This window comes from Ailuropoda melanoleuca, chromosome 4 (genome assembly GCF_002007445.2).
Source record: "Ailuropoda melanoleuca isolate Jingjing chromosome 4, ASM200744v2, whole genome shotgun sequence".
Lineage (NCBI taxonomy): Eukaryota > Metazoa > Chordata > Mammalia > Carnivora > Ursidae > Ailuropoda > Ailuropoda melanoleuca.
This window is the reverse complement of record NC_048221.1, coordinates 73,317,958-73,438,549: the sequence shown is the minus strand read 5'-3', so window position 1 is coordinate 73,438,549 and position 120,592 is coordinate 73,317,958. Positions and strand designations below refer to the sequence as shown.

General features: G+C 41.1%; 2 protein-coding genes and 2 long non-coding RNA genes across 4 annotated transcripts; 2 read left to right on the top strand and 2 right to left on the bottom strand.

Moving 5' to 3' along the window:
• Nucleotides 1–14,445: 14,445 nt before the first annotated feature.
• Nucleotides 14,446–87,515, bottom strand: MSH2 (mutS homolog 2). Its single transcript, XM_002912422.4, has 16 exons — nt 87,236–87,515; nt 77,845–77,999; nt 74,093–74,371; nt 73,023–73,169; nt 71,638–71,787; nt 70,021–70,154; nt 56,287–56,486; nt 43,859–43,968; nt 30,145–30,268; nt 28,025–28,175; nt 25,191–25,288; nt 22,189–22,434; nt 20,919–21,123; nt 19,380–19,627; nt 16,711–16,886; nt 14,446–14,892 (listed from the first exon to the last, which is right to left on the bottom strand). Exons 1-16 carry the CDS (start codon nt 87,444–87,446, stop codon nt 14,722–14,724), a joined length of 2,805 nt encoding a protein of 934 aa, XP_002912468.1. The 5' UTR covers nt 87,447–87,515; the 3' UTR covers nt 14,446–14,721.
• A 179-nt stretch (nt 87,516–87,694) lies between these two features.
• On the top strand, nt 87,695–96,407 carry LOC117801963. The gene is made up of 3 exons (XR_004624882.1): nt 87,695–87,796; nt 95,580–95,679; nt 95,819–96,407. It is a non-coding gene; the product is annotated as an uncharacterized LOC117801963 (long non-coding RNA).
• EPCAM (epithelial cell adhesion molecule) lies at nt 94,832–107,645 on the bottom strand. The gene is made up of 9 exons (XM_034659090.1): nt 107,273–107,645; nt 104,661–104,768; nt 104,159–104,399; nt 102,906–102,971; nt 101,192–101,255; nt 99,889–99,990; nt 98,935–99,135; nt 97,046–97,090; nt 94,832–95,274 (listed from the first exon to the last, which is right to left on the bottom strand). Exons 1-9 carry the CDS (start codon nt 107,346–107,348, stop codon nt 95,236–95,238), a joined length of 942 nt encoding a protein of 313 aa, XP_034514981.1. The 5' UTR covers nt 107,349–107,645; the 3' UTR covers nt 94,832–95,235.
• On the top strand, nt 106,744–108,043 carry LOC117801964. Its single transcript, XR_004624883.1, has 3 exons — nt 106,744–107,076; nt 107,639–107,774; nt 107,889–108,043. It is a non-coding gene; the product is annotated as an uncharacterized LOC117801964 (long non-coding RNA).
• The last annotated feature ends 12,549 nt before the right edge of the window (nt 108,044–120,592 follow it).

The window sequence follows — 120,592 nt, the reverse complement described above, 5'->3', positions numbered from 1 at the left end:
GCTCAGAGGGCACCTGTTCTCCCAGTCACAATGTGTGACACGAACGGTCTTGCCAGCAAGGGAGCTCTCCTGAGCCTCGATGTCTAGGATTTTTATTGGGGGCAGACAGTCAGTCACATGGGCATGGAGTACCCACATGACTGACCTTAGCTACTCCTGCTTCAGCCCCTCCAGAGATCAAACCGCTACAGTATGGCCCAGGGCCCCAGGTGAGCAGACCGGTGTTGGCCACGAATCACGTTGCTGGCACAAACTCTCCGGTGTAACACCAGCACTGAGTTGTACAAGCAAGATCTATAAGGCAAGGTCTTCCAAGGGCTCAGAGGTTATCTCCCAGGGGAAGGGCAAGGGCCAGTCCCCCGGTATGTGTCAGGTGTGAGCACCCCAGGCCCACCGAGTTGACCCTTTACTGCACACACCTGCACCTAGGCCCAGTTCTCCCCTGACAAGCAGCCTCTGCCTCCCTGGGTCATGCCAGCAAAGGCCAGTGGCCAAAATGGGCAAGAACAGTGGAAGCCACAGCCACCTTGGCTCCACACCCCTCCTGGCAGAACCAGCCCAGACCCCAGCCCCAAAGACCCTCTCTCCTCCTACAGGGACCTGAGGGACTGATGTGTTCTCCTTGGTGGCCATTACAATTGTCCCGCTCTGGCCATCTGTGGTGACCTTTACTGCCCTGTGGAAACCTCACTACATCTTGTCCCTTCTCCTTCCCGATGCCCCACAGTGTATGGGGGGCCAACCCACTTCTCTCCCACTGCCACTGTTGACATCACTCCACTTTATCACTTTCACACACATCTTGTTCTCCACTCTTTGGGGCATTAGCAGTTCTCTCCCAACCATTGTTAGAGTTTCTAAGGATGTCTCCAAAAGGGGCCTGGCTGTCTCTTTTTCCTATAGCCCTCTTGCTCAAGGAGCCAGGGATAACGTGGGTCAAAGGGCACTCATAGAGCACTACACACACTCCTACCCAAAGTGCCTCTGCCCACAGAATGATAAGGTCCAACATGAGTGCCTGCAGCCTCTGCAACCTCACGGGGACTTTCTCCTCTACCTCACCAGCTCCCTGGTGGATGGGAGGGGGAGATCTTCATCCATTTTGGGGATGTGTTCCAGGAACCAAGCACCCACTCCAAAGGCCACAAGGACTCCTGCATGAGGTTCCCATGCAAATATGCGCCAATACAGTCTGGGCCTGCCAGGGCGGTCAGGTAGGCAAATAAGTCCCCCACGGAGATGCAAATAAAACGGGGTTATAATCACCCCCAAAGACAACATATATGAAAAAATAATGTCTATTGCTAAAGGCCGTATGAATAGAAATGAGGATTAGTATTCTTTGACAAATTCTTTTCTCCAGAAAATGACTTGAAGTGTAAATAACCAGGGAGAAAGGAGATACTGTGGTTTCCACGTAGACTACCACGGCCACTAAATGACCAGAACGGAAGCCTCGCAGGGGGTAGTCTACGCGAAACTAAAGGAAGAAATAGTAGGTCGCACTGGTACCTCAAGGGCGTGGGGAGAGGGGTTTGTGGGGAGTTCCCCAAAGCTGAGTCGCTGTATGGTTTGTCAGGAGCTCAGAAGCCCCACCTCAAAGAGGAGAGAGCGATAGATCATGGCAGCTTGTTCATCGGGGTGGGCCTGCTGACAGGAGCCCTTCCCCCCACCCCACAGGACAGGGTATCTGTGAGGGACTGGCCCACCAGGTCTGGTCGGGATAGACTCTGGAACCAGGATGCTCCCGCAGGGCAGATGGCCATCATGCGGGCAAGTCACACAAAGGATTCAATCTCCAGGACCAAATCCATAGTCTGGGCTCCCAAACCCTGCTGCCCACTGGCTCCCAGCCCTGTCTCCTTTGACGGAGACATAGCTTGAGGCCAGGCCCGGCAAACACTGTTCCCAGGCAGCTCCCAGTTTGCAGACTGCGGCCTCCTCTCTCCCCTCCTCTGAGGCCTGGCGTTCAGGGAACACTTACTCTCAGCCTTTACGCTCTGCAGCAGGCACAGAAGGGTACAGTCTGCTGTCTGTGGGGCAAGGCAGGGCTGGGGAACATGGAGGCGAGAAGGCCACCTGTCCTGGCACACAGCACTCTTTTTTTTTAAGATATTTATTTATTGATTGATTGATTGGTTGATTGATTTGAGAGAGAGTGTGTGTGCATGAGCAGGAGGGAGAGGGAGAGAGAACCTGGAGCAGACTCTGCACTGAGCGCAGAGCTCGACACAGGGCTGGATCCCACAACTGCGAGATCCTGACCTGAGCCGAAATCAAGAATCGGACACTTAACTGACGGAGCCCCCCAGATTCCCCGCCCCCAGCACACAGCATTCTACGACAGGTATACTGAGGGCATGGCCGCACTTGTCCTGACTCCTCTGGAACCAAAGTGGGGAGCCAGTCTTCCTGGGCTGACACATCGGTCACTCAGGTCTTGGGGAGGCTAGCTCCTCCCTCACTCCCACAGCAGACCCTCAGTCACGCCCAAACCTGCTCCACCAATCTGCATCCACGTACTTTCGGGGTCAGCACACTGGGTAAACAACATTGTAAAAGTCAACTTTTGGTGCCCACTTGGTGCTGGGTTGACTTTTAGAGTGTGGTGGGTTTTCCATTCAGACTGGTCTAGATGAGGGTCCCATTAAAGCGAATTCTGTAACCCTCTGAGCACTAAACACTTGAAATGAGAAAACAAACCCACCTGACTGCATTGGTGTAATGATTATTGAAATGGTTATAAAGGGCCAAACACAGTGTCTAGCGAGGACAGACATTCACTGGATATCAGCTCCCCTTCCCCCCATCCCCTCCTGAATCCACAAGTTCTACTCTTCCCGTGCCAACCTGCCTATCAGGGGCATCCATCCAACCATCTGTCCATCTGTCCGTCTGTCTATCCATCCATCTATCCATTCATCCATCCATCATGTATTTATATTTCATCATTTATTGAGCATCTTACATGCATACAAACCACTGCAAATTGTCCACAGAAGTAGATAAAGGGACATACCGTCTAGAAGCAAAACTTAAACATTAAGACCAGACACAACTTGGCAGAAGAGTGTCATAAGGGAGGTACAGAGAGAGAAAGTGCTAGGAAAGGAAACATTCCCAGGCCTCTCTTCAAGCTCCAATAGAAAGCAATTGCCAGGATTACATATGATTTAATAAAACATTTCTTCCTATAATGGAGACCACCAGGATGGCTGGGTTTTTTCCTTTCATACAAGGAAGAAGCCTCGAATTCTAATTAGCCTAACCTGAGCAATGGCTTTGTCTCGCTTTTCATTTTACTCTTTTCAACTCTTAGTTGCTCTGCTGAGGACAATGTACAGAGCCCAATTCCTTCCAAGATTTAATTGGACTCCCCAGGAGGGATCGTGAAACCAGCAAAATGAGCTAAGTGAGAAGATGATGGATACGTTGAAGACAGCTGCCTGCGCCAGACAGTCCCTGGATGGTGGCGCTCAGGTGAGCGGGTGAAGGGAGGCCCAGCTCCACCCCTTACACGCCTCTCCCCACCACATGGGTCCGGCCCACACTGCAGTCAACCCCAGGAGGAATTAGGGAGAAAGTATCTGGCTACAAAAGTGCCTCTTGAACAGTGTGGAGATGCATTTCTCAAACATGAAGGAGGAAAATCTGGCAAATTTTTTGCCCCCGTGAGAAAGGAGCCATCAACATGAGAAATGAAACACTGTGAAATCTCCGCAGACCACGACTCACCCCGCAGGCGGAATCTGACTGCAAGATTCCCACAAAGACGTCACCCCGCCCCTGCCAGCCCTGCCGGTTTGGGCAAGGTCCTCCGGGCTCTCTGATTCTCCGTTGGTGCGTGGGGAGGGCTCTCTCCGCGAGCACTACACAGGGGTGGGGCGAGCGGGAGCAGGAGGCCTGGGGGGCAGCCGTCCTTCCGTCACTCAGCTCAGCGACCTTTCCCAGCCTCCATTTTGGTGTCCCCACAGATGGCGGGTTTGCGTGCAGATTAAATGAGACTATGTGTGCAGAGCGCGTGGCTCAGACTGGGTGCTGGATGGCTTTAGCTCCCTTCCCCTAGACTTCTGCTGTCCATGCTCAGTTCCCCTCGGCCAGGACGGGGTCTCCCTGGCGCCCCAAGCTAAGGCCTTGACTGATGCTTTAGGCTCATTTCCACTTAGAAACCCAGGAAGGCTCAGCAGCTCTTGGCTTCTAGAAAGTGATTTCCAAAACCCTTCCTCATTTCGCTACCCCACCAGCCACAAATTCACGCTTCCCTTACAAGAATCATTTTTCCAGCACTGGCCTTTGTGAGTTCAGGGATTTTAGCTCTTTGTGCCTCAACACAAAGACATCTTTTTCTTCCGAGAGGCCACTGCTGCTCATACAGGGCCTTTGTGGGAAAGAGGAGGTGGTGGCCCCCGGAGCAGACAAAGCCTGGGCCACAGCACACAGTGGAGGCAGGGCTGGCACGCAGCCCACTCGGCCACCAGCCGGCAGCCCTCATGAGAGGTGTGGAGCACGGGACAGACCTCCTCCTGTTCCTTCCATTTCCCCCTCTTCCTACCCCTCTCCCCCTCCTCCCCCTCACTGCCACCACCCCCATAGCAGCCGACTCTTACTGAGGGCTTTGGAGCAGAAGACACGGCTCAGTTTCCCCCTTTTGGTATCTCCTCGAATCTTCGCCTCCTGGAAGGAAGTGCGTGGACATGCTGTTCTCAGCCCAGTACCCCTTCTTCACTCCTTTGGGTCATAATGCTCCCCACTTGCTCTAGGGAGCCTTTCCTCCCCTAGGCAGGGGGAAGGGGTGAAGCCGGACAGCAGGAGGCAGCCCAAGCAGAGCTGAGAGGGCCTGGGCACCATGGGAAGATCAAACCGCTTGTGGTAAGGAGGACTGGCCTCAACGTTCAAAGCGGTGAGAGGGCTGGGTCCTTCAGCGGCCTGGACTAGCAGGAGCATTTGGAGCCAGAAGGGCAGAGATGTGGAAGGGAACCAGAGGGGGTAAAGGCTACATGTGGAGTGGAAGCTACTTAGCTTCAGGCCAAGGAGGTTGGGACTTTTCTTCCTTGGCCATTGGGTTGCCAGGGCCCTGGCGGGATATACAAGAGAATATCTTAAAGCTAACAAGAAACTGAGCCCCCAGAGCTCCCAGGGGGTGGTGTCAGAGCTGGTCTCTGAGCTGTCACCTGGGACGTCTCCGGTATGACCACAGGATCTGGGCAGGAGTCACTATGAGACTAGCTTGGGGGAGGGGGGGGTGCACTGTGCTGCTATAAAACTCACCAAGGGCTCCCAGCCACGTGGACGGAATTGCTCACTAACCCCTGAGACACTCAGAGGGAGGGCGGCCTTCGAAACCATGAGGCCAACTGAGGACAAACAGAAGACTACTTTATGTAAGAAGGAACCGAGAGACAGGTATGGATTGATTTCAAGCAGTCTGAATGATAATGTCATTAAGAGAGCCATAAATATCTGATAAAAGTCAGAAGAAAGCAGAAATAGCCTCAAAAAATCAAAAACAAAACCAAGAAATCCCTATGAGGTGACCCTGGGCCTCTGTCAGCAAGATTCTGGGAAGGCAGGAATTTGGCCAATGACTGTGTAAGTCCTGAACCGGCCCTTCTTCCCCTGGAGTCTGTTCTTCAGTGAGGTGTCCTTGAAGCACGATTCCTTCCCCAAGGGGAGTACGGTATTTACAGCGCTGCCCTTTAGAAATATGACACAACTCCTAGAAAAAAGAAACTCTTCTTTCTTCCAGCTCATTTATTTTCTGGCTCCTCAGTTCTCAACACCAAGGGGAAAAAAAACTGGTAGGAAGTGGGGGAGAGAAAAGGAGCCTCTTAATAAGTATTACGGTCTTCTGGAAGTCTCTAAGCAAGGTACAAGAACAGAAATTACCACGTAGACCTGGTGCTCAACAATATCAGTTCAGGTCCATTATTTCCAGCTAAATTAATCAATCCCAAGAGGAGGGGGGGAAAGGAGCAATTTCTGAATACATAAGAATTTATTATCCATTTCTGTTTTCTTAATGATGCTGTGCGATGAGGCTTTGTCTAGAAATCAGTGTTCGATTGAACTCTGCGGTCAGAGAAGGTGGCTGAGGGTCAGAAGGCCCACCAACCAGGCAGCTCTGCTACCAACCAGCCAGGAGACCTGAGGCGCGTCTCCCCCCAGCGCTGCATTCTGGCTTCAACACTCTGCCAGTCTGTTCTGTGGAGGGTCATTTTGTTCTAACCATGCCCATGTCCGAGTGCTCTGCACCCTTCGTGACAGCCCAGAGGAAGAGGTATATAGCTGGCGGCACACGGGAGTCCGTGCTCAAAGGTGCCGATAAGCTGGGTCCCTCCCCGGCACTTACACTCTCTACACAGGTGTGTCCCTGAGAACCTCTTCCACGCCAACTGTGCTCAGAACTGTGGGCAAGGCTGACAAGGTCCTGGATTTGTAGCTTAGTTTAAGGATTCAGTGGAAACAGGATTATAGAACAGAATGCAGTCTGAAGAAGTTATTACATGGGAAGGAGAAGAACAGAAACCAAATGATGCTTTTAGAGAAAATAAATATTAAAGAAAAGGGGGGGGCTTCGAAGATGGTTGGCAGAAGAGGAAACATCATCATCCCAAAGCATTTACTAAGTGCCAAATTAAAAATCCCCTGCCATTCCCTGCCATTCCCAAAATGCACTTTCCAAAATGAGTTTTGCTCAAGTGCCCCAATGAGGTAGGGCAAACAACTAAAGACAGCATTTTCCAGGCCCCTCAGCGCAGGCATGCGACTGGATTCTGGCCAGGAAGATGCAAGTGGAAGCAATGCGTACCACTGCCCTATTTCCTTAAAGCTAGCAAGAACATCCTTGCAAGGTCTTCCTTCCTGCTGCTTGAAGTGTGGGTCGTTGGCTGGAGCCCCAGTGGCTGTGTTGGGCCATGACGGCCTTGAGGAGACCACACACAGTGTGGAAACGAGCTCAAAGAATCCAGGGTCCCTGATGTTCATGGAACCACAGTACCAAGACTTCCTACCTCCAATTTCTTTTACATGAAAGAAAAACAGAGTTTTCAGAAATGAAACTGTATTATCATGAGATTCATAATAGAAAACGGCAGTCCTCCTCTCACTGCTGTCCTGCTCACTGTCCAGAGAGGGCTGCTTTCAGCTCTTAGAATCCTCTGGCATTTGTCTCCATGCTTTTTATATAACATGCTCACACTACTATTTCTTCATTTTGCAATTTTAGACATTATCTTACAGAAAGATTGTCAGATTTCCTCTCTTACACCATTATCCCAAATATATGTCTTTTTTTCTTTTTAGTATTTTTCTTAAATTTCGTGTTGGTGTTTAAATTATCACGACTAACTTAATAAAACAGAGTTGAAAGCAGTGAAATGCAAATGGACAAACGATAGAGAAAAATCAAGGAAACCAAAAGCTGGTTCTTTTAAAAGTTAAATAAAATTGACACAACGAGCACTGAGCGATGCCAGAATTACTGAATCACTCTATTGTTCACCTGAAACTAACAGGACACAGTATGTTAGCTAGACTGGAAGTAAAACACAATAAATTATTAGGACTAAATGAGCAAGAGTCATAGTTGAAATGGGCAGTAGACTATCATATTTACTTTTTTTAAACGAAATTTTGATATCCCCGGAGTGAATAATCCCACCCACCTTTCTTCTCAATCACTTTTTCTTTGTAGCTATTATTCATTGAACCCCAAACTCCTCCACTACACCCAAACCCCGCAGGTCCAGCCTTCCAGGGATGCCTGTCCTCCACCTGGTCGCTGTCTGAATTTGCTTCAAGCTACTATTTTTCAATCTTGAAGGTTACTTAAGTCAGAGTGAATTCCGAAGGTCACAACCTGCTTTCTCTCCTCACCCCCACCCTCCCCCAAACCTGGACTTAAGTGCATGGAGGTTGGAAGTGCTGCTTTGATCCAACCACCTCGCCTTTCCTCTGTCAGATAACCAGAGCTCCTCCCCCATTCTATCTCCTTGGGATTCACTGGGTCTTTTCTCTCCGTATCCAGTTCTAGTGAAGAAGCCCCAAAAGAGTTTCAGGGAAAAGCATCAATGAGTATTTCTACACCTCGACATACTCAGACGCTAAGGTCACAGCTGATCATAGAAAATAAAGCAGCCTAGTGTGCTTTCCTGACGAGAGAATGACCAGCTGGATCAGAAGCACGGTACTTGTAGAGGGAGCGACGACGATGGGGCCATGTCGGGGTAGCAGTTGGGGTGCCGGTGTAGACTGATTACAACAGGGTGTGAATCCCTTCTTAGCGAGTGTGCAACATCCATTTCATATAATCACCCCAACAGACACACACTGGGGACCCTTGGACAAAATCAGACCCACAGACTCTTGGTCAGCAGCATTTCTAAAGTTTTTTTTTTTTTTAAAGATTTTATTTATTTATTCGACAGAGATAGAGACAGCCAGCGAGAGAGGGAACACAAGCAGGGGGAGTGGGAGAGGAAGAAGCAGGCTCACAACGGAGGAGCCTGATGTGGGGCTCGATCCCATAACGCCGGGATCACGCCCTGAGCCAAAGGCAGACGCTTAACCACTGTGCCACCCAGGCGCCCCAGCATTTCTAAAGTTTTGAATGCTTTTTAGGTTGGCATTTGCCTTCACCCTACTACCCTCTGTAGCTCGCACCTGCCTGGCCCTGAGAGCGTAGCATTTAAGAACTCGAATAATCTGGCCCCTTTCAACTACAGAAGGTTGGGGGGAAATACCCGAGGCAGGGCAGCTTCCAGTCACGCAGCTCAGTGGTGAAGCAAGGACTAAGCGACTCCAGCAGCCTTCTGGATACGCCCCTTTGCCACTCGCTTTCACTCAGCCAAGTGTCCTGGCCTGTGCAGGCTGAGTCATCAGTTTACTCACCAGGAACGGATTTAGAGCAGAGTGACTGAGAGCTGCCAGGGCTGTTCCCCGCAGGCTGGATAAAACATTCCTGGCTCAAGAAAGAACACACATAACCTCCGAGTCAAGTGATGTGAACCTCTGTGTGCACCAGCTTCAGTGTCCTCCTATAGACGCTGCTGACTTTCATTCCCCCATCCTGCAGGCTCTGGCAACCATCTCTTTTCATTTCAGTGCAATCCTTTGTCCAGAGTACACTGCAATCACTTGATTAGATGTCAGCATTGGGTGATTGGTAAGCATCCGAAAGAACGTAGCTTCTTAGCTGCTCAGCGTGCCGGGGTTAACAAGCCCCGGACGGCGGCCAGTAGCGGCAATCAAGCAGATGGGCAGCAGGGCCCTGGTGGTCGGACCCCTCTTGCTGCGTCTCCAGCTGCAGAGAAGCCTTCCACAGGAGCGCCAGCTCCCACCACAGAATTAGAAACACCTAACATCTGCACCACACCTCCCTCTATTTTCCTTAACTCCTATTTCTTTGCCTACACCACTCATTTTTGACACTAAATAATATTTAGAAAGATTAAATTTATCTCATGTGCCTTTCAGATTCCTAACTATATTTTAAGGCTCTAAATGGAAAGGGGAAAAAAAGCACAGATTTTAGAAACATGCTCCTGGGGTGCAAAGCCTAGCTCTGCCACTTACTGGCTGTGTGACCCGGGTGAGGCCCGGAACCTCTGAGGCCAGTTGTCCTCATCTGTGGGGCGCAGACAGAAGCGCCCACCTCTACGAGCTTTTGGAGGAAGCAGCACGGGACCTTGTCCTTTCAACCACTCACCAAGTAGTTAACATTGCCAAATTGTTCAGCCAGGTTGTAATCAGGGTTCATCGTGGAAAGTCATTTTCATGATTGATTTGGCTGAGCCACATAATGCTTAACAATAAAATATCACATTAAAATTGATACTAAATAGAAGTCCTGATCATTATGTGAAGAAAAGATGGATAAAATAAAAATACATCTCGCTGGATGGACGAGTTATTAAAATTTTAGATGGGTGGCTGAATGAAAATAGTTACACTGTCCTAGATGTAACTATGCTTAATTTGGTTTTCAACTATTTCCATTCAAGATTATTTGTAAAGTTAAACTGACTGCTAGTTGTAAGTGTCACCAAGATGCTAGGAAATGAACACGACAGTAACCGTGTGATGATACAGGTTAACTGCTATGGTTATACTTACTGGTTGGTTGTGGACACCATGGAAATCATTGTCATGGTTCTTTTGTTAGAGCTAAAGAATTGTCCACTGACAGAATTTTCCTTTCCTTCTAAGTTTTACCATTTAAGGGAGTTTATAATTTCTCTTTACCTCTTTGAAGTGAACCATAGGCAACAGCAGTGTGGTCTTCTAGTCAGCAAGCCTAGAAAGATCAGGATGGTCCAGTGAAGGCTGCCCAACATCCCATATTGTTCGTGCCACTGCTGAATTTCCCACAGAGCTGGATGAAAGATGTGTGTGGGCATTTCTGTTGGACAAACCACAAGCCAAAGCAAAAATATGCTAACATACATTGAATTTGGACCATGTTCTGAATGTTGTCTGACACCATGAAACACTGCTTCCAGGGAGGTGGGGAAGCTGCTGTGTCAAAGGCAAGGCGAGGGCTCCCCATTTCCCTCTGCAGAGGGAGGGAGGCATCGCTACCAGCAATGAGACAAGGGACTACTTTCTCTGTGACTCGCGAGCACAGCAGCACTGCGTTCACACACATCTGAAGGCCACATGGATGCATTCTGAAGCAGAATTAAGAGAAAGCAGCAGCAGTTCTGTCAAGGAAAGTGGAGTGGGGAGAACAAGAACATCAGGCAGAAAACGATTTTTTTAATTTGGGTTCCACTTCCAGTTTGAGCCTCAAACTCTGTGTATGACTCTGGGCATTTTCATCACCGTCCCCGGCCACACCCAACCCCCCTGATCCAAACACGCAGCGCCCAGGAAGGCAATGTTAGATTTCCTTACAAAACCCTCTTTACTCATTTGTTCTTCTTCATAAGCTGATTAACAGTGTTTAATTTATTTCAGACCAGGAACTGGCTTTTCTTCTGACTGTTCAGTGCACCATTTTGATCAACAGAATGTAACTAACAAGCTTAAAGAGCCACTCAATACTGAATCAGCAGCTCATACCATATGCTGTGGGTAAAAACATACTTCCCAAAAAAGCTAAATGCAGAAAGACCAAGGATAGAAGATGCATTTAATACTTAAGAAGTCTAACAGGATGTGCTTAGTATGTGGAACATTGAGATTTTAAGGGGAAAAAGTTATTCTTTAAATATATCTATCCTAAAACATCTTTCTTCTGTTCGGTTACAATTTTTATCCTCAAAACAGTATTTTAAGGAAAGAAATCAAATTAATTACAAAAACAATTGCATCCTGGATGGATCCTTAGTGCTAACGTTTAAAAAATGCAAAAATCATGTATTTTCTCAGAAACGTGGCTATGTGGCCCACAGATTTCATGGTAACAGTATCGTTAAGTTCTAAATCTTGGAAACTATATATTCGACTTTACTCTGGTAATATCCGAGATAACGTCTCAGCGAAGAAAACCCAAACTGTACCACAATTACAATTTTTAAATGCAACGGTCTTTGCTTTACATCCACCATTCCAAAAGGAAGGAGACTCTCACTGAAGGCCTGGTTGCCTCATTAGCATATTCATGTAACAAGCACAGCTCAGGTCTGAAATATCTTAAACGGCTCCATTATGTGTTTTTCATTTTCAAAAACATCTTACAACCAAACTCTAAATCTCTTTTAGAGAAATGAAAGCAGCCTGATTTATCAGAGCTTGATAGACTATGTTTTCTTAGCATCAACATCACCCCCCCACCTCGTTTCTTGTAGGGCTAACAACTAAAACCGTGGGCTGATTTCCGTTTGATGCATGCTTTTGTGTAGCAATCTAAAAACACTCTTTCCCAGCTAAGTAGGGGATGAAATATTTCACTGGGATTTTTAAATTGCTTTTGAATTATATGACAGGCTTCCACTTGGAAGTGACTAAATGATTTTATCACCAATAAAAATTTCCACATTTACAATTTTCCTCTGTAAGTTTACCTTCTTCCCAAGCTTTTGGTATCCAGAAAAGAAAAACTGACATATAACTCATCCTAAACTGTCGATGATGAAAAGGAGCCCAGTGAATTAAAATGAGCATTTCAAAGGGCCCAGTGGTCTTAAATTTCCTTTGTTCTCATAACAAATGTAACTGGCAGTTTCACAGTAACTAGAAAGCCCCTGAGCGACCACCACCCGCCAGAAGGCAATGCTGTAGCTCTCCGGAAGCCCGCTAAGGGGCCGCCTCCCCCGCAGCACCCGGGTCTCCAGAGACAACCACTCTCGGGACTTCCATATTCAATGTTCTTGTTCTTCAGTCTCAGCCCCTATGAATGCACCACCAAACAGTATTTACCTACTCGGGGAAAAAACTACTATTCCCATCTCTCATTTCTTTTGCTTATTGTTGTTAAGATGCCATCCGTGACATTGTGTAGAGCTGTCGTTCCTTTCCATAGCTGGGTCGTTTCCAGCTAGTGTCTGTCACAAACATTCTTGCATACTCATCAGAGTGCAACACGTCCAACCATTTCTAGAGTATGCACCTAGGAGAATTGCTGGGTCCTATGCATATTTTCGCTGTACCAGAAAATTATTCCCACCAGCGGGATGTGGACTGGCATGTCATATCCTCACATCTTCGCTAACAGTGGGCACTGTCACGCTGTCAGTCTGCTGGGGTGGGAGGTGTAACCCAGCATAGTTTTCATTTTCATTTTTCTGAATGGTGATTGAAAACCTTTTCACATACATGGACCATTTAGACTTCTCTTGGGTAAAGTCCCTGAACTTTTTTTGGACCAAATTTTATGGAGATGTCATTCAGACACCATACAAGTCACCCATTTGAAGTGTACAATTCAATGGCTTTTGGTATACTCAGATAGGTGCAACCATCACGTTTTACAACATTTTCATTTCAAAAAGAAACTTTAGCTATCATATCACCTCCCTAGCCACCCATTGTCTGCACACCAGCCCTGTGCAACTGCTCAACTACTCTTTCTGTAGTTTTTTATATTCTGGACTCTCATATTAATGGACTCATATAATACATAAACTCTTGTACCTGGCTTCATCACTCATGTGCATCCACGTCATCCAAGCTGTAGATGTAGCAGTCTTTCATTCCTTTTACGGCAAAATAACATTCCACTGTATAGGTATCCCACATTTTGTATGTTCCTTTAATTCATCCATTGGCCTTGACCAATTGGGGTGCTTCCACTTTTTGGTTATTATGAAAAATCCTGTTATAAACTTTCGTGCTCAAGTTTTTATGTGGATGGGTTTCTCTTGGATATACACCTAGGGATGGAAATGCTGAGTCATATGGTAACTCTGTTTGAGAAGATGCCAGGCTATTTTCCAAAGTGACTGTACCATTTACGTTTCTCAGTGGATGAGAACTCCAATTCCTCCACATCCTCATCAATACTTGTTATTGGACTTTTGATTTTAGCTGTCCTAATGGGTGCGAAGTGGTAGCTCACTGTGCTTGTGACTGGTATCTCCCTGATGCTATCTTGTACCTTTTCATGTGCTTATTGGCCATGTGTACATTTTCCTTGGAAAAATCTTTCTTCAGATCCTTTGGCTTTTAACTGGATTGTCTTTTTGTTATTGAGATGTATTAAAACTCTTAAATGCCCATTTTCTTAGTAACTGTATAGTTCTTTGTATATTCTGGTAATAAATCCTTTGGTATCTTATAGAGTGCCAATATATTCTCCCATTATGGATCTAGTCTTTTCACTCTGTGATGCCTTTTAATGAAAAGAAATAGTTTCAATATACCTGAGTGGATGGTGTTGTGACTTAAAGATATCTTTCCCAAAGCCAAGATCATGAAAATGTATGTCCCTGTATTATTTTCTATAGAACTAAAAAACTAAACACTAAAAGCTTTGCAGTTTTGCTTATTCATTTAGATCAAAAATTCACTGGAGTTCATTTTCATATATGGAGCAGGGATCCAATGTCATTTTGTTCTTACACGGATACCCCATCATCCCGTCACTATTGGAAAGATGGTCCTCCCCACCCATATTCAGCAGGGCTAGCCACTAACTCTTAACCATTCCATCTCTTTCCTGTAAAATAAGAGAAGTAGACTAAATCAGGGTTCCTAATCTGAATGGTTTTATTAAAACCTGATTTCTAAGTCTCCCCACAGAGAGAGGTGGGAGAACAGCCGACAGGCTGAAGGGTCACACTAGGACTTCAGGTTTATAATAAATTCCTTGGCTAATGTGTATCCAGCCAACCTGGCTCCTGCCAACATATGGACACTGTGGAGATCAATGGAAGTAATTTCCATGGTTCCTTCTAGTTTTAAGGGCCTTTACTTTTGCAAAGTCTTTGGGTGCGACATGCTTTTTCCACACCATTTGGGAAGAAACTTGTATACAAGCCCTACTACAAAGAAATACAACACATGTCAAATTCCACAAACTACATGACTTTATTTATGAAATTCAACACATTGCCTACTATTGCCCATGTCCATTTAAGTATTCCTCAGCTACAGCTCTCATTCTTCCAAAATAAAAATCTTTGAAAATGTACTCAAAGTATTATTAAATATTTTATTAAGTTGATATCCCATGGGTCTCAAATTGCCGGCAATATGAAAACAGGGTTAATAAAAAACAATACAAAAGTGTTAAAGACAACAGCTTATCAGAATTCTCTTCGCTCCTTTGGTGGGATTTTCTCATGTAGTAACTTTGATTCGTGAAATGATTTCATTTACAAAACTATTATTCTTTGCTATTACCTCAGCTTTCAGCTGTTTTAACTTCATTGTGATGTTTTCTTCTGACATTTCAGTAAAAGGCACTTGCTTCACCTTGGATAAAAACTCCTGAATAATTTTTTCACCTTGCTGAAAGATATATGAATGTTCCATTAGTCTTCAAAACATCTTTCTAAAAAGTCACAATAAATTGTAATGAATTTTTTCATTAAGTTTCAATCTAAATACACCACCCAATATTCAAAGAACATTCTTTAAATTTTAAGTGTGCACTATCCAGAATATATAGAAAGCCCTTAGTTGACCATATTTCTTCATAGCAAGTCATTAAAGGATATTTATAAATACATTTTCAGCTGCTAATGAAAAGGGGCTCAATATTTTAGTAGTTACTAAATCACTCATCTTTTATAATCGATATATAAACAATCTTCTGGGAGAAAAAGAACTCAAGGTTTATAAATACTATAAGGCATAAATGGTCACTGAAAATTCAGGACTCATAGACACACAGAATTTCTAAATTACATTTTACTGGCCAGTTATTGGCATTCTAGAGCATAGCCATTCCTTGCCATGTGATCATGGGAAATTCCTTAACCCACATTCCTCATTCATAACATGGGAATGATAATATTCCAACCTCACAGGGCTGTTGGGAGAACTGGAGAGTGAGTATATGTGCTTATTAGAACAGTGCTTGGCAAAGGTTAAGTACTATGTAAATGCTTATCATCACATATGAAGCAGAACTAAAAAGTCTGCTTTTCATACACGGAGCTTGTTGGTAATAAGTACCTTAAGGGTTGAAAGGTAGATACCCAAATGGTGAGGTAAAGAAGATACATTTCTCTATTAAATAACAAGAGTATTATTTTCAAGTAATGACAGAATCTAGACAGAACACTGACAGTTACGCATCTCCCTTAGCTTCAAGTTTTTTCAAAATACAATGTAATTAATATTATCAAAAGTACATGGTTTCTGCTGTAGTTGGAAACCAGGGATTACATAAAAGAGCCTACCTAACCCCAGATCACCAACAGCTGTGGTGCTGCTAACAAGTCCATTCCACAGCAACCTCCCTAACTAAGGCATAATGCACAAGATATAATGCATTTCTCCTGCCTGTACAGGTACAGCAGACAAAACTGTACCTTTTAAGCTTAAAAATCATACATGATCATCTATTATCATAACAATTATCTATCCATCAGGGAGGAACATCAAAAAACTCACTGGGTAAAAGCTAAAATCATGACAAGAAGTTCTCACAATGCATAACCACAATAAATGCTGCCAGGACCCAGCAGTGAATTAAGATCCTTTTGATTATTGCAGAGAATTATCCTTTACTTAAAAAAAAAAAAAATACATTGGGCATATGTTGTACCTTTCTGTGTGAACATGGAAATTTCACCCATCACTCAGAGAAGGCCTAACTGAAGATGCACTTCTCCCGTGAGAACTGAAACACCTGCCCACAAAGAGCTTTCCAAAGTAAACATATCATATACCCCATTATTCTCCTTGACATGTTATTATCTCCCCAACTAGATTCTAGACAACTGTTAGACAAGAACTGTGCTTATTTCTTTGTTATTCCCTTAATTAAGTAATTACTGAGTAAATATGCAATTAACTGGACTTAACCTATTTGTTCGTGAAGTAATCAAAACAGTGCTTGGGCATCTGTAACTCTTTTGAATACTTACTTTAAGCCTAGACTAACATCCTATCCTCCTACGTTTTAAATGTGGTACTGACATGCTCTCTTCTGGTCAGGTACATAGTGCAGAAATCAAAACAATACAGATGAAGTCTTTGCCACGCACAGAAATTTAAGTGAAAGGCAACAATGAATGATCAAGTAAGTATCAGAACCACAGGCGACCCGACAGATCTAACAACACGGGGTTAAATAATTACAAACACAATGTGACAAACCTCTCTTTCCAGATAGCACCTCTTTGCGGCTGGCTCCATGTCATCATATCCTTGTGATTCTCCAATATTCTGAAACTCCTCTAGCTCCAGAGCCTTTTGTCTCGCACACTCTATTACATGCCTAGGGAAATTGGCAAGCTCTGCGACGTGAATCCCAAAACTCTGATCACAGACACCTGTAAGAAATTTGGGGGCAGTGAGGAGCAGGGCAGAAAGAGAGAGCAACCGATGTAAACGGAACCTACCCATCTCACCCTGTCCTTTGGAAACTTAATTCTGTATTTCAAATACATCAGCCAAATGTTTCAGAGTAACTTAGATGAAGGAATTTTAATTAAGCCTTCAGTGGAAAGTAATTATGACTCGGCACACAGTGTTTTATTTTATCCTTGACAAATGTAGTAGGAAAAATAAAAATATCAAAAAAAAAAAAAAAGAGCTTGATAGCAAATCCTCAGAGGTCTGGACAAATACCAGAATCTGAAGAAAAATTAATCAACTCAATTACCCTTCTGAGGTTTTCTCATTTCATAAGAGAGGAACTAAAAAAAGTAAGAAGAAAAAAAACCAAATGTGTCACTAATTAAGAACACTTAAATTCAAAATATATGGCTTATTACTGAACGGTCCAGCCTCTAGATCTGCCTACATAATTTTTTCGACAGTGACTTCAGGAAACTGGTTGGATAAATACAAATATTTACAACACTAGTCTTAGGAAAGTTACTTACCATTCTTACATAACCTTATTCTAATTCTGAACTACTGTAAACACATGACAATGGAATCTTGGACCCAAATTACTAGTAAATTTTATGGACTAGGTAGCTTATCTTCATCCCCATTCGCAGAAAATAAAGGGACGTTTAATACAAATGATGCTCACAGAGTTATCATGGAGCTTTCATTTTTGCCTCAACTATGTATCAACTGTAAAATTTTTTTGGCCTAGTTATATATCTCATACATTCTGGGGCTGGATACTCTGCACAAATAAGAGAAACAAACAAAAATAAAATAGAAGCAAATGTTTGATAAGCATCCACACTGATGGATGGATTTATTCCTATCTTATCCTCAGGTCATTTGGTCTTTTAAAATTCTGAACCCAGGGGAGCCTGGCCGGCCCAGCTGGTTAAGCATCTGCCTTTTGCTGAGGTCATGATCCCACGTCCTGGGATCGAGCCCTTCATCGGGCTCCCTGCTCAGGGAGGAGTCTGCTTCTCTCTCTCCCTCTGCCCCCTGCTCGTGCTCACTCCCTCTGTGTCAAATAAATAAATAAATTCTTTTTAAAAAATTAAAAATAAAATAAAATTCTGAACCCACTTCTTGAAGCATCTGGGTGGCTCAGTCGGTTAAGTATCCAACTCTTGGTTTCGGCTCAGGTCAAGATTGCGTGTGTGTGTGTGTGTGTGTGTGTGTGTGTGTGTGTGTGTGTGTCTGTGTGAGGTGTGTGTGTGTGTGTCTGTCTGAGGTGTGTGTGTGTGTGTGTGTGTGTGTGTCTGAAATCAAGCCTCACAGCAGGCTCCATGTTCAGCGGGGAGTCTGCTTGAAGATTCTCTCAGCCCCTCCCTGCCCTCTTACACGCAGGCACTCTCTCTCTAATCAAATTCTGAACCCATTTATCATACAAAACGCAAAACTTCAACTTCATGCTAAATGCCAGGTCCAACTGAAAGTATCTATATTTTATTTTGTTTATTTTTAAAAAGATTTTATTTATTTATTTGACAGAAGTGGGAAAGCACAAGCAGGGTGAGCGGCAGAGGGAGAGGGAGAAGCAGGCTTCCCTGCTGAGCAGGGAGCCAGACACGGGACTCTATCCCAGGACTCTGGGATCATGACTTGAGCCAAAGGCAGATGCTTACCCAACTGAACCACCCAGGTGCCCCTAAACGTATCTATATTTTATATCAGTAATAATCATAATACTGTAAACACAGTAAGTCAAAAGGATTCCCACTGAAGCATAAGCAACAAAGGACAAAAGAACCAAAAATAATATTGTACTTATGTGCAACCAACTGATGCAAGAAAATGTGTTCTTGGAAAATCAGAAAGCCATCTAAAAAAGCTATTCCAATGACTGGTGAAATGCTGAGGCAGCAAAAACTTTACTGCATGTTAATCTCTTCAACTTGGTAAATCTCATTAGCCAGACCCACAAATGACAAACTTTTCTGAAAGGATGAAATGCCAACAAGTCATTCCCTATTTGAGAACTACTAACAATTTCAGGATTTGTGGAAACCCTACCTTCAAATGAACCTGTTTATGTAACACACCCTTAAAAATACAATGAGATAACTGTAATAAATGGTTTCTTCAACAGTAACAGAGCCTTGGAACTATAAAGCTTATGACTGCTACTATCTAGTAGATACTTTGACAAGGAATCAGGCTGCCATGGGAGGTACAAAACCCTCTGTGGTAATGTTGAAGAGCATGGGTTATTCTTTCTGTAACTGTCTAATAATGAGTGGTCCTAGTATGAGACACAGAAATACAATGGACCCTGTCCTTGTACCCAGATTATGAACTAAGAGTGTGTTCTGTACAAACATCAATAATTCATACTCAGAATAAGGCGGGCAATGACTGATGATGTCAAGGGTAGAAGTTTCCCACTGCCACACCTAATTTACAGCACACCAGTGGTTTACACTCACCTTTCTTCACCTGATAAAGCATAGTTAAGGTCTCTTCAGTAGTTAGTGCTGTGACATGTAGATTATTAACAGTTGGTATCTGATTGGCCAAGGCAGTAAGTTCATGAAAATGTGTTGCAAACATGCAAAAAGCACCAATCTTTGTTGCAATGTACTCTGATATAGCCCACGCTAACCCAAATCCATCATAGGTAGAGGTTCCTCTTCCCAACTCATCTATGATTATCAAAGAATCTTTGGTTGCAGACCTGAAACACATAATTACATGAAAATCGCCCATGATATGTGATAATGCAAAAAAACAAAATTAAGGCAATACAATGGGAAGGATGTACCACAAACATAAAAGATTATCTTAACATATAAAAAATTCAATAGTCAATTAAAAGAAGAAAATGAGCAGTCATAAACAACTGATGGAAAAGGAAACAAATAGTGAATACATATTTTTTAAATTACCAATCTCACCAGTAATCAAAGAATTTCCAAATCAGCTATCATTTATTTCTTGCCAATCAAACCAGCCCAGATTTTAGAAAATAATACTGCATGAAGATGGGACAAAGGTGTCATGTTATGAACACACAGATGGTGGTCATGTAAACTGGCACGCTGGCCACAGCCTCAGCAATCAGATATTCACATTCCTTTTTTCTTCTTTAACCAAATGTAAGGAGGGGAATTTTTCTCAATTAGAGAATGCAACAGTATTTTTTTTTTCCCCACACTCAGCATGGAGCCCAATGTGGGGCTTGAACTCACGACCCTGAGATCACCACATGAGCTAAGATCAAGAGCTGCATGTTTATCTGACTGAGCCACCCAGGCGCCCCAAGAATGCGACAGTTCTTCATGTCCTTACTGGTCATTTATTTTTCTGTGAATTGCCACTGATACCTTTTGCTTATTTAATTTTTAAAGTTATGAATATTAGCTTGCTGACCAATTACTATACCAAATATTTGTACTGCTTCTAAAATTCCCCACAAACAAAAAATGAACAGTAATTTCCTAGGGATCTACTATATGTGAAGTGCTTTAGAAGACACCAAGAAACGGAAGGCATAGCTTCTCTACCTTTAAAAAAGCGCCTAAAAAATGAAATAAAGACAAGAGATTTCAGTAACCTCTAAAATAAAAAACCAAATAAATTACAGGGATGTCAAAGAATTCAGGGAAGAAATACCCATGATCTAAGGATTATGTGACAAGGAAAGTCATCAGAGAAGTAGAATTTCTGTAAGATTGGAAAGGACATGGGTAAACATTTCAGGTATTGTAAACAGTTCAAGCAAAAGCATAATAGCAGTGGGGGTCAAAAAGTGAACAACTACCAGAAGCCTTAAGACAAATTTAAAAATCAAACCTTTCCTCAACTATTACCAATTACCCTTTTAAGATAATATGAAGTGCACAAAGTTCACAAGAAAACTATTATAGATAAAGGTTCTCCGATGTTTTATAGATGAATCTGCAAATGTACTTCCCACAGGACAGGACATTCATTTCCGTTTTGAGGGGACTGGGAAAATCACTCACCTGAGAATAGAAGCAGTTTCTAGCATTTCAGCCATGAATGTGGAGACTCCTTTCAACTGACTGTCACCAGCCCCTACACGGGCCAAGATGCAGTCCACAATGGACACTTCCGCTGACTCACATGGCACAAAACACCCAATCTGGGCCATGAGAACTATCACCCCAGTTTGGCGAATATATGTGGATTTACCTCCCATATTGGGGCCTTTAAAATAAATCACATCAAAAAGCAAGATTATTAATTTATTTCTGCCACTAATAAACTGCTAGTCCTAAATCGCACATTTGTGGCTAATCACCGGGCCCTACAGATATGGCACGTAAGCAGCGGAACCATCAACTGCCAGAGGAATGCTATCTTCCCTTCGGACAAACCTACATGGCACCCTCATCAAGAGGACCATGAGAAATATACCTTACCTGTAATTTGCCTAGAAGAACCATAGATTGATTTTTCCACAGCTCATACAGCTGCCTACAGATAACTTTATGTCATCCAGTAAAGTAGTACACACCTAATTGATTAACCAACTAAACACTGTAATTCATTAATAAACGAGGCTATTAGTGAATGGGTCATATGGTCTAATCCTTCAAATCACTTAAACTCCACACTAAAGCCCTAAGATACAACCCTACTTTTTCTGAAGTACAATTTATTTGTCCGGGTTAGATCATATGAACTTGAAAATCCATTTGGGGAACTAGAATATTATCACTGACTTTTTCCCAAATACATTTGCCCAAGACTACCCCCCTCCACTTTTGTTTTCTAGAATCTGGTTAAGATCTAAAAATACTTCAGTTTGAGACATGCTGCATTAGTCTACAAGCACACTTTTTTCAAAGTTCACATGAATACAGTCGCATGTCTTTAAAAGAATTGCTACCCTAAGCAGAGGTCATTCCAGCAGTCAGTTCTGCTTGACCTTCAATGACCTCACTATTGAAAGGTCTGGCTCAAAGGTAGGCTTTGAGGTTTGAAGGCATGTTCATTTTTAAATGAACTAAACCCCTGGAACAGAAGTTTCATATAAAGATGACATTCACTCTAAGGCCTCCCCCTCCTTCCAAATCTTCCCTCTAACCCAAATGTGAACATATTACCAACTAGGATGAATAACATGTTCTCTTTCTAACGTCAAGAACTAGGATTTTCTTCATCAGTTTTAAATACTTCCACTCCAACATTAAAAAAGGGAAAAACATTACCCCAAAAAAAGTCCACAAATAAGGTTCTTGTGGGTTTTGCTGTTTTTTTTGTTTTTACCAGTAATGATGTGGAACATCTGTTTATCCTTTTCGAAGTGAACATCATTAGGGATAAAAGCAACTTCATCTTGAACTTCAACACAAGCATGTCTGGATGCTTTCAATGTAATTCTTCCTTGTCCTTTCTCCAAAATGACCGGTCGCACATATGGAACAGGTGCTGCATTGGACACGTGAGCAAAGCTGACAACAGCGTCCAGCTGAGCTAACACGTCATTGAGCGTCTGCATTGGTTCTACGTAGCCTGTATAAAAACAGGAAATGTGCACAGGGATACTGAATAAAGAAAATACATATAGGGGCGCCTGGGTGGCACAGCGGTTAAGCGTCTGCCTTCAGCTCAGGGCGTGATCCGGCGTTATGGGATCGAGCCCCCCATCAGGCTCTTTCGCTATGAGCCTGCTTCTTCCTCTCCCACTCCCCCTGCTTGAGTTCCCTCTCTCGCTGGCTGTCTCTGTCTCTGTCAAATAAATAAATCTTAAAAAAAAAAAAGAAAGAAAATACATATAAGCAGTTATAGGAATAAATTTAACTCCCCTATTTGGGATTTTAAAATCCATTTTCTTATATACTTTTTAAAAAATTAACAGAAGTTTGCCATAACTAAACTTGAAAGAACACCTAAAACCTCACCACAAGGTTAAAATGTATTACTACATCTTCCCCTACTATGAATAGATTTCAAAAATAGAAAGAGTGTGATGCCCTCCCTTACAAAAATCCATTAAAATAGAAAACACACAGCTGCTTATCATAAGATACATGCAAACACCAGGTTGTCAGATATGATGATGTGACCATCAAGGCCCGTGCCTACATAAACCTTAGGAGGGTTACTTGAGCTTTTTTTCCCCCATCAGTACCACATGCAGTTGAATTTTAGCAAAATTTAGATCCATAATTGTCCCTTAAAATACTTTCAGTGAGATTCTACTCTTCTAGAACATTAAAACTAAAAGCTATTATGTACACTAAAAAGTCCGATACATGGTAGGTAATTCATGTTCAAACAATAAAAATGGCCAAAATGTTTAGAATAGATTCTTAAATTTTAATATGCCCTGCTCCATTACATTTTTAAATACAGATAATGTGTATATTAGACCAAGAAAAGGTTTCATTTAAATTCGAGGTAACTCTAGGGGCACCTGGGTGGCTCAGTTAGTTAAGCATCTGCCTTCGGCTCAGATCATGATCGCAAGGTCCTGGGATCAAGTCCTGCATTGGGCTCCCTGCTCAGCTAGGAATCTGCTTCTCCCTCTCCCCTCTGCTCATGCTCTCTCATTCTCGCTCCCAAATAAACAAATAAAATCTTGAGAGAGAGAGAGAGAGAGGGGGAGAGAGAAAAAGAAACTAATTAATTCAAGGAAACTCTAAATACAAAACACCCTCCATTTAAACGTTTAAAGCTAGCAGCTTTAACCTAGAAGGTGCTTGATGAATCAGAGTTAATATTTTTCCTGAGGAAGACTCCCAGTTTGAATATACAGTATTTATAGCGTTCTTCAAAATGTCTGCCTTCAGCTCTGTTCATGATCTTAGGGTCCTGGGACTGAGCCCTGCATCGGGCTCCCTGCTCAGTGGGGAGTCTGCTTCTCCCTCTTCTTCTGTCTCTCCCCACCCCATTTGTGCTCTCTCAAATAAATAATTTTTTTAAAAAATCCTTAAGTTTTATGTGTCTTTTGATTTACTATAAAATTCATAACAGTAAAATAATTTACAGAATTATACAAGCACATAGTTTTTAAATGACTTTTTACCACTCTGTAATTCAGCATGAATATCCTGGAAATGAGGACATCCTCCTACTTACTCACAATACACACCACCCAAGAAATACGACACCAATACCATGTTCTTTCTTATTAAACTTCGCCAATTTGTCCTGAGTGTCCTTGATAGCTCTTTCCCACCCCCAACTCCTAGTCCTGGATCCATTCAAGGACCATCTACTGATTTGCTTGTTATGTCTCCACAAGTCTCCTATAATCTAGAACAGATCCTGGCCATTCCTTTTTTGCTACCATGACACAGACATTTTTAAAGAGTACAAGCTTTAAAAAGAATGTCCCACAATCTAAATTTATCTCCGTTTTCCCTTCTTGTTAACAATCAGGTTAAACATTTTTGTCAAGAATACCACATGGGCAATACTGTGCCCTTCCCTCTACATCACATCAGGGAGCATATATGTCATTTGTTCCATTACTGATGACGCCAACTTTGATCACTTGGTTGAAGTAGTTCCTTGGTATATCTTTGAAAGGCACAATAAAGGTTATAGTCAATACACATGTGGTGACAGGCAAAACCTTGCAGTTTAACACATCAGCCCCACCTTGTGCTAAACAGACATTCATTCTGTGCCAAGGGCAATACCATAGTGTCAAGCCATGCTATCTTTTCAAACAGGGCCCTCCAGAAGGAACTCCGAAATTCTACAAAATGGCACGTAGACCTTGGAAAGGCTTGCTTCATGTGTAATTTTCTATCTGTTTTTCAGTGATATTTATTTCCAAAACTTAGAGCATGAGCCCATAGATTAAGATTATTAGTGCCTTTAGTCCTTGGTGTTTCTTTTCCTTGTTACAACTACAATAAATTTTGAGCTTTTATGCATGTCTGTTTTTCAGGGTATTCCCATTCCTTAGCCTGCACTAGCCTTATCTTTCTATTTATAAGAGTTATTTCCACCTTACCTAACCCATAGTATGTAATCAGCCACCCCTCATCCCCGGTGCAGCAGGTCTTTCTGCCCATGGGTCCTGTCCCTGTGCTTTAATAAACCACCATTTTGCAACCCCCCCAAAAAAAAGTTATTTCCAGTTACTTCTCCCACCACAACACAGCATTCATTACCTTATAGGTAGCCTAACATAATAGTCACAGTGTGTAACAGCTTTTTAAAAAAAACACTCTTCAAACACCCCAATACTTTTTCTATTACTAAAAACCAGGTTATATTCAGAACACTTAATGTACTGGTTCTATTAAATTTACCTGAAGAAATATTGACAATTTCTTTAACAATGGCATCCTGGGCTTCCTCGTACTCGGTTTTATTTTTGGTATACTCTTCATTGAGAGAAGTCAGTTTACTGCAAGTCAAGATAACGACATTATTAAAAGTATCAAAACATCTACTAAAGTAATGTATACTACATAAAATATATCCAGAGCATCTATCCTATAAAGCACCAAAACAATAATTAAAATGAAAATGTGAGTAGAAAATGGGCAACTCATTAGGGGCAGATGTGGATGGAATTCAGTATATTACATTTATGCTGTTTGGAAGAGCCCACTGGCACAATTCTTGCTGTAACATTTATTCCCCTGAGTAAAATTCTGATCTGTGACCTTTTCTAAAATATGTAAATGGAATTAAGTCTTCATCTTCATTTCAGATAGAGACCATCTCCCATTTTTTTTTAAGATTTTATTTATTTATTTGTCCGAGAGAGAGACAGAACAAGCAGGGGGAGCAGCAGAGGCAGAGGGAGAAGCAGACACTTAACCGACTGAGCCACCCAGGCGCCCCAACCCCCCTTTTCAAATTCACACACACACACACCACATAGTTTCTCTCCCTACTACAGTATATCTGTCTTTGGTACTGAAGTTTGTCAAAGTTAGAAAATGTTTTTGAAAACCAAATCTTACTGAGTAAAGAAAAAATGAAAACTGTAGGTTGAAATAAAAAATGAAGGATGAGAATAAAGGAAAAATATACACAGATGTCAAAGGAAGGGAATGAAATAAAAAAGACAGGATGGGAGCACAGAGGAGAAGAGAAAGAGGGGGAAGCATTCACTAGATGGAGGAGGACATGGACCAAGGCAATAATTGTGAATTGATGGATTAGCTGATGGCCTAATACATACACACAGCTCAGGAACAGCGCATGGGCAAGTAGCAGCAGCAAAGACTACTAAGAAACAGGCAAAGAGAAAAAATTAAAGGAAGACAAGCAGAGGCAAAGACATTGTAAAAGTGAGACCACTTTGTGAAGGAAGAGCAAACAAGAGATGAAAGTGGATGGGGACGGGGACCAGACAGTGTGGGTTACAATAAAGACTGCAGCTTTTTCTAGATGACGGACACTGGAGGTTTTTAAGGAAAATTACATGATCAAAGAATCAGATACACAGCAAGCATTCAATTTATTGACAAAAATGAATTAATAAAGGAATCTTCACACCTTTTAGACTAAACGTGGTCACTGAGCTCAATCTCTTTTACTTATAACTAACCAATGGAGATTCGAAGATGGTTATAATAGCCTAAAAGTTCCATCTCAGCTAAGCCATTACTGAATATAGTTTGAATCAGGGATACAGTTTGCTGGAAGAACAACTACTACTAAATTGGGCAATAGGAGATCTAGCTGTGAGTATCTAACGTTACTAGTTGTCTAATCCTGGGAGTTGTCGAATTGGGAGTTTCAGCTTCTCCATCTAAATAATGAGAGATAAACCTATTTATTTCAGAATTGTTACAAGAAACAAACCAAACAGATTGTTTTCATTCCTGGGGTGTCCAAACACCTAAAATAATGACTGCACATAATAAACACCCAAAATACTTGTTGAATAAATGGATAAAAGGGGATCACATACACAAAACTACCTGTAAAGTACTGGGAATATTCAGGAGGGGTGGGTGTGAGGCCTGCCATAAATTCTAATACAGTACAGAAGGAAAAAGATATCCCCACCCCAAATCATGGAAGATTATTTCAAAATAATTCTTCTTTCACCTATAAACAATTTGCTTCAGAAACGTTCTAACATCAGTGAAGGAAAAGAAAAACTTGTAAAATCTTTTTCAACATGAAACAGGATTTTGAAAAAGCAATAATCTAGGAAGTGGCCTTACTAAGGCTGGTAAGCATCTCCCTAATGTATACATCCAACTGATATACCAGAATTTTTTAAATTGATAAATGATATCAAAACTTTCTTAGAAAAACAAATGTGAAAATAATTATAAAGCAGAGATATGATGGGGAACTAACTCTAACCGATATGGAAGTGTAACATAAACTATAATACAATCTCTTTTGTATTGACAAAAGAATGGTGAGACAGATATAGCAAAGAACAATCTTTTTTAATTTTTTTTTGAAGATTTTATTTATTTATTTAATAGAGCATGCATAAGCGGGGGGGTGGGGGGCTGGCAGGCAGGCAGAGAAGCAGGCTCCCCACTGAGCAAGGAGCCTGATGCGGAACTCGATCCCAGGATTCTAGAATTATGACCTGAACCAAAGGCAGATGCTTAACCGACTGAGCCACACAGGTGCCCAAGAACAATCTTCTTTTTTTTTTTTTTTTGGGTAAAGATTTTATTTATTTGACAGAGAGAGAGTGAGTGAGTGAGAGAGCACAAGCTGGAGGAGGGGCAGAGAGAGAGAGGCAGAAACAGACTCCCCAATGAGCAGAGAGCCTGATACAGGGCTTGACCCAGGATCTTGGGAGAGAGCCCCCATGCCAGGCTTCCTGCTTGGTAGGGAGCCTGCTTCTCCCTCTCCACACCCACCCCCCTGCTTGTGCTCTTGCTCAAATAATAAAACCTTTATAAAACAAAACAAACAAAAAAACAGACCCAGAGTGTCACTTCAGTCAATAAGGAAGAGAGTTATTTAATGAGGGGTGTTGGAACACCTGATGAGGCTCTTATAAGAAAAGAAAGCTTCATTCTTACTTGATACCTCATATCAATTAACAAGTAAGGTAAAACTTCCTTATCATAGAACATTCATGTCACATCAGAGAATAATTTAGTTCCATGGACCTATTGAAGGCTTAACAAAATAACGTAGGCATACAAACCTGTTGGTAAATTTAACACCATTCTTCTGAATGTCCACCGTACTGAAGTTTTTATTGTTACGAAGGACTTTTTCTTCCTTACATGTTACGCGAAAGTAATAACCAAACTGTGCACTGGAATCCAGTTTAATCTGTTTGCCAGGATCCAAACCTTCATAATATGGAAATAAAGAAAAAGTATGTCATAGACGTCTACATCCATCTTTCAATGTAAATGTTTAAAATAATTAACTCTTATAACAAGACGGCACAGTGGAAATTATTAAGACAATCTAACCGGGAAATATTCAAACTGTACTTCACTCAAAAACTATATGAATGAAGGCTATCTATAAAATCCTTGAACTCTCATATTAATGGTAGCTTCTGATGTGGAAGTACTTTCCAGGTACACCCATCCAAGACTGCAGAGTACAGCAGTGGGCTATGGGCACGAGGATGGATACAATCCGGCCCCTGCCCTTGAGGAGCTCTGCACCAGGGTTCTTTACTTCACTGAAGCATTTCTCTGGAACTAATACAGAGTAGGATTAAAGTGAACAAACACACTTTCCAAACAAAAACTTAAGACTCTCACAATGAAACTCTATAAAACTAGAACACGTATTTTCTGTTAAGTGTAGGAAACTTCACAAAATATGCAATGACCAATCAGCTAGATTTTATTTACCTAAGATCTTTGAGTTTTTGTAAGTCTGTCCCCATCATCTCATTCATCAATGTGATCTTCAGAGTATAAATCAGAAGAGAGAGATCGTATCTACAAATTTAATTGCTAAAGCATGGCTATCAAATATTAGTAGCAGCAAAGAACTAAAGACAGATTTCACTGGGCTGGGGAGGAAAGAAATCATAGAAAGAATGTAGAAAGCTATGAAATGAGAAGGGTAAAGAAAAGCAAAGATTCTTTACCCAGGGTCTAGTCCATATATGAATTCTCCATGGTAACTATTTGCAAAATTTTTTGTATATGTAGGTATGGACATATTTCTAGGAATAGGATTCATAACTTCCATCAGATTCTCCGTAAGTTTAGTAAGAATTACTGCCTCAGAGGTCTTGTGCGTGTGTGTGTGTGTGTGTGTGTGTGTGTGTAAAGCGTCAGAAGTATAGTAAGTGAAGATACAGAAATAGCTCTCAAGAGTGAGAGGGTCCTCACTGGCAACTTCAGGATTGGTCTTTTATGGAAAGTTAACCAGGGAACTTAAATCCTTTAACATCTCTATTGATAACACCCTCAATGGCTTACTTCCTTTTTAGGGTCTGGTTATTCTTTGTTGGTCACAGGTGATTATCATAAAGACCTACACCTCCCCCCCCCCCCCCCCCCCACACATAGGGCAGGGTGGTCCTCGCTCCGCGGGTCTTCTAATATCCTAAATATATGTATTTAGTCAACATACATATGAGAGATGCTCAAACAAAAAGGTTCACAAGTTCAGAACAAATTAGTGTGAATAACATGAGATTAATTGGGGAATTAATAATCTAGCATGGGGCACCTGGGTAGCTCAGTTGGTTAAGCGTCAGACTCTTGATTTCGGCTCAGGTCATGATCTCAGGGTCCTGGGATTGACTCCCACACTAGGCTCTACAGTAGGTGAGGAGGAGCCTGCTTAAGCTTTTCTCTCCTTCTCCCTCTGCCCCTCCCCCCACTCAAGCACACCTTCTCTCCTTCTCAAAAAAAAAAAAAAATCTAGTATGAAAGGCAGACATTTAAAAAAAGCTGATGTTAATGAAGTGCTCGGGAACCCCAAGGCCAAATCAATGAACTATTCTTAGTAGAATGAAGCTTACAGAGGAGGTGACATTTAATACCGATCCTATTTCAAGGAAATGATGCAAGGGCCTCTTGGTTAATTTGTCTGGCAGGAATGTGGAATCATCCTGGGGTTGGAGAGTTGGTAAGAGACAAATCTGGAAGAGGGTGAGGCTCCAGATGCAAAGTATTCTGTACCTCAACTTGGAAGTCTTTGTAATTTTATTCTGTGGAAGAAAGGCCTGCACTTTCAACAAGGAAGCAGCACGATCCACTGTGTCTTCCAGGAGAGTAACTCCACACCAGCGGGGATACTACACAGACAAAAGAATTATTCAAACCGCCAATGAGGCCCTCTTACCTAGATCTCTTGCTGCACTTACTAATGTTGACTGCATCTTCTTTTCCAAGTCATCCATTATTTCTCTTAATTCACTCAGATTGGGATCAAATGAAGGTTTTACAAGGAATTCATGGTTTTCCACCTAGACAGAACAAAGAATGGCTAAATTTTATAAATGATGGGTAAAGATGAAAATAACAATGTATTTTCTTTTCCTTCACTTAAATTTCACTTGTATTTTGAGTTAAACTTATGTTTTAAGTTTCTCTGTCAATTAAGGAATTTCCATTTTTTAGATGTAAAATTCTGTTTATAAGGAGCTTAGAGCACTACACATCCAAAAATTACTTAGATGAAAAAGATGCAGAGTTTAAATCACTAGTAGTATTCAGTATTTTTATTTACACTTACCCCTAAACAATGTTCAATATGTTCTTCCTAAACATTACTAAAGAATGTTCAATGTTCACAGCCTATAACAGAATGTGTAGTTTTACCCAAACCAAGGATCCATCTTAGGAACCTCAAAACTTTTTTAAAAAGCTACAGAATTTCATTTCTTCAAACTAGAAGTTAATTAATATCTTTCAAGGGAGAGCCTGGGTGGTTCAGTCAGTTGAGTGTCTGACTCCTGATTTCCACTCAGGTCACAATCTCAGGGTCCTGGGATCAAGCTGGCATCACGCTCCATGCTCAGAGTGAAGTCTGCTTGGGATTCTCTGTCTCCCCTTCTGTCTGCCCCTCCCCCTGCTAAAATAAACAAATAGAATCTTAAAAAAAAAAATCTCTCAAATACTTAGTTTCCCTAAATTCTTACCAATAATAGCCATCAAGAAATCATAATGAAAGACAGATCTCACTTACAATGGCAAATGCACACACAAAATATTTAGAAACAAAGTCTTAACTATTTAGGACTTTTTAAAAAATACTTTATCTCTCTCTCTCTGGCAGAGAGAGCACAAGCAGGCAGAGCAGCAGGCAAAGGGAGAGGGAGAAGCAGGCTCTCCGCTGAGCAGGGAGCCCAACACAGAACTCAGTCCCAGGATCCCAGGATCATGACCTGAGCTGAAGGCAGACGCTTAACCAACTGAGCTACCCAGGTGCCCCAACTACTTAGGGCTTTTATTAAAAAAAAAAAAAAAATAGCTGCTTACTGAAATATTTAAAACTGGTAAGCAAAAAGGTAAACCATGAAGAGAAAACCAAATCAAACATTAACATCTCCTCACTCCTAAGAGACTGTACAATAGGAATCCCTTTTTAAAACAAAACAATTAAAACTTAGACAAAATTAGGAAAGAATACCTTTTAAAAAAGAATGAAGCATATCCTTACAGACACTAAGAACTATTAAGAAGAATTAGGGGAGGGAAGCCTGACTGGTTCACAGAGCATGGGACTCTTGACCTCAGGGATTAAGTTAAAACCCCACTTTGGGTGTGGAGCCTATTAAACAAACAAGCACACACTACTAAAAATAATTATGTAGAAAAGACAATACAGTAGAATCAGTTCTCTAAGACAAGGAGATTTTTAAAAACTTAATAAATGGGATTAATATAATCTCTTTCCAATTACTCTCCACTCATTCAGAGCACACTTTCTTCACATACCAAAGGTGAACACCACAAGAATAAGGAATTAAAATTACAAAAAGCTAGCAAAAAAAAAAAAAAGAATAAAACATTTATCAAATAACTTTCTCAATTTAAACTGACAAAAGATTTCATTATACTAAAATTTAAATTTTTGAATAAACCTAATTAAAAAAACCAAAAAGATCTGTGTAAAAATACCTATGCAATATGTAAAAATGGAAAGATTAACTTTTTTTTTATAAAGGACCTTGGTCTACATGTATTTGAAAAATATCAAGGTCATTAAATAGGCAAATATAAAAACATACAACTCACAGATGAGAAAATAAGTAGTAAACTAACCCACAGGAAATGCTAAAGCTCAACAATAACAGATATGAATATTTAAGTAACCTTTAGATATTATTCTACAGCTATTTTTTTTTTAAGATTTTATTTATTTATTTGACAGAGATAGAGACAGCCAGCGAGAGAGGGAACACAGGCAGGGGGAGTGGGAGAGGAAGAAACAGGCTCCCAGCGGAGAAGCCTGATGTGGGGCTCGATCCCATAACGCCAGGATCACGCCCTGAGCCAAAGGCAGACGCCCAACGACTGCGCCACCCAGGCGCCCCTCTACAGCTATTTTTTTTAAAAGGGAAAAAAATTTCTACCACCAAATACTAATGAAGCTACAGTGAAATTAATATACTCATTCATTTCTGGTGAGAATCTAAGTTGTTATAACCTTAAAAAAAGGCAGTATGAGACAAGATTCAGAGATATTCGTTACACTCTTTGACACAGAAATTCTACTCCCAGGAATTCAACCTAAAGAATAATGCAATAGATGCAAAACAACACAGGGATGAATAAGATCTCTGTAGATTTATCTGTTACAGCAAAAGCCAGAAATGATAAACATCACACATCTGCACAATGGTGCATCAATATTACAGTTGATTCAAACAGACAGTAAAGATGATCTAGAAAGAAGAACCAAGACTTAGGATAATTCCAAGGGAAAATAATGCTACAATGGTGGACTGACACTGCTAAAGAATTTGCCTCTTCCAGTGAGCTTGAGAGGCAGAGCCATGTCAAGTTCTTATCTTCACCCCCATCTTCCAGAAGCCACAAAATCCCAAGAATCCTGCTAAATCTGGAGAAGAAAGCAGAACCAGTATCCTTCCACTTTCTGTTCTCAGGAGGGGGAATGACCTCTAGTTGTTTGTCCAACAACATCACCCACTTATCACCAGAAACACACACACTCATTACATCAGACTACACACAGGAGATGGAGAAAAAGAAATCCAGGTTTGGAACTCCAAAATGGGATAATGAAATTAAGAAACAGAGAGATTAAAAGAACTAAGAATGAAAGGAAGTTAGGTCCTAACACCATCATTTAAATATGAATAAACACAACATACCAAAGAGAAAAGATACTGTTGGATCAAGTTACCTGTATTACTGGGGCACCTGGGTGGCAGAAGTGTCTGCTTTCAACCCAGGTCATGATCTCAGGGTCCTGGGATGGAGCACCTCGTTGGGCTCCCTGCTCAGTGGGGAGTCTGCTTCTCCCTCTCCCTCAGTCCCCGCAACTTGTGATTTCTCTCTCAAATAAATTAGTAAAATCTTATAAAAAAAAATTTACCTGTACTACTACAGTAGAAAGACTTGCTATAAACAGAGAAGTTACATGAAAGATAGATTTAAGTAACTAGAAAGGAGAAAATAAATAGGGAAGATACTGGAGAGCTTAAAACAAACAAAAGCACTCCACTATCCTAGAAATACTAAATATTATAAGCATTTTTTCAAATAAATGTATAGTTGAGTTAAAAAAAAAAAAAAAAAACTAGCGGTCAGAGCCCCTGCAGAGTGGAGGGTTGCCAGCAAAAAGCCAGGCCACAAGGACCATTTTTAACAGCCATCTTTAGGGGGTGCCAGGATGGTTCAGTCTGTTAAGCAGCTGACTCTTGGTTTTGGCTCCGGTCATAATCTCCGGGTCCTGGGATGGTCCTCTGCATCAGCCCCGTTTGGGCCCCTGTGCAGTGGGGTTCCAGGCTCAGAGGGGAGCCTGCTTTTCTCCCTCTCCCTCTGCCCTCCCCCTGCTCTGCACTTGTGCCCTTTCTCTCAAATAAATAAATAAATAAATAAATAGATCTTTTTAAAAAATTCCTCTATCAGCCTGAGTCCCCAAGAAAGGGAAGGAAAAGACAGAATTTCCTACCTGACAAAAAGCCGGGGTTGGGATTTCAACCGTCTATTTTTGTTGGCAGTGGAAAAAGCCTGCTCATTGTTGCCATTTCTCTTACCCCTTCCTTCTACAGTAATAGATCTGACCACTCTTCACAGGATACAAAACTACTAAGAACAAAGAATCCATCTCCAGCTTCCCTTGCAGCTAGGTATGGGGATAGGACTAAATCCTGGCCAAGAGAACATGAGCAGAAATGATGTGTACCATTTCCATAATGTGTCCTCCTCTTCCCCTTTTGTCCTCTCCCACTCGTTGGAATAAAGACGAGGTAGTAAGCCAACCTGGACTCTGAAGGCGATACCCTAAGGGTTCTGTTCTGGAGCAACAAAGGAGGAGGCAGGTCACAGAGACAGCAGGGCTATCCTGCCAGCCCTGTGCTGCTGTGTTCACACTGCTCTGACAGAAAATTAAGCCCATATTCTTGTTTAAGTCACCATTATTTATTTGGGGCTTCTTTTTTAGCGGCTAAATCTGCTCCAACAAATCACAAAAGCTCCAGGCTGAAAAATTAACTTAAAAGCGTTCCTGGCTTATGGGGCGCCAGGGTAGCTCAGTCGGTTGAGCATCTGACTCTTGATTTCAGCTCAGGTCACGATCTCGAACCCCACGTCAACCCCATGTCAGGCTCCATGCTCATCTCTCTTCCTCTCCTCCTGCCCCTCGCCCTGCCCACGCACTCTCTTGCTCTCTCTCTCTAAATAAATAAACAAAATCTTAAAAAAAAAAAAAAAAGTGTTCCTGGCTTACACTGTGGGATATACAGCAAGTTTTATCTGAGGGAGGGGGATGATGTATGATTTGCACAGACATAACCCAGAAAGATGCAAATTCATAATCTAAATATACATAACAAACAAGGAAAGAAGCCACCAATAAGAGTAAAAAAAAAAAAAAAGACTCAGCAGAAACAAGGAGTAATTTAAACCAAGAAATTTTAGATATGGAATATTAAGTATATTAAAATGTTTGAAGTAATAGAATGGAGAATGGAATACATGAGCAAAGGACAAAATACTACTTTAAAAAAAAGACTAGGCAGAGTTAGAAATGAACCAAATAACTTTTATAAATAAAAAATAAAATCATTGAAAAAAAAGCCTATGGGCTGGTTAAACATATCAGAGCTGAAGAGACACAGTGAATTGGAACATCTGAAGTAATCACAAAGAGAGCAGCACAGACACATGGCAGAAAAAGAATGTGAAAGTCTAACATATGCCCAATCACAGTTTTAAGAGAAGAGAATGAAGGAACACAACATTTAAAGAGATAATGATTGATAATTTTCCTGAACTGATGAAAGAATTCTCTGATTAAGAAAACACAGAAAATCCAAACAGAAAAAAGAAATCCACTTTTGGACTCAGAGCAGTAAAAGAAGTCAATATCTGGAACCAGGAGTTCTCAACAATAATTCAAGCCAAAGGACAGCACAATACAATCTTACAGATACTAAGGAAAAATAACTACCAATCTGGAATTGTGCACCCACAAAAATTTCTTTCAAGAACAATGGTGATATAGACCTTTTCAAACAAACAAAACCTAACTAACAGACTGCCAATAAAACAACTCCTAAAGAATATTCAGGAAGAAGGAATGAATAGCAAAGAAATTGGTAAGCATATGGGGAAATCTAAAGTTAACACACTGTATAGAATGGAAATTTAAAGGGGTAAAAAACATAGAACTAAAATACCAGACAATAATGAAGAAATGTAATCTGATCTCAGATATCTTAAGGCCCTAGTATTTTGGGGGATAAGTGAGAAGATACTGACAGACTTGATTTTGATATGTATACACATTTTTGTAAAAATTTGTGAATAACTTCCAAACCAATGAGGGTGTGATAGGATGGGGGAGGATAGGAAAGGCAAAATGGAATTTTTTTAAAATTTTATTTATTTATTTATTTGTGTGAGAGAGAGAGAGAGAGCCAGAGAGAGAGGGAACACAAGCAGGAGGAGTGGGAGAAGAAGCAGTTTCCCAGCGGAGGAGCCTGATGCGGGGCTTGATCCCAGAATGCTGGGATCATGCCCTGAGCCAAAGGCAGACGCTTAATGGCTGAGCCACCCAGGTGCCCCTAGAAATAATTTCTAAGCTGGGCATGTGTCAGTTTCATAAAAGTTCTCAGCGTACTTGAGGATCATGTGTGCTCCCTAATTTTGGCTGCAGAGTTTTCTGTATGTCCATCAGATTAGATAAAGCTTAGTTTTGTTCACATTGTCTGTAAGCTTGCTAATTTTTGATCAGCTGAGTTATTGAGAGAAGTGTGGATTTCTTTATATAGGTCAGTCCATTATTGCTTTATATGTTTTCAACACACAGTTGTACTTTCTTTGTGGTGAACTGAACCTTCATCATTCTTTAGGAACAGTATCCTTAGTAATGCTTTTTGCCTTAGTTTTTTTGTTTTGGTTTTTTTTTGTCAGATAGTAAGAGGGCTATGCCAGAGTCCTTCTTTTTAGTTTTTTACGTGGTGTATATTTTTCCATCCTTTCTGAAAGTCTTTATGGTAACGACGCTTATAGCTGGATTTTATTTATTTTAAATCTGTTTTGATAATTTTTTTTTTAAGATTTTATTTATTTATTTGACAGAAATATAGCCAGTGAAAGAGGGAACACAGCAGGGGGAGTAGGAGAGGAAGAAGCAGGCTCCTAGCGGAGCAGGGAGCCCGATGTGGGGCTCGATCCCAGGACCCTGGGATCATGCCCTGAGCCGAAGGCAGCTGCTTAACAACTGAGCCACCCAGGTGCCCCTATTTTGATAATCTTTTTTAAGTGGCAGTTTGGATTTTTTTCTACCATGCTACTTTGTGATTCCTATTCTTCCTGGTTGCCTTTACTCATTCTGTCTTTCTTTCTTATATATTAATTGGGTTTTTAAAATTCCATTTTGGGGGCGCCTGGGTGGCTCAGTCGTTAAGTGTCTGCCTTCGGCTCCGGGCGTGATCCTGGTGTTCTGGGATCGAGCCCTGCATCAGGCTTCTCTTCTGGGAGCCTGCTTCTTCCTCTCCCGCTCCCCCTGCTTGTGGTCCCTCTCTCTCTGGCTGTCTTTCTCTCTCTCTGTCAAATAAATAAATAAAATCTTACATAAAATTATTTCTAAACAAATGATAACAGGAATAAAATTCTGAAAATTGAAATAAGAGACTATACCTTTTAAAATGTATAGGATACACTCAGCTAAAGCAACACATAGAAAGAAAAATGTATTCTTAAGTGCTTACTGAAAAAGAAAAGGCTGGAAAAATAGTGAGCACTCAACTAAAGAGGTTAAAAAAAAACAAAAAATAGGTGGAAAAATATACATAAGAACTGAAATTAATGAAATAAAAAGCAAAGATACAAAAGATTTAAAAATTCATAAACTGATTCTCTAAAAAAAAAAAACTATGGAAAGGAGGAAATGTTGGGGGAGGCACAAATTATATTAAAAATAAGCAGGTAATATATCTGCAAATACAGCAGTGTTTTTAAATAATCATCATCACTATGCACAACCTGAGGCAAGTGTGAAACTCAGAAAATATGTATTTCTTAAACAACAGAATATATAAAGAACTCTTATAATTCAACAACAAAAAGACAACCCAAATTTAAAATGAGCAAAAGATCTGAATACAAATTTCTCCAAAGATATAGGAATAAATGGCCACTGATATATGAAAGCAAGCCCAACATCATTAGCCACCATGGTAATGCAAATCAAAACCATAATGAAAATACCACTTCACATCCACTAGACTGGCTATTAAGACAAATACCCAAAAAACAAAGAATAGGGGCACCTGGGTGCCTCATCAGTTGGTTACGCAGCGACTCTTGATTTTGGCTCAGGTCATGATCTCTGGGTCCTAGGACTGAACCCTTCGTTGGGGCTCTGCACTCAGCAGGGAGTCTGCTTGAGGAATTCTCTCCCTCTCTCTCTGACCGCCACCTCCCACACACACCCGCTCTCTCACTCTCTAAAATAAATAAATCTTAAAAAAAGAGAAAGAAAGAAAGAAAGAAAGAAAGAAAGAAAGAAAGAAAGAAAGAAAGAAAGAAAGAAAGAAAGAAAGAAAAGAAAAGAAAAGAAAGAAAAGAAAAGAAAAGAAAAGAAAAGAAAAGAAAAGAAAAGAAAAGAAAAGAAAAGAAAAAAGAAAAGAAAAGAAAAGAAAAGAAAGAAAAAGAATAATTATTAGCAACAATGTGAAGAAACTGGAATCTTCCTATATTGCTGGTGGGAATGTTAAATGGTGCAGACACTTTGAAAAACAATTTAGTGATTCTTCAAAAAGCCAAACATAAAATTACCGTATGACCCAGCAATTCTAGTCCTAAATACCTAGAAGAACTGGAAACAGGTACTCAAACACTTGCATATCACTGTTCACAAAAGCCCTAATCATAATAGCCCAGAGTCAGAAAGAACCTAAAGGTCCACCAACAATCAAAAGCAGAAACAGACCCATAAATACAAAGAACAGATAACTGCCAGAAGGGAAGGGGACTCGAGGATGGGCAACATCAGCAGAGGGGCATGGGAGGTACCGGCTTTCAGTTACGGAATTAGTAAGTCGCAGGGATGAAAGGTATAGCTTAGGGGATATAGTCAATGGTACTGTAGCAGCATTGTGCGGTGAGCAGAGCATTACACACTGAGCTGTCCACGTTGTACACCTGAAACTAATGTTAACATAGTGTGTCAGCTATACTTCAATCAAAAAAATTTTTAAAAAAGTAGAAAACAAGGACAACTATAAGCAAAAATGTCAACATGTATTTAGAGATAATTCTAGGTGGAAGAATATGAACACTTCCCTTGATTTTTTTTCATTTCCAAGAACGAAAATATTGAAGCATTTATAGACTACAGTATCTTTACAGCTTACATATAGTCACACAATGACATAGTTTTATTAGGATCATGCAACTGTGGTTTTAAAAACTATTTCAATTTTTTCCATCCCAGTACTGTCAGTAAAGATTTATCTAACATTACTACTTTTCCAATAGAGAAAATGTCAATAATAAGTGTACGTGAAAACTAGTATTAAAGGATAAAATGCTCAAATATAATATAGAAAGATTTTAAAATTTAATATATCTCACTGAATCACCCAATCTAACTGAATGAAATTATTTTTTGGTGAAAACTCATTGCCTTTTTGAACCTTGTCCTGGGGGCAGTATAGATCTACATTTCTATTTACTTCAGAAACAGAAAATCTTTTCATTAGATTTATGGAAAGCAGACACAAAAACACCTGAAGCATTAGATACAAAGCTAAGCCTAGGAAAAAAGACAAATTAACCCAACCATGCATGTAAATGACTGCTCCCTTCATCACTTAAGCTCCTAAGTGCACAGCTGAAAAATATAAGTAAAGCTTTCAGAAATCATACATGAAATGATTGCTATCCTCTGAGGTTTGTTCAAAGTAGTTCTGAGTCATGTAATTTGAATGCGTAAATTCATTACAAATATCTACAATGACAATGAAGGGTTGAATTCACTTTATAACCTAAGGTAAGTTTAAAGGTTTATAACAGAATAAAGAAGATATTATATCAAGCCAATTCCCTAGAGAATCTAGAGCAGGTTTTAACTAGGAATGCTATTGATTTAAAAGAGCATCACACTGTAAAACATGAAAGCCTTTAGTTACAGGACAGTATCTTAGTAGACATGGCTGGCTGTCTACACCACAGTCATTCCCCTCCTTCCCCCTTCCCAGTAGTTCTCTCTCATTTTGTGTACCTCCCAACAGAGGGATACCCACCCCTAGTTATCTTGGGCCCATCATCACATTCTATATCCCTGGCCACAATCACTGCTTAAATGGTCCCACCAAGACAACTTGCAGGACTCGTCCTTGAAATGTTGCATGAATTGCTACTGGTAAGCAGCCAACCCAGGACCAAAGATGAACCAGCGTTTAGTTGAAATGCAAATCACAAAGATAGAAGAGATCAAGAAATTAGGTCCTTTAGATGGTATCATTGAGCTGCTGGATCAAGCAACTCTCAATTAAAGCTTATCCTATTTCTAGGCTTCTAATTTCATAAGCCAGGGTGTACTGAGGTTTAAAAGTTACGTGCAAAATAAAGAGTCTTAACAGATACTGAGTTTAACCTCAATCAGTCTACTCAGAGGGGGGGAAAAAGGAAATCCACAACTCATATCTTATTGACACAGTACTTAATGTTGACGAGGGGTCCAGAATATGCCATAGGGGCATAAAAATTATTCCAAGATGAAAGCATCCGAGAATAGACTTTGTTTCTGAACTCCCTTATCTTTCTAAAAGCAGAGCCTCCCAAAAGAACTCAGTTGTTGTAAATCCCCTCCCAGAGTTTTACAACCAAAGAAGTCAAAATTATCATATATTCTCCAAAGAGCTCATAAATCACTCCTGAAGTCATTTGTTTTCCCCCTAAGTGCCCCTTTTCCATCTCTTATTCCCCAACCAACAGTATATAAGCCCCAAACTCTAACAGCCTCGAGTCCCATTTTTCTGTGAACTCAACTAGCTGTCCATTCTCATGCTAATCTGTTTATCAGTTTAATTAGCAGACTTCCAAACAATGAGCAGAAGAGAACAGAAAAAAAGTTTTGTCTCCCCTACAAAGTTAACTACTTACTGTTCTACTTTCAGATTAAGAAATCAAGGTTTGTTATAATCTTAAATGACAGCAATGAAATTAGGATAAATGACCTCTTCTTTTCCAGTCTACATCCATATAATTGTACTGCTTGCCTTCCTAAAATCCACTCTTCCCAGACACTCTAACCCATAGCATCATTCAAATGTTAACACTACTATTTTACAGTCACAGTAGAGTCTAGTTTAACAGATATGTGTCAAATATTTCAGATCAAAGTAAAAAATCCTAACCCACAACAAGGAAAGCTAATATAATGGAGCTGGAGGAAGCCGACCAGGCTGCCAACATTGTTCATCTGAAGAGGGAAGAATGGTCGCTTTTGCCTCTATACTTTTTTGTATCATTTTGTTTCACTTGTTCTAATTATAGTGTTACCTTTAAGAAAACACTTTAAAAATTTACATCCTGGTATTTTGGTACATCATCATTTTGGCTTATTTGCTGCCAGTAGGTATGTATCCCAAGGGCTGGATCTATGTGGTCAAAATACTGCATGACAAGAGGGAAGGAAGGCCAGAGGGTGGCGAGGAAGTAAATCAAAAGGCATAATATGAAGCAAAGTATCCAACATTTTATCATCCTGCTTTATCACAGTAGTAGCTAATACCTTGTGTAGGATGCAAACATGCTTACTGCAGTGACAGCTTTTACTGTCCAAGAGTGGGAGAGGGAGAAGAGAGGTCCTATTGGGCAGGGCTGTGACTGTGATGACCCACATGAAAAGGCAACTGCACGGGGTCTTCAACAGAAGATCTGTACATTGACAAAGGGACTACAGATTTTAAGAAACTCTTAAACATTCTCAATTTTTTTTTAAAGATTTTATTTATTTATTTGACAGAGAGAGACAGCCAGCGAGAGAGAGAGGGAACACAGAAGGGGGAGTGGGAGAGGAAGAAGCAGGCTCCCAGCGGAGAAGCCTGATGTGGGGCTCGATCCCAGAACGCCGGGATCACGCCCTGAGCCGAAGGCAGACGCTTAACAACTGCACCACCCAGGCGCCCCAAACATTCTCAATTTATACACACCAACTTCTGGCCAGATAATGCCCAGTGGTTGCCCAAGAGCGCAACACTTGCAGCAGGCTGAAAACTGGTGAAAAGAAATCACATGCCCATTCTCACTCTGAAATATAATTGCATTCCTAATTTATTAGGAGTAATTTATTTATTAACAAGTAGTTCTCAAAGTGTGGTCCCCAGACAAGCAGCATCATTTGGGTACATGTGAGAAATGCAAATTTTCTAGCCCCACCCCAGACTGAAAGATTCTCATTCTGGGGATGGAGCCCCGCAATCTGTTTCAGCAAGCCCACCAGTTGGTTCTGATACATGATTTCGTCTGAGACCCACAATATTTAAGCATGGCAACTTTTAGAAGCATAAAGTTCACCACAAAGCGCAGAATCAACTGCATGATTTCAGCAAAGCTAAGCCGCGGAGACAATGAAATGCTCTGATTCTTGCCTTCCCCCCTCCCTATTTTAGTCAGAGCTTTTATTAACCACCAAGAACTACACCTTTACATGCTTTCATTTAAAGAATGTTTATAAGGGCGCCTGGGTGGCCTCATAAAGTCAGTTGAAGTCAGTTAAGCATCTAACTCTTGGTTTCAGCTCAGGTCACGATCTCAGGGTCCTCAGTAAGGAGTGTGCTTGTCTCTCCCCGGCTCTTCCTCTCAAATAAATAAATAAATAAAAAGTTAAAAAAATAAATAAAGACCATTTACAAACATCCGACTCTGCCCCATCACAGGTAAGGCCACATCCTCAGCTCCTGGAGGCAGTGGTGGTTTCAGCATCACGTGTCTATGAGCAGTATTTCTGCCCCCCATTGATCTGAAAGTTCTAAAATCTAAAATCATTCTGCTAACATTATAGAGGTAACAATAGCTAAAATGCAAGTTTTCCCAAATGAGGGGTGAACAGTGCAATTTTTGGCTGCTTGGGCCTATCACCAATAAAACAGTGCCAGGAAAGTGAAGCATCTACACCTATATCTACATATGCATGGACGTCTAAATCCAAAGAGCACAGAGTAAAGGATGTTTAACTGTTTTAAACCTCAGTTAACAATCCAGTAAAAAAAATAAATAAATTGACATCCCATAGGGCAAACATTAACTCAAATCCAGTTATTAAGAAGAATGCAAAGAGGGGCGCCTGGGTGGCACAGCGGTTAAGCGTCTGCCTTCGGCTCAGGGCGTGATCCCGGCGTTATGGGATCGAGCCCCGCATCAGGCTCCTCCGCTATGAGCCTGCTTCTTCCTCTCCCACTCCCCCTGCTTGTGTTCCCTCTCTCACTGGCTGTCTCTATCTCTGTCGAATAAATAAATAAAATCTTTAAAAAAAAAAAAAAAGAAGAATGCAAAGAATGCAAAGAATCTAACAATTAGCAAACCAAACCATTACCTTAATATGAATAATGTGAGAGCACATAATCCCTGCATGACCATTTTTGACAGAAAATTTAGTGTAGAAAATTTTAAAGATATTTTTAAAGTCACAAAATTGAAAAACACTACATTCATATTAAATTTGTTCTATAAACGAACTTTTGACACTAAATTTTACCATTTCATAAATTTTGCTTTCAAATTCATTTTCATACAAGGGTATTTTCAACTATTTCAGAAACTATTCCTACTTTATATTTATACATAAATTACTGCTTAACACTGTTAAAAAACCTGAGGCTATAAATTGCTTACACCCTAAATGTTCTTACCAATTAACAGGAAATTTGGAACTAAACAGTATTTAGAGTATGGTTAACTTTTTAGTTATATCAACAACTATTTAGGACAAACACACATATTCTAACCTCTTCCCCTAAAGACTTTCCTACATGGAAAATAAACAAAGGAGAACTGCCTTCTCTTATGTTCCACATTTACCTTTATCTTCTCCTCTTTTCCAGGACTACAATTTTCCTTCTCTCTTGAAATTGTAACAAAATTCAGGTTGCGTATGTGAAATCTCTTACTTGTGAGATTTCCTTTAACCAGGCCAGTTATGCCCAACATTCACTTCCTGTTAATCTTTCATCCACTAAAACAATTGTTATTAAAACAACAACAAACTTGCCCCATCACTTAATCTTACATCCACTGTCTCAAAGGTGCCTCACAAAAATACCAAAATTAAATACTAAAAAAAATCTGAGGTTTTCTGACATGCATTTCAAAAATACTTCGCTGCTTGAATTCAAGAGTAGATTACATACCTGATCCATATCTAAAGTTGTTTCTATCATTTCCTGAAATTTGGAGAAATCAGAACGAAGATCAATAAGAGGAGTGACAAAAACTGCCAACAATAAACTCTGGTGTTTTCCTAAAAGAAAGCAAAAAATAATAAAATAAAATGGTCCTATTTTGAAAACAAGACCACACATCATAAAAACTCATCTGAGATAACAAAGAGCATGTGATCCAAAAAGTACAAATAGTGCAGCAGGTCTCCAACGTTACTATTTACTCCCATATTTTAATTCAAATGCGTTTAGTATTTATTTTATAGAACGGGAGATCATCTGGCACTCAAAGCTTCCTAATAAAACACTGTCTCCCCTGCCTGTAATCTCCTTCATAAAGAGCACTAGAGATGCAGAAAAATGAAATTAATTACAACCAAATGAACTGTATTTCTTGGCAGATTTAATACGCCAAAGTCAAAGTCACTAAAATTAAATGCCTCTAACTTACCTTATATCCCTAATTTCCATTAATAATACAGTGTTCCAATTAACAGAGGTTAAATCAAGCCAAGTATTTACACTGGCACTTTACCTGGTGCTATATAAGAGCACATGCTGGGGATTCTAGGAGAAGGAGTAAGTGAAGGAGCTACAGTGTGAAAGGCATGAGTACAGACCTGGGTGCCAACCCCAGCTCTGCTACCTACTGGCTCTGTGATCTGGAGCATGTTACTCTGAGCCCCTTTCCCTGGCAACAGGAGTAATGACAACAGCTACCCAGAAGAGGAATAAATGAGGTAACTCTACATAACACTTAATACAATATGCCTGACACTTAACAGGAGCTCAGCTACAGTTACCATGCATTGTTACGGGTTACACTGCAAGGATTTTTTTTCCTGATATCCAATAAATTCTTTTACAAGAATTCTGCAAGTGCTCTCTAGCCTACTGCATTTTGCTCCAAAGCAATAGTTTCTAAACTTTTCTACAAGTAGCACTAGCTCTTAATTGAGAAAACGATGAATAGCTACTATGAAGTCAGCAAAATTATTAAGAATTCATGTTTTAATCACGACAGCATCTACACATATTTAGAAAATAGTACATATGTGTGAAACATTATTTAGACAGTCTATAAACAACACTGTGCCCACATAATGTCTGTTGTACTTCAACGCCTGGTTCTTTATTCTGAATTAGCTAGCTGATACCGCTACTGGTAAATAATGGAATGATGGAAGCAAGGCGCAGAGGTGGCACTGGTTCACAAATGATCTTTTCCTAGCCCATTAATGTTTTGAAGCGATCAAGGGCAAGCTTTCACACAATTAAAGAGTAAACTTAGCAATATATGAAGACCTCGGAGTAATTGGCCTAATGGCCACTGTACTTATCACTACGCTAAGATAAAAAGAAAAGCAGAGTATAGATGAAAAGTACAAAAACATTTGGTGTCCAAAAGAATTCTTTTTTTATCTAAATTCTCTATCCTGGTTCGGATATTTAACTTTCATGAAACTGAGCTTTATTAGAAGCAAACAGCCTGTATTCGGCATCTCAAAGGAAGAAAAAGAACCCTAGACTTTAAGGCTGCATGCAGAGTCACCTGATGCTCGTGCTGGGTACAAATGCAGTGGACATGCACGTAGGCCACTGTTTTATAAAAGTTCGCTAATGCTTTTGCTACTAACCATTTCAAAATTTTTACATCTTGAATTCTTTCCCCTACCTGTAATTTGTACTGAGCCCCAGCTGTCGATTTCCAAGTGGGCTTTTTTCCCCCCAAATGGTTATGGTTTTTTAAATGAAAAATAATAGCTTTAGGGGCGCCTGCGTGGCTCAGTCGTTAAGCGTCTGCCTTCGGTTCAGGTCATGATCCCAGGGTCCTAGGATCGAGCCGCGCATCAGGATCCCTGCTCAACAGGAAGCCTGCTTCTCCCTCTCCCACGCCCCCTGCTTGTGTTCCCTCTCTCGCTGTCTCTCTCTGTCAAATAAATAAAATCTTAAAAAAAAAAAAAAAAAGCTTTACTGAGATATAACTCACATACCAAACAACTCACCATTTTAAAGTGTACAATCCAATGGTTTTTAGTTTATTGACAGATCTGTGTGACAACCACCACAATCCATTTTCGAACAGTGTCACTGCTCCCAAAGAAAAAGGGAACCCTGCACCCATTAGCAGTAACTAACCATTACCCTCCAACCTTCTGCCACTCCTCCGAGTCCAGGCAACCTCTAACCCACTTTCTGTATTATAGATTTGCCTATTCTGCATATTTCACATAAATGGATCATGATACTATGACTGCCTTTTTTCACTTAGCATGTTTTCAAGGTTCATCCATACAGCACCATGCATCAGTACTCCATTCCCTTTAATAGATAGAGCCCGTTATATTTATCCATTCAGCAAGTGACGGACACCAATTGGGTTTTTAAATGAAGTCCATTTTTCACTAGTTATCACAGCCTAGAAAGCCCTACACGATCTATTCCAGGGTCTTAATACAAGGACTACAGACCCTTAAATTCAAAGTACTAGGTAAACACAGAAAAGAAACAACAAATCCCACTTTCATTTTCTCTAACCGCTAATTACCAGATATATTTTCATATCATATTACAGTTTTGGAGATGATTTTAAGTATCATTTAAACTCATTATTAGTTCAAAACTTAAGACCTTAGCAGAACCTCAGATCACATCATTTAATGCATTAATAAAAAGATTTATCAAGTTTGTTTTATATTTTGATAAGTGTGCTTCAATATAATTGGCTTCTTCTGCAAGTCTGTATTATTTTATGCATTTAAAAACACTATTCTGAAGAGGGATTAATAGGCTTTATTTAGGGTCCACAGCACAAAAAAAGAGTTAAAAACCTCAAATAGGTCTTACCTCTCTGGCTTCTCCTCCTAACATGGCCCTTATTCTCAATCTCTGTGCTGGACCACTCTAGCCTTCCCTCGCTCCCTCAACAAGTCAAGCCTTAGGCACTTGCACTAGCTGGTCCCACTAGCCTCCCCCCAGATCTTAAACAGCTGGCTCCCTCTCATCATTCAACTTGTGGAACTCAGACAGCAATTCCGGAGAGACCACCCTTGACCAACAGATCGAGTGTCTCCCTGGCTCCAGCCAAGTCACTCCATCATATCAATATATTATGCTTCCTTTACTGTATTTATTACTACTTGAAATTCTTGCTCACCGATTTGTTTATTGTCTGTCTCCCTCTATCCTTCCACTATTGATGACCCTCCATAAGAAGAGGGACATTACCTGTCACATGTACCATCGTACCTCCTAGAACAAGGCCGAACAAATGAACTATCTGTTGAATGAATGACTTATTGAAGGAAGGAATCAAGGGACTGGTGAAGCAATCAACTAATGGTCGTTAGTTCTGATACACACAACACTCATCTAGCAAGCATACCAAAGATGACGCAAGGAAAATATTGTTAGCTTCTTAAGTGCATCAAACTATGAAATGTCCAAGCGATCAAATCATTAAATAATTTGTAGGAACTCCAATTCACTGCCAGCCATTAAAAGATTTATAACTTCTTGAAGTTGCTGACAGCATACACAAAAATTAACTTGAAATGGACTAAAGACCTACCTGTGAAACATGAAACCATAAAACTCCTAGAAGAAATCATAGGCTATAATTTTTTTGACATTGGCTAAAGCAATTTTAAACTAGATATGTTTTGTAAGGCAAGGGAAACAAAAGCAAAAGACAACTGGGACTAAATAAAAAGCTTTTGCAGTGAAGGAAACCAGCAACAAAACAAAATGGCAACCTACTGAATGGGAGAAGATATCTGCAAATGATATACCCATTAAGGGGTTAATATCCAAAATATGTAAGAACTTAACACTTATCCAAAAAAACAAAAAATCCAATTATAAATGGGCAGAGGAGCTGAATAGACATTTTCCCAAAGAAGACATACAAACGGTCGACAGACACATGAAAAGATGCTCAATAACATTAATCATTAAGGAAATGCAAATCAAAACCACAATGAAATATCACCTTACACCCATCGAATGGCTAGAATAAATAAGACAAGAAATAACAAATGCTGGTGAGGATGTGGAGAAAAAGGAACCTTTACGCACTGTTGGTGGGAACATAAACTACTGTAGCCACCGTGGAAAACAGTATGGAGGCTCCTCAAAGAATTAAAAACAGAAATACTATACGATCCAGTAATTCCACTACTGGGTATTTTTACCCAAAGAAAACAAAACGCTAACTTGAAAAGATACATGCACCCCTATGTTTACTGCATTATTTACAATAGCCAAGATATGGAAGCAACCTAAGTGTCCACTGACAGATGAATGAATAAAGAAGATGTGGTACACACACACTGGATTATCAGTCATTAAAAAAAAAAGGATGAGGGGCGCCTGGGTGGCACAGCGGTTAGGCGTCTGCCTTCGGCTCAGGGCGTGATCCCGGCGTTATGGGTTCGAGCCCCACATCAGGCTCCTCTGCTGTGAGCCTGCTTCTTCCTCTCCCACTCCCCCTGCTTGTGTTCCCTCTCTCGCTGGCTGTCTCTATCTCTGTCAAATAAATAAATAAATAAAATCTTTAAAAAAAAAAAAGGATGAGATCCTACCATTTGTGACAACATGGATGTATCGAGAGGGTATTATGCTAAGTGAAATAAGTCAGACTGAGAAAAACAAGTATCATATGATTTCACTTATATACGGAAAGAATAAACAAGCAAAAAGCAGAAACAGGCCCATAAATACAGAGAACAAACTGACGGTTGCCAGAGGGGTGGGGAGCGGGGAGATGGATAAAATGGGTGAAGGGGAGTAGGAGGAGATAGAGGTGTCCAGCTATGGAATGAATAAGTCACAGGGTGAAAGGTACAGCATAGAGAATCTAGTCAATAGTACTGTAATAGTGTTCAGCGTGACAGATGGCAGCTGTTATTTGTGGTGAGCACAGCTTAACACATACAGTTGCTGAATTACTATGCTGTACACCTGAAACTCATATATCATTGTGTCAACAAAATTTTTTTAAAGTTAAAAAAAAAGAAAACAACTACGAGATTGTCTAAGTTAAATGAGCAATTAACACTAAAATCTAAACAAACTACAGGATAGTTCTGGACAGTGGACAGAAGTGCCTCCTTACAAATGCCCTCCATGACCTCAGGCCAAGGCTGGCACTAACCAGAAGTCTGCTATATCAGACTGCTCAAATAGTCCAGGACTGAGAAAATCAACCTGAAGTCTAAATTAATTATAAAGTTGGCATTAACATTTTATTCTATTAAATATTTTGGTAAATGGTAAAAGACATGAGTTGCAACTAACAAAGATTTAAACAATTTATTCTATGCCTACGTTTCCTTGACTAATTTTACATAAATTCTTTGTATTATTTCAATCTCGAAGTTTTATTAAGCACAATTAAACTTTACCTGACCCCTTTAATGTATTTATGAAATGTATTTAAAAGTCCAGGTAAGTGAAAAAATGAGGGTAAGATACTGCTAATGAAAGTTTAAGTATTCACACAAATATGAGGCTGGATCCAATAAGTTCCCCAAATAAACAGAAGTAGAAGTGCAGGTGAATCATGGTAAAATGGCTAAGTAATTAAATCACTCTGAATGATGACCTTGGGCACAAGGCCATCTCTGCTCTTCCTTCCCTGATGTCAGCCACTCTGCGGTATGGGCCTCTCATCCTTCCTCATGCCCCCCTTCCCCAGCTTCCTTCACTCATCCTCTCTTGTCTGTTTCTCCAGCCACCTCATTCCTTTCGTTAACCACAGCCACTTGTCTCGGTTCCCCCATCTGGAAGCAATACTTTCTCTGACACCACCCCTCATATTCCTTTATTACTACTGTCATTTTGACAAAATAGTACTTTTCTTTCCTACCATGACTTTTTCTTCTAATTCCACCGATTATTTGAGTATCATTTTACACTTGTGCTAGTAGTTCCTAGGAGATAATAGAAAACATATTCTTCTCTGCCCCCAGTTCCTGGCAGAGCTCCTATAACCCTTGTCACTTCCTAAGTGCTAAGAGCACTAGGAGCATCTCTTGCTCTAAAAGGGCGATTCTAGAGGTGCCTGCCTGGCCCTGTCAGTAAAGCATGCAACTCTTGATCACGGGGTGTGAATTTGGGCCCCACACTGGGGTAGAGTTTACCTAAAAGGGTGACTTCAAGAATTTTTAGCTCCACCCCTTCATCCTCCAGAGATAGAAGAGGGGCTAGAAATGGAGTTAATAACTGATCATGCCTACTTGAGGAAGCGTCTATAAAATCCTATTAATAGGGGGTTCAGAGAAGTTCCAAGTTAAGTAAACAAAACCCAAATCAAGGACAGAAGCCCCTGCCCCTGCCAGACCTGGTCTAATGTGTCTCTTCATCTGGCTGTTCATCTGTATCCTTTAATGAAACTGGTAAATGTGCTTCCCTGCATTCTGTGAGCTGCTCTAGCAGATTAATCCAAGGACTGGGTATCACAGGAACCTTCACTCTACAGCCAGCTGGTGAGAAGCACAGGTGATAACCCCAGCCTGTAACAGGTATCTTGTGGGACTATGCCCTTAACCTGTGGGATCTGGTGCGATCTCCAGTTAGATAATGTCAGAGCTGAGTTACACTGGAGGATACCCAGTTGGTGTCTCAGAAAACTGGTGTGGAGGGAAAAGCTCCACACGTCTGGTGATCGAAGTACAGTGTTCTGTGGGAGAGCAAAGGAGAGACACAGGAGAAAGACTCACAGGAGGAAAAGACAAGAATAAACCTAAGTTTTCCTTTACTGTTCCAACTTCATAAGATTATTTTTCCTTTCTCTCACCCATCACTTATTATAGCAATTTTCTCATTTTTTCTTTTGGTATACATTCTTGGACCAATAGTCTGTATCTCTGTCCCTCCACCCAAATGATCTTACACCCAGATCCCACTAAACATTTCCAACAAAATACACTAACTACCAAAACACACTACCCACAATAAAGAACAAATAGTGTTGGTAAGTATATAAAGAAATTTTCTTAAAAATCTTTTGACTGGAGGGGCACCTGGGTGGCTCAGTCGGTTAAGCGTCTGCCTTCGGCTCAAGTCATGATCCCAGGGTCCTAGGATTGAGCCCCACACCAGGCTCCCTGCTCAGGAGGAGCCCGTTTCTCCCTCTCCCTACGCCTGCCACTCCCCCTGCTTGTGCTCTGTGTCAAATGAATGGATAAAATCTTAAAAAAAAAAAAAAAAAAAATCTTGTGACTGGAACTGTAAACGAACACAACCTTCTTGGAAAAGTAATTTGTCAGTATATAATTACCTGCTGTTAAAATGCAGACCAGACCCCTCTAGTCCTACAGGTCAGAGGAAGCAATTAATGCGTTCTGAACTGAAGGGGAGGAAATGACATGATCAGATGAGCTAGGAAACATTACCATGGGTTCGCTGAAGAGAATGCACAGACCACAGGAGGGAAAATAGCAAATGTGAGATTTTTAAGAAGTAATTAAACAGAAACATGATTAATTGGAATCGGGGAGAGGGAAGAGTTATGCGCCTCAGTACAATGGCTGTTAGAATAAAATGTATCAAATAATGTAGATATTTAGAGGAGTTGTGTTTTTTGGTTTTTTTTTTTAAGATTTTATTTATTCATTTGACAGAGTGAGACAGCCAGTGAGAGAGGGAACACAAGAGGGGGAGTGGGAGAGGAAGAAGCAGGCTTCCAGCGGAGGAGCTTGACGTGGGGCTCGATCCCAGAACGCCAAGATCACGCCCTGAGCCGAAGGCACATGCTTAACGACTGAGCCACTAAGGCGCCCCTAGAGGAGTTGTTTTAAGCACTATCACAAATTTGCCCTAAATGCATGATACCATTATTTTAGGCTTTGTCTCAACTTTTTAATTTTAAAAGCTATAAGGCATAAGGGAAGTCGGGTATATTTTTCAAATAACTATTTCTTACAGGAGAAAAATGATTTAGAGTAGACCTTCCATTACTCAATGCAAGTCCACTTTCTAGACTGTTGCTGCCCTCTGCTGTTCCTGAACTTATTTTTATTTCTTTTCAGGAATAACGTTAATATAACTTTAAACCTAGACTTAATCAAAAACCAAAAACACCATAAGATAGCAGGAGAACATACTCAATTTCGAGCAATATACTAATATACTAAAAAAAAAATTTTTTTTTTTGAGCAATAGTGCACACAGGTACGAAGGAGGGGGGAGAGGGAGAGGAGAATCTCAAGCAGGCTCCACACCCAGTGCGTAGCTGGCTTGGAGCTCAATCTCACAACCCTGAGATCATGACCTGAGCCAAAACTAAGAGTTGGACACTTAACCAACTGAGCCACACAGATGCCCCTTCAAAGAATTTTTCTATATCATGATTCTACTTTTAAGGACAGTGCAAGGGCGGCTGGGTGGCTCAGTCAGTTAATAAACATCTGCCTTCGGCTCAGGCCATGACCCAGGGTCCTGCGATTGAGTCCCACATTGCGCTCCCTGCTCAGCAGGGAGCCTGCTTCTCCCTCTTCTTCTGCCCCTCCCGCTGCCCATGCTTTCGCTCTCTCTCTCAAATAAATAAATAATAAGTAAAAAATCTTTAAGGACAGTGCATTTGGTTTATTTTCCTCGTAAGTTAGCCTCAGTTTTGGCTTTCTCCAAAAAATCAGCAGGCTAAAGAGCTACGCTGAACTCAGCAAAATGCCATGCTTTTTTTTTTTTAATGATTTTATTTGTAAGCAATCTCTACATCCAACGTGTAGACTCAACCCCCAGATCAACAGTCTCATGCTCCACTGACTGAGCCAGCCGGGAGCCTCCATTCTGTTGTTTTTTAACACGAAATTCAGATCACTTAGGTTCCTAATGACTAGGGCACACCTGGAATCTCCAATGTTTCTTCTTTTTTCTTTCTTTTTTTTAAAGATTTTTATTTATTTGAGAGAGAGAGAGACAGCACAAGCAGTGGATGGGGGGTTTTACAAATGCTTGTGAATATCTGATGAAAGTTACTGATCTTTTCCCAGAAAAATACACATACACAAAATCTTATATAAAATGTCAAGATGCTTTGAAGAACTCATTTAAAAATCCCAGCTTTGGGGCACCTGGGTGGAGGGCTCCAGTCGGTTAAGCATCTGCCTTCGGCTCAGGTCATGATCTCCTGGGATTGAGCCCTACATCGGGCTCTCTGCTCAGCGGCAAATCTGCTTCTCCCTCTCTCTGTGATCTCTCTTGCTTTCGCTCTCAAATAAAATAAATTAACAAATAATCTTTTTTATTGGTACTAAATGAAAAAGGGCCAAAATCAGAACTGGAGGACTCTTAAGGGAAAAGCAAAACACAGAAAGATCCAGCAATTCTGTTTCTGAGTACATATCTAAAAGAAACAAAATCATTACCTCAGAGATGTCTGCACTCCCTTGTTCACTGCAGTATACTTACAACTGCCAAGATACCGGAACAACCTAAGTGTCCGTTGATGAATAAATGGATAAAGAAAATGTGATGTATATATACAGTGGAATACTATCCAGCCATAAAAAAAGAAGGAAATCCTGCTATTTTGTGACAACATGGTAGACCCTGATGGCATCACGCTAAGTGAAATAAGTCAGGCAGAGAAAGTCACTTATATATGGGATCTAATAAAAAAATTAATCTCACAAAAATAGGAAAGAATGGTGTTTGCCAGCAGCTGGGGTTGGGGAAATGGGGGAAGGTGGTCAAAAGGTACAAACTTCCAGTTATAAGATTTAAGTTCTGGGGATGTAAAGTACAGCATGGTTACTTATAGTTAAAAATACTGTATTGTGGGGCAAATGGGTGGCTCAGTTGTTAGGCATTTGCCTTCAGCTCGGGTCATGATCCCAGGGTCCTGGGACTGAACTCCGCATCGGGCTCCCTGCTCAGCGGGAAGCCTGCTTCTCCCTCTCCCACTCCCTCTGCTTGTGTTCCCTCTCTTGCTATCTCTCTGTCAAATAAATAAATTATTTTTTTTAAGTACTGTATTGTATATATTTGAAAGCTGCTAAGAGATTAGATCTTAAAAGTTCTCAACAAAAGAAAAAAAGGTATGTGAGGTGACAGATGTTAACTGAGCTAATTGTAATTATTTTGCAATACATACGTATTTCAAACCATGTTGCACCATGTTGCACATCTACACCTATACTATGTTATATGTTAGTCATACCTCAATAAAACTGGAAGGAAAAAAAACACCAAACTCAGCAGTGAAAGCTGATAAGATAATGACTAGACCATGCTTGCTGGATTTAGCAACAATAAGTAACTTAGCAAATGCCATTTCAGTGCTGTGGTCAAGGCTGGAAGGAAGTTGAGCAAATGAAAGATGGAAATGTAGGCTTTCAGAAACTTGGCTGGGAACAGAAAGTGAAAAAGAGATGTAGGTACAAGAGGACACAGTAACAAGATTGTTTTATTTTTCCTATGGGAAGGAAGAGATGTAGGAGAGAAAAGGTTTAAAACAGCTGATATAAGGGTTATAAGAGTGAATTAATTGTTTAGAAAGCCTATCTCCATGATAATCTGATTATTACAGCCTTGCTACTGTCAATCCCCTGTGCTCCCAGTTGATCCTGTTGGAATGGAGCCAGAGGATATTGAATCAGAAAAGCACAGCAGTAAAATATCTCCTTTTATTGGATGAGGAAATTGAAGCACAGGGAGGGTAAATGGCAGCCTAAGCCACACTAAAGAAATGTGGGCACAGAAAAGATTTAAGACCCATTTTCTTTAATTCCACTTCAGTGGAACAAAATGCAAGGGCTTTTAAGTGTCATCAGTCTAAAGAGGAGCCTTGGATACAATGGGAATACTCTTTATACAGTGGCACTTTAAGATAAGTGCTTAAGATATCCTTCACACTTTGCTAAGTAATTAAGGGAAAAGGTTACCATAAAATTAAAATTAAATCTATGCTTATTTTATATCCTGTCATCATAGAGTTGAGTTTTTTAAGTCTGTCTGCAGAAAAAGCTTTCCCATAATAATGAAAGGTTTAACAGGTCTAAGGGATAGTGATTTTTAACTCTGAAACTTAAAATGATGTATTAGACATATAACTTTGTAAGTTTCTACAACAAATAGTTTAGTACTTACATTCGCTTAAAAGTTAAAAACTACGCTTCTAAGAGCAAGCTGATTTTATCCACCAATAGTATATTGATTAATATGTGACTTTGCACACTTTATTCTGGTAACTTCACTTTGATGTCAACTGTTAGAGATCATCAAGACCCTTTGTCTTGGGGCACCTGGGTGGCTAGGCTGGTTAAGCAGCTGCCTTTGGCTTGGGTCATGATCTCAGAGTCCCGGGATCGAGCCCCAAATGGGGCTTCTCCCTCTTCTCTCCACTTATGCTCTGTCATGCACACTCTCTCTCAAATAAATAAAATCTTTAAAAAAAAAGAAAAAAGACTCTTGCTTAATTTTCTTTTATAAGTGTACTAGAAAGGTTCACTCCAGCAGGGCTGGAATTAGCCTGAACTGTTTTCTTAAAGTTCCTTTATGTCAATGATCCCCGGGGTCAAGGGATGCTGTTTTGTAATCAGAATCTGAGGATACTCAGGGTCGTCTGTTTAGCTTGTCAGCACTGTTTGTGATTGATGATTTATTTGCACCTAGTCTCAGTGAGGCCTCCCTGTGCCAGAGGGTTCTCCTATAGAGGCTGGTTACAGAACAGGATTACGCCCACACGACCAGCGAAACTGAAGAAAGTCCAGCAAGACTCCATCTTAAGCTCCCTAGTTCCAAGGTGTTCTGCACACACTGGTGGTCCCTGATGTGAGAGAAAGTGCACCTCACCAAGGACCTTTCGAAAGGAAGGACAAGGGCGCCTGGCTGGCTCAGTCAGTTAAGCGTCTGCCTTCAGCTCTCGTCATAATGTCAGGGTCCTGGGATGGAGCCCCACTTCGGGCTTCCTGCTCTGCGGGGAGCCTGCTTCTCCATCTCCCTCTGCCCCTCCCCCTGCTTGTGTTCTCTCTCTCTCTCAAATAAACAAAATCTGAAACAAAAAAGGAAGGACAACAGGAGCCGGCACCTGACCTCCCTGGCCCCCTGCCGTGAGACTTTGGCTGTGATGCATTATCCTTCCTTTGGTGCTGCTGCTAGACTGTACCCTTTTCCTTTAATAAATACAGATTTGAAAGCAATGTCATTTTGGGTCCTGTCAGTCTTTGGCAACTGCCACTGCTAGTGCAATAAATCCAGCTACCCTAATATTCACGTCCAAAAAGCAAAAATTCTAAGTTGTCTCATGATTCCGGACTTCTACAACATAGCTATAGGTCAATACAAACCTGTTATTAGAAAAACTTAAGAGTTACCAGACCCAACTTTATAAGGACAACACATTTGCTAAGTATATTGAGAGTGAAGGAAAACAAAAACAAAATCATTGTTACCTTCATACTTTTCCAGAGCTTGAATAACATTAGGGAGTTGATTTATACCCTGATAGAGTCGGTAACAATCTTGTAAATTTGCTGCTTGTCTCTGAAATTTCTTGGCAAGTCGGTTAAGATCTGGGAATCGACGAAGTAAATCTTCTTGTAAACTCTGCCTCAATTCTGCATCTTCTACAAAAGCTTCCACTAAATTCAGTCTGAAATAAATTGTACTGAATTAATCTTAAATATTTTAGTATAAAATTAAAATCTGTCTACTAATATATAGAAATCAATCAAATGAACTCCAAAATTCCATGCAGGAAGCCTGACTCTATCCTGAAATGTAAGCTTCTTACAGAGGATGGAAAGCTCCATAATACTGTGACATAAGCACTTTCTGATTAGTTAATAACCAAACTAACATTTAGTTAAGTAGTATCAGAAGATACTAATACATACCTAATTTTGTTTGCCTTTCATCAAATTGCCTTTTCTTAAACAGAAGAATTTCATTATTGGGACACTGCTGCTACTGACACATTAGTGCACGCGTAAACAATGATTTTCAATAAAACAGTTATAATTCAAGAATGTTGCCAAATCCAACATTTATTCTATCAGAAGGTCTTATAAATTTTCAAAATGCAGTCTAAAATTACCTTATGACAGTACAAAGCCAAAAATTTCTAGTTAAAAAACTGAAATAAGCTTATTACTTCCCCAAAGTCAATATATAAAATCTTGGCCTGTTCTAAGAACTATAAAACATGCAGCTCATATTGCTTTGCCATTTATTGGAATCCACAGCTTTCCATTTTCTTCCTTGTAATTCACAGAAAGAAATGTTTTAGGGGGAGAGGAAGAATAGGGAAAAAAAAAAAGAAAGAAAAAAAGAAGAAAGAAAGAAAGAAAGGAAGGAAGGAAGGAAGGAAGGAAGGAAGGAAGGAAGGAAGGAAGGATGGATGGATGGATGTTTTTACATCCTAACACAGCACATGCATGCACAGACATTGTAGGAGGCATAATATACCACCTCAAAACATGCCACTTTAGAGTCCTTAAGGACTATTTTGAGCTGACAACAATTAAGAAGAAAAAAGAAAAGCCCTCTGCTTTCTCCCTATTTGCCCAAAAGCAGGACATAAATTTACAGATGTCCTCTCCCTTCTCTTTTTACCAGAAAGGACAAAAGTTAACCACAACTTTAGACCCTTATCAGCCTGGAAATGGTACCAGAGGAATCTACGTAACAAGTTTTAGCCTTTACCTACCATTAGCTTCCCATAATTTGTAGCCCTAGGAACTCAAAATCCTTCTCCTTTGTCTGGTCTCTTCTCTGAAATTTATTGTTCCTTTGCTAAGATGCTATGTATACCCAAGTTCTCATCAATCTTGGAGTTACTCATCTCTGAGTGCTCCCATGTATAAGCATAACTTCAGTTTGTCTTTCTCTTGTTAATCTGTCTTTTGTCAGTCTAATTTATAAGCACCCAGCCAGAGAATCAATGAGGGTTATTAGGAAAAAAGAAATTTTCCTTCCCTACGATATATAGTTAAAATAGGTTTCACACTAGCCAAATCATGGAAGGAGCCGAGATGCCCTTCAACAGATGACTGGATTAAGAAGCTGTGGTCCATATATACAATGGAATATTACTCAGCTATCAGAAAGAACGAATTCTCAACATTTGCTGCAACATGGACGGCACTGGAGGAGATAATGCTAAGTGAAATAAGTCAAGCAGAGAAAGACAATTATCATATGATTTCTCTCATCTATGGAACATAAGAACTAGGATGATCGGTAGGGGAAGAAAGGGATAAAGAAAAGGGGGGTAATCAGAAGGGGGAATGAAACATGAGAGACTATGGACTATGAGAAACAAACTGAAGACTTCAGAGGGGAGGGGGTGGGGGAATGGGATAGACTGGTGATGGGTAGTAAGGAGGGTACGTATTGCATGGTGCACTGGGTGTTATACGCAACTAATGAAGCATCAAACTTTACATCGGAATCTGGGGATGTACTGTATGGTGATTAACATAGTATAATAAAATAAAATAAAATAAAAATAAAAATAAAAATAAAAGAAAATATCCAAAAAAATAGTAATAATAAAATAGGTTTCACAAACAATACATATTACTCTTACTATGCATAATGTACTGTTGTTTTTCTCTCATATTTAACTTATCAAAAAAAGGTAGTTTTCACCCACTACACTAATTTCATAACTCACATACTGGGTCACAACTTGCAGTGTGAAAAGCTACCTTGTAGATGTTAATGCAGTAACATAGATATAGACATAGATATCTATATATATCTCTGAAAGGTAAATTTTAGTAATCAAAGGTAGGGTGGGGGTGCCTGGCTGCCTCAGTTGGGAGAATATGTAACTGAGCTCAAGCCATATGTTGGGTGTGGAACCTACTTTAAAAGGGGGGGGGCAAGGAAAATCGCCATGGGCATAGCAAATAATCCTAGGTTCAGAAGGCTATGAATGAGGAACCATTTCCTTATTTTTATTTTTTAAAGGGGTATTTTTTTTCTTTTTTTTTTTTTAAAGATTTTATTTATTTGACAGAGAGAGAGAGACAGACAGAGAGAGAGGGAACACAAGCAGGGGGAGTGGGAGAGGAAGAAGCAGGCTCCCAGCAGAGCAGGGAGCCCAGTGCGGGGCTGGATCCCAGGACCCTGGGATCACTCCGAGCCAAAGGCAGACGCTTAACGCAGATGCTTAACAACTGAGCGACCCAGGCGCCCCCAACCACTTCCTTATACTTGTAAACTAGAAGAGCAGTAAATTAACCCTCAAATTACACAAGGACAGAGGAAGGAAACAAATCAGCTTTCTAAATTTCTTAACAATTTACTGAGCTCTCCAACAGCATTTACAATTCCTCCATCATCAAAATGTTCATCCAGCGTATTATATGAGGGGAAAATTATGCTGCCCCCCCCGAGTAATCACATAAGCAAGATTTCTGAACCTTGACAATGCTGACAATTCCTTGTTGTGAGGGGCTCTTCTGAGCTCTTTAACAATATCTCTGAGTTCTACATATGACACTATGGTGACAACCTAAAAGGTTTCCAGGCACTGCCACATGTCCTCTTGCCCCAGGTTGAGAACCACCAGCTTAAAGAAACCTGAATAAAAATTCAGTTTTTAAAAGATGAAAAGAGAAAAATAACTGAAATTCTATAGAAATGTCAAGATAATATCTAGGCAGCTGGCAGCAGGTATACGCATTGTGGCAAATGCCAAATCAGTGGGGGGAAAAGTCTCCTACTACCAGGCTGGTATTATACTGTGTATCAGTCCCTGGGGCTATAAACAAACTTCTAGAACATTTCAGGCACTTACCCGAAGACTTCTATGGCTTGTACTCTAGATTTAAAGAACAGAACTTGAGCAGACAGATGCAGTCAAGTCCCATAATCCAGTAAAGCAAATCTGGGCCTTCCTACCTAAGCCTCTGGTTCAAGATCACCAGCATGGAAGTAACTTGGAGGTGGACAGTACAATATTCCTGGGGGGTGGGACTCAGCTGTGAAATTTCTATGAGCTTCTCATGCACCAACAGTTTGATAAAGTCTGAGTCCTAACAATTACAAGAAATCCTTGAGTTTTCATGATAAAGTGGGGAAAGTGATATAATGGGGTGAGGAAAGGATGAAAGAAACCTGATGCTTGGCAACCGACCCCTGATCTTTCTTTTTCTCTTCTTTTCCTAAGACTCCCATATCCTCAGGCCGCTCTCAGGTAAATGTAAGAATCCATACAGAAGATATTTCATTTCTTTTTTTTTTAATTTAAGATTATTTATTTATTTATTTGACACAGAGACAGCCAGTGAGAGAGACAGCCAGTGAGAGAGAGACAAGCTGTGGGAGTGGGAGAGGAAGAAGCAGGCTCCCAGCAGAGGAGCCTGATGTGGGGCTCAATCCCAGAATGCTGGGTTCACGCCCTGAGCTGAAGGCAGACATTTAACAACTGAGCCACCCAGGCGCCCCCATACAGAAGATATTTCTGATCAAGAATCTTCCAGGGGTGGGGCGCCTGGGTGGTTCAGTCGGTTAAGCATCTGCCTTCAGCTCAGGTCATGATCCTATGGTCCTGAGACCGAGCCTTGCATCGGGCTCCCCACTTGGAGGGAAGCCTGCTTCTCTCTCTCCTTCTGTCTGCTGCTTGCCCTGTTTGTGCTGTCAAGTAAATAAATAAATCTTAAAAAAAAAAAAAAAAAGAATCTTCCTGGGGTGTCTGAGTGGCTTAGTTAAGCATCTGACTCTTGGTTTCAGCTCAGGTCACCATCTCAGGGTCATGGGATTGAGCCCTGCATGGAGTTCCACACTCAGCAAGGAGTTTCCTTGAGATTCTCTCTCTCCCTCTGATCGCACCCCCCCCCCACCGTTTGTACGTGCTCTAATAAATAAATCTTAAACAAAAAAAAAGAATCTTCTTTTAATTCTTAAAAAAAAAAAAAAAAGAAAAGAATGCTTCTTCCCTATTTCAACTATTTTATCACTGCTTCCTCTCAAACTGACCAGGGAATAGGTCCTAAGTCATCAACACCACCTTTCGGCCCTGTAATCCACCAAAATGACCAACACAAAGGGAGAGGGGGTACGCACTATGTTCTCTAGACCTTTTAGAGAACAGAGTTGGTTCTTTGGCCACAGACATGCACATCTATAAGAAAGATGATGATGATACTGTACAGACATCAGGGGAATGGCACTGTTCAAAAAGTAACACCCCACAAACGTTACCATGGCAAAACTTGAGGAGTCCACACAGTGTTATCCAGCATGCTGATAGCATCATTGTAAATGAGGGCAAGGTTCTTGCCAAGAGAATTAGTGTATGTACTGAGCATATTAAGCACTCAGCTTCCCAAACCTGTGAAGGAAAATGATTAGAGAAAGAGGAAGCAAAGAGAAAGGTACCTGGGTCCAGCCAGGTACCAGCCTGCTCCATGCACAGAAGCACACTTTTTAAGAACTAACAGAAAAGAGCCTGAGCTGCTGGAACCCATTCCCTATGAATTCATGGCATGATAGACATTAAAAAAAAAAAAAAAAAAAAAAAGACCTCTGGAATGTAAAAATGTTTCTCTTAGTTAAGTAGCAGTCTGGTGTTCCCTTCCCCAAAGAAATACCCAAAGCAAACTTTGTGTCCTTAAAAAATAAATAACACCATTCAAGAGCATAAAGTTCCAGTAGGACTATAGGAAGACCGCAAGGGAATAAAACAGCTTCTAAAACACATAGTACAAGGCAATCTACACAGCCCCCTCAATCTTTGGTCCAGGTATCATTAAAAGTCCAATAAATTGCTAGTTTCACAAGTCTGTTCAGTATGCCATTTCAGAAATAATTACAGTGTCAGTTTACGTACTGGCTAACAAGTTTTTATAAAGGATTGTTTTGCTGTTTCTATGACAATGCCACTCTTAAATCACAATTTGAGACGCTCCAAGTTATTGTTGGCATAACAAAGTATACCTGTCAATCCTACTCAATAAAATTACTCAGCTCTACAATTTGACACATCAATTTGCAAATTGACAGAGAATAAAAGAATTTTTTAGGGTCAGTTCATCTCTAAAATTCAAACAGAATAACTCACGAATTAATCATGAAATGTTCAGTATTCTAAAAAACCCACATTTGTCCTTTCTTTGAAACTAGCCATTTCTGGGGATGCCTGGGTGGCTCAGCCGGTTAAATGTCTGACTCTTGGTTTCAGCTCAGGTCATGATCTCATGGGTGGTGGGGCTCTAAGCTCTGTGTGGATTCTGCTTGAAAGATTATCTCCCTCTGCCCTTCCCGACTCATACTCTCCGTCTCTCACAAATAAATTAAAAAACAAAACAAAACAAAAAACACTAGCATTTCTGATCTCTCATTTTAAGAACAGCTGACTGGAGTTCATGACAGCATATTCATATGGCTGAGCACAAATTTGGTCCCTAAAGAACTACAATCATAAATTTCTGAGTCTCTTCTTTATCTCTTCTCACATGGTTAAATGCAGTCAGAACCACTCATCTGATGTGTACTCTTCGAGGCCTGAGAAGATTAAAAATGAAAAAGTATGGCAAGATATAAAGAGAGGAACATGCTTTTAAGGAATATTCAATCTAGTGGAGAAGGACATGCTCCATTTTACAGTTAGTGCTGAGTAACAAGTGAGATACAAAATGTGATATGGATAAGAAAGCAAGGATTCCTATGGGACCTAGAAAACTACTTTGGGGCATTTCATTTGCCTATATCTTGAACAGCTGGGATTTAGAGAGACAGGACTTGGGGGAAACTACTTGGGATGGGAGGCCACAGCAGAGACTAACAGGGAGAAAAGTACAGGATGCACTGAAAAACTGAAGCAGAAAAGGAACAGGAAAAAACTACATCCAAAGGTAAAATTGAAAAGGTTGGCTTTGGAAAGGAAAAAGCAGTATTTATTCTGAGATAGAGCCAGGGAGTAAAAGACTGAAAATACAGATACATTTTGACTGTATAAGGATTAAGGAAATGATCTGCTTAGAGGCAGGAGGCAGCTGAAGGCTTTCAAGAAAAGTGAAAAATTTGGGGTTGGGCAGTTAAGAGGAGACATACACCTCCGAGAGGTGCTACGGGATCCCGGGATGCAGGGACTGGGTGGGACCGACGCCACCTTGGAGCAGCACTTGGGAGGACACGATGAAGAATCCATCATCAGAGTCCAGTGCACAGACTCACAAGGACTTAATCTAGGCTGCCATGGGTCCCTGTCATGAGCATGCCGGGGTGATACCCATTCTAGCCCAACAAGCAGCTAAGCTAACCTCAGAGCCCACGGATATTTCTGTGGTGTGCCTAGAATCAGATGTGATCCAGAAACATGATGGCATCACAATGGCAGTGCACAAAATGGTCTTCTAACATCTCCTATCAGTTCTCTAGCAGCCTGTCATAGGGGCTCGATCCTACCGATATTAATTATCTTGTAGAGCTATCACAGTTCCAGTAGTTAGGTCATTTCTTTAGTGTGCAATGGGCACTTTTCTATTAATTCTAGAATAAGCTGCTTTTTGACATTCGATGGACTGACTTATCAAAATATCAGTAAGGAAGGATCACGTTTTGAAGCAGCAGGTCCAGTCACCATGTACATAGGATTTTGTTACATTTAATAAAACTGGTCGGGGGGGGGCGCCTGGGTAGCGCAGTGGTTAAAGCGACTGCCTTCAGCTCAGGGCGTGATCCTGGCGTTCCAGGATCGAGTCCCACATCGGGCTCCCTTGGCTGGGAGCCTGCTTCTTCCTCTCCCACTCCCCTGCTGTGTTCCCTCTCTCGCTGGCTGTCTCTCTGTCACATAAATAAATAAAATCTTTAAAAAAAAAAAAAAAAAAAAACTGGTCAGGGGGGAAAAAAAAATGGGTAGCAAAGAAAGTCAGCAACTTTTAACTGAGAAAGACAGCTAAGGAGAAAGGCCAGTATGACAAAGGGCTAATGGAGCACAAGAAATTCTACGGTCTCCATGAAAGCACTGGAAAAGCAGTTGCCTTTGTGGTACAGGCTGGACAGGAAGGCAAATGAGCTTCAAAGGGCCGAGGAGATCAGTCCAGAGACCAGAATAAAGAGTTACCACTGAACCTGATTTACAAGTAGAGAAAAAAATGGCGGGGAAGCAGTGGAGTGCAAGCCCTCCTGTTCTTCCTCAGGGGTTACAGCAACGGTTCACTGTTATAAAGAAATGCACTCACTGTATAATCTCCAAACCACTGTCTCCATACAATATGAACTATTAACTAAAGATACCCTTGCACAAAAGGATAATGTAACCTGGAAAGAAGTCTAGGGACCCTAGGAGTATACCACTGCCTCAAAAACCATGACATTCTATCACATGAGCACCACCACTATTTATCTAAATTTACAGGAGCCATACTTTTATTCAGAGACATGTTTCTATTAAGACTGCTACATGAGGGACGCCTGGGTGGCTCAGTCGGTCAAGTGTCCAACTCCTGATTTCAGCTCAGGTCACAATCTCAGGGTCATGAGATTGAGCCCCAAGTTGGGCTCCATGCTCTGCGCAGAGTGCACTTGAGATTCTCTCTCCCTCTGCTCGTGCTCTCTCTAAAATAAATAAAATCTTTTAAAAAAAAAGACTGCTACATTAATTGTATTAAATTTTATATAAAAACAGGGGCGCCTGGATGTCTCAGTTGGCTAAGCATCCAACTCTTGGTTTTGGCTCAGGTCATGATCTCATGGGTCATGGGATCAAGCCCCACACTGGCTCTGTGCTCAGCGTGGAGCTACTGGAGATTCTCTCTCTCTCCCCTTCTCCCTCTGCCCCTCTCCCCACCATGCACTCTCTCTCTACCTAAAAGAAATAAAATCTTTTAAAAAAATTTATAGAAAAAGAAGTAATTCAATTTTAAACTAGAAGGCACTAGGAATACCAAATTCAACATATACAAATTATTTCATCAGCAATTTCGTAAGAGTGAACTATTTCATATGCTACCATTTTTCAATGTTCTTTAGAGAATTCTAACTTAAAAATTATCAAGGCTTCATATGAATCTATGGAAAGACAAAAAACAAAAACCTAGAAAATTAAAAGCAACAGTCCTAATATATGTGCAAACATGAGGACTCGGGACAGATCAGAAAATAAGTGAAAAAATAGTGATATTGAGCAAAGTTCCTTTTTTTAAATTCAAGTATTTTTATTTTATATACAAAGAGCTAGCATTAGGGTAGATATCTTGGACATCTGTAGTAAGGTAGGTCTCTTGGGATGATCCATTCAAGGAAGTTCACTGAATCCAACTTAATGAAGCCCATATCCTTCACACACTGACAAACACTAGTGGCACATATTGAGGCCCTATTTCTGGATCAGATCATGACAGTTTATGCTGATGAGGCAAGGATGAGAATCCCGGCTGAATTTCTTTTTTTAAAAAAAAAAACTTTTTTTTTTTTTAAGTAAACTTTACCCCAACATGGGGCTTGAAGTCATGACCTTGAGATCAAGAGTTGCACACTCTACTGACTGAGCCAGCCAGGTATCCCTGGCCAATTTTTTTTAGATGACTCCAGGAAAGTGACCCATCTTGCTCTCTTAGAAGCAATGAAGCAAAAGGTGGACAGAGTTCTTATTCTAATTTCTAATCTGTCAGATGAAGTACAAAAAAGAATATCTAGGGGCGCCTGGGTGGCACAGCGGTTAAGCATCTGCCTTCGGCTCAGGGCGTGATCCCGGCGTCATGGGATCAAGCCCCACATCAGGCTCCTCCGCTATGAGCCTGCTTCTTCCTCTCCCACTCCCCCTGCTTGTGTTCCCTCTCTCGCTGGCTGTCTCTATCTCTGTTGAATAAATAAATAAAATCTTAAAAAAAAAAAAATCTAGATACTCGCTCCTAAAAGGTAATAACTTACCATTCTCATTGAAGACGAAAGTATTTAAGCCATTAACTAAAAACAAAAAATATTTATATTCTCAGTGCAAATAGGTTTTAGTGATTGGAAACAGTAGCATGACATTGTATGTCAATGTTAACAAGCCATTCTATGGATATAACTTAAATGAAAGCCAAAATAATATGTTCCATTTCTGGTACTAAAGTATAATTTGGATCAAATTAAATACCACTGATAGGAGTAATAAATACAGTGCAGCAATTAAGCTCTGTAGTCAGGCCAGTCTGGCTTTAAATCCAGTCTCCACATTACAGCTGATGAATTTGAAATGCTTAGCAAAATGTCAGGCACAAAGTAGATACCAGTCTTATCACCGTCCTCCTTCTAATAGCTTGACAATAATCTAAAAGTAATCCTATTGTCATCATTATTCCTGAAGATATCAACTGGGCTATTGTCCTTCATAAGATGTATGCACCAAACTCAAAGATCTAATCACATCTGTCCACACCCCTGCTCTAATGAAAACAGAAGACAATTCTTGGCTCTCCTTAACAGAATTCACCCATAGCAACATAATTTAAAATTAACTCTTGGGGTGTCTGGCTGGCTCAGTCAGTAGAGCATGCAACTCTTGATTGCAAGGTCATGAGTTTGAGCCCCATGTTGGCATTAGGTTTACTTAAAAAGCAAAATTAGGGGCGCCTGGGTGGCACAGCGGTTAAGCATCTGCCTTCGGCTCAGGGCATGATCCCGGCGTTCTGGGATCGAGCCCCACATCAGGCTCCTCCGCTATGAGCCTGCTTCTTCCTCTCCCACTCCCCCTGCTTGTGTTCCCTCTCTCGCTGGCTGTCTCTATCTCTGTCGAATAAATAAATAAAATCTNTAAAAAAATAAATAAATAAAAATAAAAATAAAAAGCAAAATTAAATTAACTCTTCACTTACAGATTCCCACTACTTACTCTTCCGGAAATAGACCCAAAATAGTAATGGCAGTAAGAAACAGAAAACATAATTTCACTGTTACCCTGAAGATCAATCCTAAATGCTAAAAGAGGGAGATCTGCCCTGAAGCCCCTGAAAGGTGTAAACTTTGAAGCCCTAGGTATCACAGCAGGCAGAACTGAGAAAGGGAAATAAAACAAGGAGACTGTCCAAACAAGAACCTGTATGAAGAGTATAACTTTCTCTCCCTACTCTGGAATTTTAGCATTTGGTCTTGAAAACCAAGGTATTCTTATTTGCTGGCAAATGAAACATTCTCAGCAAAATAAAGAGGAGAAAATATGTGTTCTCATCTTACAGGTGCAGAAAACCAGGTCATATTCTGACTCATAAAGCACTCCTCACAAGTGTTGTTTCTAATTAATAAGTCTTGTTAGACTACCAGATGCTGGAAATTATTGCTCTGTCCTGTGAAAAAAATCTTTATTTACCCTCTAAAAAAATCTAATTTTGCTATTTTATCTTCTAAGTATTTGTTACTCTGGTAATAGAAAAGTCACATCCCAGTTTCAAAGAGTCCAAATACATACGTGCTCTAGTTGTTAAGCCAGAAGGGGATCACTGACACTTGCTCTGTTCCCACAAGACCAAAGTTAAAAATACAATCAACGACCTGGAGCTTGAAAGTTAAATTACCTAATTTTTCTTTAAAAAAAACCAAAAAACAAAACAAAAAAAAAAAAAACCTGGTTGCTCCCAGGGCAGCAGTGGCAATTCACAGAGTACAACAAATGTGTCCCTGGGCACCTGGGTGACTTAGTAGGTTGAGCATCTGACTTGTAAAACTTCGGCTCTAGTCATGATCTCAGGGTCCTGGGATCAAGCCCCGTTGGCTCCCTGCTCAGCAGGGAGTCCGCTTGTCCCTCTCTTTTTGCCCCTCCCCCCATTCGTGCTCACTCTCAGACTCGCTAATAAATAAAATATTCAAGGGGAAAAAAAGAAAAGAAACGTGTCCTGGAGCTGTACAACGGACAGCCCCTGAGGAAGAGGTCCCAGGGAATTGGGGGACAAGAACTGGAGAATTATCACTGTGTATCCCTCTGTTCTGTTTGAATTTTGACACATACAAATGTTATTACTTATTCACAGATAATTAAAATTAAAAATTGTAAACTGCTTTGATTACTTGCAAATATTTAATCCTTCCTATTTCCTAAATTACTAAATCCCACTCTTCTTCCCCAACAAACCTGGCTTCAGAAAGTCACCTTAGCATCTGAACTTATGCATTGTCAATAAAATACCAACACATCCACAAATCACTAACTTCCTGGGTTATTTTTATTTTAAGACTCTTTAGAATGCACAGGATTAACAATGAGCTTAGTAATTATGTGCAGGGTATATAACAATACCGACCAACTACTTTATGTTTGCCTGGCAACATCCCAAATACTGAAGAGATCATTATGCTTTTGCGTATCATCAGTATTCAGTAGGTATTCAACAAATTCTTTAATGATGTGACATCATAAGCCATAAAAATAACAAATCTTTTACCAGTTCTGGCAATGTAACTTAATTTGCCAAATGGAAAACATTAGGTACAAATTAGGCCATTAAAAATAGCCTAATTATTAAGAAAGGTAAAATAAAGTACATCTAGTCAATAAAATATTATGTACTTACTAAAATTAAAAACGCTGAATATGAAGATAAAACAGCAACGGTAAAATGTTTATGATAATATAAACATAAGTGGGGAAAAATTTGGGCACCAAACTATAAGGATTTACAACAATTTTTTTTTTTTTAAGATTTAGGTATTCATTTAAGAGAGAGAGAGAGCAAGCATGTGCAGGAGCTGGGGGAGGGACAGAGGGAGAGAATCCTCAAGCAGATTCCACACCAACCCAGGAAGCCAACGCCAGAACCAGAAGTGGGGCTCAACCCCACGACCCATGAGATCATGACCTGAGCCAAAACCAAGAGTCAGACCCTTAACCAACCACCTAGGCGCCCTACAACTATGATTTTTTAAAAAAGGACTAATATAAGAGTGCACCATATAAAATGATTCCATTTACATAAAGTTCATGGAGCAACTGGGTGGCTCAGTTGGCTAAACATCCGACTCCTGGTTTCAGCTCAGGTCATGATCTCAGGGTCCTGAGATCAAGCCCAGTGTCCAGCTCCATGCCTAGTGCAGTCTGCTTGGGACGCTCTCTCCCTTCTCCCTCTGCCCCTTCCCATACCCACATATGCACTCATTCTCTAAAAATCTTAAAAATAAATAAAATAAAAATAAAGTTCAAAAACAGGCAAAACTAATTAACCTATAATGTTACATGGACAGTAATAACTTTTGAAATGAGATGGGGTAGTAACTAGCAGGAGAAGCCAGGGGAGTTACTAGGGATGCTAGTCACGTTGTTTCTTAATTTGACTGCTGTTACACCATGTGTTGCTCACTTTGTGAAAATCCGCCAAGCTGCGTACTTAGGATTTGTGCTCTTATGGATAGTATACTCCACTGAAAAGTCTTAAAACTCATATCTAAAACAAAAGATAAAAATAAAATATACCCAAATGCTAATCGTATTTGGGTAGCAGGATTACAAAACTTTTTCTTTCATTTTCTCAATTTTAGAGATTTTCTGAAATATATGTTTAGGCTGCCTGAAATCCTTTCTAAAATAATTAAGAGTAAGTGCTCCTATGTACCAGATCTTCTTCAAAGTACTTTATATATATTAAATCATCTCGTCTTGGGGCACCTGGGTGGCTCAGTCAGCTGGGTATCTGCCTTCGGCTCAGGTCATGATCCCGGAGTCCTGGGATCGAGTCCCATGTCAGGCTCCCGCTCAGCAAGGAGCCTGCTTCTCCCTCTGCCCCCCACTCCACTCATGCTTTCTCTCTCACTCTCTCTCAAATAAATTAATAAAAATCTTTAAAAAATAAATAAATCATCTAGTCTTCGTAACAACCCTACGAAGTACTTTATTACTGTCATTTTAAAAGGGAAGAAACTACAACACTGAGGTTAAGTAACTCCCCCAAGATGACAGCGCTAATTAAGTGGTACAGCCATAATTTGAACCAAGATAACCAGACTCCCAAACTCATGGTCTGAAACACCATGCATCCATCCTGATAATAAAATCTTACTTTTTTATACTGAAAAAGATAGTAATTAGGAAACTAAGTTATTCTATCAATCTAAATCATTACTATTCTGTTACTATGTAAGTAGCTCTCTGTGTAGTCAGATGCTAAAACATAGGAGCAAGTTCCCATATTAGAGTAAGTGGCATAATCCTAGAGTAATTAGAAGTTACTCAAAGCTTACAGAAGTGTACATGAGAAATATACCTCTCTTCTATTCTGTTCTTATCCATGAGAGGCTGCTTAATCCACTGGTTAACCAGTCTTTGTCCTTGAGGGGTTTTGCATTTATTCAGCAATGCAGCCAGAGACTGAGAGCCAGTAGTATCTTCAACAGAACCCTAGCAAACAAAAAACAAAATAGGAAGAACGGCATGCTCATTAGTGAAAAACCTTACTGTGCCATAAAAAATAATTAAATAATTTTGGAAAGGAGAACACTTAACAGTCTTCAAATATTAAATGAGAAATCTGCACAAAAGTTCCTCTTCCTCAGCTGAGTCACTGTCAGGCTGGGCGTCAGTCTATACTGCAGCATCTGAGTAGTTTGAATCCACATAGTCAAAGTGGTAGCTTTCCAGATGCCATCTCATGTTTAACCTAGCACCTCCCACTACCATCCTTTATGAACTCCAAAGTGTGGTGACCTCACTTTAAATACTGCCCCATTTTGGGGTACCTGGGTGGTGCAGTCGGTTAAGCACTGCCTTCAGCTCAGGTCATGATCTCAGGGTCCCAGGACCGAGTCCCACATCAGGCTCCCTCCCCAACGAAGAGTCCGCTCCAGATTCTCTCTCTCTCTCTCCCCCTCTTTTCCCTCCCCTGCTCGTGCTCACGCTCTCACTCTCTCTCAAGTAAATAAATAAAAATCTTAACCAGGAAAAAAAAAAAATAGTGTTCCATTTTGTCATCTTAACTCCTCTCTGGGGAATTGGGACTAATGGCCAGACCAAGCCAACTGCAAATCTTGGATAAGCAAACCAGTGATCATTTGAACATGGCCTGTGAGAGACTCCCAGTTGTGTGAAAGCCTAGCCTGTGTCTCATGGTGCTTTAGAATGAGTGTATGTGTGTATAAATGCATGTTACATATTCATGTGTTGCCATAGCCATACGGTGAAGGTCAATATAACTGGTAGACAGGGCCCATTAGACGAAATAAAAGTCTTTTTGGTGGCTATTAAAGCGAAATGTGCATAAAGAAATAAAAATGTTTTTCTAAAAAAAAACAACAAAACAAAAACAAAAAACCCTCCTCTTCCTAAAATCAAACTTCCAACCTATTAATCTGTATTTTTTCCAGTGTATTTTTCCCCAAACCAAAATCACTTTGTAATTACTACAGTTTTAGACATAAAACTTCTTAAAATGTAATTTTTTTAAAACTGCTGTTGGGGCGCCTGGGTGGCACAGCGGTTAAGCCTGTGCCTTCGGCTCAGGGCGTGATCCCGGCGTTCTGGGATCGAGCCCCACATCAGGCTCCTCCGCTATGAGCCTGCTTCTTCCTCTCCCACTCCCCCTGCTTGTGTTCCCTCTCTTGCTGGCTGTCTCTATCTCTGTCGAATAAATAAATACAATCTTTTAAAAAATAAAATAAAATAAAATAAAACTGCTGTTAATATAATAAAAGTATTCATAAAGCTAGGACAAATACTATTTATATAGCTTACAAACAGAAAAATACAGTAATTTAAAACTGCTTATCTATACTAAGTATAGTAATATTTCAAAATATTTAAGCTCCTTAATAATATTCTTCAGTATATAACAAAGGAAACATCTTGTAACATTCAGTATTTTTAATCCACGTATTTTTCTTTTTACCTGGAAAAGGTTAAGGGCTCTGACTGCTGCAATATCCAACTTCATGTACTGACTGAAGTCAAAAGTAGTCAGTTCAAACTGTCCAAAATTTGAATCATCTGATAAGAGTTCTAAAAACTTGATTACTGCAGACAGTGACGAAGCTGCAACCTGAGATCGAGAATTTAAAAGAAAAGATTCTATCACTAGAACCCACAAAGATAAAAACACTTTTTAGTAACCCTAAAAGCTTCTTCATACCATACCAGTATTACTACTCATACATACTGGCTTTTGATTATGTCACACACACAAACATCAAAACAATTACTCAGTTTGCAAGAATCAAACTATTATGTGACAATCAGCACAAAATCACAATAATCATAATAGCCCCAGTTCATTCTAGTTTGAAATCTACTTTGAGAATTCTAAGTTATAAAGCTTGCTCTGTCTTATTTAAGTATACCAAAATTTTTCATTTTACTTATCAGTGACCCACAAATATCCTGTCAAGAGTTGCCAATATTTTTTTTAATATGTAAAAATACATCTCAAGCCATACCCACCTCAAGGATTTGAACAACGAAACACATCAACCACTGAAAACCCCATAAAAAATTAGTTTCCATATTCATTTCTACCACTAAACGTACATAACGAGTACCAATTTTTTAGCCAAACTGTTTAAATTTAGTATTTATTATTTACTACATACTTTATTTATTTACACCCTTATTACTTCCTAATCTTCACAACAATCCTTTAAGATTATCATCTAGGGACGCCTGGGTGGCTCAGTGGGTTAAGTGCCTGCCTTTGGCTCAGGTCATGATCCCAGGGTCCTAGGATCAAGTCCTACATCGGGGTCCCTACTCAGCGGGATGCCTGCTTCTCCCTCTGTCTGCTGTTCCCCCTGCTTGTGCGTTCTCTCTCTCTGACAAATAAATAAATAAAATATATATATTTTTAAAGTGCAGCCTTTAAAAAAAAATTATCTACTTAACAATGAAACTGCCTCTCAAAAAGGTGAATTAATTTATTAAAGAACCCACAACTTGTACACATTATTATAATGTTGTGATACATCTTTTTTTCCCCTACAACCACTATGCTATCTCATCCACGTGTAATCACGTTCTTTCCTGTGAAATCAATAAAACTCTTCTTGCCCCAAGGATATATGTTGAATAAATATAATGTAATTATATTTAAGGTTATTTTCAATTTTTCTAGTCATTTCCTTAAGTTTTTCACAAGCTTCATCACAGTAAAACTAAATTTAATTAGTATCAGTGATCCACAGTTTAGACTTTGAGAGAGATGAAACAAGTAGCCTTCTACAAGCAGCCTTCTACAAGTCATGATCATAATTGAAGAGTAAATTCGTATTGTAATCCACATACCTGATTCTCCATTTCTGGCAAGACAGCACTATTCACCGGCTCTCCCTTTTTGCCTTTCAACAACCGGTTGAGGTCCTGATAAATATCTTTTGTAAAAAAGTCAGCTCTTTTTCTTTCTGTGATCAGAATTCCTCCTCTCTGAATAACCTATTTTAGAAAAAATAATTTAAATTACTTCAAGAAAAGGACTTAAAAAAGAAATGAGAAAAAACTGTACCACAAATACAGTAACAACAGTCTAACCAATTATTAACCCATATTAAATTTTTATATAATGTCCAATACCTTGGTAACATATAACATGTATTTTTAAAATCTATAAACTAAGTTTCCAGGGAAATTTGAAATTATGTTCACATAAAGCTTTCAAAAAATAGTCCTAATAGTGAAAACTCTTAACAGAATAACTCGTGGAAAGTTGCTTAGATACTATCCATGGTAACAATGTTCATCATAGATTTACTCTTTTCCAAGCAGTTCGTATGGCATTTGAGGCCCACAAAAAGAAAAGAACCCTTAGGGGATACAACATCCCTTAAATACCTAAATAAAGCACACACTTACACAAACAGTGCAATCAGAATTTTTGACTGCACTCAGTCAAATAAGAGGCTAAAAGTCCCACCTGAACTATCGAAAAATAACCCTGAAGATCTGCATCTTATTTATTTGATAAACCCATGCTAAACACGGTAATAAATTAGAGTTTTTTAATGGATCTAAATCACCTCCCCCCATAACTGTGAAAGCATTCCTTTTAATCAGCTGTGATCCCTTTAGGATGACATTCTGTTACTCTTTTAGGAAGGAAGGAAGGAGAGGGGGAAGTGATCTGAAGTAGAACAAATCTTAAACAAGAAATAGCCAGTTCTAGGTCCTCTTAAAGATACAAAGTTCCCGTGAAGAATAAACATCAAGACTATCCTGAAAATACAACATTACTATACTATATTTAGATACAAAAAAATGACTTTTGAATTATTTTTTTCTTCAAATAAGACAGTGTCTATCATGTTAATGAGTCTTTCCTAGGCTTAGATTCTCCTCCATGACTAATTTGATTCCCTTACCTGCCTCAGTTTTCCCATGTCTCCAGCAGCCTCTCCTCCTGGTAAAACACATTCCTTTGGTCCAATCTGTATCAAGAGAGCCTCCAAATTGGAGAACTGATCATTATCCGGGAACTCACAAAGTCCTAGCTTCCTCTGTATGGAGTCAACATACCCAACTCCGACCTGTCTTTGGCCATCAACTGTAGACATTTTAACACCCACGACACCAATGGAAGCTGACATATCATTGTTACCAAACAGAATGTCTTCAAACTGAGAAAGATTACCTGGAGAAGCCTTAACAAAAATTAAGAAAAATTTTAAGAACCATTGAACATACTTTAAAATTTTACTAGCAAACAAGCATTACCCAACCTTGACCAATTTTACTAACAAAATGTTCTCTTACAAAAAAATTGCTTATAACAATATATTCCAATTATTATTACCTCATTTTCTATAAAGTATCCTCCCTATTTTTCCAATTATTTTCAGGACACTTGGGCATATCTAAAAATAAATTTATCAAAAGAGACTTTCAATTTGAAATCTGGCAGCTGGATTTATACACAATCATTAAGGTGTCCAAAATGATAATCCTAGCAATTGTAAGCTTAAATTTCTACATCCGGTGAAAATATCTACCTATTAGTTGCACATCCCAGTATTTTCACTAACTACACCACACAGGAGGGCAGTAATACTAGCTAAAAATACTGACCTTGGAAAGTCAATTCTCTATCAATTTCTCTGTAAAATGCAGAGATTGTTCTACATTAGTGATTTCCAAATAAAGGGTCCTCAGAAGAGCAAGGGACTCTTGATCTCAGGATCACGAGTTTGCGCCCCACGCTGGGTATAGAGATTACTTAAAAACTTAAAAAAAAAAATATTTATTGTTATTTTTTTAAGGTAGGCCACATGCCTGACATGGGGCTTGAACTCACGATCCTGAGGATCAAGAGTCGCATGCTCTACCACCTGAGCCAGACTGGCACCCTTTAAAAAATTTTTTTAAAAATGAAATGGGAAAAGCATTATCTTGCATTCAAATTTTAAAAGCACTGATTCGGGGCGCCTGGGTGGCACAGCGGTTAAGCGTCTGCCTTCGGCTCAGGGCGTGATCCCGGTGTTATGGGATCGAGCCCCACATCAGGCTCCTCTGCTATGAGCCTGCTTCTTTCTCTCCCACTCCCCCTGCTTGTGCTCCCTCTCTCGCTGGCTGTCTCTATCTCTGTTGAATAAATAAATAAAACCTTTAAAAAAAAATAAAAATAAAAATAAAAGCACTGATTCAACTGCAAATGTAAACATCGTACTTTTACATATATATTTTGGATTTGCACGGATTATGAAGCACACCTTTAAAAAACTCTTAAAAGGGAACCAGTAGCTAATAAAATTGGATTCTTGAGGGTCCTTGAAAATTATTAAGACTGGTAATCTGTGAACTAGATGGTATCCAAGGTCATTTCCTTCTCTGAACATACCACTGAGAACATGGGAAAGAATCAATCATAAAGATCAACTATTTTAAATATCACTAATACTTTATCATAGACTCAATAAGCTAAAAAAATGTAAAGATAAATCAGTTTTTGCAGTTTTAGATCTGAACTTAAAATGTTAGGATGAAGATACCACCATAATCTGATAAAGATATATATATCTGAAAAAATTTCCCCCTGACCTAAAAGGTAGGCGTTAAGGAGAATTCATCCTGAAGGATTCAGACATGACACAGAGGAGTGAGGTATGATGGGCTGATAATCATGGTAATCTCTTAAACTTAGGATTCCACATTTTGGTGTTGTTAACTAATTGAGTTCTATGAAGAGACAGAAAAAATCACTTTGTGGTACCGTCTATTTTCTATTAAAATCTTTCAAGACACAGGCTAAAGCTCTAAGTAAAAGCCCACGGTTCTCAGGAAAACACCAATGAAAATCCCCAGAAAACTATGATGTAGAATGCTATATTCTCCCAGATATTATCTTCAGTCAATGTCTACATTTACAAAGGTGGACAGGGGGAGGAGGACCCATTATGGAACAAAGATTGAAGATTATATTTGGGGTAGTACCAAGATCAAATGTTTAAGGATTCTATTAAAACCTCACAAGAAAAAAATAATCACAGGACTTTCAAGTTGGAAACCATCAAAAAAACCCTTCTAATTTTACTGTTTATGGAGAAACAGATAAAGGAGAAGGTTGGGAAATTTGCCAAGGACACAGACAGAGAAAAGAAAGAATATATGCTGACTATAAGCCCAGAGCACTGTCTCCCTTATCACACATTTATTCCCTTTCAAGAATAAATCTTGCCTCCCTAACAATATTCTAACCATTAATTTATTCCAGTATTTATTAAGAACCTACTCTGCAGGCACTGCATTTGAACAACCAAAAACAGGCCCTTACAGACTAACAATGAAGATAGTCATTATATAAAACAAAATAGCACTACTATCTCCATGAAGGCATAAAACATGCATGTCAATAATCCTTTCTAGGGACACCAAGGAATATGATCACCATTAAACAAAGTCCCTGACTTATAAAAAATTATACATTTAATGGAAGAGAAAAGCACATACAAAAATACAACACATTACAAATGTGTACAAATGAGAGGTGCCTGGCTGGCACATGACTCAATCTTGAGATTATAAATTCAAGCCCCATGTTGGGTGAAGAGATTACTTCAAATAAATAGGAAGGAAGGAAGGAAGGAAGGAAGGAAGGAAGGAAGGAAGTTAGTTTGTTTTAAAGTTTTAAAACATCAGAAAATTTGAAAAAATAAAAGGAGGGGTGGCTTATCCGGTTAAGCTCGGGACTCTTAACTTCCACTCAGGTCAGGATCTCAGGGTGGCCTGGGGCTCAGTGCTCAGCAGGTCCTCTGCTTGAGATTTTTTCTCTCTGCCCCCCTCACAACCTGCTCTTGAGCTCCTTCTTAAATAATCTTTTTTTTTCTTAAGAATTTGACAGAAAGAGAGACAGCGAGAACGAGCGCGCGCACCCTCACACAAGCAAGGGGAGCGGCAGAGGGAGGGGGAGAAGCAGGCTTCTCGCTGAGCAGGGAGACCAACACTGGGCTCGATCCCAGGACCCTGAAGGCAGAGGCTTAATGACTGAGCCACCCAGGTGCCCCTCAAATAAATCTTTTTAAAAAATTAAAACAGGGTGCCTGGGTGGCTCAGTCTGTTAAGTATCTGATTCTTGGTTCTGGCTCAGGATCCTGGAACAGAGCCCTGCATCAGGCTCCATGCTCAGTGTGGAGTTGGCTTAAGATTCTCTCTCCCTCTCCCTCTGCCCCTCCTGCTCATGCTTTGTATCTCTCTCTCTCAAATAAATAAAATCTTCAAAACCAATTACAATAAAAATAAATTTTTAAATCTTAAAAAAAACCAAATGTGTATAAATGAGGTACTTGGGATACAGTCAATCTATGTGATACTACTTTAAAAACAATAAAATCAAATCTTTAATGCTGGTATTCAATTTTACATAAAGTCTATTTTATTATTTAGGTTTCAGGGATCCTGACAAAGCTCCAAGTATTCATACTAATAATAAGGATTTACTGAATTTCTAAATTGCTATTACATCATGATTAAAAAAAACCACATGCTAAACAATATTTATTCCTCAAAGCATTTTATTATCACAACCTGGTTAAAATATTAAAAACACACAAAAGAATTCTCTCACATCTTTATTTTTTCTACTCTTAAAAATAATAACCAAATTAAAGAGGAAGATAATTACCTTAAATGCCAAATACCAATCATTCTCCTTTGAGGCCTTACTTCCAGCTCTATTCTTATAAACTTCAACTCTATACTGTCGAACTAGAAGAAGATCTTTTACAAAAGACTCAAAATTCATTTTACTAAGCACAACACTCTCCAGAGTCTTTGTTCCTAAAGAAAAATATTAAAAATACATGTTACAGATTTGAGAATTTAAAGTAGTAAGTGTTCAAGTACTTAACACGATGGCTTCCCCCAAGCTACATTCTTCTCTCAGTAATTCATTCCTTCAACAAGCTGTTTATCAAGCATTTACTACTTATTACTCATCCCAGTTGAAGGGTATAAAAAGGTGAACAGATGCAGCATCCCACTATGCCCCCTTCTGTGGAAGCTATGCATCAAAATAAAAAATTAGGAAGATACAAAGATAGGGGCACCTGGGTGGCTCAGTCAGCTAAGCATCTGCCTTCAGGTCGGGTCATGATCCCAGGGTCCTGGGATTGAGACCCACATCAAAGATAAAAGAATGAGTAAATACATATCTAGCTAAACTTACTTGTCCTTTCTTATAATTAGTTTCTCAGAAGTCTGAATAAAGTCTTATAGTATTTGTATGCAATTAAATTTTTTCTAAAAGGCCCATAAAAATGTATTAGTCATTATTCATTTCAAAATGTTCCAGGTAACACAGACCAGAATTCAAAGGTTCAAAAAAGTACAGCAAAAAAGGAGACTTCCCTTTCACCACTGATCCCCTACACATCCAATTCACCAGCCTAGTGCTATCAGTTTATAAAATTTATTCCCAAACTCAAGCTATGCACACACAAGCATTACTTTGCTCCTCTCTTATATCAATAAGGGCATACTACAAATACTGTTCTATATCTCAGCTTTTTTAAAAATTTTAAAATTTAAAAATTTTGGAGGTTGTTCCATCAGTACGATCAGCTTCTTTCTGTTTACAGTGGCAAACATTTCAATGACTCTGAGGATGTTCTATAATTTAATTAGTCTCTTACTGATGGATAGATAGGTTGTTTCCAGTTTCTGCTATAACAACAATGCTGCATAAATAATCTTGTACATGCTTCACTCTCCAAACATGTGAGTACACCTGTAAGATAAAGCCCCAAAACTGGATTTTATCAAAGAATCTGAGTGATTTTGATAAATATTGCCAGACTATTCTCCTTGGTTGGCTGTGCCAGTTAACACTATCATCCATAAAGTATGAGTGCATCTATTTCCCCTATCCAATCAACACAGAGTTTTCAAACTTTTTGGTCTTTATTTTAAATCACTGGTTCTCAACTGGGAACAATCCTGCTTCTCTAGCAGACATTTGCCAATGTCTGGGGCCATGTGGGTTGTCACAATACTGGGTTTCATTCAGTAGAGGTAATACCAATTATTCACTTAAAGGTAATACTTGTAGATTATTCTGACAATTCTGGATCTTATTAAAGATTTAACCTCAATTTAATAATAGATCATGCCAAGTACAAATACCTGATACAAACAAGCATAAAGATTAAATGACATAAAGCAATTATCTGTACAGCTAAGCATAGCTGATACTTCCAATATTCCTTTCATGAGTACTAGCAAGAATTCCCACTGTCAGACACCAAGAAAAAGAACTCAAATCTTGCCTAAGGTTCTTCCCTAGAACATTCCTCATTACCTCATCCAGGACTGGCAAACATCTACAGCGACCAGGCAGGTATCACATGAGCAAAGGAAGCCACAAGAAGAGCAACAGCAGAGCTGACATGACAAGTGTCTTCAAAAGAAACCATTTGGAGAGGTGGGAACAGTGACAAAAGAAGGAAAGCACATCAGGGTGAAGGAGGAATCTAGACTTTGTCAGAGAGAGCAGCCACTCAGCTCCAAAGCCACTGCTGAACTGCGGGGATATTTACACCCAGAGTTTTCAACTGCGCAGATTTTTCAAAGTACCGCTCAAAATATGAATTTTCTGAAAGCTCCCCATCTTTAAAATATGGGCAATCAGTTCAAACTTAGAGTAAAACACTATTTAGGCCACCAGTATCAACTCAGTAAGTTTAAGTCACATTTTCTTACAGACTTGAGTAGACTGCTATTTAGCTTGCATTTAGAAAGCAAGTTGCATGAAAATTATGTTTACTCTAGAATCCCATTCAACAAGGCCTGTACTCACATTCTCAGAGGCATGCGTGAGACTGAAGACCTCCAGCCTGCCGCCGACTCACGATATCCCAACTAATACTCACTCAGGATCAGAACCTGAGTTAAATGGTCAGCCCTATCTAAATCATTTCTTGGTTTTGCCTAGCACTCATCCCATTTTGTCCAAGACTCTCCCCAGTTTTAATACTCTAAGTCCAATGTTCCAGGAGCCCCCTCAGTCCCAAGCAAATCAGAATGACTGGTCATCCTACCAGCCCATCCAGTTGAATTCCATATGAGTAACATTATTCAAAAGATGAAACATCATAAAAATAAAAATAAGGAAAAAAAAAAAACTTGCTCAAGAAAAGCAGCACAGGCATCTGGGTGGCTCAATCCATCAAGTGCCCATCAGTTAAGTGTCCAACTCTTGGTTTCGGCTGAGGTCATGATCGCATGCATCATGAGATCAAGCCCCACACTGGGTTCAGCGTGGAATCCACTTGAGAGTGTCTCCTCTCCCTCTGCCCCTCGCCCCACTAGTGTGGGCTCTCTCTCTAAAATAAATCAATCTTAAAAAAAAAAAAAAAACTGGAGAAAACTGAAGTTAATACAAAATCAGAGAATTTCTCCCAAAGGCAGTGATAAACACCACTGTGAATATTAACCAGCAACTTCCAGTAAATACAACAGTGAGTTTCAAAAACACTGTTTTTCATATCATCCTTTAATTAAAAGGCAAATGTGAAGTCCAACTCAGCGAAAACAATTCTGAGAGGGAAAAAAAAACCACATCAGTCTGCCAAAATTCTGAAACAGCTCTTAAATCATCAAACCAGGAGGACGTGCCAGCAGAACCGTCTGGCCAGCACAGGGTTTTTAAAGTACCTGAAACTGAATGCCATCGGAGGATGAACAAGCACCCAGAGCCACAAGCCCCACCACTCCCTATTACGCCCTACTACTTTGCACATCAATGTTATCTACCTGGCCCTGGAGACAAGGATCCAGAGCAATCTGGTCAAATCTTTCTACTGACACTTTCAACAGGACCACAGGTTCACAACAGGGGTGATTTTTTAAGAGTGGGTGGGGTGAAGAGACAAAGGAGGTGATTCTACTCCCCCCATGGCCTCCTCTATCGCCACTGCTAACGCACAGTCGGGCTGCCCACTGCCAAGGTTATCCTCCAAAGATACTATTTCTCTCAAAGGAGTTTTATGACTTACTGCATGGCAGTGCATTGTAAATCTTATTTACTGACAAGCACCTAAAGCACAGCTACTCTACGTTCCTGGTGCAGAGACTGGCACTGTATGCTTTGTCTAACTAGCTGGGAAGTAAAACTGACCTTCTGGTGTGAAACAAGGGCAAGAGGAACAGAAAGCTACCCAGCCTCCACCTGGGGTACAGTAGAAGGAGGAGCCTCAGGTTCGTACGAGATTCTTCTCTTCAGTAATTTGGAGCCCCCAACCTTTCAGCCAAGAATCACCATGTGTCTGCTACACGTGGGCATTGTGCCAGAGGCTAGGATTCAGAGGCAGACATTGGTTAAAACACAGTCCTGCTCTCTAGGGGCTTTCAGTCTATTGGGATAGACAGGCAATAGGTAGAATAAATGCTGTGTCTAGGGTAAGGAGAAGGTCCAAGGGCAGGAACACCCAAGAGGGGCAGCTAACCAGGCAGTCTTAACAAGGCAATCAAGAAAGGCTCCCAAAAGGAGATGCTTTCTAAGCTGAGTTCTGACAGCAAAAGAGGCAAAAAGTAACTTCCTTTTCCAGTGACTCAGCTTCTTTATCTATAAACTGGAGCTAGGTACTAACCCATCTCACAAGGCTTTTTTTTCTTTTTTTTAAAGATTTTATTCATTTGAGAGAGAGTGCAAGTGAGAGAGCAGAGGGAGAGGGAGAAGCAGACTCCCCACTGAGCAGGGAGCCCAATAGGGGGGCTCAATCCCAGGACCCTGAGATCATGACCCAAGCTGAAAGCAGCCATGTAACCAACTGAGCCACCCAGGAGACCCTCACAGGGCTTTTTTATAATGTGAGCACTAGATGTTGAAGATTAAAAGTAGCTAAAAAGGTTTGAATAAGTCTAGGGCACCTCAGTGGCTCAGTCGGTTAAGCGTCTGCCTTCGGCTCAGGTCATGAACCCAAGGTCCTGGGATGGAGTCCCACGTAGGGCTCCCTACTCCACAGGGAGCCTGTTTCTCCCTCTGCCTCTCTCCCCCTCTCTAAGTAAATAAAATCTTAAAAAAAAAAAAAATGTAAGTCTAAATGCCAACAGAATGAACTAGAACCAGACAGAGAAGAGGAAACAGAAAGCCACCTCTGAGAAGAGGGGATGAGATCCAGACCACAGCAAAAGGCTCACCTCTTCACCGGCACAATAGGGAAGGCAAGAATGGGTACAGATGAAATTAAAAAGTAGAGGTTCAAGAAGTAACTCAAATTCTTTGAAACTGCAAACAGGGAAAGTCCTGATAGCAGAGATGAACCCTGAAAATATTTTTTTTTTAAGATTTTATTTCCAGGGGTGCCTGGGTAGCGCAGTTGTTAAGCGTCTGCCTTCGGCTCAGGGCGTGATCCCAGCGATCCAAGATCGAGTCCCACATCGGGCTCCTCCTCCGCTGGGAGCCTGCTACTTCCTCTCCCACTCCCCTGCTGTGTTCCCTCTCTCGCCGGCTGTCTCTCTGTCACATAAATAAAAATAAAATCTTTAAAAAAAAAAAAGATTTTATTTCCAGAGAGAGAGTACAAGCAGGAGAAGCAGGCTCCCCGCGGAGCAAGGAGGCCAATGCAGCACTCGATCCCAGATCCATGCCCTAAGCTGAAGGCAGATGCTTAACCAACTGAGCCACCCATATACCCAGGTGTCCCAGACCTTGAAAATATTAAGTGAAAGAACCCAGTCAGAAAGACCACATATTATGATTCCATTTTTTAAAAAAGATTTTATTTACTTATTGCCAAGAGAGAGAACACACAAGCAGCAGGAGGGGCAGAGGGAGAAGCAGACTCTTGGCTGAGCAAGGAGCCTTACGTGGAGGTGGACATGACCTGAGCCGAAGGCAGATCCTTAACCGACTGAACCACCCAGGCGCCCTTATGATTCCATTTTTATGAAATGTCCAGAATAAGCAAATCTAGAGAGAAGGCAGGTTAGTGGTCGTCTAGTGTTGGGAGAATGGGGGCAGGGGGAGGGTGACTGCTAGTGGGCCCAGGGTTTCTTTTGAGGACTGACAAAAATATTTTTAAAAATTTACTGTGGGGCACCTGGCTGGCTCAGGTGGTTAGAGCATCCATCCGACTCTTGATCTAAGGGTCTTGAGGTCGAGCCCCATGTTGGTTGTAGAGATTACTTAAAAAAAATAAAAATATTTAATTGAATTAAAATTTTTAAAAAAGTTTAAATAAATAAATAAATAGATAGATAGATAGATAAATAAATAAATAAGATGTACTATGGTGGGGCATTTTGGTGGCTCAGTCGGTTGAGCGTCCACCTCTTGATCTCAGTTCAGGTCTTGATCTCGGGGTTGTGAGTTCAAGCCCCATGTTGGGCTCCATGCTGGGCATGGAGCTTATTAAAAAAAAAAAAAAAAGATGCACTGTGATAATGGTTGCTTAACTTTGTGAATATACTTTTAAAAACCACTGAATTATAAAACAAAACACTGAATTGTATAATTTACATGTGTGAATCAAAAATAAATAAATGTGCCATGAGAGACTATGGACTATGAGAAACAAACTGAGGGCCTCAGAGGGCAGGGGGGTGGGGGAATGGGACAGACCGGCACGTATTGCATGGTGCACTGGGTGTTATACGCAACTAATGAATCATCAAACTTTACATCGGAAACCAGGGATGTACTGTATGGTGGCTAACATAATATAATAAAAAATCATTAAAAAAAATAATAATAAATTGGGGCACCTGGGTGGCACAGCGGTTAAGCGTCTGCCTTCGGCTCAGGGCGTGATCCCGGCGTTGCGGGATCGAGCCCCACATCAGGCTCCTCTGCTATGAGCCCTTCTTCCTCTCCCACTCCCCCTGCTTGTGTTCCCTCTCTCGCTGGCTGTCTCTATCTCTGTCGAATAAATAACTAAAATCTTTAAAAAAATAATAATAATAAATAAATAATAAATAAATAAATAAATGTGTGAATCAAACTGTATGCGAATAATACCTCAACAGGCTGTTATATTTTTTTTAAAAAGTAGAGGTTTGAGGGCAGGAAATTGAGAGAGTTCTAACGATTTCTGTCTTCTATAGTCAGAAGCAAGTATGACTGCTAAAGAATGCAGGAAAGGTCACAGGCTCCAAGATTTGCCTCAAGAGCAAGTGCATGGGATCCTCATCAGGTATTTATAGTTCATCACACATTACAGTCCAGATATAATTTACCAACCTAGGGTCATTTCTTCAGTAAGCAATGCTGCCTAGAAATGTACCTAACCCTTCTTAACTTGATCAAGGTTTCCAGGTGGAACAGAGAAGCAAAGGAAAAGGTTTTGTTAACCCTTTACCTGTATGGCATAATATTAAAATGAAGGAAAATTCCTCCCAAGAAACAAGTATTGGCAGGCTTACATCAACATACATTATTTAAAAAGATGCTCAGTTACACTGTACTTTGCACAGTGAAAACTGCAGGACACCCACTTTGGGGATCTCCGGGACATTTTTGTTTTTGAGTCCCTCCCTCTTTCACTTATTTCAAACAATTTCTAGTAAAAATGATCAATCTTTTTATAACTATTATTATCCTACCCAAACATATATTAGAACAATCTTTTACCTAAGTGTGCGTTTGGCATAAATGTCTAACCTAAGAACTAGATCCACAGGAAAACACACATTTACTTGCTAATCTCTGAAAAGTGAAATTCACCTTTAACACCACTCTCAACATGACTGATAGCTGATTGTCTAGATTATTCTTAGAAATGTGCCCAGTAAGCACCTAAAATTTAACCTTCAAGGGCAATGAAAGGAAAATTTTTGTTTTTAGAAGTCTACAAAGGGGCGCCTGGGTGGCACAGTCATTAAGCGTCTGCCTTCGGCTCAGGGTGTGATCCCAGAATCCTGGGATCCAGCCCCACATCAGGCTCCTTCGCTAGGAGCCTGCTTCCTCCTCTCCCACTCCCCCTGCTTGTGTTCCCTCTCTCGCTGGCTGTCTCTGTCAAATAAATAAATAAAATCTTTAAAAAAAAAAAAAAAAAAAGAAGTCTACACTCAGGGCTCCTGGGTGGCTCAGTTGGTTAAGCGTCTGCCTTTGGCTCAGGTCATGATCCCAGGGTCCTGGGATGGAGCCCCACATGAGGCTCAGCGGAAACCTGCTTCTCCCTCACCCTGCCGCTCCCCGTTTGTACTCTGTCAAATAAATAAATAAAATCTTAATAAATAAAAAATAAAAGTCTACACTCCAGTATAGAAGATTCCTGATTTTCATACTAAATGCCCTTCCTAATAAATGGTGTAATGCTTAGCACCCATTATTCCTTTCATAATCTAAATCAGAAAAATAAAAGTATTAGAATCATTAACAAGTGTTTAGAAAAATCAGTGATTCCAGAGGCATCTGGGTGGCTCAATCGGCTAAGTGTCTGCCTTCGCTCAGGTCATGATCCCAGAGTCCTGGGATCAAGCCCCGACGGGCTCCCAGCTCAGCCGAGAGCCTGCTTCTCCCTCTCCCTCTGCTGCTCTCCCTGCTTGTGCTCTCTCTCTCTCCCTGTCAAATAAATACAATCTTGAGGAAAAAAAAAAAAGGAAAAGAAAAATCTGATTCAATTCACACAAACATACAAGTACGTTTAGAATCTTTTACGTCATTTTAAATCCTTACGTTATTCTAAACCCCATAATACAAAAATAGGTGAGCTAAGTGCCCTAGCCTTGAATAACTTTAAAAGTGGAAAGCAACTTACACCATCATTAACCGTGAAGCCATCCCTCACTATCTCTGGCTGGTCTTCACCTATCCTCATACCTCTCCTCTTGCCCCTTCTAACCCATCCCCCACATCTTACAGGCAAACACCCAACACACCACTCCACCTTAAGTCATCCAACCTCTGGGCCTACAGCATAAAATTTCAACTCCATACAACAACAAAAAAGCCTTCCAGTCTCTGACCCCACCCACCTGGGCTACCCTCCTCCTGGTTTTCTGCTCCAGCGACACCCATCTGCCTCTTTTCAGACCCTCTCCCTAGCAAACGCCTCATCCTTCAAGACTCAAGTGGAATTTAGTTTCTCCTCAAATGCTTCTTCTGTGGTCTCCGATCGTTGCCATTCCTGTCTTCAACAACTTCCCATGGAGCCCATCATTTCTGCCTTGCTCTCCACTAGAGAGCTCTGTGAAGGCAAGCTGTCTTTCCCAGTGTCCATAACCCTGTCTGACACAGCAGCATTCAATAATTTTTTGTCTGATGAATGAAACATTAACATCCCATCTGCATGTGGCAAAGGCAGCACTAGAACCCACGACTCCTCACTTCCCCCCAGAATGCTCTTTCCATCATCACAACGGCGCCGGGGAGTAAAGCAATGAACATAAAGCATCTAGAACATCGAGCTCACATAGGGTGAGAAGTTTGCAGCCTTACAGGGAGAGATGATGCGGGAGAGCTGGGGCCGGATTACCGAGGGCACGCAAGGCCGAGCTGAGGCCAAGACATACGTGACTAGTCCAAAGTCACACAGCTATTAAGTGGAGGCGCCGCGACGTGAATCCACGAAACCTGGCTCCAAGTCCGAGATCCCGACCACTTGGCAATACTGCCTATCAATAGTAACCCATTCCAGATCCCTGCACTGAACCAGAGGTGTAAGTGAAATGTGGGCAAAACCACACTGGTGACATGAAATGGTCTCCCAAACTCCCTTCTATTTTAAATCTCAGTCCTGGACCGGAGTTTGCGGGGAGATCTACAGGGCCAAGGCGCGGCCATGGGCAGACACCCACGCGACTGCTGTGCAATTAAAAAGAACAATGTATTAAAACGCCTGGCAGAGTGGATGCTCCCTCCGTGTCCGTTGTTAGTTCAGGTCGGGGGCCGCTGCAGAAGGACAGACTCAGAGCGGAGGCGGGGCAGGGGCGGATGGCGCCCCACTTGGCTAGGCAGCGGCGGGAGAAAGCGCCATCCCTGGGAGGCACCGACGTCCCCGCCCCCGTGACTCCTAGCCCAGGAGCCCGCTCGCCGCCCACGGCTTGAGGAGAGCCCGCGCCGTCCCCGCCCTCACCTGCCGGCCCTATGTACTTGACTACCCCCTGCGTCTTGAACACTTCTCGGGCAGCCAGCAGCGCGTCCTCGTGGTGCGCCGTGTAGAAGTCGCCCCGGTCGAACAGGCGCACCGTAGTGGTCGGTTTCTCCGGCATGGCCTGGAAGAAGCGCACGAAGCCGACCTCGGCCGCGCTCTCCAGCTGCAGCGTCTCCTTCGGCTGCACCGCCATTTCGGAACCTCTCCACCGCCTGCCAGAAGAAACTGCGCGACCCCGCACCCCCTAAACTGTTTCCCGCCTCCCTTCCCTCCCACCCGTGCGGCGTCGCCTTTGCTGAGACACCCAATCAGCACCCACCGCTGCGTTTCGGTGGGTGGGAGTCCGCCGCGGCAGCCAATCATAAGCGGACGCGGCCCAGCTTCCCGCGCACGTTGATAGCTCTGTCTACTGCGCATGCGTAAACCTAGGTCGCGCGCCGACCCTGGCAGACGGCCATCCTTAAAAGATTTCAGGTCCAGGTGTTTTTCTCTGCTGCTCCTGCGTGGAGTCCGGGTGGATGGATAATTGGGGAAGGAGGCCAGGTGGGTCGTTCTGGCGGTTTTGAGTTTATTATGTACCCGGAAGCATGAGAGGGAAATCAGAAAGAAACTCGAGAACAAGGAAAAACTAGCCTTTCTCCCCATCCTACTACGTGTTTTAAAAACCTCTCCTCTGAGTACTGAGTAATGTATAGAATCGTTGAATCACTGCATTGTACACCTATAAGTAACGTAGCACTGTACGTTAAAACTGGAACTAAGAAAATAAAACTGCACCCCTCTCTCCCTAACAGTCTTCCTTTTCCTTTTTAAGCAAACTGCCAACATCAAGATAATAGGTTTTTCGATAACCTCCTTATCGCTCTGTACTAGCCACATTCTCGTTTCCTCCAATCTTTGATTCATTCATTCATTCAAAACCGTATTTATGTGGCCTTCTATGTGCCAGCCCCTTCTAGAATCTGAGGATCACTAGTAATGTTCAGTTTACATTCTAATGAACGAATTCAGATGATACAGTAAATAAATTTATAGTAAGTAAACTGTTAGAAGATAACTGTTAAGGTGAAAAAAAAAAGATAGGGTGAATTTTTTTTTTTTTTTTTAATGAGCAAAGACCTGCAGGTCAGGATGTGTCCTGCAGTTACCTGCCTTAGGAATGGTATTGCACGCTCCTGTTTGGCTCACCCTTAACGCTGGCTCACCCTTAACCCATGGAAGCATCCCCAACCCTGACTCAGCTGCAGAATTGCCCAGGGGTAGGGGGGGAGGGGGTTTTCAAAGGTATTCCTGGGCCCCACCCACATATAAAAGCTTGGAAATTCTGAAGGTGGGGTGTTGGGATTTTTTTAAAAACCTCCCTGGTTAGTCCTGACCATCAGCACAGTTCTGAAACCACGGGCCAGCAAGTTAAAATTGAAATACATTGGGAAGCAGAGAAGTTGGATCATCAGACTGCAGACTACTTTCCAACAGACCTACGTTTCCCACAGCCTGCAGCGCTCCTCGCCTCTCACTGCAGGTCTGGGGTCTGGCCAGGAAATTCCCCTTCCCGGCCCTGGCTGGCTCAGTCCATAGAGCATGAGACTATTGATCTCGGGGTCCTGAGTTCAAGCCCCACGCTGGGCTGAGAGCTTATGAAAAATAATAATTAAAATAAATTCCCCTTCCCTTTTGACACTTGTGCTCCAACACAAACTTGTCCTTCTGGAATGGCCCCTTCCTGCTCTTTGTGTAGCAAACTGCTAGCCATCATTCTGTCTTCAGGCCCAAATGTCCCCTCGGTCAAACCTGCCCAGTTTCCACAGGTGTAATTAGTTGCATTATCTTCTGGAGTACCTCCTTATTCATATTCATATTATAACAATATTCGTTGCATTGTTTTAGAAATACCTGTTGACTAAGCACTTGGAGACAACACCAATGGGTGTTTATGTTTATAGTTAATGATAATGGCTACTGTTCATCAGCATTCATTGACTGTCAGGTGTTTTCCTTATTTTTACATGTGTTTACTGTTTAAGTCTTCGAAACTCTAGGTATTAGGTACTACTGTTATTCTTATACAACAATGAAGAAATGGAAATTTGGAACTGTGAAGTAACTTGCCCAAGATTGCAAAGTTGGTAGTAAGTGATAGAGCCAGAATTCTGTCTTGCTCCAGATTCTGTATGCTTAACCATCTGTGTGATGTACTTTTTTTGAAAGTTGATGTGTTGGTGGGGTCCGGAGCTGATGGCCAAGAAAGAATTCGGCCAAGAAAGAATTCTGGAGACGTCTTTGGTGCAAAAAGGTGGTTTTATTAAAACAAGGGGACAGGACCCCTGGGCAAAAAGAGCTGCTGCCACTGCTGCTCCGGGATTGTGAGGGGCAACTGATTATATACCTTGGGGCTGAAGGGAGTAAAGATAAGGGAAGTTCCAAAAGAATTTTCGTATGCTAAAGAAGACTCAGGATCTTGGAGAAATGTTATAATCTGTCTATCTCAAGTATTTGTCAATGGGCTGCAGGTTATAATGACATTTAATTTTTTTTGTTAAAGATTTTATTTATTTATTTGACAGAGAGAGAGATACAGCCAGCGAGAGAGGGAACACAAGCAGGGGGAGTGGGAGAGGAAGAAGCAGGCTCATAGCAGAGGAGCCTGATGTGGGGCTCGATCCCATAACGCCGGGATCATGCCCTGAGCCGAAGGCAGGCGCTTAACCGCTGTGCCACCCAAGCCCCCCAAGGACATTTAATTTTATCTACATTTCCTTCTGCCTTTGTGTCCCACATCACGTATGCCATAAGGCCTGACACCTATTGGGTGTGCAGGAAATGTTTGTAAATGAATGAGCTGTGGATCACAATAACTGCTTCTATATGATAACTTGGCTTTGAGTGTCATCTCATCTCTCCCCTTTCCTAGTTCACATTCTAAATAGTTCAGAGGGAGGCAGCGTGGTAATAATTATCTACCTCCAGAGTTGATGTGAGGATTAAAGGAGGTAATTGAAAATATTTTGTGATCTTGGAGCACCTGGGTAGCTCAGTCAGTTAAGTGTCTGACTCTTGATTTCCTCTTGGGTCATATTCTCAGAGTCATGGGATCAAGCCCAGAGTCGGGTTCCACGCTCAGTGCAGAGTCTGCTCAGGATTTTCACCTTCTCTCCCTCTGCCCTTTCCCCACCCCCACCCCTGAATGCTCTCTCATTCTCTCTATATATATAAAAGAGACAAAATCTTTAAAAAATATATTTTGTGATCTTTTGTAAACAGCTTTTATACTGTTGGTGATCACATTTCCCCTCACCCACACTATGTCTAGCTCTTATTCATTGAATTATTTCTCAATTGAGTCTCTTAATTCTAAAAACAAAGAAAATGCCCAAATTTGTCCTGATCTATCTAGAGCGTTAGGACCTAGACACACATGAGAGGATAATTCAAGGTAATGGAATGTCAACCATAAGTTTCTAAAGGCAATTTAAGAAAGACAGAGGGGCGACTGTCTGGCTCAGTAAGTAGAGCCTGGGACTCTTGATCTTGGGGTCATGAGTTTAAGCTGGGTGTAGAGTACTTAGAGAAAAAAAAAAAAGGGAAGCAGCTTACAGGATGAGAAGTACAAGACCTGAGGGGAAGGGGTTTGGGTTAGTTTAGGTGAGGACAGTGGATTTTTCTCTGGTCTTTAAAGATGAAAAAGATTGAAAAAAATCCACTCGAGGGGCGCCTGGGTGTCTCAGTCGTTTAAGCGTCTGCCTTCGGCTCAGGTCATGACTGGCGTCCTGGGATTGAGTCCCACATTGGGCTCCCTGTACAATGGGGAGTCTGCTTCTCCCTCTTTCTCTGCCACTCCCTGATTATGTTCTCTCTTGTGCTCACACTCGCTCTCAAATAATAAAATCTTTTTCTTTAAAAATGTTATTAATTATTTGTCAGAAAGAGAGCACAAGCAGGGGGAGTGGTAAGGCAAGGTAAACAAAAGCAAAAATAAACTTGGGGACTATAACTCAAAATAAAAAGCTTCTGCGCAGCAAAGGAAACTATCAACAAAACTAAAGACAGCCTCCCAAATAGAAGATATTTGCAAATGACATCCGATAAAGGGTTTGTGGGGGTTTTTTGTTTTGTTTTGTTTTGACAGAGAGAGAGAGAGACAGAGAGAGAGGGAACTCAAGCAGGGGGAGTGGGAGAGAAAGAAGCAGGCTCATAGCGGAAGAGCCTGATGTGGGGCTTGATCCCTTAACGCCGGGATCACGCCCTGAGCCGAATTCAGACGCTTAACCGCTGTGCCACCCAGGCGTCCCCCTGATAAAGGGTTATTATCCAAAACATATAAAGAATTTACATAACACCAGAAAAACCAAACAATCCAATTTTAAAATAGGCAGAAGACACGAACATTTATTTTTTTGAAGACATACAGATGGCCAACAGACATAGGAAATGATACTCAACATCACTCATCATCGGAGAAATGCAAATCAAAACAGTCAGATATCATCTCACAAAGAATGGCTAAAAGAAAAAACACAAGAAATGGGGTATCTGGCTTGCTCAGTCAGAAGAGTGTGAGGCTCTGGATCTCAGAGTTGTGAGTTTGAGCCCCATGTTTGGTGTGCAGATTACATAAAGAGTACATTTATTGTGATGATCAGAGTAATGTACAGAATTATAGTACACCTGAAACTAATATAACACTGTAAGTCAACTATTCTGGAATTAAAATAAAATTTCAAAAAATTTAAAGTTTGTTAAGAAAGGAAAAAGGAATGGTAGCCTGTTAGGTCAGTGGGAATTTTTAGAGGAGTTTAGGGGCATGTTTTAGGATAATGGAAAAGAGTTGTGAAATTATGTTGTATCTATCAGAAGTGTTGTATATGTGGAAGACCAATTTTCCTCTACCCTCTTAGGTTCAGTTTTGGGAGTATGTGAATTAAACTGACAAGGCAGATTAACAGAAGAAAAGGCACAGTTGTTAATACTAGTATATCCATAGGAGTAGAAAACATTAGTAAGGCTAAATCCTGAGAACATCAGTATTTCAGAGTCCGTGGAAGAGGAAAACAACCAGGGGAGACTAATGGCAGTTATGCCAAAGAAGTAAATCTGTTAACAACATACTGGGGTAGGAAATGGGAGAGTCATCATGGTGATAAGCTATGGAGAGATCACATGATTACGCACTGGTGGAAAGGGGCCATTGGCAATTAGTAGGTCAGTGTTGTCTTTAGAAGCGTGGATTCAGGAGAGATAGGACAGAAACTTGAGGGCATGGAGTTGAAGGACATGTCATTATCGATTTATTGCCTCTTAACTGTAAATTCACTCTTTTCGCCGGCTCGGCAAAAACGTACCTGAAGCTTTGTCAGTAGAGGGCGCAGGACAGACAGCGCAAGAGAAAAAGGTAGTTATCTCTCCTTGCAACACCTGGTATTTCCCCAGGGCACAGCACCGGGGGCTTCTCCAGCACATGGCTGCTCCTGCAGGGGACAGCAGCCAGCAGCTTCCCCGAGTACCTGCTCCCGCACCCAAATTTAAAAAGGCGGCTTTATGGAGGGCCTTTGGTGTCTGGTAGGACACCTTCTTATGAATAGATTTTCCCCAGCACCCTAGAGCAGGGGTCAACAAACTTTTTCCTTAAAGGACCAGAATGAATATTTTAGGTTGTGCCAATTGGGTCTGACACTGCTCAATCCTTTTGCTATAGTGCAGAACAGCCACACACAATACACGAATTTAGCTGTGCTCCAACAGAACCTTATTAACAGACACTGGCATTTTTATTTCATGTAACTTTCACATACCAGGGAACATTCTTTTCAAATATTTTAAAATGCAAAAGCCATTCTTAGCTCCCAGACTATGTAAAAACAGATGGTGGGCCAGGCTGCAGGCTGGAGTTTGGGGGCTCCTGTCCTCGAGGGCAATTTTCAGTACGTCCCTCCAGCGCAGCCTCACAGCACCTTCCCTGCTCTTCAGAGAGCTGCCCTGCCCTCCCACAAGGTCTGGATCTTGGCCCAGGTAGTGGGGCTTAGGGGAAAAGCAGAGCTCTTCTTTGGGAGCTCTCTTAGCCCTGGGGGTAATGGCTGCTCATTATCCGCTATTCCCATTTTAATGTTCTCCTTACTTTCTACTAGCTGTATCCATTTCTTTTTTTTTTTTTTTAAAGATTTTATTTATTTATTTGACAGAGATAGAGACAGCCAGCGAGAGAGGGGAACACAAGCAGGGGGAGTGGGAGAGGAAGAAGCAGGCTCATAGCGAAGGAGCCTGATGTGGGTCGATCCCATAATGCCGGGATCACGCCCTGAGCCGAAGGCAGACGCTTAACCGCTGTGCCACCCAGGCGCCCCAGCTGTATCCATTTCTATTGCTACAATACAAATCACCACCAATGTAGCAACTGAAGACCATAAACCTTTATTACTCAGTTTCCACGGGTCAGGAGGGTCAGGAGTCTAGGCATCACATAAGTGGATTCTTTTCTCAGGGTCTCAAGACTGCGGTGATGTTGGCCAGGGCTGTGATCTCACCTGGAGTTGCGGTTCTCTTCCAAGCTCACTCGTTGCTGGCAGAATTCAGTTGTCGAGGTTGTGGGACTGAGGTTCTCTCCTCAGCCTGCTGTTTCCTGATAGGTGACCCTCTCCGCAACACGGCAGCTCGCTTTAAGGCTGACGGGGGAACACATCTACAGTTTCTAGTCGTCTCCTACCTTGGGGCACTCCTTCGTAATCTCCCTTTTAATTCAGTCAAGTTATTAGGGATCTTAATCACATCTGCATCTAAAATCTCCTGGCCTTTGCCATGAGATGTAACTTAATCTTGAGAGTGGCAGTTCATCATATTCACAGGCCCTACCCACACTTCGGGGGGGGGGGTTGGGCATATACATCAGAGAAAGAAATCTTGAGGGCCATCCTCGAATTCCGCCTACTACAGAGGAATGAAAATCTTTGTTCAGTCCAGCTTTTGTATTTTCTTTAATGTTTTTCATAGTGTTTTAAAAAATTTCCCATTGAAAGCAAAATACTTCAGGATGCTTTAACTTCATATAAAATGTGTTTGTACTATAACTTACTCATTACGTAAGATGTCGAATGACTGGTGCTTTAATTCAACCAAGCACAGCATTCATGGTTTACAACACTCTCCATCAATTCTGCCCCAATGCGTGTTTGCCAAAGTGCTGATTTGTTTAAAACTTAGATTCATTCAGAATACAACTGTTTGATTTTCCTGTTAAAAGTTAATTATAGGGGCGCCTGGGTGGCACAGCGGTTAAACGTCTGCCTTCGGCTCAGGGTGTGATCCCGGCGTTATGGGATCGAGCCCCACATCAGGCTCCTCTACTATGAGCCTGCTTCTTCCTCTCCCACTCCCCCTGCTCGTGTACCCTCTCTCGCTGGCCGTCTCTATCTCTGTCGAATAAATAAAATCTTTAAAAAAAATTAATTATAGGTTATACATTTTCTATCAAATACACATGATGATAAGTAATCATACAAAACCCTAATTTGTGGTTAGCATTCGGAGCATTTCTCAACCTGTGTATACTAAGAAATTTGATTCAATGATTCAAGTAAAGTTAGGAAATTCAGTTTTAAAATATTTTATTTCAGTTTGTAAAAAAAAAAAAGTTTATATGTACAAGACTCGAAGTAAATAGAAAGGCAGCTTTCAATCACAAATGGATGAGACAGTAGTCATTCAAACTCCACTGGAGAATATCTAAGGTACACATCTTAATGTTAGGCATAAACAATTTTACCTATGCAGTCCAAGTTCTGGATTTCATATCAGATCTACAAAGACAGGACTCTGTGGTCAAATTTTAAGATTGGTGAAGTCAATTTGAAGCTGCTTATACAGGTTTCACTATTACAAATAGAAGATGTCAACTAACAAAAGAGTAGTCCTCACGGATCTCTTTGTCTCATGCTCATACACTTGTAATCTGCTAATTTCCCTTATTGTAGTTACTCTTCAAATTATAGTCATTAAGCAAGTTCCCTATGCATCTCACCCATCTCCTTTATCTGAAATAGAAGAAAAAGAGAAAATTTTATTTTTTTTTTTTTTAAGATTTTATTTATTTATTTGACAGAGATAGAGACAGCCAGCGAGAGAGGGAACACAAGCAGGGGGAGTGGGAGAGGAAGAAGCAGGCTCCCAGCAGAGGAGCCTGATGTGGGGCTCGATCCCATAACGCCGGGATCACGCCCTGAGCCGAAGGCAGACGCTTAACCGCTGTGCCACCCAGGCGCCCCGAAAAAGAGAAAATTTTAAATAATTTCCCAATCTTTTGTTCATCCTGAAAACAGGTTTTTTTTTTTTTTTTAAGGAAATCAAGATAATTCTCTCCCACATTTATGAGCCTTATGGCGGGGGGAGTACTACAAGGAAGCACATACTGAATGCATGACCCAAACTGCTATTTGGAGGTAAGATGGCCAAAGTGAGGGGGGAAGTAGCAGGTGAACTAGATCTGTAAGAATGGATAAGGTCTTTATTAAATGTATGCCATTTTTACATCCAGTAAGAATCAATCTATTTTCTATTATTAATCTTTTAATTTTACAGATGAGGAAACAAATTCAGAATTAAGTGACTTGTCCCAGATCACACAATTAGTTACAGGCAGAACGGAGACAAGGTGATGGAAACTACTACTGCTGGCAAACATTCTACTATGTGGCATACACGGGACCAATACTTTATACAGACTACTTTGTTTAATCCTTACAACGGCTCTGTAGTATTATCCCCCGTTTACAAACAAGGAAACATGGAGGCTTAAAGAAGTAACTGCCTACCCAGCTAACAAGTGGTCAAACCCGCGTCTATATTGCTCTTAACTGCTGCGGTACACTGTCATCCCGCCTTTCTGTTAATGATTCAGCTCAGGGAGTCTGTCCCGAAACCTGGGGTCACCAAACCAATTAAGCCAGATGATCAACTATGGTATGGGGAAAAATGTTACACCTAGACTGTTTTAAATATTCTTTTACATTTCTGTGTGTCTTGGTAAAATATTAGAAAAAAGTACATTTACAATTACAAATAAATGCATAAATAGGTCGAACTGGTGGGTATACTGAAAATGTTGTTGACAGGGTTCAGGAACAAGTGTGTTTCACACCCAGTTCTAAGTGACTGACACACTAACAATCTGACAGTTGGTTTCCACACTAAAGTACATGACTAGTTAGCACACAACAGTTTCAGTAGGACATAAACAGTCTTTTTTAATGATTATTTCACTGGCATAGAGACAGTAAATCAGGTCATCAGTCACATGGGGTTTCTCTAACAATCCATGGAGTATGCCTCTAAAAGACTCCACTGAAAGTTGATACTTCATCAAACAAAAATTGTAGGCTTCCTATCCCACTACTCTTTGAGGCAGAACTCAGTATTAGCCGGTCTGCTGTAGAACTCATGCAAGAGACCATTAAGTAAGGGGCTCCTGGGTGGCTCAGTTGGCTAAGCGTCTGCCTTTGGCTCAGGTCATGATCTCAGGCTCCTGGGATCCAGTCCTGCATCCTGTCTCCCCTCAGCGGGGAGTCTGCTTGCCCCTCTGCGCCTCCCCCCCCACTTGTGCTTGGCTCTCACAATAAATAAAATCTTAAAACAACAAAATAAGGGAATGTAAGTAAGGGAGCATTGAAAGACAGTCCCTAGGGCCCTAAGGACCATACTATAAAGGGGCTCCAGTATAACTGAGTCCTATCAGGGTCTAGGATGGTACAGTGATTATCAGGAGTAAGATTTTTTAAAAAGGGGCTTTTTATAAAGTAATCCATTTACCTCGGCCTTCTCATACTTTGCCAATCTGTTCTTTCTGGAAATAACCTGAATGGAAGAAAAATGATTACTATTTTAGGACTGCTATCCAAAGAAAGAGTTGACCTAAATTGACACACAAATGCTTTTAATGGACGCAATTCCTATCTGAACAAATTTAACTTAAAAATCTATCCACAAACATTATTTCTTAAATTAAAATTTCTCTCCTAAACTAAAAAGAAAAAAAAAAGCCTGTACTTATCATGAGGCGCACTGAGTAATGTACAGAATTGCTGAGTCATTATGCTGTACACCTGCAAGTAACGTAACTCTGTATATTCTATTTCAAGAAAAAAAAAATTAAAAAAACTTTCAAGACCTCCTTCCCACCTGAATCAAAAATCTTTTGGAACAAAAACAAAAAGCCACAACCAGTGAAACAAACCAAAAACCGCACTGAGAAAACCATGAATAATCTGTAATAAAATCTAACAGCCTGGTATGCATTCTTCCAGATTTTGTTCCATCCTCACAGAAATATACACAAAGACCAATGTGCATGAGTTTGGGGAAGGGGGAGCAGTCTAAAAAAATGGGATCATACAGTATCATTTCTCTTTGCACAGCCTGTATCAACATCATAGGAGCCTTTCCAGATCAAAAGCTATAGATTATACTCATTCTTTTTAATAACTTGACTCCATACCATGAATATTCCACCACCTACTCATCCGTTCTCCCACAGATGTACACAAAAGTTGTTTCCAGATTCATCCTTACTAGCAACACCACAATACATAACCTTGACCATGCTTCCCAATATATCTGTGCTTGTTTCTAAAGGACAATTAGATTTATGTGATTCTCTCACGTGTGTATTTCCCAACTGGATTTCTCCTGTAAAATCATCTATCCATGCCTTTTGTTATTCTTTAATTTTCTCATCAATTTGAAAGAACTCATTATATGTTATGCATATTGTTTTATGCATCATGGAGATTTTCCCCCAGCTGATCACTGACATTTTTCACTTTCCAGTATCTTTGCCATACAAAATGTTTAATTTCAATTCAGTCAAATATGTATCTTTTGATTCATGGATTCCAGATTTCTTGCCTTACTTGGTTCCCTTTACCACAAGGTTGTACAAACATTTCCAAAATTAATTGAGAGTTGTTATAATTTTTTAACGTTTTTAACTATAATCCATCTGGAATTTGGGTTTGAACACAGGCGCACTGCTCCATAAAGTGCCATTCACACAGGTGGGCAATACGGCCCGCCGCAGCACAGTGAAACAGGAATTCAACATTTTTTTTCAATTCCATTGAACCGAAAATCTAAGTTCCCACATACCCTCAAACCTACCTCTGAATTCTGCTACGTTAAGATTTCCTAATGCTGGAACATCCTTACATTTCTAGAATAAACCCTGTCTGCTCAGGTGGTACCTTCTGCTGGAGCACTGCTAAATTCAATCTGTGAATCTTTTGTTTAGAATTGCTCTTCCGATTTACCACTTTCAATCCTTTCCATGCTAACGTTAATTGGGTTCTGTTGTTGCGTTTCTTTGAACAGTTCGGGAGTTCAAGGGTTTTGCACTGGCCCTGGCAGGACTGTTGGTAGCGAGAGAACTAAAGGACATTTGTTGCCTGATGGCCATGTAACTGACCTGTGAGGGGCTCGGCTACGAGCTTTTCTCAGGTTAGTATGCTTTCTTGCTTCAGAAGGTGATTATTTTATAAAAAAAGGACCAGATGCAAAAGATTCGTTCACTATATACAGAATTATAAAAAATGAAGCTTTTGTTTCATTAATATGTTCCAGAACGTGGATGTAGCTGTCTCATGCTGTCTCCTTTTCTTGAAAGAATATGCCCTTAAGGGAAAGTTGACTTGTTCTATACTCACCAGCACAACGATTCCAGCAATAACTGCTAGGGTCACAACCACAATGACAGCAATAATACCAGCTTGCAGACCCTGCATTGAAAACTCAGGTGGTTTTTCATCAACATAGTAAATTGCAGTTCGACCGGGATCCAGATCCAATTGTTCCCCATTTACTCTGAGGTCCATTCTATTGGAATGGAACAAGGATTCGTCTTTAACCTGTATTGAGAAGGAGAAAAGCAATTTAAAATATTTAATAAAACCCACCATTGGGATGCCCGGGTGGCTCAGGTCATGATCCCAGAGTCCTGGGATGGAGTCCCCCCATCACAGTCCTTGCTCAGCGGGGAGCCTGCCTCTCCCCCCTGCCTGTGCTGTGACAAATAAATAAAATCTTTAAAAAAAAAAAAAAAACCACACGGCCACATAGAATTACTTGTCAATTATACACTGAAAAAACCATTACCAAGATCTTTGTGGTTTCATCCTTCCTCCCTTCCCAAACCCCAGGCCAGTTTATTTTGAAGCAAATCCCAGATCTCATCAGAAAATGGCTCACTAGAATATATTAAAGTTTATTTATTTTTTTTAATGATAATACATTAAAGCAGAAACGAATTTGAAATCATACTAGTTACACAGCACTTCTTACATAACTTCTTGTTCATGGACATTAAAATGGAGAAGGCTATACACACAAACTATCAAGGATGCACTAGGTAAGAATTATGAGAGAAAATATTCTAGGTAAAAGAATTTGAAAAAAGGCATAAATATACAACAAACAGATCAGAAAAGTATGTGAGAAATATGGAGGGATGAGGACAAAGTTAATTGCAGCCCAAGAACCACTTGGAGAACAGAGGTGTGGATGATGTGTAAGTGGAGAAAAAGATGATGAAAGATCTTAAATCCTTTGAGGCATGACAGAAACATTTCTAAACACAGGAATACAACGAAGATTATACTCACATCTTTTTCAAAATAGTAAGCCACATCAGCTATGTCCACATCATTCTGAGTTTTCTGAGATGAATTTTGCATCAGATCAATAGTGATAAGATCATTTTCATACTGGGAGAAAATGAAAAATACAAATTAATATCAATACAGCCAAAATCATGTAAAAATATCATGGTTCAAAAATCGGAATATTCAGTTTTTGATTTTCTGTAACCTACATTTGTCAGTGTTCCTTTCCATTAGTAGGTAACTGTAATTTACAAATCTTTGGGAGGTTTGTTTTTTTTTGTTTTTTAAAGATTTTTTATTTATTTATTTGACAGAGATAGAGACAGCCAGCGAGAGAAGGAACACAAGCAGGGGGAGTGGGAGAGTTCTCGCAGGCTCATAGAGGAGGAGCCTGACGTGGGGCTCGATCCCATAACGCTGGGATCACGCCCTGAGCTGAAGGCAGACGCTTAACCGCTGTGCCACCCAGGCGCCCCTGGGAGGTTTTAAAATCTATTTTCTTTTCAAGAGTATTTTCTTCCCTTGAAAAAAAATGTAAAACAAGATATTGAAGTATCTTATTTGAGGGCACCTGGGTGGCTCAGTCAGGTAAGCGCCTGCCTTCAGCTCAGGTCATGATCCCAGGGTCCTGGGGTAGAGCCCCACTTTGGGTTCCCTGCTCAGTGGGGAGCCTGCTTCTCCCTCCGTGCTCGCTGCACTCCTCTTGCTCTCTTTCAAATAAATAAATAAAATCTTTTAAAAAATAAAAAAAATAAAATGCTAAAGAAATGCAATCCAAAATGCAGTATGCATTTACCATGTTCTGCTTTTAAGGAACAAAAAAGCATATTCCCTCCTGTCCTTAAAAATGACATAAATTTTGGGGGCGCCTGAGTGGCTCAGTCATTAAGCGTGTGCCTTCGGCCCAGGGCATGATCCCAGGGTCCTGGGATCGAGCCCAAATCGAGCTCCGCTGGGAGCCTGCTTCTTCCTCTCCCACTCCCCCTGCTTGTGTTCCCTCTCTCGCTGGCTGTCAAATAAATAAAATCTTGGGAAAAAAAAAAAAAAACAAATTTTCTGCCTTGAAAAAGTTCCATCACATTCTTCAAGTATTTTTCAACCAGAGAAACAACACTTTCCTTAAGGGTAAAACTGAGGTTTTCGAAGGCTATGGAAGGAAAACAACAGGAAATTTGAATTATTAAGCGTCCAGGGTTTAAACTGTTATTCAAATGCAATTTAACCACTACTGAAAGTCATACCCAAACCATTCTATCCCACTAACGTTCTGCTAAAGCTCATTTACTAAAAACAAAAATCTTACCAGAATATTTGTGATGTATTTAGGATCCAGCTGATAACGAGTTGTGATTGCATCCTTCAGTGCACTGTAAATAAAGATCTGTGTTCTTAAAAAAGTGTCTACACAACATTAAGAAGCACTATTTTTTTAAAGAGCACATCCTTTTAACTAAGCAGGTAGTTCAAGATCTAGAACTGTCATTAATCAAACTTGTTTTAAAAATGTTATGCCATTTTGCAGCTATCATAACTGATTCAGGCTAGAATCATCCATTGATGCTAAAACTGTTGTTCTAGTTTGATTAGAAACAGGATATTCATATGGGACCCCAGTATCTGCCCACAGGTTATATTTATTAATTACAAAAAGTTGAGGCACCCTGGGTGGCTCAGTCGGTCAAACGTCTGCCTTCAGCTCAGGTCACGATGCCAGGGTCCTGGGATTGATCCGTGTGGGGCTTCCCGCTCAGCAGGGAGTCTGCTTCTCCCTCTGCCCCTCCCCCTGCTTGTGGACTCTTTCTCTTTCTCAAATAAATAAAATTTTTAAAAATTAAAAGAAATTAGTACCAAGAGGTAACCAGTAACTCTCCATTACAAACCTGACAGGTATCCCCTTAGCCATAGTTTATATCACTAACAAAAGGACAAGACATCATATGCTTCCTGATGGGAAGTACTGAGAAGGACATACGATCACTTATGTAGTTTTTCTGTCAAAAATGCTTAACCTGGATTTAATTATGAGGAAACATCAGGTAAATTCAAATCTGAGGGACATTCTGTGAAATTATTTGCCTATACTCTCCAAAAATACCATCATGAAGAACCAAGAAAGGCCAAGACAGTGTTCCATATTAAGAGAGACAAAAACATCACAACCAGATGCAATACATCATCTCAGACTGGGTTCTGGGTGAAAAGGGGAAAAAAAATAACCATAAAGATCAACATTGGGAAAACTGGCACAATATGGTGTAACATTAAATTTCCTGAATTTGGTAACTGTAAAGCAGTTATAGAACAGAGTGCCTTTTGGGGAGCCAGGCTGGCTGAGCTGGCAGAGCACAGGACTCTTATCTTGGGGTCGTGAGTTCAAGTCCCACGTTGGGCACAGAGATTACAAGAAAGAGAATGGAAAACAAAACAAAACAGCGAGTGCCTTTTATTCCTAGGATAAGATACACTGAAGTATTTAGGGGTCAAGGGGCATGATGTCTACAACTTGCTCTCAAATAGTTCTGGGAAAAATACCTCTACGTGTTTAGGTAGGTATAGAAAGTATACCCACAGACACATAGAAAATGGGGCAAAGGGGCGCCTGGGTGGCGCAGTTGTTAAGCGTCTGCCTTCGGCTCAGGGCGTGATCCCAGCGTTCTGGGATCGAGACCCACATCAGGCTCCTCCACTATGAGCCTGCTTCTTCCTCTCCCACTCCCCCTGCTTGTGTTCCCTCTCTCGCTGCCTGTCTCTGTCAAATAAATAAATTTTTAAAAATCTTTAAAACTAAAAATAAAAAAAAAAGTAGAAAATGGGGCAAAATGTTCATTGGTGGAAGAGTACTACAGGAAATCTGTCCTATTCTTGCAACTCTATTTCAAAATAAGGTTAAAACATTATAGTATCTCATTTTTTCATAAATATAAAGAAGCATTAAGACTTGTTTTAGTTTTTCTAATGAATTAGAATGAAGACCTGAGTACCAACTGTGCAAATATAATGACCTTAACAGTACGTACGTTTTCAAACTTTCCATATCATAAGGTGTTTCTCTTGTTTTGTGCTTTAGTTCAATGATGATCCAGCTGTAAAGTAAAAAGACAGTATTTAATGATTGACTATAACAACTCAGCCTTTTGTAGTATTTTCCTAATAAGCTAATAGCAAAATTCCCAAGTGGAACTACAGTACAATCAACAGAAAAGGATTTATGTAATAGATTTGCACTTCCAATCCTCCTCGGCTCCCACACATTGCTCATAAAGCACTCATCCAGGAGAAAACACCCTTTCGAACAGGTCAACCTCTGGCCTTGGGCCACCATACTCAAGGCCACGTAAAACCAAGGCCTCGCTGGTCGTGCTGGGCTACACTCAAGGGAAGAGACAAAAGGCACTGAGAGCAGCAGAGAAAAGTGACCGTGAAGCTCCGGAAGACCAAAGGAGAGAGTGCCTGCCTTGGTCTGGATAACTTTCCAGCTCTAGTCACTTCTAATAAAACCTCTTTTGCTTAAGCTAGCTTGAGTGTGTTTCTGCTCCTTTTTACTGTATAAATCTGAGGCAACCATACCTCGGCTTTATTTTATTACTTTAACTTTTATTTAAATTCTAGTTAGTTAACATACAGTGCAATACTGGTTTCAGGAGTAACCATACCTCATTTTACTTTTTTTTTTTTTAAGATTTTATTTATTTATTTGACAGAGAGAGACAGGCAGCGAGAGAGGGAACACAAGCAGGGGGAGCGAGAGAGGAAGCAGCAGGCTCCCAGCGGGGGAGCCCGATGTGGGGCTCCATCCCAGAATGCCGGGATCACGCCCTGAGCCGAAGGCAGACACTTAACCACTGAGCCACCCAGGGGCCCCCATACCTCATTTTAAAACACAATAAACGAGCAAATATATTAACAACTTAAATTTTTCACATACATTTAACACTAATCCAACTTTAAAATCTGACCAGTGTTAAGTAAAAATAGAAGAGGAAAACTATATTTAGTATGCTACCACAAGGAAAAAAATTTTAAATAAGAAAAACATATTGCTAGTGAATTCATAAAATATCTCTGGAAGGTTCTATAACAAACTGGTGACATCAGTTCTGTGGAGGTAAACTGGGTAGCTGCGGGGGGGGGGGATAAAACGGAAACTTTGCACTCTTTTTCCTCTTTTTTGAATTCTAAATCACCAAATCATATTATATATTCCAAAATAAATTTACTTAAACAAATCTGAAAAGCATGAACAACAAGGAATAAGGGCAGCCCAACTCACTAGGTCCTCACTCGTTCGGTGCAGGTTATTTCGGCATCTTTATCCGTTCTTCGGACCCCCGCAGTGTTCACACACCAGCATGTGGCGGTGCCATTGCACTGCTTGGCTTTAAAGAGCCCCTTCTCATCACAGTCGGGATCATAAAGCCCATCATTATTCTGGAAAGCCCCCTCAGGTTTCACTCTTCTCCCAGACTTTGAGCTGGTCATTTCGGCCTTCATCACCAAACATTTGGTTGCCACTGAAAAGAAAGCTTAATGTCACACTGAAAAGTAACTGCAGTTTTATGCTTTAGGAAAAAAACTTTTAACTCCAAACTCCCAGAGCCAAAGATTACTGCAGACTTACATGTTCCCACGTTCACTTTCTAAATTTCAAGAAGCTTCAGCTATGAGGTAATTGACAAAATAACATGATTCAAATTTGAGCCCAAAAAATGCTTCCCGACTCGAGACACATTAGTTAAAGAAGAAAGTTAAAGGCAATGAAATATTCTACTCACGTTTTGAGCAGATGACAGAATTCTGTGTGCCAAGCGAAGTACACTCGCACTGACCATATGTGTTCAAGGAGCAGTTTGTGGTCAGTTTGTAGTTTTCACAGACACATGCTAGATGAAGTCAAAAACAAAATCCCATTTTAAAATGTGAATCTGACTATGAATTCTGGTGTCTCAACTAAATGATACTCTAACAATAATGCCTAAGTTACAGGTCCACAAAGCGTTAAAATGTTTTCTTTTTTGGCTGTAATTTGTTTTATTTTTCAGCTGTAATTTGAGTGGCTGATACTATGGTGAATAGTTTGTTTATATCACACAGACAGAGTCTAATTTGCATGCATTCCCATTTGACTTTTTTAAGCCAAGAATACAGCCCTCTGAACGTCATTTTCAGCTTTGCCTCAATGATGATACTCCCAGTCTTAGATCATTCCCTCCCAGGGTAGGGATAGACAAACCCTTGCTTGTTAGCTACTGACACTTTCCTGAAAATCCACAATTCCAATTCTAGGATCTGGAACAACCCACATTTCTTTCCTCCTCCCAGCCAATTTTCTTTCTTTCTTTTTTTTTTTTAAAGATTTTAGTTATTTATTTATCTGACAGAGACAGAGACAGCCAGCGAGAGAGGGAACACAAGCAGGGGGAGTGGGAGAGGAAAGAAGCAGGCTCACAGCAGAGGAGCCTGATGTGGGGCTCGAACCCATAACGCCGGGATCACGCCCTGAGCCGAAGGCAGACGCTTAACCGCTGTGCCACCCAGGCGCCCCCCAGCCAATTTTCTTAAAAAGAAATGCTTGCTTTTGAGTTTAATGGTATCAGTCAACCCTTGGACAATTTACCTTGGAAAAATTATACTTTCACATGAGCTTGGGGGCACTTCTGTTTGTGGCCTTCCTAAAATTAAATCTTAGTACCAAACTTTCAAAGTGATATTACACAGCTTATCCTGGATATTAATACCAGTTTAATACCTCTGCCCCTTCCTTCTCTCTCTCTCTCTCTCTCTCTCTCTCTCGCTTACTCCCTCTCAAATAAAACCTTAAAAAAAATATAGTTATACCTTTGACTATCTCAAAAGTTCGTTTTAACTTCAAATTGGCAAGCCCCTCTAATTCCTTTTGTCTACCTAAGAGAACGCAATCATTAACAACAAAACCACTGTGACAAGCCATCTTTTTTTTTATATTGCTCCTTCCTATCTCAAGTTGGTTTTAGTTATTCCCTGTTTAAGTTATAATTAATATGAACCACCTATAGAATTCGTCGAGCACTAAACTCAGTATTGGGATCACAGAAGGAGATAGTGGCTTTCTCTCAAGGAGTCCAAGCCTTACTCATCACTCTACTTCATCACAGCTCAAAAGCACCTTTTCATGCCCATGGGATGTGAAATTTAAAACAGACCAATTAGGTACAGATTTTTCTGAACCGACAGCAACTATCATCACTTTAAAGCAATTTAAGATTAAGTACTCAGCCTTGGACTGGAGTTAGAAAAACAGGAGTTGATTAAACTGCGTTATTTTGAAAGTGTAATGCATTAGGCCCATGCTCTGTTGGTGAAGGTTTCCTTTCCTGAAAGCTCTGGCCAACTGCCACTTTACTTCTGGCCACCATCTCACAAAAAAAATCAACAAATGGCAGACAAGATATTTATTCCAACTAAGAAAACTGTGATCAAACCACATGTCCAATATGTGGATAAGGGCGCGACCTTCCACACCAGAGATTGTTCCGTCACCACTTACATCGTGGTTTCCAAGACTAAAAGAAACGGAAAACTCTGGATGTTATGTGGGAGTAAAAACACACATACACAAGATACAAAACTGTGTTTCGCTTTAGGGCAATGTTTACAGCAATGTCTAAAAATATATATATCCTGGGATTAATAATGGGATTCTCTTGAAGTGTTGGGATTGTGGGTTTGTTTTTACTCTTTACAGATATCGGTATTTCTGGGTTCCCTACAATAAACTTGGCATTACCTACACGATCCTTAAAAAAGAGTAAACACCCACACTCCCACGCCAGGTCGTGAAGGCCCAGAAGGACTTGCTCCCGCGCGCAGGTGTGCAGCGGCCCCGGCGGCCTCCCGGCAGCTACCTGTCCCCGCCCGAGACTCACATCCGGGGCCAGCCACAGGTGCCGAGGGGAGGGGCGGGCCAGCGATTGGTGGCCACCGACGCCCCTGCCGGCGGCTGCAAGTTTCCGCCACACTAGGACCCCCCCAAGCGCGCGCCAGGGCCGGAGAACGTGGGCGCGCTCAGACGGCGTGCGGCACCCGCGCCGCCCCGGGCCCCTCTGGCCCACTCCGAGGCCGAAAAGTCCCCGGACTTGGCCGCTCCGTTCCCTGCCTGCCCCCCGCCCCTGCTCCGGGCCATTATCCTGGAGAGCGGTGCACAGCGGCGAAGTAAGACGGCTCCCTCGCGGCCGTGCGAGCGGGAGCCTTCCCACCCCCTCCCTCGCGCAGAGGGCCTGGGCTGCGTCAGCCCCGCGCGGTCCGCTCCAGACGGGAAAACGTGGCCGGCCGCCCCTTGCCCACCACCTCTGTCTCGGATGCCGAGGGACGTCCCCGACCCGGCCAAGCCCACAACTCTGCTCCTTACCTTTCTGAGCCACGGCCACCGCCACGGTGGCCGCCGCGAACAGGAGCCCGAACGCGGGGACCTGGGAGCGCGCCATGCTGCGCGCGCGTCGTCGAGAGGGGCGCGGGGTGGGCTGGGGGTTCGCGGGAAGGGGCGAGGCACGCGGAGGGAGCGGGGCGTCGGGAGCCCGCTGGCCAGCCGGGGACGCGAGGCCTGGGACGCGCGGGTCAGCGTCGGAAGGACGGCGGCGAGGTGCTGCCTGGCCCACGACGCGAGCTCGCCGAAGTATCTGCGCACTCTGCGGGCGCGGCGGGGCGGAGCAGACCTGGCCGACTTGGCGGCCCCGCCTCCCGGGCCCTGCCCCAGGCTGCGCACCTTTGTCCGCAGGTCCCCGGCGTTGAGTCACCGACTGGGGGCGGGCGGGAGGGAGCAAGCGCCCCTCCCCCACACCCTTCGCGGCCGTTGGGGCGCCACCCCCTCCCCAGGTGTTGGCGGGCGGCGGCCAGCCCCGCCCGGCCGGCAGGTACTTCCTCCTGCGGCTGCCAGTTGGGGGCTGGAAGGGCGGTGGGCTGCGACCGTGACAGTTGGCAAGGACCCTTGGTGGCCACGGAGAAAAACTGAGTCTTCCTTTTACTAGAGAGAGCACGACGCTGAAACCTTGAAGAAATGGGGCCTGAAGGAAGAGTGAGATGTCTGGGAAGAGGAAGGTGGAGGCTAAAATGGAATACAAAGGAAAGCGGGAATACCGTCCAAACCACAATAAAAAATAAAAATAAATAAAAAAAAGTTGACCGGCGCACCTGCGTGGCTCAGTTGGTTAAGCATCTATCTGCCTTAGGCTCTGGTCAGGATCCCAGGTCCTGGGATCTAGTCCCACATCTGGCTCTCTGCTCAGTAGGGAGTCTGCTTCTCCCTCACCCTCTCCGCCTGCTCATGCTCTCAAATAAATAAATAAAATATTAAAAAAAAAAAAAAAGTAGACCTTTGAGCTTCACCTGGCAGCCACACTCCTTTGAAACTAGAAAAAGAGAACTCTCCCTGGCTGTTCACGGGGTGACAAATTCGTGTTCTTTATAATTATTCTCATTCTTCTACCTTTTTTTATAAGTACTTTTAGCACTTGAAGATGTAAGAAAAGCTATTCCCATAGATCCAAATGCTGAGAACTGAGATGATTCCAGCTTCGATTAATATTGCAGAACAATGTTGATGAGTCCTTTGAGGTAGAACGAAGGACAATAATTTGTTTCAGTGCAAATGAATTCAAATTACAACATGCTATTATTACAGTCTTAAAATAATTGTAATGACTTGAGGCTTTCTAAGTATTAAGTGTTTTTAATTTATTTTGACTAGCCGTAATAAGATAACCTATTTTTAAAAGGCTTTTTTTTCCTGTTTTAGAGATCAAAGAAAGAATTCAAAAGAGGAAAGGTGAAAAAACCAATTTTAAGATACAACTAAATTTGATTAATTTTTACAAGTGTATATCAAGTAAAAAATTATGAGCAGTAATTATTGAGCAATAATTTAAGTAGTAGTCCTGTTGCCAGCTGATTAACGTAAATAGTCACGTTACAGTGAGTACCTGTAAAATTTGAATTTTACTTGAACATTAAATAAGCTATTTAACTATTTGGTGGTTGACTTTGTAAGGAAATCCTATCAGTCTTTTAAACCTGTAAATCTGAGTTGCTAGAACTGGTTTTGGAACTTTGCGATCTGTACAGCAATTCAAGTGAAAAAGAATAGTAGTATCAAATCAGGAACAAGTTATCGACCCGATTTTTGTTGTTTTTGTATTTTGGTTGTTTTCAGGAAGTTACACACTGCCAGCCCCCAAACCATATACTTTTCCCAAGAATAATCTCAACGGATTTTTGTGGCTTTATTTGCAAAATGTTCCATTGCCAGGTCTAACGCTATTACTTAATCAAGAAGAAACTTGTCTTCTTATAACTTGAAGGATGTTTATTAAATTGTTCATCACAATAAAGTGAATTGAGTAAACATGATTATTAAATAAATGACAAAATACGGGGCGCCTGGGTGGCTCAGTCGTTAAGCGTCTGCCTTTGGCTCAGGGTGTGATTCCAGCGTTCTGGGATCGAGCCCCATGTCAGGCTCTTCTGCTGGGAGCCTGCTTCTTCCTCTCCCACTCCCCCTGCTTGTGTTCCCTCTCTCGCTGGCTGTCTCTATCTCTGTCAAATAAATAAATAAAATCTTTAAAAAAAATAAATGACAAAATACCACACTAATCTCTGACTCACTATATCTAAGTATACGTCCAAGATATTGTTTGTTTTTATAGCTCTTTAACACCCCTGCATTTTGTCACTCACTGCTCAAAATCTCTCTCATTTTATCCTTTCTTTGATGGTGAATCTTCTGTGGTACCAGTGCCATAATGAAGAACATGTCTTAATATTTTTGTAAGATTTCATACCCAAGTATATTCCTAAAACTATTCTCAAATTTTACAGATGTTGCTTTTAAATTTTGACAGTAGCCAGTTTACTACATAATATTTGACTAAGAAAGAAATATGACAAGGTAGTCCCACTTTAGGTTCCCTGCTCAATGGGGAGCCTGCTTCTCCCTCTTCCTCTGCCCCTCCCCCGGCTTGTGCACTTGTGCTCTCTCTCTCTCTCTCTTTCAAATAAATAGATAAAATCTTTAGGGGCACCTGGGTGGCTTAGTTGGATAAGCATCTGTCTTCTGCTCAGGACATGACCCCGAGGTCCGGGGATCTAGCCTGGAGTTCCACTCCCTGCTGAGCAGGGAGCCTACTTCTCTCTCTCCCTCTGCCAGCCGTTCCCTTTGCTTGTGCTCTCTCTCTCTGTCAAGTGAATAAATAAAATCTTTTTTTAAAAATCTAAAAAAAAAATGACAAGATTAAAAATTAAACTTTTCTGGGGTGCCTGGGTGGCTCAGTCATTAGGCGTCTGCCTTCAGCTCAGGGCATGGTCCCAGCGTTCTGGGATTGAGCCCCACATCAGGCTTCTCTGCTGGGAGCCTGCTTCTTCCTCTCCCACTCCCCCTGCTTGTGTTCCCTCTCTCGCTGGCTGTCTCTATCTCTGTCAAATAAATAAAAACTCTTTAAAAAAAATCCTATTTAAGATCTGTATGGATAAAAGTGTAAAACCTTAAAAAAAATAAAAAATTAAAATTAAACTTTTCTGACCAAACTCCTCCAGGCTATCAAATAAGAACCAAATTAAAAAACCTACATCAAAGCCAAAGAATGGATGGAAATGAAAAGAAACTAGTTAATAAAAATATAATGGGTAGTATAAGGGCGCCTGGGTGGCTCAGTTGGTTAAACATCTGACTCTGACTCTTTTTTTTTTTTTAAAGATTCTATTTATTTGACAGAACAAGCAGGGGGAGCAGCAGGCAGAGGCAGAGGGAGAAGCAGGCTCCCGCTGAGCAAGGAGCCCGATGCAGGGCTTGATCACAGGACCCCGGGATCATGACCTGAACTGAAGGCAGATGCCTAACCGACTGAGCCACTGTCCTGTGGTTAGAGATTTATGAATTGTATTGCTTTTTTCAAAAAGCCAAATTTTGTTTTTGCTGATATTGCTTTATTGCTTGTCTGTTTTCAATTTCATTGGTTTTCTCTCTTATCTTTATAATTTCCTTTTTTCCACTTATTTTGGATTTAATTTGCTCTTTTTCTAACTTCCTAATGTAAAAGCTTTGATCAGTGGTTTTAGACTTTTCCTCTCTTATAAGCATTTACACCTGTAATATCCTTTCTAACCATAGCTTCAGCTGCATCCCACACATTTTGTTGTGTTATAATCCCACACATTATGTTCTAATTATCATTCAATTAAAAATATTTTCTAGTTTCCTTTATGATTTTTTTATTGGCCCATAGTTTATTAAGCAGTGTATTTAATTTCCAAAATTTTTAAGATTTTCTAGACCCGTTTTTGTTATTGATTTCTAACTTAATTTCAGTGGGGTCAGAGAATAAACTCTGGGTGATTTCAATCCTAAATTTATCAAGACTTGTTTCAAAACCCAGCCTATGGTCTATCTTGGTGAATGTTCCATGTGCTCTTGAAAAGAATTTTGTTAGGTGGAGTGTTCAAGTTGGTTGATGGTGTTTTTCAGGTCTTGTCTATTCCTTCTGATTTTGTGTCCACTTCTTTCAATTATTGAGAGGAGAGTATTGTAATAGCCGAACTTAGATTATACCATTAATGCTTTACTGTACTTGTTTTATCATGTACCTATCCATCTATCTGCCCATCTGTCATTATTCTGATGCATTTCCAAGTTAATTGAAGACTTTATACACATTTTTTTCTAAGTGCTTCAGTATGTGTACCATTAATTGAAGATCGGTATTCACTTAGAGCTCGTTCATTTTTTTTTTTCAGTAAAACAGTAAGAAGAAAAAAATGTGCTTGACAAATACATGCACTTGTGATATAGACTCTTATCAAGATAAATATAACTGGGGTGCCTGGGTGGCTCAGTCAGTTAAGTATCTGACTGTTATTTTTTTTAAATTTTTTAAGATATATTTGTTTATTTGAGAGAGAGAAAGAACAGGGAGGGAGAGAGGGGCAAAGGGAGAGAGAAAGAGAGAATCTTAAGCAGACTCTGCACTGAGCATGGATCCTGACTCGGGTCTCTATCCAACAACCCTGAGATCATGACTTGAGCCGAAACCAAGAGTCAGACTCTTAACTCACTGAGCCACCCAGGCGACCCAAGCATCTGACTCTTGGTCTCAGCTCAGATCTTGATCTCAGGTTTGTGAGTTCAAGCCCCACACTGAACTCCACACTGGACAAGGACTCCGCTTAAAAATAAATAAATAGGGGCGCCTGGGTGGCGCAGTTGTTAAGCGTCTGCCTTCAGCTGAGGGCGTGATCCTGGTGTTATGGGATCGAGCCCCACATCAGGCTCCTCCGCTACGAGCCTGCTTCTTCCTCTCCCACTCCCCCTGCTTGTGTTCCCTCTCTCACTGGCTGTCTCTATCTCTGTTAAATAAATAATCTTTTTAAAATAAATAAATAAAAGAAGAAAAATCTCCCATTTCCAAAAAGTTCAATTTTTCATTTCCTAGTCGATCCCTGCTCCCCACAGATGTAATCCCAATTTTGACTTGTCTTCCAGTATACATTAGTTTGCCTACTCCAGCACTCAAGGACAGCTTCATGGATATGCAACCCGTATAGTCACACGGGACCCCATGCTTAGAAGCAACATACCTGGTATAATGCGAGCTGTAACAATCTTGAAATTCTCAATATTCTAACAAGGAGTCCACATTTTCATTCTGTACTGGGCCTTGGCATTTATGTAGTTGGTCCCGCTAGAACTGTCATATAAATGGAATCAAACCGTATGTTATTTTTTTGTGTAAAGCTTCTTTTGCTCAGCATAACATTTTTGAAATTCATCATGTTACATGTGTTGACAATCTGTTCTCTTTTATTGCTGAGAAGTACTGAACTGGATGAATGTGCCACAATTTGTGTAAGCCATTCTACTATGGGTGGACAGGTGCGATGTTTCCAGTTTGGGACTTTTATGAATAAAGTTGCTATAAACATTATTATCACAAGTCTTTTAGGGACACAAGAATACCTTAGACTAGGTGTCTTCACATGGGGCACTAAATTGGACTTTTGGATAGAAGATTTTTCAAAATATTTCAAGGAGATTAGCCTCCACCCACTCAATCTACTTAGTCATTTAGACAACTCAAAAAAGGCCTTCATACATTTCCAGCCCTTTGGGCAAGGAAGTACCACTTCCGATTAAGAGCTACAGTCTTAAATTATAGCACAAATTGATTTCAGCTACATATTTTATCTGATTCAGTATTGCTGTAAGATAAGAGAAAAAGTGGACTATGTTAAGGCAGAGGATATCTCCTATCTGGTGTTGGGCAGATCCTAGGAGCTTCCATCTAGCTTTCCTGCATTAACCTGTGTGAGCTGCTGTCAACTTACTGGAGGAAAGAAACTGCCCAGAAATTTTGAGACACTTAAATATTTTTAGACCAATTAGACTTCTTTAACATAAATACTTGTTTTTATCAAAAGGACAAAAAAAGAAAAAGTGGACTACACAAAATGTATGCTGGAAGAACAGAAATGAGGTCAATGGGACTAGCATTTTGTGGTTGAGAGGGGAAGGCCTTGAGGGCAGGAGTCAGCTCATGCAAAGCCTTGAGGAATGGTAAGGATTTTATTCTATTGCAGGGAGAGAAGCAGGGGACAGACATGAGTTATGTTGTAGAAAGATCACTTCTGAATGCTTTGTAGAGAATGCATTGTAAGTGTGCAGAGTGTAAGAAGGAAGATGAATTTAGAAGCTATTGCTGTAGTCTTGGTGAGAAATTGTTAACCTGGACAAGAGTAGTGGCAGTGAAGATGGAGAGAAGTACCATAAGAGATGCATTTTTGGAGTTAGAGCAGATAGGACTTACTAATGCCAATGCGGGACATGAGGGTAAGTGAGGAATAAAACGTCACTCCTAGGTTCTTAGCTTCAGTAGCTGAGGAGGATAATGGTGCCATTTGCTGACAAGGGGAAGACTGGGAAGGAGTATCTGGGGGGAAATGTCCAAGTGGTCCATTAATCATCCAAGCAGAGATGTCAAGTAGGGTGTGGCATATAGAAGTCTAAATTCACACAGAATCATCTGTGTAAAGATAGTATTTTATTTTATTTTTTTAAAAAAGATTTAATTTACTTATTTGACGGAGAGAGAGGCAGTGAGAGAGGGAACCCAAGCAGGGAGAATGGGAGAGGAAGAAGCAGGCTCCCAGCAGGGAGCCTGATGTGGGGCTCGATCCCAGGACTCTGGGATCACGCCCTGAGCGGAAGGCAGATGCTTAATGACTGAGCCACCCAGGTGCCTCTAAAGATGGTATTTTTTTTTAAGATTTTATTTATTTATTTGACAGAGATAGAGACAGCCAGCGAGAGAGGGAACACAAGCAGGGGGAGTGGGAGAGGAAGAAGCAGGCTCCCAGCGGAGGAGCCTGATGTGGGGCTCGATCCCAGAACGCCGGGATCATGCCCTGAGCCGAAAGCAGACGCTTAACCGCTGTGCCCCCCAGGCGCCCCTAAAGATGGTATTTTAAAGCTACGGGAGCATATGAAGTAACCAAGAAGAGAGTGTGGATAGAAAAAAGAGGAGTTCTGGAAGGAACACTAAGGTACCCCATCATTTAGAAGTTGAGCTGAAGAGGAGGAGCCAGGAAAGAACATTAAGGAGCAGTGGCCAATGTAGGAATAAGCTAGGAGGAGTGTCACAGAAGCCAAGAGAAAAGGGTTTTCAAAATACAGTTAAGGGTCAACTGTGCTGAATGTCGCTGAGAAATCAATACGATGACATAAAACAACAGTCCATTGGATTTGGGTAATTTTGGTAGAATCACAGTAAGCACGGTGAGAAATTGACAGGAAATAGCAATTGAGGGGAGAACATGCGCAGATAAGTCTTGCAAAATGTTTTCCAAGGGGACAAGGACAATGAGGTAGTGCGACGGGAGACTGAGACACAGGGAAGGGTCTTCTTAATCTGAGACAGCACAGCACGTGTACGGTGATGGGAGTGACCCAGGAGGGAAGGGGTCACTGATGCAGGACAAAGAGGAGTAGTTGAGGAAGGGGCATCCTTGAGAAAGGGAGAAGGGAGAGAGAAGGGGACCAGAAGAGGAAGGGGTAGCCCTGGAGAAGAGCAGGGACAGCTTTGCTCTTCTTCCAGCAGGTACACCAGCTAATGTGGTTGTGGGAGAGTGAAAATTCCATTCCTACACTTCTATTTGACCACAGACCTATAAGGCAAGGTCACCAGCTGAAAGAAGGGTATGAGGAGGAGATGTGAGAGTTACTAGTTTACATTTTTATTTTGACATAATTTTAGATTTACAGAAGAGCTAAAGACGTAGTACAGAGTCCTCAGTGCCCCGTCCCGTTTCCCCTAGTATGAACACCTTCCAGGCCCGTAAGCACTAAATGTTGGTACAATATTATTAGCTAAGCTATAGAGTTTATTCAGGATTTCTCAGTTTTTCCACTAATCATCTTTTGCTGTTCTAGGTTCTGATCTAAGATCCCATATTGCCTTTAATCATCATACATCGTTAGTCTCCTCCAGTCTGTGACCACTTCTCAGTCCTTCCCTTTCTCTTATGACCTTGACACTTTTAAAAATACTACTAGTCAGGGACACCTGGGTGGCTTAGTCAGTTAAGCATCCGACTCTTGGTTTCGGCGCAGGTCATGATCCCAGGATCATGAGATCTATCCCTGAGCTGGACCCTCCTCTCAGGGCAGAGCCTGCTCAAGATTCTCTTTCTGTCCTTTCCCCTGCTCTCTCTCTCTCTCAAAATAAATAAATAAAATCATAAAAAAAAAAAGTCTACTAGTCAGTACTCTTGGGTATAGCATAGTTTTGTGGAATGTCCTTCAGTTAGGGTTTGTCTGATATTTTCTTTCTTTTTTTTATTTTTTTATTTTATTTATTTTTTTAAAGATTTTATTTTATTTATTTGACAGAGATAGAGACAGCCAGCGAGAGAGGGAACACAAGTAGGGGGAGTGGGAGAGGAAGAAGCAGTCTCATAGCAGAGGAGCCTGACGTGGGGCTCGATCCCATAACGCCGGGATCACGCCCTGAGCCGAAGGCAGACGCTTAACCGCTGTGCCACCCAGGCGCCCCACTTTCTTTTTTTTAAAGATTGTACTTATTTGAGAGAGAGAGAGAGGGAGAGCATGAGTGTGGGGGAGGGGCAGAGGGAGATGGAGAAGCAGGCTCCCTGCTGATCAGGAAACCCTATGTGGGGGGGAGGGTGCAGTGGATGCGAGGCTTCATCCCAGGACCCTGAGATCGCGACCTGAGCCAAATGCAGAGCTTAACAGACTGAGCCACCTAGGCACCCCTGTCTGATATTTTCTCATGAGAAGGCAGAGGTCATGGGTTTGGGGAAGAAAGTGACAGAGATGTCACACTCCCCTCATTAAATCATCTCCAGGGTACGCGATATCCAGCTGATTTGTTACTTCTACGCTTTATTACTTGGATCACTTGAATCACTTGTATAAGGTAGTGTTTGCCAGGTTTTCTCACTGTAAAGTTGACACGTTTCCCTTTCCACTCCATTCATTTGGAGCCAGTCACTACGTCTAGCCCACATTCAAGGGGAAGGAAATAATGCACCACCTTCGGCATGGAAGAATATAAAATAATTTGTGGACATATGTTAAAACCCTCAGAGTTATGAAAAAAATCCATCAGAGTTATGATAAACATTCTGGGGGAGATACTTTGCAGCTATTGAGGGCAGTATCCAAAATCTATAAAGAACTTATCAAACTCAACACCCAAAGAACAAATAATCTAATCAAGAAATGGGCAGAAGACATGAACAGACATTTCTCCAAAGAAGACATCCAAATGGCCAACAGACATATGAAAAAGTGTTTGATGTCACTCGGCATCAGGGAAATACAAATCAAAACCACAATGAGATACCACCTCACACCAGTCAGAATGGCTAAAATGAACAAGTCAGGAAATAACAGATGTTGGCGAGGATATGGAGAAAGGGGAACCCTCTTACACTGTTGGTGGGACTGCAAGCTGGTGCAGCCACTCTGGAAAACAGTATGGAGGTTCCTCAAAAAGTTGAAAATAGAGCTACCCTATGAGCCAGCCATTGCACTACTAGGTATTTACCCCAAAGATACAAATGTAGTAATCCGAAGGGGCACATGCACCCCAATGTTTATAGCAGCAATGTCCACAATAGCCAAACTATGGAAAAAATCCAGATGTCCATTGACAGATGAATGGATAAAGAAGATGTGGTGTGTATATCTATATCTATATCATCTATATCTATATCTATATCTATCTATATCTATATATTTATATCTATATATATATAATGGAATATTATGCAGCCATCAAAAAAGAAATCTTGCCATTTGCAATGACATGGATGGACCTAGAGGGTATTATGCTAAGCGAAATAAGTCAATCAGAGAAAGACAATTATCATATGATCTCACTCATATGTGGAATTTGAGAAACAAAGCAGAGGATCATAGGGGAAGAGAGGTAAAAACGAAACAAGATGAAACCAGAGAGGGAGACAAACCATAAGAAGCTCTTAATCTCAGGAAACAAACTCCAAGGTTGCTGGAGTGGAGGGGGGTGGGAGGGATGGGGTGGCTGGGTGATGGACACTGGGGAGGGTATGTGCTATGGTGAGTGCTGTGAATTGTGTAAGACTGATGAATCACAGACTTGTACCCCTGAAACAAATAATACATTATATGTTAATAAAAAATAAAAAGATAAAAAAATTCTATCTTTTGTTAAAGCTTTGCAATGTGGAAGATTTTGAGGGGAAAAAAGTCATTTTTTCCTATTATTTATTTTTTTAAAGATTTTATTTATTTATTTTGAGAGAGAGAGAGCATGAGCAGAGTAAGGGGCAGAGGGAGTGGGAGAAGCAGACTCCCCACTGAGCAGGGAGCCTGATGTGGCGTTCAATCCCAGGACCCTGGAATCATGACCCGAGCTAAAGGCAGACACTTAACCTACTGTGCCACCCAGGCGCCCTCGTCATTTTATTTTTTTATTAAAAAAATTTTTTTAGGAGTGCCTCATTGGCTCAGTTGGAGGAACAAGTAACTCTTGATCTTGGGGTTGTGAGTTTGAGCCCCACATTGGATGTAGAGATTACTTAAATAAATAAAATTTTTAAAAAGATGATTAAAAAATTTTTAAAGCAAAATTTCTGACAAATTTCTTTCTTTTTTTTTTTTAAGATTTTATTTATTTATTTGACAGAGATAGAGACAGCCGGCGAGAGAGCGAACACAAGCAGGGGGAGTGGGAGAGGAAGAAGCAGGCTCATAGCAGAGGAGCCTGATGTGGGGTTCCATCCCATAACGCCGGGATCACGCCCTGAGCCGAAGGCAGACGCTCAACCGCTGTGCCACCCAGGCGCCCCCTGACAAATTTATTTCTTTACTTATTTTACTAATCTACACCCAATGTGGGGCTGGAGCCCATGAACTTGAGATTAAGAGTCACATGCTCTTCAGCCTGAGCCATTCAAGGACCTCTGAGGATGTCATTATAGAGTGGGACAGTGAACTTTCCTGGAAAACGTGATAGTATTTGCTAGGCAGTGCGAGTCCTTTGAGGTTAAAGGTCACAGTTCAAACTGAAATCCATTGGGGCCTCTGGGTGACTCAGTCAAGTGTCTGCCTTCAGCTCAGGTCAAGATCTTGGTATCGAGTCCCACGTCAGGCTCTCTGCTCAGCGGGAGCCTGCTTTTCCCTCTCCCTGTTGCTCCCTCTGCTCTTGTACTCTCTCTCTGTCAAATAAAGACATGAAATCTTTAAAAAAAACAAAACAAAACAAAAAAAACAAAGTGAAATCCATCAGCTACATTGTGCGATTTCCTCTAGTGACTGCCAGCTGCTTGGGTAGAAGCTCTGAGAGCCAGGGAGCTGGGGTCAACAGAATGGGACATTCCAGACCAACAGGACAGACAAGAGAAAGACCAGATTAGTGTGGAGGGTGTTTGCAGAAGTGGGATGACAATGCCGGGTCATGGCACCTAAGCAGGGTTCAGGAGTAAGGACGAGAGGAGACAGAAGTATCTGTCAAACAACGGTGAAGAACGGCGACAACGGAGCTCTTAAGTGAGGAGCTGAGAGGACAAGGGGCGACAGGTGGGGATTTGAAGGAGCTGGAAGTTTAGAAGGGTGAAAGTAAAGAAATAGTTTGGAAATGACAGGCAGAACACCTAGGACACTCCCAGGCCCTGAGGTGTCTGGGAGGTGAGGGGAAAAGTAAACACAGCTTCCACCTGTGGGGGAACCCAGGTTCACTCACCCCCTGGAGGGGGAGGGGATGTCCAAGGAAGAGGAGGCTACCAGGCTGTTCGATGGCGACAGAGTAGGAGTCAGTAAGAGTGCAGTGGGAGAGCCTGGGGAGGACAGGGGAGGCTGGATAAGATCAGCCAAGGAGCTCAGGGGTCCTGGAGTGGATGGCCAATGTGACATTGGGTGACCTGGAAGTCTTGTTCTTCCCGCAGGGACCGAGGCAAATGGGATATAAGGCCTGTTCTGACTAGCCTGACAGGTTCTGACACTGAGATGAGAAATCAGCCTGAGGGGCAGATTTTGAATATGAATACAAAGGTGGAGGAACTGCAGGATGACTGCCCTGCATCGGAGGGAGTCCGGTGGTGGGAGGGGGCAATCTTTGTACGGAGTAGAGGAGGTGCCTTCTCTGGGAGCACACGGTGAAGTAGGGGCTGTGGGGTGACCAGTCTTAGCTTAATAACCACCTGAATGATTGAGTCATGATCATTAATACGCATCGAGCCTTTACTTTGTGGATGACTTAACCGTTCAACACATCGGTGTGCTTAGAGTGGTTGGTTCCGGAAATTGTATTGTGGCCTAGACAGAAGGAACTAGAGTGTGGCAAACAGAGATGGACTTTTACCCTTGCCTTATCGGGATCGGAGAGGGTGGGGTCTTTATGATAGGTCATATATACTGTATATGTGTACGCAGCTTATTCCAGACAGCATTCAGGTTTAATGACATCTCCGAAGCAACCATGTATACATACACAGTTCTGGAGGAAGTTACCTCTCCTGGTAACTGGACAGGGTCAAATGGGACCATCACCTGGGTTCTCATATTCCTGGTTGAGAAGGAACACATGGGCAGTTTGCAAGGCACAAGAAAGAAACAACAAAGGAAAAATACACACTTACATGGCTTTCCTTTCTGGAATTATCTGTCCCCATAGGGCCTCCTGAGATGTCCCTAGAAAATCAAGGTGTGTGATAAGAATGAACTAAGTATCATAAACTTAATTTTATTGGCACTCCTACTCAGGTGAGTGAGTTATCAAGTGTCATGGCCCGGATGAACCTCTTAAAACACACATCACTATGTGCAATACTGACTCAGAATGTACACAGTTTGATAATATTCCTGGGAGATCTAGGCTGTCCCCAGCTGTAGGGCTAAGGATCAGCAGTCATTGAGGACTGAGTACGTTAGAGGCAGAATTATGGCCATGAATTGGTAGAAGGTTGTGAAAGAGGAAGGAAATAAAGGAATGTGGGTAGAGGAGGGAAGAAGGAGGCTATGTCACATCTTTGTTGGTTCCCTGTTAAGAAAAAAAAAAGGGAACTTCCAGAAGTCTGTAGAGAAGTCTATGAAACAATAAAGTAATGACCACATTTCCACTTCCATGCAGGATTTATAAAGTCAAAAAGATAGCCAGGGGGCACCTGGGTGGCTCAGTTGATTAAG

Coding starts and splice junctions, on each gene's coding strand:
- MSH2 (XM_002912422.4), bottom strand. CDS start 87,446: ATGGCGGTGCAGCCGAAGGAGACGCTGCAGCTGGAGAGCGCGGCCGAG. Junction 78,000..87,235: donor CAAGTACATAGGGCCGGCAG/GTGAGGGCGGGG, acceptor ATTTTTCTTTAG/GAACAAAGACTCTGGAGAGT. Junction 14,893..16,710: donor GGTGCTATCTGGAAAGAGAG/GTTTGTCACATT, acceptor TATATCTTTCAG/CAAGGTGAAAAAATTATTCA.
- EPCAM (XM_034659090.1), bottom strand. CDS start 107,348: ATGGCGCGCTCCCAGGTCCCCGCGTTCGGGCTCCTGTTCGCGGCGGCC. Junction 102,972..104,158: donor ACCGAACGAGTGAGGACCTA/GTGAGTTGGGCT, acceptor TTTACTTTACAG/CTGGATCATCATTGAACTAA. Junction 101,256..102,905: donor GATATGGAAAGTTTGAAAAC/GTACGTACTGTT, acceptor CTTTATTTACAG/TGCACTGAAGGATGCAATCA.